The sequence below is a fragment of the Physcomitrium patens genome, chromosome 6, assembly GCF_059467195.1.
Source record: "Physcomitrium patens ecotype Gransden chromosome 6, ASM5946719v1, whole genome shotgun sequence".
In the NCBI taxonomy this organism is placed as follows: domain Eukaryota; kingdom Viridiplantae; phylum Streptophyta; class Bryopsida; order Funariales; family Funariaceae; genus Physcomitrium; species Physcomitrium patens.
Window position 1 is genome coordinate 5,881,525 of NC_143415.1, and position 144,179 is coordinate 6,025,703.

At 33.9% G+C, this 144,179-nt stretch overlaps 4 protein-coding genes, 2 long non-coding RNA genes and 1 other non-coding gene across 19 annotated transcripts; 2 read left to right on the forward strand and 5 right to left on the reverse strand.

The window, feature by feature from the left end:
- Nucleotides 1–46,801: 46,801 nt before the first annotated feature.
- LOC112283249 (peroxisomal nicotinamide adenine dinucleotide carrier) lies at nt 46,802–52,632 on the reverse strand. Of its 5 annotated transcripts, none has more exons than XM_024521719.3 (12): nt 52,298–52,632; nt 51,466–51,651; nt 50,419–50,550; nt 50,091–50,165; nt 49,702–49,832; nt 49,344–49,398; nt 49,010–49,153; nt 48,646–48,714; nt 48,264–48,371; nt 48,078–48,146; nt 47,786–47,840; nt 46,802–47,565 (listed from the first exon to the last, which is right to left on the reverse strand). In XM_024521719.3, exons 2-12 carry the CDS (start codon nt 51,544–51,546, stop codon nt 47,360–47,362), a joined length of 1,125 nt encoding a protein of 374 aa, XP_024377487.1. In that variant the 5' UTR covers nt 51,547–51,651; nt 52,298–52,632; the 3' UTR covers nt 46,802–47,359. The 5 variants fall into 5 exon arrangements, with proteins under 5 accessions (XP_024377487.1, XP_073390611.1, XP_073390612.1 ...); XM_073534510.2 differs by having other exon boundaries at nt 52,437–52,631; XM_073534511.2 differs by having other exon boundaries at nt 52,487–52,625.
- An 801-nt stretch (nt 52,633–53,433) lies between these two features.
- Nucleotides 53,434–57,663, forward strand: LOC112283542 (ATP-dependent Clp protease ATP-binding subunit ClpA homolog, chloroplastic). Its single transcript, XM_024522358.3, has 7 exons — nt 53,434–54,288; nt 54,407–54,522; nt 54,640–54,762; nt 55,020–55,421; nt 55,579–55,796; nt 55,999–56,164; nt 56,302–57,663. Exons 1-7 carry the CDS (start codon nt 53,694–53,696, stop codon nt 57,490–57,492), a joined length of 2,811 nt encoding a protein of 936 aa, XP_024378126.1. The 5' UTR covers nt 53,434–53,693; the 3' UTR covers nt 57,493–57,663.
- A 466-nt stretch (nt 57,664–58,129) lies between these two features.
- On the reverse strand, nt 58,130–58,211 carry TRNAS-AGA (transfer RNA serine (anticodon AGA)). Its single transcript has one exon. It is a non-coding gene; the product is annotated as a tRNA-Ser (tRNA).
- A 6,447-nt stretch (nt 58,212–64,658) lies between these two features.
- On the reverse strand, nt 64,659–76,138 carry LOC112283541 (uncharacterized). 8 transcript variants are annotated; one of them, XM_073534696.2, is made up of 20 exons: nt 75,767–76,138; nt 75,433–75,559; nt 74,546–74,629; nt 72,674–74,032; nt 72,269–72,388; nt 71,740–71,891; nt 71,168–71,214; nt 70,801–70,905; nt 70,501–70,558; nt 70,169–70,303; nt 69,488–69,711; nt 69,005–69,136; nt 68,368–68,548; nt 67,234–67,284; nt 67,038–67,103; nt 66,555–66,671; nt 66,255–66,445; nt 65,589–65,656; nt 65,104–65,489; nt 64,659–64,919 (listed from the first exon to the last, which is right to left on the reverse strand). In XM_073534696.2, exons 4-19 carry the CDS (start codon nt 73,675–73,677, stop codon nt 65,123–65,125), a joined length of 3,018 nt encoding a protein of 1,005 aa, XP_073390797.1. In that variant the 5' UTR covers nt 73,678–74,032; nt 74,546–74,629; nt 75,433–75,559; nt 75,767–76,138; the 3' UTR covers nt 64,659–64,919; nt 65,104–65,122. The 8 variants fall into 8 exon arrangements, with proteins under 8 accessions (XP_073390797.1, XP_024378125.1, XP_073390798.1 ...); XM_024522357.3 differs by having other exon boundaries at nt 64,659–65,489; nt 72,674–72,767; nt 72,990–74,032; nt 75,767–76,137; XM_073534697.2 differs by having other exon boundaries at nt 64,659–65,489; nt 70,801–70,893.
- Nucleotides 76,139–77,436: 1,298 nt separating this feature from the next.
- On the reverse strand, nt 77,437–81,151 carry LOC112283543 (uncharacterized). Its single transcript, XR_012217683.2, has 2 exons — nt 78,167–81,151; nt 77,437–77,946 (listed from the first exon to the last, which is right to left on the reverse strand). It is a non-coding gene; the product is annotated as an uncharacterized LOC112283543 (long non-coding RNA).
- A 1,103-nt stretch (nt 81,152–82,254) lies between these two features.
- Nucleotides 82,255–84,232, reverse strand: LOC112283545 (tubulin beta chain). The gene is made up of 3 exons (XM_024522360.3): nt 83,741–84,232; nt 83,280–83,549; nt 82,255–83,128 (listed from the first exon to the last, which is right to left on the reverse strand). Exons 1-3 carry the CDS (start codon nt 84,132–84,134, stop codon nt 82,461–82,463), a joined length of 1,332 nt encoding a protein of 443 aa, XP_024378128.1. The 5' UTR covers nt 84,135–84,232; the 3' UTR covers nt 82,255–82,460.
- Nucleotides 84,233–86,986: 2,754 nt separating this feature from the next.
- Nucleotides 86,987–88,118, forward strand: LOC149989119 (uncharacterized). Of its 2 annotated transcripts, none has more exons than XR_016503245.1 (2): nt 86,987–87,679; nt 87,883–88,118. It is a non-coding gene; the product is annotated as an uncharacterized LOC149989119 (long non-coding RNA). The 2 variants fall into 2 exon arrangements; XR_016503244.1 differs by having other exon boundaries at nt 86,987–87,571.
- The last annotated feature ends 56,061 nt before the right edge of the window (nt 88,119–144,179 follow it).

Sequence of the window (144,179 nt, forward strand, 5' to 3'; positions counted from 1 at the left end):
AGCTAGAACCTTGCACAACATCTAGTAAAGGTCCTATTCTCTCCTTAGAGCCCTCTCCTTGTTTTACATTAAATATTATTTTAGGACCTAAATATTACAAAGCCTCTGCCTTATTAGATTTAGGAGCCTCAGCGTGTTTTTTAGATGAAGAATTTACTAAAAGACATAGCATATCTTTAATAAAGAAAACTAAACATATTCATGTAGAAGTCATAGATGGTCGTCCATTGTCTTCTAGAGATATTATTCACGAAACCCTTTCTATAGAAGTAATAATCAATAGTCATAATAGCTTTGTAGTATTTAATATCATTAGATGTCCCTCTAATCCAATCATTTTAGGTTTATCGTGGTTAGAAAAATACAACCTTCAAATAGATTGGATTTTCCAAACTCTTACTTTCTCTAAAAGTATAACTAAGAGTGTAGTTAATCAAGTAGATAGTCATAAGTCTAGTTCAATTAAATCCGTATTTATAGGTGCAAAAGCTTTCTTGCATGCTACTATGAAAGAATCACCATATATTATTTATGCCACACTTGTTTTTACTGGTGGAAAGACTTCAAGTGGCATTCCAAGCCAATATTAAGAATTTCAAGATGTATTCAAAAAAAAGAATGCGGATACACTACTGAAACATCGTCTCTATGATTGCTCAATTAACCTTTAAGAAGGAGCACAACCGCCATTCGGACCAATCTACAATTTATCACAAAATGAGTTGACTGAATTCAAGGAGTATATTGAAGAAAATCTAGCCAAGAATTTCATATACCATTCTAAATCTCCGGCAGGAACTCCAATTCTATTTGTGAAGAAAAATGATGGATCATTGCGGATGTGTGTTGATTATTGAGGACTCAACAAGATTACCATCAAGTACAGGTATCCACTACCTTTAATATCTAGACTTCTTGATCAGTTGAATCAAGCTAAGATCTATACAAAAATAGATCTCCGGAGAGCATATAATGTAGTACGCATCAAAGAAGGAGATGAATGGAAGACTACGTTTCGAACTTGGTATGGACATTTTGAATATAACGTCATGCCTTTTGGACTTACAAATGCAGCAACAGCTTTTCAACATCTAATGAATGATGTTTTTTGAGAATTTTTGGACGATTTTGTGGTCTGTTATTTAGACGACATCTTGATCTATTCTAAGAATCCAGAAGAACATGAACTTCATGTTCGTCGTGTGTTGCAAAAATTAAGAGATATAGGATTCTATGTTAAGATAGAAAAGTGTGTATTCCACATTACTCAAGTCGATTTCTTAGGTTACATCATTTCAAATGGACTTATGATGGATCCTAAGAAAATTCAAACTACTATAGATTGGAAGATTCCAAAAATGATAAGAGATGTCCAATGCTTTTTGAGATTTGCCAACTACTATCGGATCTTCATCAAGGACTTTTCTCGAGTTGCAACTCCACGTACACACTTAACTTGTAAAGACAAACTCCAATAAAATCAAGAAGCGGAAGTTACTTTTGAATCTTTGAAGACAACGTTTGTTTCTGCACCAATCTTGTATCATGTTGATTTTTTTAAAGTATTCTTTATGGAAACAGATGCATCAAACTTTGCTCTAGGTGCGGTTTTATCTCAAATGGGAACAGATGACAAACTTCATTCCGTAGCCTTTCATTCAAGAAAATTCTCAGCAGCAGAAATCAATTATGAGCTTCCATGACAAAAAACTTCTTGCAATTGTGGATTCTTTTCAAGAATGGCATCATTATTTACAAGGCACTTCCAATCCAGTCACCGTATATGCGGATCACAAGAACCTTGAGTATTTTATGTCAACACACGTATTAAATCATCGTCAAGCTCGTTAGAGCATGTCTTTATCAAGATTCGAGTTCATCATCACTTATCGACTAGGAAAACAATAAGGTTTGTCCGATGCCTTGTCTAGACATTCTTATCTTGGACCAAAAGAAGGAGATGCAGCTTTTGAGCAACAAAGAATGGTTCTCTTGAAACTGGAGCAATTTCATCTTCGAGCAATAAAATCAACATTGACTGTTGATTTAACTTTTCTTAAGTAAGTCTAGTTAAGTATGTCTTCAGACCCTCTTATTCATGATATCAAGAATAATTCTTTTAATTCTCATGATCCCTCTAAATTTGAATTCAAGAACAACCTACTCTATTTTGAAGGACGCCTATATGTTCCAAAACGAGAAGCACGTTTACGTATTTTTCAAGCTTATCACAACTTCCCAACAACATGACATTTTGGGTACAATAAAACTTTGGAACTAATATCCAGGGATTATTGGTGGCCACAAATGTGGAAAGCAGTTAAAAATTTTGTACAAACTTGTGATGTTTGTTCGAGATCAAAATCTCCTCATCATCGACCTTACGGACTTCTTCAGCCATTACCCATTCTAGAACAACTATGGTCTTCTGTTTCTATGGACTTCATGACGGATCTTCCAATCTCAGGTTCTTATGACTCTATATTCGTGATAGTAGATCACTTTACCAAGATGGCACATTTTGTACCATGTACAAAATCTATCATAAGTGAAGAAATAGCTAAGCTCTTTCTTGACAATATCTATTGCTATCATGGATTATCCAAGGATATTATATTAGATAAGAGAACTTAATTTGTATCAAGATTTTGATGGACTCTTTTCAAGATTCTAAAAGTGGATATAAAACTATCTTCGGCATTCCATCCTCAAACTGATGGACAAACGGAGCGTGTTAATCAAGTTTTGGAGTAATATTTAAGATGTACCATTAACTATGAACAAGATGATTGGATAACTCTTTTGCCATTGGCAGAGTTTTCTTATAATAATACGGTACATTCTTCTACAAAAAAAACACCTTTCTTTGCTAATTATGATTATCATCCACAACTTCATACTTTTGACTTTTCAAAAGTTGATAATCCTGTTGCAAAAGATTTGGCGATTCATTTATGAGAGCTACATGCAATGATGAAGGCATAGTTAAAAGAGGCTCAAGAACAACAAAAGGTCAATGTAGATGTCTATCGAAAAGAACAACCATCATTCCTCTTTGGTGATAAGGTATGGCTACTTCATCGCAATATCAAGACTACTTGTCTTTGTGACAAGTTGGACTATCGAAGGCTTGGACCATTTTCTATTTCTACACAAATCAATCCAGTTGCATATCGTTTACATCTACCGGAGTCAATGAAAATCCATCCAGTATTCGTCGTGTCTCTTCTTGAACCATACAAGATAGTGGACATACTAAGAAGACGACAAGCTCCATCTCTTCTTGTAGAAGTCAAGAAGAGTTTGAAGTAGAAGAAGTCTTAGATTCAAGGCGGCGCCAAAATAAATTAGAATATCTTGTCCATTGGCGTAGATATGATATTAGTGAATGCACATGGGAGCCAATAAAGAATCTTATAAATGCAGCAAAGGCGGTGGAGGCTTTTCATCAATGACATCCATCAAAATGAAGATGAAAAATCTTTTTTATAAAAAATCAACATCTAAACAGGATAACATTCTACTTTCAATCCTTGTTTGTAGCTTCTTTGTAGTTGTGACGCTTAGGAGACAGAGAACCAACATCTAGTGGATTCGACTTAAGAACCTTCATTTTTTGACCTACCGGAGGAGATATTACGATTGTCACAATCTTCAAGACGACGCAATCAAGATGAAGATTTTCAAGAACGTCATGTTCTTCCTCAAATAGGGTGCGAGATAGAATGCATTTGGTATCACGATTTGGGAAGGAACTCCCGATGTTTGGTGATTTTGCTAGAGGTAGGAACAACTCCTCATGGTGTTGTAAATGTTCTATTTAAACAAAGTTATGAAAGCCTCAACAATGATCAAATAATTGGGTGGTCTTCTCGCCTTGGTATAAGACACTACCGATGGTTGAGAGGCCCTATCATCTTCGAAGAGAACAAAGATCAGATTATATGGTAAATACTATTCGTCGCATCATAGATTTTCTCAACATATGATGACCACTCCTTATAGAATTCGTCCCTAGAAAGGGGGAATATGTCATGGACATACTCATGTAAGCTAGTAATTTCATATACAAATAGGTGGAAGTAAGTAAAAGTAAGTAAAAATATATTAATTCTATAGTATTTAATATGGAAGCTTTCTAGAGGCTTCATAGACACTGCTTTGACTTCATAGGTGTCTTTAATTGACTTTTTGGATTAGAAACGTCGTCAACAAGTTGGCCATGTGCCACACATGTTGTTAGCTTAAAGATGAAGCTATCTACGTGGCATTACATAGAAAAACTTGCCTTGTAAGTTAAGGCATGTGTCCTACAAAGTCCACACATATTAGGGGTCCTATAGAATGTCGCCATATAGTCCTTAGTTAGATAGTATATATAGAGAGAAGAGTGAAGCCTTCTTCACTCTTGTCATCTCCTTTCTTACTTCCAGTTTAGTTTCAAGGGTCTCTAGTTTTCTTGTCTTTTGGCAATAGCCATTCCAGTTTCTCTTTCAATATATATACTTATATATTTATATTTTGTTATCTTTCTTTGAGTGAGGGCTCACTTATCTGAATTGCTTTTTCATCGAGTTCTTGTCCTTGACAGCTGTTTAAAAAGACTTTATGAAATTATTTTATATTTATCTACTTCTATTTAATCATATAAGTAACTATTTAGGTATATATATATATATATATATATATATATATATATATATATATATATATATTTGTGTCATTTTGTTATGGAATTATTTTATAAATACTTCTTTTGGATGTCCTTCATAGGCAGGTTCTACCTCAAAGATTATTACGAGTGACCTATTACTGGATATCCTTTGACATCTTCATGGTTTAGGCGGCTCTTCAATCAAGATTATCTTCATGAGGTACTTAGTTGAATCGGTTTGATTGACAAGGTATCTATTTCTTCACTATTCATATCACATAAACTATATATAATCAAAATAATATAAATAATCAATGGTTGTGAATTCAAACTACTGACTTATACTATTTTAAATATTTAAAATAATTACCTTTCTAGAGGTTGCGTCCTCTCTTTCTTTATGAGGCCAAGAACCAAGAAACTTCATGGTGAAGCCATCTTATCAAGCTATTGTTCCTCATTTTGCCACTTTTGATTTGGATAGATGTCGTTGATGGAACTTTTAAACCTTCATTTGTGCATTTACAAGATTGTTGGCTAGTTCCCACATGGAATTGTTGATATCATATCTATGCCAATAGACTAGATATTCAACCCTTTCATATCTTATTCTTGAATATTATACCTCTTCTACCTCAAATTCAATATGATCATTGATTTCAACCATAGGAGGTGGTCGTTGTCTTTGATTTGATATGTTTGATTCTTTATACCTTTTTAAAAGTGAAACATAAAAGATTGGATGAATTTTTATGGATGAAGGTCACACCAAGCAATAAGTTACATTATTGATTTATATCTAAATTACAAATGGTTCCAACTTTCAGTAGTCCAACTTATCACATGGCATGTTGGTTTTTATATTGTGCTGAAAAAACCACACTTTTTTACCAACTTGAAATACAGAATGTTCTTCCTTCAATTCATCCCCCAATAGCTTATAATGTTGTTGAGCCCTTTCTAGTTGGATCTTCATGATTGCTTGAAGTTTGGCCATCTTTGTAGCAAACTCTTTTTCTGCTAGATTTGTTTACTTTGAAGGTTCTATCATATCCAACTTTGGATGATGATTATAGTTTCAATAGAATGACATTTGTTGCATAAATGCATAGATTGTGTTGTTATATGCAAACTCTGCTAACAATAAATAAGAAATATAGTCATCTTCTTAATAGTTGATGGTATAATTCAAATATTGCTCTAGAATTTTGTTGATCCACTCTGTTTGGCCATCAATTTGAGGGTGAAAGATAGAAGAAAAGTTGATGTCAACCTTAAGAATCTTGAAGAGTGTCTTTCAAAACCTTGATACAAATTGTGGTGTATAATTTGACACAATATTGTCTGGCAACCCGTGGTAATGATAGACATTATCAATTAAGAGTCTTGCCATTTCTTCACTAGTAATTGACTTCTTGCAAGGTATAAAATATACCATCTTGGTCAATCAATCAATAACTATGAAGATAGTATCAAATGAGGTTGATGGTCGAAGATCTGTAATGAAATCGATGGAAATAGATGAACATGATTGTCTTGAAATATGAAGGAATTGAAGAAGTCTATATGACTAGTGTCAAGGATTCTTTGACCATGAATAAGTATCACATGGTAATACAAGTTCTTTGATATCTTTCCATATTTTTAGCCAGCAAAAGTCTCTAGACAGAAGTTTCAAGGTCTTATTGAATCTGAAATGTCTGACTATAAGGAAGTCATGGCCTATTTGAAGGATACACAAACAAGTTAATCCTTCAAGAATAAACAAATGTTCTTCAAAGAACAAGAGATTGTCTTCAATCTTGAATTTAAAAGATTCATTAGGAAGGTTATTGGCAAGATTCTTGATATTAAGAATTAGAAGGTCTATGGTTGAGGCTTTATAAACTTGATCAAAAAATGATAAATCCAAAGGCATTGATATATTGGTTGCTTGAAGATGAAATTGCTTAAGCTTTAATAAGATTATCTATTATTGATTATATGCTGCCTCATCTTCTTTTGATTTAAGATAGAAATATCTTGATAATGTATTTGATAATTCTTATTGGCTCTCAGATTGATACGTGATGCAAAAGTTAAATCTTGATAAAGATATACTTCAACGCACTTTACGATAGTTCAAGCCTTATACTGATATGAAATATTCAAGATTCTTATCATTTATATATACAATTACTTAATGAGAGGCATCTTTAAGAAAGTGGCACCATTCTTGGAAAGAATCCACGATGGCAAGTATCTCTTTATTGTAGATTTTGTAATTGATTTCCATCGCTGAGAATTTTGTAGAATAAAATGCAATTAGGTGAAGTTTTCCACCTTCTCTATATTGCAATAAGATTTCTTCCAATAAAAAGTCTGAGGCATCAGTCTCCATAAAGTAGGACTTGTTGAAATCTAGATGTAACAAAATTAGAGCTATTATAAAAGTATCTTTTAAGCTTTGAAAAGCTTTCTTTGCTTTAAGGCCCCAGTCCATCTTATCCTTGCATGTCAAATGCATAAGTGGAGTAGCGATCTTGGAGTAATTTCTAACAAAAATCCTATAGAAGTTTGTAAATCCAAGAAAGCATTAAACATCATGTATAATTTTTGGCTTTGTCCAATCAATGATTGCTTATACGTTCTTTGGATCCATAAAAAGGCCTTTATTGGAAATAACATATCCAAAAAATTTGACTTGAGGTGCATGAAATATATACTTCAATTTTGCATATAGCCTAGCACTTTATAGCTTTTTCAATATAGTGCAGACATGTTTTTTTTGGTCTTTCAAATTCTTAGAAAAGATTAGAATATCATTCAAATAGATCACAATAAAGTTGTCAAGATGCTCACAAAATATGTTATTTATTAAGTATTAAAATATGGCTAGTGTATTGATAAGTCCAAAAGACCAGACATTGTATTCAAAATATCCATACTTGGTATAAAATATTGTCTTCCATTCATCTCTTTTCTTTATGCATATCAAATTATATGTGCCTCATAGAACAATCTTCATAAAGATATTTATTTGATTTAGTTGATCAAGAAGTCTAGATATCAATAGCAATGGATATCAAATCTTTACTATGATTCAGTTAAGATTGCAATAATCGACACACATTCATAAAGATTAATCTTTTTTCTTCACAAATAATATCAGAGCACCAATTGATGATTTGGAATGTCAAATAAAATTCTTAGCAAGATTTTTATCAATGTAATCTTTTAAAATTGTAAGCTCATTCCAGCATAAATTGTTGATGGGTCTAAATGGTGGTTGACCATTTTTTTAAAGATCAATCATACAATTGTAAGGACAATGCTTAGATAGGATGTCCACATTTTTTTTTTTCAAATACATCTACAAAATCCTTATACGTTCCTAGAATTGTTGTTATAGCAACCACAAGTTCCAAACCTAGATTTGTGTAGATAGCAAATGTAGTGTCTTGTTTGGCTGCCCTCACAAATATTCTAGCTCTAATAAATAAATGTTCTTTAAGTTTTGACTTGCTAGGTGTTTGAATCTTTTTCATAGATCTGGAGGTTCTATAAACTACTAGATAAAATTCTAACTTTTGGGATATGCAATAAATTCATGGATTTTATTTTTCAAGCCATGAAAGTCCTAAAATGATTAGACTTGATGGTGATCTAATAATGCTGAATAGTACTTGGCTACTATGGTTGTCAAAGGTTATTTCTAATGGAATCGTCTCATAACTAACATCTCTAAAAGATAGAGGTTGACATCTATTATTTATATATGTATGGCTTTGGATTTTTTGACCTTACAGATTTTGTATAATTTAAAAAATTCTTTGCCAATAAAACATGTAAAGGCTCCTGAGTCAAGTAATGCATGAAACTCTAGTTTTGTGAATTCTAATTGTAAAAGTATAGTAAAACAACGAAAAGGGTTGGCAGAGAGTACAAGTATTTTTTTAATTTGTGATAGTAAAGAATCTAGCTGCACGGTCCTTATTATGGGTGGATGCCCTCGTTTTTTTGCAATGCTTTTTATGATGTGGCCGCACTCTTTATTCAACATCTACATTGACATTTCTTTATAAAATTATTAATCTTGTGGCCAAATTTTTGATAATATAAGCATAGGCCAAGTTACATTCGATGCTTTTTTTTTTGCTCAAAAAGAGATTTGAAGCAAATTGCATCAATCTGCATATCTTTTGCTTTCAAATATTCATTAGAATTGGATGGTGAAGGAGCTGCAAAATAATTGGTGTATAGATGTGCCAAAGTTGAAGAACGTTTGTTTTGTCATGGTTGAAATAAACAATTATTGCACTTCATAGCTTGACTAATGGCTTCATTGACTATTTGAGGATTTGGCATAAATAATAATAAGTCTTTGATATTATCTCTTAATTTCTGATGAAATTGGCTCATCAACGTATCTTCTCTTTAATTTATATTACATACTAATTATCAAAAATTTGAGGCATATATTGATGAAGAATGCATTCCTTGTTGAAGGCTTTGAATTTTAGTTGTTGAAGAATAAACCTTATCATGTTCACCAAATGTTCTCCCAAATGCTACCAAAAATGCTTCAAAATTGTGTAATATATGAAAATTCTTTTCAAATAATAGAGCAAACCAAAATAAAGCTTAACCTAAGAACAAGGTTCAAACCAAACCAATACAAGATGATTCAGTAGAATATCATTGAGGTTGAAGCAAGATGATTAGTCGTGCTTGGTTTACAAAGCCCCAAAATTTTAAATAGGTGCCATCAAACTTTTTCAAAAGGTTGATCCTTGTTTCTTTTATTGTTTTTGTTGTCAGATCATTGCCTTAAGTGGATGCACCTTCCATGTTTGTTGAAGCAAATATAGTGATTTGAAAATTTGGAAGCTCTATTGCAATTTGATGTGGTAGTTGAGGCACTCCAGCTCCTTGACCATTAAATATGGTCATATATAGTTCTTCATTTTGCTTTGACAAAGTTTCTATCATGATCTTCAATGCTTTAAGAGCATTAATAATAAAATCTAATTTGATCTCTTTGGAGTCTATCATATTGACTTTTCTACGTTTTGCCATAGAAAATCAAAGAAATAAATGCATTTAAAGGGAAAAAAAAAAAAAAAAAAAAAAAAAAAACTTGAATTATAGTATAAAGAAAAAAAATCAAAGGAATATTAAAAAAAGAATAATATTAGTCTAAGATAAGGTAATCCGCAACCTCTAGAATGCTATAGTACTTCCAAGAAGAAGATTAATCTACTCTCTGTCAAAGAAGACCAAACTTTAATATTATTTTATAGTAGTCTCAACAAACTATTAGGGATTGTATAGAAGACAAGCATTTCCACCAAAGATCTTCAAGATATTTAAATTTTACTTTTTTAAGCCTTTAAAAATCATATCAAAGAAATTGAAGCACAAGCAAGTATGGAGTGGATTTGTATTGGCCACCAATATAACCATTATCTATAAAAGAACATTGTGAAATAAATCTCATTTTATGCATTCAATCTGGTCACAAAATAAACCAAATATGCTCAAAAAGAAGACCTTAGTGACTACTTTCATACTTTTACGACTATGGTGGACTTGCCTTATTGCTACCATATTTGGATGAAATTTAAAGCAAAGATGTCCTTGTTTATGGATGATTTCTATCATCTTTGGTACCTTGTCAATGTACAATGGCTTAGATTAAAAGCTAGATCTACACATCGAGGTATTTCTAGTAGTATATGAACATTGCAAATTGTGGATAGCCTTGGACTCATCTTTGATGAGGTTAAAGGCACCTATCTGATCTTCACACTTCATTAGCAAGAGTAAGTACACAATTAGCTATTAGTGATGGCATTATAGATACTAGAATTAAAGAATTTGCTCATACAATATACTTGTGGACATCCAAGAGACTCTATCAATTGAGCATCCAAATAAGCATCATACCAAAATGAATCTTTAATCTAAAAAAATCCATCCTAATTTCAATTAGTCCAAGGGAGTGCATCTTCTTAAGTTGTAAGAGTAATTCATATACAAAAGTGGATAGTGTATAATTAGACTAGCCACAATGCATGTACTTGTGCTAGTCGTATTATATTCTCATAAGGTTCTCAATGTAGTTGGTTAGAGTATAATATATTTGAAGGAAGTACAATCCAATATAGTTTCCTTTGAATAGAATGCAACAACAAGTTGAAGGTGTTTTCTACACTCCAAGTAGGCAATGAAGCAAGGTTGAGGGCATTGGAGAGTGTACTAGTATATAGCATGGCAAGTGCTTTAGGTGCAGTCCAAATGTCATGTAGGGTAGAAATAGCAATTTTGGGGGTATATTTAGTATTCTCCTATATATATATATAAATAACTATAACAGATGAACATGTAGAGTCACTTAAAGATACCACCTTACAGAAGAAATGATTTCCAACAAATAATCTGTCAAGTAACATCGTCAACCCGAAATCCAAAACCTAGTGAAGTAACCTTAAACAGGAACCGGGTTCATTAACATCAACTGCCGTAATTACCAACAATCTTTCATAGATACAGAGAGATCGATTAGTATTTTATTATTATTATTGTTGTGGGTACTGCTTTCATGGTTTATTTTTCAGAGTCTGCGAAGCTCGACCTCCACTCAGTTGTCGTATGCAATGAAAGCTGCGAAGCTTTATTCGGTTGCAGTAAGAAAAGCGCCGAATTTTGAACAGCAGCTTGATCATCAGAAGCTGTAATCTATCTCGATGCTTCCGGGGGCATCATTATCATCATCATCATCATCGAAGAAGAAGAGGGACTCGGACACGCCAAGGCTGCTCCTAAATCGATGACATGCACTGGCCCAAGTGGGTGCCGATGACTGACTGACTGACTGCCCACTTATATTCCGCTTCTGATTCACCACGAGTGTCGTGGCCTGTCACGCAATGTCGATGACTGAATGAATGAATGATGCGCTCGGTGAAGAAGAAGAGGAATATGAAGGAGAAGAAGAAGAAAATCGGTGGTAAGTAAGATGAGACCCCGTCAAAGCAGCCAGCAGTGTCTCCGCATCCTCATCTTGGCATTTTCTAGTACCGCAGGTACTGTGCGGTACCTCCAACACAACAACACTGATCTCCTTTTGCCCGAGCACTAAAAGTGTTTTGAAAAGTCGTTGGCGACAGAGAAACAGAGAGTGTACGAGGTCAAGCCTCCATCGCTCAGGGTCTGGCCCACAGCATTTATATCACACGACAGACAGTGCACTGGTTTTACGAAGGGAGAGGTAAACGCCGGATTAATGGTACTGTTGTTGCTGGAGCCCTCACTCGAGCTTGGGTGATACTCTTCTACCAGTGGAATACTAGCATTGACCTGGAGATGGAGATTGAGAGTTCCGAAAACCTACGGGAGTTGGGTCGGAGTGGCTACGATGGGCTACAACATTCCAATTCAGAGATGATCCTCAGAGAGCGAGCAAGAGCGCGAGAGAGAGAAAGGGACTCTCGTGCTTACGAATTGTGACAACGGAAATGGGAAGAGTGTGCAGGAGGGGCATTATGATTCGCATCTTCGCGGACTCGCACTCTCTAAGTCTACCCAGGATGACATTTTCTCACGTCACGACGTAAGTGAAGCTTGAGTCGGACACATGGTACACTGAGTGTCTAATCATGCTGACATCGAGTACACCAATCGGATATGTCAATCAAGGTTCTCAATGCCCTGGGGACTACAAACGACAGCGATCCCAGTACAGACGAATAAGTCAACGATGACGGAGCAAGTGGTCCGTCTGTGCTTTTGCTACTCAGATTCCTTGGTGTGGTAATTGTCAGTGGATGGCCCCACAAAGAATCCTTCTTATGACTGGCACTTGTGTCCGCCTGTAAAAGAGTTACAACATTCGCATCTTACCATGTCGGGTTTTCAGACGTGAACGATCAGCGTTCTTGAGTTAATCTGAACAACTGGACGATGGTAGCGTGTACGGTGGAAGTGAACAAAGCACTAGAAGGGTCCAGCTCAGGCTGCTTGACGAAAGGAAAGAAGAGTAGAGAACGCCGTAATGAATTCTTTGGTTAAATTCGGCAGCGAGCACTCTGACCAAGAGGTAAAAGATTGACGAGCATTGCGCAAATTAGAAAGATGACAGATTTGAACAGCAGACACAGTTATGATAGTAGTAGTAACCACAAACGCGACTCACAGAGTTAAAATGGAAATTGCGCAGGACTAGAGAACATATAGTCTGCATTCGAAATTTAATACTCGAGTTCGGATATTTTACGCATAATTTCCCGGTAGTACATACGCACTAGGGCTCAGATTTCTGCTAAATCTTCTATCCTCCATCGCTTGAGCAACACCAAACTAAAGTTTTAGCAATTAGTGACAATTCTGCTCCATAAGAGAGCTGTACACTTGCTGATAATCAATGACAGAGTCGGAACACAATTATGTGCCATATCTTCCGGGTGAGCCCGGAGAACACATTCATCGGTGTTCGTACTCCGTCACTCAGCACATCACATTCGAACTGGAATCTCTTGACTCAGTGCGGAATCGTAATAGTTCGAACTTTAAAGCTCCTTTGTCAAAATAATCCGATTTCAGTTACCTCCTCAATATGCAGCTGATGAGAATGTAAATCCTTGATCTCTACTGGATTGACTGAAAGTTCTGGGTGAAGAGGACAGCATTGGGAAGAAATTCAGAGTGACTAACCTCGGTGCGGTGAGTGAGGCGAGCAGCTCATTGCTCACTGGAGTACCAAGGGCCTCTGCACAAGGTTTCACAATTTCATCCTGCGTGACATGATGCGCAGGCTGAAATAACTTACAGTCCTCCGAGTCAGACCTCTCGGAGTTGAAGTCATTTCCGAGAAACTGATAAGTCTTTGAGGTGACTTCATCGGCAGCGGGCCGCCCGGTCAGCTTCTGCACTAAATCTAAAAACTCCTCGGGTTTGATCTTGTAGACTTTGGGGGAATATGTGTGAATAATGCGCGGTTTAATGCATCCTCCGTTTCTCACAATTTGTAGGCTTGACAGTCTTCGTCCTGAGGACTTGCCAGAGTTTAGCTGGACTTCACAACCTCCCATTCCCGTCGAGTTACTTGAAAGCCCGGAGTAGGAAGTCCGTCCTTTTTTCGGCAGGTGAGAGTATGTAAGTAGAGTTTCAAGCTTGGAACTACTCCTGCGTGTTCTATATCACCCAAAATAATAACAATAATAATAATAATAATAATAGTAAAACCGAGGCAACCGCAACTGCGAGCTTCGAATTCTCACTAACTACTAGGAACCCGCTAAATGACGCAAATTAGCTGCAGCGATACCATCAGCAAAATTTGGCACCGCTCCAACGTCATGCAGAGCATACTTGTCATACAATCAGTAGCTGAAAGGAAATATGTCCAAGAAGTAGATGAATGAGACGTCCACTTCAACAAGGTCGAACGCAGTGCCACAATCACCAATCGACGCCAATCAACTCTACGAAGGAGATGCCCCAACTAAAGAAGCTGTAGATTCTGCACGACGATTCAAGTTGCAACCCAAGGAATTCTCCCGGCACACAATCGCTGCACATCACGTCGGCGTGATTGCAAATCTAGATGGGGGATAAGAAAGATCTGACAGCGACCCTGGGAGGAAACAAAATTCCCTGCGGCGCGTAGCCCAGCTGACGACGGTGAAGACGAAGGAGGCCACGACAAGAGCTTGCGAACTCGCCCCCAGCTAACCGTCCCACCCCAGAATTTGTATCAGCACCAAGGCGCGCCGGCGTCAATCCGCCTCCTGCACGCGCCACGGGAGGGGGGGGGGGAGGAGGAGGGCGGTTCAAATGGGGCAAACGCTTTCTTCCACCCAGGGTGGCTGTGGCGGGCGCAGCGATCGAGGCGCCAGCAAAATGTCGTGAAGGACTACGATTTCTTTCAAACGGCCACCTCTCTCAGATTCCTTCTTCCTACATAATCGCAGACTTATCTCGAGGAACAGGTCACCAACTCTTTCGGCTCTCTCGCCCCTCGCGATCTCTCTCTCTATGTTTCTCTCACAGCTTGTGCATCCATCCACTCTCTCGGTCTATCCATCTATCTATCTCTCTCTGTTTGTCAATCTGTCTATCTTCAACGGTGCTCAACTGGGTCCCCCCAAATCCAACGGCATCGAAACTGCCCACCTGGGGAGTGGGTCCGCGTTGGAGAAGGATTGCAGAAGCGAGGACGTGGTCTCCGTCACTCTTGGGTCCGTTTTCACAATGCTTGCTCCGGTGCGCGTGCAGTCCCCTTCTAAATGTGTGTTTTTATCAAAGGAACGTTGCGATTGCGAAGGAAGGTTTCTCGCACCTGCGCGCTTACCATCGCCGGCAATGCAGTGGGTGCCACTCCGCACTCGCACTTGCCGCGCCGCAACAACAACACATGATTTCTTTATAGAAGCCACGCCATCACCACCACTATCACCATCTTCCTTCCTTTCTTTCTTACATTTGCTTGCTTCTGTTTGTTTTGTTTATGTTTGTGCTTGTATGAACGGTTTCACAGCAGAATTTTTTGGATGATAAATTAAACAAGAATGCGGAGATTCATTTATTTATTTTTAAACGTTATTTTATTTTGTTGTTCCTATTCCAGTAATTGGTTTATTGATTGGAATTCACAAGATGTGATTTTTGTACATGAGACGAATTGAAGTCCAGAATGATTATTTAGTATATGTATTAATATGTATGTATATGTGTGTGTATATGTATGTATATATATATATATATATCAAAAACAAAATTGGAACACTTTTCCTTGTAATAGATCTCAATTTCCATGACTGTACTAGTTTTCAATTCTAATTGGTTTGAATGAGAATTTTGCAAATCTCATAAAAATGGCAATGAATATAACTATCAAATAAAAATTATATAAAAAAACATATTGCATTTAAAGATATAATGGAATTGGAAAGATCTAGCAAGCATCAATTAATGTCTTATGTATAACGTTCTGAATAATTAATAATGATTTAAAAACAAAAAACAAGAATAAGTATTCACCAAGTATATCTTTGTGCAATTTGATTTTTAGATTGCAATAAAATTAATACAATAAACTAAGAATTGAGATTACTTTTTTATTGAATTTTCATGTAAGAAATTTCAACATAAAATGCATGTTCTTAAAAAAAATCCTACAAAGATCTATCTTTGCATGCATGATTTCTTCTAAATAAGGTTGTATATAAATTCTACCTTAGAATTCAAGTCTTCTTTGAATTTGGAGACATACAATTTTCATACACGTTTATGATAACTTAAGAATAACTCTATGTGGTTTCTATGTCAACTATAGGTCTACTATAAATGACTTCAAAAGAATTTTTTATCCAATTTGACGACTTATTTACATTCTTATTTTTATAGAAATCATTTTTAATTGACGATTTTATCATTTTAATGTATATATAATTTATATCCAAATAATTTTTTATTTTTTATAATTAGTTATCATTATATTGTTTTCTTTTTATTATCAGTTTAAAATATTCTACTTTAAATAAATTTTTGTAAAATTTACATTTAGTATCAAATTTTGGAAGTAGGTTTATTATGCATTAATATATATCAAAAGTAAGGGAATAAATTATATTATAACTTTCTTGTAATCTTTCATATCTAAGAATACATGACTTATTTTATCTCTCAAAATTCAAAAATTGATAAAGAAGATAATTTCAAATCATAAGCTTCTAAAAATTAGTTTTTAAAATTTAAACAAATCTCTATTTATAAATAAAAAATAAAAGAATAAAAAACATAATAAAAATTAAAATATAATATAATATAACAAGTAAAGTTTCATGTTATACAAAAATGAATATAACTAATTTTTCTAGTACCACAATTAGCACTATTGGCTCGTAGATATTTTAAGGAACTTTTGACAACTTTAGCAAGCAACAAAGATTTTGTTGCTAGATATTTTATTTTGTACTTTGGAATCTTGTCAATCTTCACAATATGGAAGAAGAATAGGTGGAAATTTTTAATTATTAAATTTTTATGAACTTACAAAGTATTTTTCAACACCTTCATTATTAGGCTAAACTATTGCTTTGCTTTAAGATTAGATCTATTATAAGCACACATTTCAACCACCACTACATTTTTAGATCTTACGTGTATTGCATAAAAAAATTATGTTTGTCATTTTTTTATTTAAAAGTCTATAAATGGTCTTTTATTATATAAATAATAAAAGTGATATTATAATAGATTAATTTTAGTAACATATATGATGAAGTCTATTTAAATTAGATTTTTTTCTAAAAAAAACCTAATTTCTTTAGAATAAGCTTAGTCAAATGCTTTAAAAGAAGTCCCCAATGATATTCCTCTCTATGATTGAAGGAAGTGTTGTATGATGCAATCCATGTAGAAGAATATCAATCTATAGTCACAACAATCATATCAAAGTATGTACATCAAATTTACCATAGTTAAGGAATTGCAGAATCCTTTGAAATCCTTTGTAGGAACAAAGTTTGGCCTCAAATCAAATCCATGAGATGAAAACATCCACCAAGTTCTATTAGCATGGTATTTGTTTTGTCAGAAGACTGGTTGCAAAGAAATTGATCTCATAGGACATAAGTAGAAGCAAATAGTGAATGTAAAAATATTTTAAATTTTTTTCTATGTAGATAATATTATGGAGTATATAAAGTCACAATACATCAAAATATTAATAGGAAACAATGTCCTCTTAGATGCCTTGAAGAAATAATTTTTTGAACCATATCTATAATTAAGCAAGATAATTAATTTTTTGAATATTTATAACCATATTTATAATTTATAAATATGGTTATTAATGACATGTTATTTAATATAGATGATAAAGAATCTACATCAACTTATGAATGATCATTATCAATTTTTCAATTGTTTGGAAATACAAATAATGACTAAGTTGAATTTAATGACCTATTTGTTAACATCTTGATAAGCCTTATCTCTTATTTTTTCCAATAGTATAATTTCATCGAGAGGATGGATTGTACATATTTAAAATTTATGGATGTGCAATGGTTATCTATAAAAAATAGATCGGATTTTTATTGCAAGAACACGTAGTACTCTACAAATGTCTTGAACAGAAGCTACTTAGATGTATCCCTCCTCTTTTTTAGTAGATGGTACTACTCACACTTAATGATATTGTAGAGATAATCTTCACTAATATGATATGCTTGTAAGGACTAAAAATCCTTTTAAATTAATAGAAAGCCTAAATCAAAGGCTTGATTTAGATCTTGATAGATTTGTACAAAGTACAAGGCCCATATTGTATGAAGACTTGAGCCATGGCTTATAATAATCCAAATGTGATTATTTGCAGATCTTGATATATGGCTCTCATAAGTATAGAGGTTCTTATTTAAGATCAAATATGACGGATATATTTACTCTAATAGTTATTTAAATAATATGAATAGATAGAAGTAGAAAAAATTCAATTAAGTTGATAATATCTTATAGAAAAGCTTTTTAGAAGGTTCATAGATGCATTTTCATCTTTATACATGTCAAAAAGTAATTGATAGGTTAAAAACTTAGCCAAGAAGTTAGCCATGTATTGCACATATTAATAGGTTATAAAACAAGTTAACTACATAGTGCACATATTAGAAACTTGTCTTGTAAGTTAAACATATGTCTTACAAATTGGACACATATTTAAGATTCTATAGAATATTGCCACATAGCTCTTAAGTAGATTATTATATAGAGGCAAGAATAAAATCTACTTTATTCTTATCAATTCTGTTTTTTCTTTCAATCTAGTTTTAATAGTCTCTAACATCCTAGTCTTTAATAATAACCATTTAAATTTCTTAATAAATATATTTACTTTCTTATTTTTATTTACTCTTTTTTCTTTGATTCATTTTTTACTCGTTTATGTATCTTCTTTGAGTTCTTGTACTTGACAAATTAAAAAGAGTGCTATCTCATTATTATTATCTTATTTTTAGAAGTGAATGGATTATCCCACTTCTATTGTTGTCATTCAAAGGTTGCAGACTATCCACCTTTGAACTAACATTTTTTGTTTTCTAAACCTTGATTTTTTCTTAAAGAGAGTGGATCATCTTTCTTTGTAGAAATTTTTATTTGATATTAGATATTATAGATTATCTTCCTCTATTTAATTGTTGGATTTATTAAGTTTTTTGAAATGGAAGGAAAAAATCATGGATGCTATAGTTGACAAAAATAAAAATAAATTTACAGCTATTATAGATTTTCACGAGCTTGTCAATATTTTTAGGGTAGAAATTTCACACATCATCAATGCCAATCATAGAAGCACTATTCCTATGCATATAAAAGAAATCCAAAATCTATGCTAAAAAGTTGTGCAATTGAAGGAACATGCAAATTGACTATATAACCAAATCTAAGAATTTTTGCTTTTATAAGCATAAAGGAAGCAATGATAAGTATTTCCGAGAAGTTTGATGGAACAAGATGAAATATTTGAGTATTTTTGAATGAAGACAAGCTCTATTTAAGATTATATCTTTTCTATTATTCTAATGGATTTATTCTAGTTAAGTTTATAGGTACATTTTCAATCTAAAAATGCTTTCTTTTAGTTTATGGTTTTCATAGAAAAAGATTTATGAATCCTTTATGATTTGAATTCATTCCTAGAAGTATTTATAGCTACATTTGAAAAAAATGATTGAGAAAGAATAGTAAAGATCAAGCTCTTATCTTTACAAGAAAGATCACAATCAGCTCTCGTATATGTTGTTGAATTCCAAAACTTTGTTTGCAATGTGGATTAGAATAAAAAAGTCCTTATTAATCAATTTTGATATAGATTAAAGGATAACATTAAAGTTTTATTATTAACAATATTGAAAGTAAATTCTTTAGAATAATTTATTGCTCAAGCCATTACATGCAATAATCGACTATATAAAAAGCATTAAGAACAAAAATTTAGTTAAAGACAAATATGTCAAATAATCATGATAGCTCTTAAACTTTCAAAAATTTATTCATCAAGGCTAAATCCAATGCAAATTGATATGATATATTTTAAATCTCTCATTAAGCAAAAAAAGACTCAAAGTTATAAAGAAATCTTATATTTATATTGTAGAAAAACTAAATACACTACTCAATATTATCCAAAGAAACAATGCAATTACAAAATGAGAAGAAAGGTTGCTAGAGAAGATAATTTGTCAACAAACAAGTTTTTCTAACTATATTAAGGGCCATGTGGCTAAAATCATATGCAATATTTAGTGAAGGTTTTATTCTCTCTTCACATCCTTCACCTTATTTTATAATAGATGTATATTTAGAATCTAAAAATGAAAAAGTCTTTACCTCATTAAATTCAAGAATCTCAATTTATTTTATAAAGAAATACTTTATCAAAAAACAAGAAATACTTTTAATGAAGAAAATTAAAACCATACATTTAGAAGACATAAACAATTGTTTATTGCCTTTTGGAGATACCACCCATAAAATTGTTCCTTTAGATGTATGAATTAAAGATCATAATAGCATAGTAATATTTAATATAATAAGATTTTTGTCCAATCCAATTATTTTAAAATTATTATGGTTAAAAAAATATAACTCTTAATTATATTGGAGTTTTTATAACCTTAATTTTTTTTATAATTTAATTCAAAATTTTATTAGTTAAATAGAAATATATAAGTCTAATATATCTAAATCCTTATTGGTATATATTAAAATTTCATGCATGCAACACAAGAAGAATCTTCTTTTACTATATATGTCCTAGTAATTTTTGATCGTAAAAAGTTATCAAGTCATATTTTTAGTCAATATCAAGATTTTAAAGATATTTTTGAGAAGAAAAATAAAAATATTCTTCTAGAATATAGATCCTATAATTATTTAATTGATCTCTGTTGTTCTTGTTGTGTTCAAGCTTCAATATATCAAAGCAATTGAATTAATAGAGGTAGATTCGAACGCGGGGAAAGACTGGTTATATGAATTGGGTCTGTTAGTGTCACAATTGACTGTACTCTAGCTATTTGAAATCAATTATCAAACTACAAAATACTAAGGCTTACTACTTCCATCTTAATTCAATCTATAATCCATTCTACGGCTATCAATTCAACAATACTTCCATATTCTAATCCGTTCATCTCCCACTTACTCTCTTTGTAGTTTATATATATTCAATTATTGATTTCCAACTTACCTATTGTATTCAGTTCATCAATTCATCATACAAAATTCAATATCTTGGCTTACGACTTTCACAGTTTGGCACTCCAGACTAACTTTTCAATATTCAGAAACTATCCATTACTCGTCAACAACAAAAAAATAAAAAGAAGTAGCACCAAGCTTGCCCCAGCTTACAACTATCACAGTTTGGCCCCGATCTTTCTTTCCTCAACCTCTTTATCCTACCAAAAGATGATCCGTCAGCCAGCAAATTCCAAAGGTTATAATCCTTTGAATTCTTAACTATTTATTCCACTAACAACCTATTGTTACCAACTAAACTGCCTAACCATCAGTCTAATTCTTAAGGTTATCAATAACCAATTAGTAACTTATCACAAAGTTTATTTACATATTCTACATAGTCCTACTCCTAATTGTATAGCACCCTCGTAAATATTATTTAGCCTCAACTTATAAAGACATAGCAGCGTTGATTTCTTTAGTCAATGGCGTTGGCTTACCACCCTTTGAATTGGTGACCTTCTCTTCTTTACATCTTCGTCATCTGCCTCAGTGTTCGAGGATTTTTTACCCAAACGTGCCATCAGATCTTCATTCAACAAATCTAATTCTCGTACCTGAAACTCACATCGAGCAATTTGGTTGTTATGCTCTTCCAACATCTTCTGCCATTCTTCTGTCAATTTCAAAGATATCTCCAAAGGTGTTGACGTTGAAACTGATGTATTGGTCTGCACTAAATTATTGGCCTCTTTTGCTAATGCAGCTAGTTTAGTCTGCAACATCGCAACCTCTACCTGTAGCCATTCTTTTCATTCTTTCTAATCAATCTCCAACCTTACTTTCTCAGACACCATGTTCGCTATCTTCTCCTTAACCACACAAGAAAACACGATGCTTGTCAATAGCCCCCTTCCTACTTCTTACCATGGTCCAATCAATTAGATCGACTTTTCCTTATTTTCTATGATTTTTCATGATAAAATATCCTATCATCATCATTATTTATCCCCCCCGTCCTTTTGGAATAGAAAATCCATTCCTGGTTTATGTATAGTAAAGTTTAAGCCGATTGCCATTGATTCGTGTCATAATTTTAGTACCCATAAAATCTTTCAATTCCACAGAATCATTTGAAAATCCGTCAATAACTCGATATGATCCATACCATCAAATTTGAAATTTTCCTGGAAATTTTTTAAATTGATTATCATGAAGAAGTACCAAATCATTTGGCATAAAAGCCTTTGATCTAAGCTTACTATCATAATAAGTCTTCTTTCATTTTTATGTAGTTTTTATGATCATTAATGCATTGGCTCTAGTTTCATTCAATTTTTTCAATTCTTCTAAACGGTGCCGTAATGAATCCTGATCTCCCAATCTATTATCTATAGCAATTCGTAAAATTTGGACTTCCAATTCAGTAGGTAATATTGCTTCCTGGGTATAAACCAATTGGAAAGGGGTAGCATTGGTAGTAACTTTATACGCAGTACGGTATGCCCATAAAGCTGCAAACAACTTAGCGTCCCAATCTATTCCCATTGTTGAAATTGTTTTTGTTAAGATTTTACATAAAATTCCATTAGTCTTTTCCGTTTGTCCATGTGGAGATTTTTCCGAACTTCAACACCTCATATCTCCTAATCCAACTGTCCAAACAAACTCAAATTTTACATGAGGGACTGATATATTCTTATAAACTTCTACAACAAATTTCAACTACAAATTCGTTACAAATCTTGAGATATCTTGAAAATCCTAACAGTCACTTCAAACCCTTGTCTTTATACATCCACGTGCAATTTTCTTCATATCTCACAAAATATAAGCTCAAATGCTACGAAATTTGTATGTATAGCTTTTAACACAAAAATTTACATTTTCCAAAAGTTTGAGTCAAAAATTCATCCGAATATTCAAGTTATGGCTCCAACCATTACTACAAACAAACCGCTTACTTATTACTTTTGATTTGGAAGAGCCGCCTTCAACTCCTTACAATTCCTTCATATGAACTCCAAAAGCAATAATTCTTTCATAAAAGATGTAAGCCTTGAAATCGTCATTCTAGTTACACCTTTTGATCTTCAAAAGCTGATGTAAAACTCCTTGTACTCTCAAAAGAGTAACAATATGTCTTAAATAAATACCATAACTTCAAACGGCTATAACGTTTTTACCTTAACCACAAATCCTCTAATTTTTGCACACAAATTATATCCCAAATCCTAAACTTTACAACACTAGCTTGTAATCTCCGAATGCCCTCGAAAGAGGAACCCTAATCCCAAATAAGGCCTCGGACAGCCTCCTTGAAGCCCATTGGGCATGGTATTTGACCAGTAGGGATGAAGTTTTCCATTCTTTGCCTTCATCCAATCATGCTTTGCTTTTATCCCTCTCAATTAGCCTCCTATTAGTTTAGATTTTCATCCTTAGGTTTCCACCTTCTCCCAAGGCTTCATACTAAATATTTAGCTCTTATATATATATATATATATATATATATATATATATTTAATATCAAAATCAAAAAAAGTAAAGAAATAAAGTAAAGTTTCTTATATAAATTCCTTTTAATTTAATCTACTAGCCATTCTTACACACATCTAGATTTATTAACATATAATATGTTCTAACTAATTTTTACATACTGTAAGCATTTACAGTATGACATCTACTCCCTCCAAACCTACACATCTTCTGGTATGTACCACATGTTACTCTTCTTCATCTTCTTGAGATTTCTTTGAATTACTCATAGGCTCTTCTTCTTCATCTTCTTGGTCTAAATATTGAGGTAAGAATTCTTGAAGGTCTTCTATTTGAAATAACCCATCTCTTTTCTTGAAAGTTTTCATCCTCTTCCCTGCTATTGGATTCCTTATGATAGCTCCATCTAACTCACGTAAAGTATATGTGGCATTATCATGTATTGTAACCACCACATATGATCCAAACCATTTTTTTACAAATTTTTTTATAGTACTATGTTGATGCTCAAGGCTGCTATCATAAACTAGAACCCAGTCTCCAATTTCTATAGGCTTAGGCCTCAACCTATGAGTCTTATCAAATCTTTCTTTATTTTTAAATCTTGCTTTCTTTAACCTCTCAGCTGTAATTTGTAGGTCTTCAGGTAACCTACTCAATTGTTGGATTCGAAGCTCCAATAATCTCTCTCTATTTATATCATCTTTTCAAGATAAAAATATCCATATAGGATAGTTTTTTTCAGCTGGCATCATAGGTTTTTTTCCTAAAATTAACTCTATAGGCATATAACCAATGACAGTACTGTGAGTAATTCTATCAGTCCATAAAGTAAATGGAAGCAATTTAGGCCATTGAATTGAATTATCTTTACATGCCTTAACCAATGCATAAATGATAGGATGATCCCTCTCACTCTTTCCATTGACTTCAGGATTATAAGAAGTAGTCAACTTCAATTGAACTCCATACTTGTTGAAAAATTCTCTTGCTTCAACAGCATCCAATTCTCCTCTATTAGCTCTCATCTTCTCAATACTACCATATCTACTAAAGATGTCTTCCAATATAAATCTGCATATTATTTTTGTAGTCTTGGTTCTCAAAGCCCTTCCTTCAACACAATTTGATAGCTCTTCTCTTGCCAAAACCAAATATTTCATATCCCAAAGTCCTAATGTCATAGCTACCAAATCAATCACCCATTGAAAATGTATTGAAGGTGGATAAGTAGGATTTAATCTATCTCTGTACCTAACTTTAGATTATAGTTGACACTCTGTGTAAGAGCTCACAAAGTCTTCTACATCCCTGTATAAACCCTTCCACCAATACCTTTCTTTGATCTTGGTATATATAGTCCAAACTCCTCTGTGCCCTACCCAAAATGTATCATGATATTTTCTTAAAACCTTAAACTTAGTTTCAAGATCTCCTAATATCCTCAATGGGATTTTATCTCCTTATTTTGGCCTCTTCTATAAGAATCCATCTCTAAGGAAATAACCATAGGATTGATGTCTAATATCTTTGAAGGTTTTATCCATCTACCCTTCTTGTTTCTTCATTGTACTTAAATAAATTCCAATATCCTTCAATCTGTCTTCATACAAACCTTCATAGAATTTTTGAACCTTATCACTAAAATCCATTCTACGAGTAGCAAATGAATTTCCATAACTCTTCTCTTCTTGATCTTCACCTCCTTCGAGTGCTATCATTTCCTCTTTAAAGGTATATCTAGCTCTAGACAACATATCCACCACCAAGTTTTCTTTGCCAGTGATATGTACTAAAATAGGATTCAATGTTCTTATGTAGGCTATCCATCTTAACATGGCAATGTCTGGAGTAGTAGAGTTAATTATCATTCCAAGTAATGGCAAATAGTTTGTTTTCAAAACCATACTTCCTCCAATCAAATAATTCCTGTCAACCTTTAAAGCGGTGAGTGCTCCCAAAAGCTCTCTTTTAACTTGTAGATAAGCTCTTTGCCTCTTTGTAAGAATCCTAACTCCAAACCTTATAGCAAATCTTCTCTCTTCTATATCATCTTGTCCAATAGCCCATCCAATTGCTATAAGGCTTGTATCTACTGTTACAACCACTAGTCTTCCACATTGATAATCCACTTTTCTAAGCACAAGTGGTGAACTGAACATCTTTTTTAAGTTTTCTATAGCTATTTTTTGTTCTTCTTTCCAAACAAAACTTTTACCTTTCCTTAATAATTTATATAGTGGCTCTGAGATATGGGCAAAGTGAAGCATCCAAATGTGATAGAATACACATGCTCCTAAAAACCTTCTAGTTTTTGTAACATTTTTATAAGCCTTCATTCTAGATATAGCATCAATTTTATCAGGGTTTGGTTTCCTACCATACCTGCCATACATGTATACCACTACTAAAATCTCATCAATTCCAAAGCTTGATTTCACCAAAGATAACGTGAGATTAACTGATTTCAATCTCTCCAATATTCGAGCTATATCTTCAATATGCCTCTTAACAAACTTTCTACAACCTTCAACCTCCATAGTTTCATCCTTGTCTTCTTCTTTATCTCCCTTTATAGGTATATCATCCAAAAATGGTATGGTTTTTTCAAGAATAAATTCTTTCAATATTTGGTTCATAGCATTTTGCATATGAGACACTGAGTTGGTTGCACCTTGAGGTAAAGTACACATCCTCATTAAACTCAAAGGAGTCTTAATGGTAGTTAAGTCCCTACTCTCTTTAGCCAATTGAAATTAGTCATATCCTGAATATAAGTCTCCAATAGAATAGATGGCATGACTTGCAAATTGTTCACCCACTTCATCTACTACAAGACCTGATTCCATATTTCGAATAGTTACTCTATTTGCAAGTTGTATATCCTGAATAAACCTTAATGCCCCTGACTTCTTGGGTACTGTGAACCATCTATTAGAATAGAGAGCAATTGAAGGTTCTAAAATATCCATCTTCACCTTCTCTTTTAGTAGTTCTATCAACTTTGGAAGTAAAGCTCTGGACACATGTATAGGCTTTAAATCCCATGGAACATGTGGCACAATAAAGATTACCATAGATACTACAATATTAGGATCCACACATCCAATTTCATCAGGAGTTGAGGCAAATGCCTTACCATGCCTAATAAGCATTTCTTGAAATATAATTTTTTTCGTTGATGTCAAGAAATCAGCCCCTCCAATCTTCAATTTAATTAATGATTCTTGAGTAAATTGATGCCCAATTCCAAGTCCTTCTCTTAAACTTGGCTCTTTAATTGCTTGGTTGATATCATCTATAGTATCAACTAGTAATTGAGTACCTATATGCTTTACCTTTCTTGCTACAGCTTTATATTTAGTTTGTACTCTAGCTTCATGTTTCAATCCATAGCTTGTAGCAAGCCCACTAATTACCACTATCTTTTTCTAATTCTTCATAAGTCTCTCTTGAATATATTTCTACTATAGTATTTTCATCTATGCTTATAGCTAAATTTTTAAGAACCTTTATCAAATCATCTTCCAAACCTATTTCTTCTGTTACTCTAACTATAGCTTCATCACTTGAAACTAAACCCACTCTTTTTAAGTTTTTTCTCTTGTTTCTTCACCCTTCTTCTATGTACAAAATCTAAATCTTTAATCTTTTGAATATTCACAAATCCATTATTAGTCAAGTTTAAAAATCCAAAATTCATATTATCTACAATAGAATTTGCAGATGACTTATTTGCACCTATGTATCCCCATTCTATAAGGGTGCTTTCTAAAAATCCACAAAGTTGTTTTCTGGCTCCAAAGGCATCCATCTTAATTGTTCTCTATGCCTTTCATGAATAAGTTTCATAGTAATAAACTGCACAACTTTTCTTCCATTCCAACTACGAATCCTAGCATAATGTGAACCATCATCCAAGACTCTAGTTTCCATTCTAGCAGCTGTAATATAAGGTTGATCAAGTATTACCAAGTATGTAGTAGAGTTTTACACAAAGAAAATTTGCTCCACTTCCGCATCTCCAATTCTAGTCCTTACAGCTGGGCAAGCTCCGTATAAATCACCTTGTTGATTGTTTGCAGCTCTAATTACCCAACCATGATTGGTATCAACTGACTACTTATTTTTTTCATATATTCACCTTGATATGATATTGATTTCTGATCCATGATCAATTAAAGTCAAAATTGGATCTTTAGAGTCTCCCAACCTCACATATGTCTCCGTAGTAGCTCTAGCCCAATAAAGAACTGAATAGCTACTACTTCCCATTCCATCATTATGAAATTTAAAATAAGTATTCACACATGCTTCTTGTGCATTCTTCTTTATCCCAATAATTTTCATAGATGCACATTTCATTTGATGCTCATCTATAGCTTCTTCATATTTATTTAAAGCCTCATCTTCCATATCAACCTTAATTTTAGCTTCTGATATTACAAATTATGCAAATACTTGCCCTATCTCTTCTTCCTCATTCATAGTTACTGTCACGGACACAAAATACAGACTTGAAATCTAACAAGAAATTCAAGAAGAAGTGGCAAAACTAGATTAAACAGATGAGTACAAGAACAACACCAGAAAGGTGAGCTAGAACTCCAAAAGATGTGTTGACAAGACTGAAGAACTCTTCAGCCTCGATTCCTATATATACTCCTACTTAGGAAGCTTCTCGAGCTACTTCTATTAACTAGGAAGCTTCTAGAAGGTTCCAGAGGCTTCATTTCTAAAAGGTTCTAGAAACTTCTCGAGCTACTTCTATTAACTAGGAGCTTCTAAAAAGTCCCAGGGGATTCCTTTCTAGAAAGTTCTAGAAACTTCTCTTCTAGAAGGTTCCAGAGACTTCCTTTCTAGAAGCTTCTAGAAACTTCTCTCTAAAAGGTTCCAGAGGCTTCTCTTCTAGAAGGTTCCAGAGGCTTGTTTTCTAGAAGATTCTAGAAACTTCTGTCGTGAAAAATCTAAGGAATATGTTCCTAACATCACCCCCTCCTTTAGCTTCGAGTCTCTGAGAAGCAATGTTTTTGATCAGTAGCAACGCAAGAAAATGAAGATCTGTTGCATAACTTCTGCTATGAACTCCAACTGTTGTTCACGAGGCAAAAGGTTCATCGACCCTTGAAGCCAACGGTAGTGGCCCACGCCTTCGACTTCTAACCAAGCATGAACTTCCGTGTCCTCATTGTGAAATTGTCCTGCAAACATGCCTTCTGGTTGACCATCGTAAGCAGGCTCGATCTCAAATACGATCACTAGTGATCGGTTACTCGGTATCCTCCGTCGTCGTCGTGATACATGTAGTTCTTCATCTCGGGGTCACCTTCGTGAGCTACTCGGTTGCGATACTCCGACTGGCATAGTATCTATCTCTTGGCTATTCATATCAAAAGACCAAACTACGATCTATCTTGGAGAAAATAACTACATCAACTATGAATTTTGCTGGAGCTCTCCCCTTTTCTTATATTGTTGCGAGAACAAGTTTTAGAAAGAAGCTATCATCAAATTGATTTAGGTTTATCGGGATGTCGTTGATGAAACTCCTGTACCTTTTGTGGCGCATTCGCAAGATTTTTAGCTGGCTCCCACGTTCGTTCATTAATGTCATAGCCACACCAATGAACAAGATATTCTAATTTTCTCCACCTTCGCCGTGAATCCAATACCTTTTCAACCTCGTATTCTTCGTGGTTCTTGATTTCAATACTAGGTGGCGGACATTGCACTCTTCCAGGAAAAGATGACTCTCGATAGGGTTCCAATAGAGAAACATGAAAGACTGGATGTACCTTCATAGAAGCTGGTAACTCCAGCCGGTATGCCACTGGATTAATTTGCTTCTGGATGATAAATGGTCCCAATCTTTAATAGTCCAACTTATCACATGGTCGCTTGGTCTTGATATTTTATCGAAGAAGCCAAGCTTTGTCTCCAACTTTGAAAGTAGGTGCTGGATTCCGAAATCTATCTACAGACGTCTTATAGGATTCTTGAGCGGATTGTAATTGAAGCTTCAACATAGTTTGAAGCTCTGATAGTTGCTTCGCAAATCCTTCAGCTGCTGGATTGTTATTTGTTGACGGACTCAATAAATCAAGCTTCGGATGATACCCATAGTTGGAAAAGAATGGTGTTTGTTGAGTCGACGCATGGAGGATGTTGTTATATGCAAACTCGGCAAGTGATAGATATGCAGTCCAATCGTCTTGTTGATAGTTGATGCTGCATCGTAAGTACTGCTCCAAGACTTGGTTCACCCGTTCCGTTTGGCCATCAGTTTGAAGATGAAAAGCTGAAGAAAGCTTGATATCCACCTTCAATATCCCAAAGAGAGATCTCTAAAACTTTGACACGAACTGGGTACCTCGATCTGATATGATATCATCTGGTAGTCCATGATATCGATACACATTATCGAGAAAGAGTCTTGCTGTAACTTCACTGGACGATGTCTTCTTACAAGGAACAAAGTGTGCCATCTTCGTAAGCTGATCTACCACGATAAAGATGCTGTCAAATGAGTTTGATGATGGCAAGTCCGTGATGAAGTCCATAGAAATTGAAGACCATGGTCGACGTGGAATTGGCAATGGCTGTAGAAGTCCATAAAGGCGATGCCGAGGATTCTTAGATCTTGAACAGATGTCACAAGAGAGGACAAAATCTTTCACATCCTTCCACATTTGGGGCCACCAAAAATCTCGGGAAATAAGCTCCAAGGTCTTGTTGAATCCAAAATGTCCCACAGCTGAAAAATCATGGCAAGATTGAAGAACTCGGAGTCGTGCTAGTCCTTTTGGAATGTACAATCGCTCTTCAAAGTATAAAAGATCTCCCTCCACCTTGAACTTGTCGTCATTGGTACGTTGCTTGATATCAATGGCTACTGAATCTTCAATGGTCAAAGCACGTACCTGGTTTAGGAAGTCAGCATCAAATGATACAATAGTAGCACAAAGTTGAAATCTCTCTGGCTTCAATAACGTTGTACATTGTTGATCAAACGCTGCTTCTCCAGCCTTTGGTGCAAGATACGATCTCCTTGATAAAGCATCGGATAGTCCTTGCTGCCTTCCAGGTCTATAAGTGATAACAAAATCGAATCTAGATAGCGACATATTCCACTGAGCTTGATGCCGATTTAAAACTCGAGCCGTCATGAAATACTCCAAATTCTTGTGATCCGTATATACGGTTACTGGATGTGCAACTCCTTCAAGAAAGTGACACCATTCTTCGAAAGAATCTACTATAGCAAGAAGTTCCTTATCATGGATCTCATAATTGATTTCAGCAGCAGAGAACTTCTGAGAATAGAATGCAACTGGATGGAGCTTCTTATCTTCACTCATTTTTGAAAGCACAGCTCCCAAAGCAAAATCTGAAGCATCAGTTTCTAAATAGAAGGCCTTTGTAAAGTCTGGATGTACCAAAATTGGAGCTGTAATAAATGCTGTCTTCAAATCTTGAAATGCCTTCTCTGCCAAAGGTCCCCATTCCAACTTATTTTTGCATGTTAATCGAGTGAGAGGAGCAGCAACTTGAGAATAATTCTTGATGAAGATCCGATAGAAGTTAGCAAAACCAAGAAAGCATTGTACGTCTCTAACCGTCTTCGGAACCTCCCAAGACATGATTGCTTCTACTTTCTTGGGGTCCATCTTCAAACCTTCTGTAGTCGCAATGAATCCCAAAAATTCCATCTCCGTTTGGTGAAATAAACACTTTTCTAATTTGGCATATAGTCCTCGCTTGCGTAGTTTTTCCAAGACCAAATGAACATGCTCCTCATGCTCTTCCTTGTTTTTAGAGAATATTAGAATATCGTCCAAGTAGATGACAACAAAATCATCAAGGTGTTCTTGAAAGATGTCATTCATCATATGTTGGAAAATTACTGGAGCATTGGTAAGACCAAAAGGCATGACATTATATTCGAAATGACCATACCTTGTACGGAATGCTGTCTTCCACTCATCTCCTTCCTTGATTCGTATGAGATTATAAGCTCTCCTTAGATCAATTTTTGTAAAGATCTTCGCACGTCTAAGTTGTTCTAAGAGACTAGAAATCAAGGATAATGGGTAACGATTTTTCTTTGTTACCTTGTTGAGGCCTCGATAGTCCACACACATCCGTAATGATCCATCTTTCTTCTTGACAAATAAGATGGGTGCTCCAGCTGATGATTTTGAATGACGAATGAAGTTCTTGGCTAGATTCTCGTCGATGTACTTTCGTAACTCTGCCAACTCCGTTTGCGATAGATTGTAGATTGGGCCAAAAGGTGGTTGTGTTCCTTCTTGCAAGTCTATGGCACAATCATATGGTCGGTGTTCCGGTAGTATGTCGGCATTTTTCTTTTGAAACACGTCTTTAAAATCTTTATATTGCTCCGATATACTTGCTGTTGAGATCTTCTCCTTGGTAGTTGGAGCCACATAAATGACAAATGGAGTGCCTTCCTTAGATGATCTTATAAACACTCTTGCTCCAATGAATAAGGATTTCTTTTTTCGAGGTTTTTTACTAGATTTTTTCTTGGGTGGTTTTGTGGGAAAAGTCATCTTCCGCAACCTCCAATCTATCAATGGATTATGTTTTTCCAACCAAGAAAGACCAAGAATAATAGGATTTGATGGGGTTCTAATAATATTAAAAATAATATGACTACTATGGTCTTTAAACGTTACTTCTATAGGTTTTGATTCTTGGGTGATGCTACCAGACAATAAAGGTCGTCCATCTATGACCTCAACATGAACAGGTTTTGATTTTTGTACTAAAGGGATCTTATGACGCTTTGCAAATTCTTCGTCTAAAAAACAAGCAGATTCTCCTGAGTCTAGTAGTGCTAAGGTTCTCAGTTTTTGAGGGCCGATAAACAGAGGGATTGTAAAACAAAGTGCAGGTTGGGCAGAAAGAAAGGAACCTGATTGTTGTTGGGATATTTCATTGTCCAGCCGCACGGTTCCTACTGTGGCTGGGCATCCTCATTTTCCTGAATAAATACTCCCCTAGTCTTGACTATGCCTCGATTTTGCTTTTTGGGGCAGTTTCCGACTTTGTGGCCTTCTCGACCGCAATACAAGCATAAATTTTCCTCCATACGTCGCTTTTTTTCTTCTATAGTAAGAGATTTGATACGTACCGCATCAATTTGCATGTCTTCTACCTCTGAATGCGAATTCACACCGCTTGCCGACATAGTTGGAGCATGGCAAATTGTATGTTGTCTTGAGCGTTGGTCTTGGCGACATTGGAATAGGCGAGTATCGCACTTCACAGCTTGGCTAATGGCTTCATTGAGCGTTCGTGGATCAGGAAGAGTTAACAGCAAATCCTTCACATCATCTCTTAAATCCCAATAGAATTGACTCATCAACGCTTCTTCATCCCAATTGATGTCGCATACTAATTGCCTGAAATCCGAAGCATAGACTGATGTAGAACGCATCCCTTGTCATAGCGACCGGATCTTTGTTGTAGCCCATCGAACCTTATTGTGTTCACCAAATGCTTCCGCAAATGCTTCCAAAAAGGTTTCGAAGTTGTTTAATATGGATGATCGTTTTTCAAACAAAGGAGCAAACCATGATAGAGCTTGTCCCATAAGTAAGGTTCCAACAAGCCCAACACGTGACTCCTCCGTTGGATATCGTTCGGGCTGTAAAATTGTTATCAACCTGATTTGATTGACGAATCCTCGAAACTTGGAATGTGTTCCATCAAACTTATCTGGAAGGCTAACTCGAGGGTCCTTATGTTGTAGAACTAGTGGTTCTTGTCGAACTTGAGGTAAAGTTGTTTCTCCAAGTACCGAAATTTGAGGCTGGTGTAATTTAGATTGTGCTATGTCAGATACTCTATCATTATGAAGCCTTGCCACCACTCCTTCAATCTCTGCAGTTCTTTGTGATAACGTAGCGAGGGCATTCATAATAGCATCTAACTTAGACTCCGAACTTTCCGTCATACTAATGTCTTGACCTCTGGCCATTCTAAAAGAAGGACAAAAATGACCCTATAAGAGGCAATATTGGTTTATAGGAGGGTAATCCACAACCTATAAAATGTCTTAAGAATTTCAAGAAGAGGGATAATCTACTCTGTCCAAGAAGAATAAGACTCCAATATTATAACAGAAGAAGTATCAGTTTAGAGGAGGGTAATCCGCAACCTCTAAAAAATGCTAGTATACCTTCAAGTAGAGGGGTAATCCACACTCTACTAAGAAAGAACTAGCTCTAATATCTCAAGTTAGTGTAGTCTCGACAAACTGTCATGGACACAAAATACAGACTTGAAATCTAACAAGAAATTCAAGAAGAAGTGGCAAAACTAGATTAAACAGATGAGTACAAGAACAACACCAAAAAGGTGAGCTAGAACTCCAAGAGATGTGTTGTCGAGACTGAAGAACTCTTCAGCCTCGATCCCTATATATATTCCTACTTAGGAAGCTTCTCGAGCTACTTCTATTAACTAGGAAGTTTCTAGAAGGTTCCAGAGGCTTCCTTTCTAGAAGGTTCTAGAAACTTCTCGAGCTACTTCTATTAACTAGGAAGCTTCTAGAAAGTTCCAGGGGATTCCTTTCTAGAAGCTTCTAGAAACTTCTCTTTTAGAAGGTTCCAGAGACTTCCTTTTTAGAAGCTTTTAGAAACTTCTCTCTAAAAGGTTCCAGAGGCTTCTCTTCTAGAAGGTTCCAGAGGCTTGTTTTCTAGAAGATTCTAGAAACTTCTGTCTAGAAAGTTCTAAGGAATATGTCCCTAACAGTTACCTGAGTATCCAATGCCTCTATCATAATACCTTCAGCTATCATTTGCCTCTTCTTCTTTATTACATTAATGATCAACTTATGGAAATCTTTTTTAGCTATACCAAGAGCCTTTCTCAGAGTGAATTCAATTTTTGTATCTAAGATCTTTTCCTCCAAAATGCACCTCATATCTATAGATGTTTCAATGTCAGATTGAAGCTTATAAGCAAGATTTTTACCTTTAGGTTTGCTTGCATCATCTTTTTCTTTTTCTTTGATCTTCTCCCACCACTCTTTTGGTAATGGTGCACGACCAGAATGAGTAGAAGAAGGCATTTTCTCCAATTTTTGTTCCTTAAAAGCTTCTTTGTTTCTTGGAGACCTCCTCTTATTTTCAGGCTCAATAACATCTTTTTCATGAATAGTTCTACCTCTTTTTTCTTCAACCATGGCATCATGTAAATCATCATCATATTTATCTCCACATAAATATGGTTTAATACTAATAGCATCAACTGGATCATTCCACCCAATCATTTTTCTGATAGCTTCAACTCCCCTGATCATGACTACTATAGTTGCTAGGAAAATAGCCTTAAGTGCTTTTTGTTCAATTGTAACAGAGTAAGACTCAGCTTCTTCTCCTTGTATAGCATTATTTCTTGATATTTTCTCTTCTACCAATTTTTTCATGCCACCCTTCCCAAAATTTGTCTTTAAAGATTCATCTGACCTTGTGAATCTTATACTGCCCTCTTTGAAGTATACAATACCATCCTTGATTGCACCTTTGTAGCTGTCACATTCACCATGCTTGTGGTTTGGATTATCACACCACATACATCTCTCTACAAATCCCTTTGAGCCTTCAATTGTCTTTGATGAATTTGCTATTTGGGATTTCTTCAACTCAATCATTTCCACCTTCAAATCTTGTATATCCTTGATCAATTCTTTAAGAGTACCATCATTAACAGTCTTGATCATCCTTTGAGGTGGTCCTTGATTCTGAGATGTAGGCATTGGTTTCAATCTCGATATTAAACTACGAGTCTTAATCTTCTGTTATTTAGCCAAAAGTCTCACAGTCTCTTTTATCAGCTTTCAATTATTTATAAAACCACTCTCAGATGTCTTATCTGCTAGATAAAAGAGAAGCTTATATTCCAAATATTCATCAATTGCTTGTAAAAATAATCCACTTTTCTTGGTTTCCAAGAATTACCTCTCTTACCGTAGTATTTGTCTAAAATTGGTCTCAAATTCCTTGATTAATTCATTTGGAGCCAATTGATTCCTTTGCCTTTGCTCAATCCACTCCAAAAAAGTTTGTCTTGTCATTCTTTCTGAATCTTCTTCAAAAAATTCAACTTTCAAGAGTTCTTCAAATTTCTTCCATGATATAATCTCAGAATGTAACTTTTGCACCCTTTCTCTGATTTCTGGTACCACTACCAAATCAAAGGTGGTAATCATCTTCATCTCTGAAACTTGATGCATCTCCATTTCACATGTGTAAATCCTTAAGAACTTGGTGATATTCCTTCCATCAAACCTCCCAACTTTGTTCACTACTACTTCTAAGGCCTTAGTAGTGTTTCTATCCTCTCCATGCACCTGTTGCCTTTCTTCGATAAATTGAGCAAATGCCCTGAATAAATCATGGACACCCACTCCTCCTGATAACCCAAATCTTGGATTTTGATCCCCCATTTCAACTTGTTGAAAAATCAGTGCCTTAAGGCTCTCTCAATAGAAGCACCAATATGTTGAGGTAGAGAGAGTTTGCCTCAAAAAAATGTTGGGCTTCTAGCTGTCACTAATTATTCAATCAAGCTTGAAAATAAGAGAAGCCCTAAGTTTATATATAATTTTTTCTTTTTGATTAATTACACCCAATACACAATCCTCAGGTAATCCACAACTTCCAAAATATGATAAAATCTTCTAAAACCTTGTTTATTCTTATGTAGAGATTTTTCCGAACTTCAACACCTCATATCTCCTAATCCGACTGTCCAAACAAACTCAAATTTTACATGAGGGACTGATGTATTCTTATAAACTTCTACAACAAATTTCAACTACAAATTCGTTACAAATCTTGAGATATCTTGAAAACCCTAACAGTCACTTCAAACCCTTGTCTTTATACATCCACGTGCAATTTTCTTCATATCTCACAAAATATAAGCTCAAATGCCACGAAATTTGTATATATAGCTTTTTAACACAAAAATTTACATTCTCCAAAAGTTTGAGTCAAAAATTCATCCGAATATTCAAGTTATGGCTCCAACCATTACTACAAACAAACCGCTTACTTACTACTTTTGATTTGGAAGCGCCGCCTTCAACTCCTTACAATTCCTTCATATGAACTCCAAAAGCAATAATTCTTTTGTAAAAGATGTAGGCCTTGAAATTGTCGTTCCAATTGCACCTTTCGATATTCAAAAGCTGATGTAAAACTCCTCGTACTCTCAAAAGAGTAACAATATATCTTAAATAAATACCATAACTTCAAACGGCTATAACATTTTTACCTTAACCACAAATCTTCTAATTTTTGCACACAAATTATATCCCAAATCCTAAAATTTACAACACTAGCTTGTAATCTCCGAATGCCCTCGAAAGAGGAACCCTAATCCCTAATAAGGCCTCAGACAGCCTCCTTGAAGCCCATTGGACATGGTATTTGACCAATAGGGATGAAGTTTTCCATTCCTTGCCTTCATCCAATCATGCTTTGCTTTTATCCCTCCCAATTAGCCTCCTATTAGTTTAGATTTTCATCCTTAGGCTTCTACCTTCTCCCAAGGCTTCATACTAAATATTTAGGTCTTATATATATATATATATATATATATATATATATATTTTTAATATCAAAATCAAAAAAAGTAAAAAAACAAAGTAAAGTTTCTTATATAAATTCCTTTTAATTTAATCTACTAGCCACTCTTACACACATCTAGATTTATTAACATATAATATGTTCTAACTAATTTTTACATACTATAAGCATTTACAATATGACAATGGTGTAGTCTTCTGATGTTTTATCTCATATTTAGCCGTAAGTGCTTCAATTGTACTATTTATAAAATGAGTTTCTTGATCACTAATTAATTCTCGTGGACAATCGAACCGTGTAATAATATTTTCATACAAAAAGGTTGCTACTATACTTACACTATCGATTTTTGTAGCTACGGCTTCAATCCATTTTGTTACGTAATCCGTTGCTACCAGTATATTCTATTTTTGTCCATTTCTCGAGGCTGGTGCAATTGATCCAATAAAATCAATTCCGTATTTTTCAAAAGGTGCTTGAGCCAAAATTGGTACCAATGGCACTACTGAAGTTCTAGTAGGTTGACCTGTTCTCTGACATGGGTCAGAATGATGGACAAATTGGTGGGCATCTACAAACATTATTAGCTACCAATAACCAGCCTGTAAAGCTTTACGATCCGTGCTGTCCTCCGCAAAATGTCCACTACAACTATCCAAGTGGCAACCTTTCAATATAGTACTCACTTCAGTCTGATAAATACAGTGTCGCAAAACTCCATCCTTGCCTTGTTTATATAAAGCTTCACTAATCATCATATAAGATGTACATTTTAATATTAAACATTGTTTAAGCTTTTTATTAAAATTAGGTGGGAAGGTTTGAAATGTCAAGTACTGAATTATTTCACTATACTTCAGAGTAATTACATCTACCGTAAACAGTTTTGTTGTCGTAACACGTGAAGTCTTCCTTGAGAATGCTTCGGGTACCTAGTTGTAGAAGGAAGAATAGAAATTACAATAAAAAAATCCTAATTCTAATAGAATATTAAAAATGCTCTAATTTGACCATAATAATGTTAAGCAAGCTTAATCAAATTCAAAAAAATCTCAAAGAAATTTCAAACAAACAATAAGAATTCTTAAAGAAATATTAGAAAGAACACAAATATCACTCAAATACATCTCAATTCAATCATAATTTAATTCTAGTTAAAATCCTATTGAACTTCATTCAAACTTTAGGCCAAAACTAATTGAATCTTAAATCCTAATAAAATCTTAAACTCTAAATCAAACCCTAAACAAATCTTAAATCAAATCTCAACTAAATCCTAAATCAAATCCTAACCAAACCCTAAACCAACCCTAAATCCTAAATCAAATCCTAACAAAACCCTAAACTAATTCTAAATCCTAAATTAAATCCTAATCCAAATCCTAAAATCTAAATAAAATCCTAACCAAATCTTAAATCCTAAATCAAATCCTAACCAAATCCTAAACCAAATCCTAATCTAAACCCTAAATCCTAAATAAAATCTTAACCAAATCCTAAATCCTAAATCAAATCCTAATCAAATCCTAAGCCAAATCCTAATCCAAATCCTAAACCCTAAATCAAATCCTAATCAAATCCTAAATCTTAAATAAAATCCTAATAAAATCTTAAATAAAATCCTAACCAAATCTGAAACCAAATCCTAATCCAAAACCTAAATCCTAAATCAAATCCTAACCAAATCTTAAATCCTAAATCAAACCCTAATCCAAATCCTAAACTCCAAACCAAACCCTAACCAAATCCTAATAATTCCGATAACAGATTTAAACCTCAATAACTAATAAATAAACCATTGATCTTAATTCAAATTTTGCATAATTCTAAAAAAATAAGTTAAAAACAAGCAAAAAAAAATTAAAAATGATCAGAGTTACCAAATTGACAATAACCTCAAAAATGTGCTCGGGTATTGACTGGCCTCCTTCTCCAATCTTGATGCCAATCTTCTAGAGCCAATATCTCTCTTTTGCACCGTTTGATTGATCTCAGAATTTTCTTACACATAGAAAAATAAGTCTAATATCTTTTCATGCAAGTTTCATTCCAATCCAACCAATAGATTGCAAGAAATCTCAAAAACCCCTATTAGACCTAAAATTGTACTTTTTGAGACCTTGACCCACTTAAACCTCAATATCCCTCAATTCAACCGTTAGATCAAACTCAAATTCAGAATACATATTAAACACAACTATAACCATAAACCAACAAAATTTCACAAAATCTATTACAAAATATTTGAAAACACCCAAAACGTAAATCTTATTTTATTTCATAAATCCAAGTCATTCGAAACAAACCTTGACTTTGCAAAGCTCTTACAAAGTCATATCAACTCCAAATCATCCAAAATCAATGCTCATAGAAAGATTATTCATTTTGCTATCAAACCTCACTCTCTGATCTCCAAAGAAATTCCGGAGTCGTCGTCAAGACTTGGTTTTATGTCCTAGGGTCTGATTTTGATCCTGATTCATAACCAGCCCTCTCCAGGTATCAATATCTAGTTTTTCTAAGTAAATTTTTTCTAGAATTTACTCTTAACTTCCTTCTAAAGATGCCTATATCATTTATTTTTCCAATCTACTTTGATTTGCCTTACTTATAGTGCTACAAAGTAAGTAGAAGTCACCTTTCTAAAAGGCAGCATTGGTACCTTTTAATTTTTCTACCCCTTTGACTATTAACTATATTTCTAAGATAATTTGTTTTAATACTTTAAACTAAGATCTCCTAAATTATAATAATTTCCATACTCTTTCATTTATTAATCGTGTTACATCATGACACTGCGTCGAGATGTGCATCGTTAATGGATTCATTACCTCATATATTGGATAATCGAGATAAATGGTCCACATTCGAATGTAATTTTCCTAGTCTTACCTGAATAGTAAAGTCAAATTCTTGCAATAGTAAAACCCATCATGCAATATGACCACTCAATTGAGACTTATTAATCATATATTTTAAAGCATCATGGTTGATATGGAAAACAAATTTATAACCAAGAAGATAATGTCAAAACTTTTGTATGGAATAAATCATCTCCAATACTTCTCTTTCGGTTGTTGTATAATTTCTTTCAACTGCTACCAATTGATGACTTACATAATAAATAAGGTGATCAAAACTCCAATCATCTTTCTGGCTTAACACAAAATCAATCGCGACATTAGATGTATCCACATAAACTTGGAATGGTTTTGTCCAATAAGGTGCCACCAATATTGGTGCTCAAACCAATTTTTGTTTCAATGTTTATAATGCAATTGTACATTCCTTTGTCCAAAATGGATTGATCCCATCGATTGGTGATTTCTTTAAGAGATTTTTCAAGGAAAGGCATACAATTACAAATAGATAAATAAATCGCCGATAATAACTGACATAGCCGACAAATGCTCAAACACTGGTAACAATGTCTGGTATCTTTAATTCTACTATAATCTTTATTTTATCCGGAGCTGTAGCAATGCTTGCCATCGAAACTATATGACTCAACAGTTTACCAGAAAGTACACTAAATTGGGATTTTTTTGAATTTAAAGAAATTCCATATTTGGCACATTGATTCAAACATTGACCTAGACTCTCGTATTAAATGTATAAAAATCATCTAGAAATATTTCCATAGAAATTTGTAGATAATCTTCGAATGCTTGCGTTATTACCATTTGAAATGTAGCTGGTGCATTACAAAGCCCAAACAACATAACTTTATAGGCAAAGGTCTTCCAATCCGTAGTAAAAGTAATTTTTAACTAGTCTTCTTTTGCAATCTTAACTTGATTATAACCAGAGAATCCATCAAGAAATGAATAACATTCATGTCCAGCAACAACATCCAATATACTATCCATAAATGGTGAAGCAAAATAATCCCTCTTGGTAGCTGTATTCAATTTGTAAAAATCTTGACAGATGCAAACTTTTCTATTCTTTTTTGGTACCATAATAATTTGTGAAACCCATTCATTGAAAGGAACTGGATAGATAAATCCAACCTCCAAGAGTTTATCCAGTTCTTCTTTTACCATAAGTAAGTATTTTGGATTAAGTCAATGTTGTCTTTGGCATACTAGTGTAGCGTTCTCCTCCAATATAATTTGATGCTCACAAACTTCAGTTGGAATTCCTTTCAAATTCGCATATGACCATGCGAAAGCAATATTATACATTAAAAAGTAATCCACCAATTTTTTTTTTTCTTGTCTTTTATATTGTCTTAAATCTAAATGATTTGGGGATCCTCCCTTGTATCTAAATTAATTGATTGACATTGTAGAATTTCAGGAGTCTCTAGAATAATGTTCTGCTCAATTTCAGAATCTTTCATAAAATTCGACAAATTAAAACTTACCAACTCTAGTTCCATAGCACTAACATGATTAACATCATGTCTATTCATCCAATATGCAATCATATGATCAGAATTGTCAATAACATCTAGAAGAACTAAGTACTATCCCGGTCCCCTACACTGATATTTCATTCTAGTGTGCTCAACAACTTGCCTTGTATCAGCATAAATTGGGTCAGGTACACCAATTTCTTCTTCTATAGACTCATTTTTATAATCCGATGTGAATTCTCAACTGGCAACTTGCGTTTCTCTATGATATTGGACAAGGTACATTTAAAGCACAATTTTATCATCATCTTTTTCAATTGTCAATGTACCACAGTCCCAGTCATTTTGAGCTTTAGCTTGATACAGCCACGGTCACCCCAATAAAATTGGATATGATAATATAGAGCTTCACAATTGAAAAACAATATAATCAATTTTGTAGGTAATCCCCAAAATTACTATATCAATACTTTATAAAATATCCATAGGTTTAACTCGACTGGAGTCAGTCATTCTCAAAACTACTGTAATAGATAATAAGTGATCCAAATCCAACTCCTCCATTGTAGCGGCTTTTATAAGATTTACACTAGATCCTCCATCTATTTGCACTCTCGATAATAATACTCCATCAATTGAGACATCAATCATTAGTCTACTTGGATCAGGATTCAAACTTACTTCTCGGATTTTTTTATTTCGAGATTTGTGGCAAATTAGTGAGGAATTCAAGATAGTTTGGCACTCAGGTGCTACCGCCAATAGTTGCTTCATAGAGATCGTGGGCTGTATGATGCCTAAATCTTTTAGAATATCATATGGTTTTGTATTAGTGGTAATTCTCAATGTCCGTTCCTTCTTCCCAGTCCTAGACACCGACGCAAGTAAATTGATTTTTTTTATATTGGAAATTGGAAAAGCTACTGGAACTGAATTTGATGGAGCCTGTAAAATCGGTTCTTTCAAAGGGTAATATTGTTCTTCCATTTGGACTGATATTGATTCCTTGGAATTCACGCCTTTTAGAGGATCTTTCAATGGATAGAACGTTTCTCAAAACTATGTAGAGAACGGAACAGCTCGACATGGTAATTGGTACCTCATTGGAATGCACAACCAATTCAAGTCTTATACTGAGTAAAAGGCCCATGTCAAGACTTGGATTAGATGGCCCCATAATTGGGTCCAATTGGTCCTTCACTTTAAGATCACCCAAATGTTGAATTGGTCCTTTTCTCTTTTGTTGACTTCTTGTATGGACAGCTTAGACTACTTCTACCCGATGAACTAGTGATTCCAGTATCTCATTATTTTTTTTTCTCTATAATTTGCATAGTCGATTGTATCTTTTGATCATGATTATTAGGATTAAATGGAACATTGCATTGATAATGAAAATGACCCGATTGCTTCTAATTTCTATATACTAGAGCATATTTATCTATAAATCTTCAATTAGGACATTCACTGGCATAATGACCAATTTATCGGCACCGGTAGCAACGTAGTGGTTTTCGACCCATACCATCAGGTATACTTGGAGTCTCCACTGGAATATATCTACTAGGCCGATTCCACGTAGCCATAGTAAATGATCCTAGTTGACAAATTACTACTGGTCGAGAATTGGACTGCTGAATTGATATAGTTTGAAGATTACTCCCTTGATTATTTCCATCGTTTCACATCTTTGTTCCATAAAGCAGATTATAATTAGTATTTTGAAAATTTCCAAAGCCATGATTAGGTTGATTTGAGTGATTACTATTTCAACTACGTATATTTTCAGTCTGTACTTGATTAACATCCCATTGAGTTGGTTGTATCGTCTGGTTATTGAACAGTTGTTGCCTTTGTAAATGCCAGTAGTTTTGGGTAGGGTGCTTTCTTCCACAAAATGTACATTGAATACCCGTTTGTTTGGATGATGGACATTCCATATCAAAATGACCTTATCCGTTATAATTATTACACCATACATTATGTCTCATATTAGAAGGCTTATAGATGCACCAATTGCTCTTCTTATAGATTAGTTGAAATGACAATTTAGACTTATAGATGCACCAACTGCTTTTCAACATCTTATGAATGATATTTTTTTGTAAATTTCTTGATGATTTTGTCATCTGATATTTAAACGATATTTTAATTTACTTCTAGAATATAGAAGACTATAAATTTTATATTTGTCATGTATTACAAAAACTTAGAAATGTAGAATTATTTGCCAAGATAGAAAAGTATGTTTCTACACTACTCAAGTTGATTTCTTAGTACACATCATTTCTAACAAAGGCTTCATGATGGATTTCAAGAAGGTTCAAACTATAAAAGATGTCAAGAATAGTAAAAAATGTATAATGTTTTTTAAGCTTTGTCAATTATTATTAAATTATTATCAAGATTTTTTTTATAAATTGGAGTTCTATTTATATATTTAACTTATAAAAAATAACTTGAGTGGAATAAAAGAATTAAAGCATCATTTGATGCTTTAAAGAAGAAATTTATTTTTGCACCAACCTTGTATTGTATCAACTTTTTTGAGGCATTTTTTATGAAAATAGATGTATCAAACTTTATCATGAGTGCAATATTATCACAAATGGAAATAGATGATAAACTTCACCAAGTTGCTTTTAATTCTAGAAAATTTTCAATAATACAAATCAATTATGAAATCCATAATATTTTTTTTTATATTTATAGATTTTTTTTTAGAAATGGCATCACTATCTAGAAGGCATTTTTAGTATAGTCATTGGATATACAAATCAAAAGAACCTTAAGTACTTCATATCAATATACATGTTGAATTTTTGCTAGGCTTATTGAAGCATGTCATTATCAAGATTTGATTTTAAGATCACAAATTTATTTGAAAAACTACAAAGTTTGTCATATAAATTTTTTAGATGTTTTCATCTTGCACCAAAAGAAAGACATTCAACTTTTGATCAACAAAAAATAATTATAACGAAATAACTAAGCTTTTTTTTTGATAATATCTATTGCTATTATAAATTAGCAAAAAATATTATATTGGATAGAGTGACATAATTTATATTAAGATTTTAAAAAATCTTTTTAAAATATTGAAAGTGGATGTAAAATTATCTTTAACTTTTCATATATAAATTAATAGATAAAAAAATAGATGAATTAAGTTTTGGAGCAATATTTAAGGTGTATTATAAACTATTATTAAGATGATTGAATAATTCTTTTGCTATTGACAAAGTTTGCATATAATAATTCAGTATATTCTTCTACTCAAAAAACACTTTTCTTTGCCAATTACAGTTATTATTCATAATTAGATATCTTTGACTTTTCAAAAGATGATAATCCTAAAATAAAAGATTTAACAAATTATTTGTCAAAGCTACATGAAATAATAAAGGAATAATTAAAAGAAGCTCAAGATCAAAAAAAAAAATTCAAGGTAGATGCCTATTGTAAGGAAAAACTACAATTCAACATAGGTGATAATGTATGGTTAGTTTGTCACAATATCAAGACTATTTGTCTATATGATAAGTTAGAATATTGTCGGCTTTGATCTTTTCTTATTTATAAATAAATCAATCTAGTTGCTTATCAATTATAGCTATCAGAGTCAATAAAGATCTATCTTATATTTCACATGTCACTTCTTGAGTCATACAAGATAATAAATATTGCAAAAAAAAGACAAATGCCATCATCTCCCACAAATGTGAATAATTATCAAGAATTTAAGGTAGAAAAAATCTTAGATTGAAGGCAATGCCAAAATAGGTTAAAATATCTTATTTATTGGCTCGGATATGATAATAGTGAATGCACATGGAAGCTAATAAAGAATCTTATAAATGCAATTAAGAAGGTTAAAACTTTTTATCTATAAGATCCATCAAAACTAAGATGAACAGTCAAGCAATTCTTTGTAATAAAAGAAAAGATTCTAAATAAAGATTGTATCTTATTTTCTATCGTTTGCTATGAATTTTTTGTATTTTAGCAATGCCAATGAGATTGAGAATCCAAAACCAATAAATTCAACTCATGAACCATCATTTATTGACTTACTAAGTGAGACATTGTGATTGTTTCAACCTTCAAGATAATGTAATCAAGATGAAGATCTTCAAAAACGACATGTTCTTTTTCGAATAGATGGTAAGATACAATGCATATGGTGTCACGACCTTGGAAGAGATTCTTAATGCTTGGTGATTTTATTGGATGTAAGAAAAAATTCATGATGGTATGACTAATATTTTATTTGAAAGAAGTTGTGAAGACCTCAACAATGATCAAATAACATGGTAGTCTTTTTGTCTTAGAAAAGGACATTATTGATGGTTGAGAAGACCTAACAATTACCTTTAAAGGGAACATCGATCAAAGTATGTAATAAATATAATTTGTCACATCTTAAACTTCATTAATATATGATCATTGCTCTTCGTAGAACTTGTTTCCAAAAGGAGACATAAGGCGACAAATATATTTATTCTAATAATTATCTAGGTAATATGAATAAATAGAAGTAGATTAAAATAAATTAAGTTGATAATACCTTATAGAGAAGATTTTTAAAAGCTTTATAGATGCATTTTCACCTTTATACACATCTATAAGTCATTTATAGGTTAGAAACTTGGCCAATAAATTAGCCTTATATTACATGTGTTAGTAGCTTGTAGAATAAGCTAACTACAAGGCATACATATATGAAACTTGTCTTATAAATTAGACATGTCTTACAAATTTGACATTTGTTGGAGGTTCTATAGAATGTCGCTACATAGCTCTTAAATAGATAGTATATATAGAGGCAATAGTGAAGCCTTTTTCACTCTTTTCAATTCATTTTATACTTCCAATGTATTTTCAAACATTTCTAACTTCCTTATCTTCTACAATAGCTATTTTAGTTTTTTATTAAATATGTTTAGTTTCTTATTTCTATTTTGTCATCTTTCTTTGATTCATTTCTCACTTATTTACATATCTTCTTTGAGTTCTTATGCTTGATATCATGGCTCCTTCACAATAAACCTTATAGCTTTGCTACCAATAACCAAGGTTGAGGCTATGATTTATAATATAGTAGCCTTGTTTGTTGAACTTATTGATAATATTGCATCTATTATTTTCTAATGCAATCACAACATTGATTCTAACAACAAAGACATTTTAAAAGTACTACCTCATGATTTGTAATATCCAATCTATCAAACTAATTTTGAAGTTGTAGAAACTAGCTATTATAATGAATCCATTCAATATAAAATTTTATTCCTAAACTAGAGCTTTTGTCAACATCTTTGAAAATAATCTCCTCAAAATAAGTGTACATTATGGTTTAATGATCATTTTCAATTTCCTCCATAGTTTGAACATCCCACCCAACCAATTTCAACTACAACTTATTCCAATGAATGATAATGCACAACAAAAAATATCTTGCACTTTAAACAATTTGACGAAGTCTATCAAATTTGACTAGAATGGATGTTTTTGGACAACTCTAGATGAATTTCATCCATTTCTAATTTATCCAAACTAAAATAAGCTAAATTAGGTATTTAGGAGGAAGCCCTGTGTAGACCGATGTGCTCGAAGAAAAATTCCAATTCAACGTGATGACTTGCTGACGTAATTTGAAAACGTTACCTGCCGTCACATCTTCAGTTGGGTCGGTGAGGAGAAAAGTGGACACGATCTGGAGGAAGACGTACCTGGATGAGAAAAACAAGAAGGGAAAAATTCCTACATTCTAAAGCTTCTGCTGTTTCATCAAAGCCCAAGTGTCCTTTGAAGCCTTGCAATGCACGGACCCGCTAACAATATGTTGCTTGATGAATCTACTCTACTCTGGTAAGATTTGCATTAACAGTAATCAATGCGCTATCCAATGGATTCTGTCTGAGGGTGGAGAGAGGTTGACAGGCTGAATAAGGTCGAATCTAAGAGTCAGCTAGACTTGATGGATATAGGTTAAGAATCCAGTTTTGAATTTGTCAGTCTTGTACAATTTGGCTGATTAATGACCACTACGGTCCGTGCTACTTTCACAAGCTCCTCTTTGATCATGAAAAGAACGGCTGCTGCCACCACACTTTGTACAATCTTGGTGCTCATGCCCTTGTAGAAGCCCGCCAGGCCCTCAAAGCGAACCATTTTTGTGATTGCATCCAATGTCCCTGAATTAAAAGAAACAAACGAAAACGTCTTCAGAAAGCTGGGATTGCGGATAAGAAGTGCTTGTCACATTATATTTGCTTTTAGTTACTTCTGAGGTGAAAGATTGAAGGAAAAAAATAGATGTTGTAACGAGTTCATGCTGAACCTAGTACAGCAAAAGTCCCCAAGTGACCTGTTCTTTCCTGAGATACATTAGCAACAAATGCAAGAGTACCACACCTGCGTACTGTAGAGAAGCATGGCCTCCACCATCCTGCTTTGCTTGGAGTCGTGACTGCCATAATACACGAGGCGTCAGGATAAGGAGGGAAAGTGTGATTGTGTTGTACGGTCAAGCAGCTCAACTGGCGCGGATGAGATTCAAAAGAATAATCATCTATTTCAGCGACTTCAAAAACCTCATTTGACAACCGAAGAAGATTCAAGAGTTAAAAGAGATCATGCAATCGTGACGAAATGGATCACTCTCAACAGGTATCCACTAAATCTAGGGTGTTAGATTGACACGCACCTTCACAACCGATAGAGGATATGTCACTACAGTTGCCCCAAGCTTCGCAACCGCTCCAAGTAAGAAGACCTAACACACATTGTGGTCATTATTAGTCAGCTGAATGTAGGATCAAGCCGCTTTAAGCATCAGCATCTATTCAGGAGACCATGAACAGGCATCTATAAAATAGAAGGAAGTGCACACCTCAGTTGCAGCTAAAGGTTTCAAACCATTTTCATTTCTAGACCGCTTTTCTGTAAGTTTCTTCAGTAAAGTCTCATAGATCATGAATTGTATTGACGGGTTACTGACCTGTTGCAGACAAAATTCAAAGAACTCAAAATCATCTGACAAATTTAATCTGATACAATGAGAGCCCACTTTACATTTAAGTTTATAAATACATTATCAAAGAATCAAACATAATACAGCGAATAGAAATACACTCTAAGGTACAGCATTACAGCCGCTGCCCTAAAGTATATTAGTATGCCTAAGTCAGAAAACCACGCTTAACCTGCAGTCTCATTCTGTATTTTACAACATCATACATCTGTGTTTTCTAGCAAATAACGGAGGAGCTTACCATGATGAGAGTGGGCAAAACACCTTTCCAAAATCCAAGCAACCCAGCCTCCTTGTACAAATCCTTGACCTGCAGAGATATGCATGTAAATAGAAGCAGAAAACAACCCATTCCACCGTCATCACAATAAAACAGGACATTGTACCCTACTATAGGAATGAAGACATCATGGCAGGACGAAGCATGGACATGGCAACATCATATTTTACAAACAAAGAGGAACACGAAACGTTAGTCACTCGAATCGCTTCTTTTGAAAGGGCCTGCCTTACATCTTCGAATTCCTATATATTGCAACAAGGCATGTCAATGACGAGGTACCCAACTCACATGGAGTGTCAGTGTCAGAGTTAAAGATGCATACTGTATCGCGAGCTCCAAGCTGTGATTTGGTAGGAGATCCACTGAAATTAGGATTTGTAACAGCAGAACTTGGTAGTCCACCATCAACTTGTACTGTGAGATCGTTTTCTGTTGAAGATGTCGGACCTTTCTTTCGTTTCTGAGTCTGAAACAAGCAAAGTGAAATAATATTCATAACAGTGACGAAAATCAGTTCAAGTGGCCATCAAATGACACAACCATTTCACAAAATTAGATGAGCAAGTGAAAAGAACTCCTATCAACTGGAAATTAACTGAAATCAGCCAAGCAAGAGAGTTGGAGTAAAGTTAAGAAAAGGAATGATCAACACTGACCTGCATACGAGTGACAATAACCCATATAGGATTTGTAATCAAAACATTTGCACACCTACACACAGAAAGCAATACACACAAAATGCATGAGTACCAAAACACTGCGTTTATTGTGAACTTGTGAGGACTAGTCTGAACGCAAATAACATACACAGACCATATGCAAACTTACATTTTTCGTGATAAATAAATAAATTAGGAACGAATGCTTCTGTGTAAAAGAGAAATCGTGTGAATTTCTTCGCAGAAACCTCATGACTTATGAAGACGGCATACTTTTTTTCTTAGCAGATGAGCCTATCAAAAGGTTAAACGGCGAAAACAGGTCCACACTTGAACAGAAAGAGGAAATTCTGACCCGGCCAGAGCTGCAACAAAGAGGGATGCCAGCACTCCCACTGAACCATCTTCACCGTTCGGCTTTTTGGACCTCCTAGCCTGGGCTTCTGCCTCACTTCTAAAGATCTGATAAAAATAGTAGTAGACACCCTGCAGATCATGAAACGAAAATCTTATACCTCCAAAACCCTTGCGGAGATTATACAGCATGTACAAGTCGGGATTCCGACCCCAATGTTCACGACGTAACACACACAGCAGGAAAGTGCAATTCAGTTTGAGACACAGATGATCTCCTATTTCTCTAGAGAAAGTCAAACCTTAGATCATACCAACAAGCCAAAAGAGCATAAAAAAAAACACTGTTCAACCTCAAAGTAACATGCTCATTAAAAGATTCGGACATACCTGCGAGCAAGCAGTACCAACTAACGATGGCAAGAGCCCTCTGTATAATCCTCCCCATCCATCATTCTTGATCACCTGCAAAGATAAATCCCATTAGATACCTCGGTCATCAACTCATCCTTGGGACTGATGCATGCAGTCGCTTCTCTACTTTCGTTCTCCCAACATTCTCGAATGTCTTCTCCATTGGAATGCATAATCTTCATCCCACCTCAGCTTCAGATTCATTATGCAGTTTGAGCTAACCCACCGACGCTACTAGTGAACCAAGTGAGACTTAAACTTCTATATCATCAAATACTCAACCATCATGCAAGCAGAACGTTACCTCCCAAATTTCTTGAAGGGTTCCCTTCTGCAACTTTGTAGGGTAAGCTTTGGCAAAAGCCAACGCGCCTTCCTCATCTTCAGCAACCTTGCCACGTTTTGCTGTCCTTTCCGTTTGTTGCCTAGTATTAACCTGCATGGAAACACGGCATTACAAGAGTGCAAGTAGAAACGTCCACAGAAGCCCTACTGCCTTCAGACTATATCCATGCCTCAAGGAAACATGGTCTAATCACGATAACTACTTCTAATGTTCCATTCCTTTTATCGCGATTACTGATTGACATCTCTGCTTTCGAGGGTTCCAGAAATGCACTATATTAGTGAACTTATTTCTGAACATGTACAATAAGGTGTTTTATTCCTTATAAAACGCCAACTGGAACACATTCGGGTGCGCAATAACTTGTCGCATTTGATTTAGAGTCTGCCTCCGGTCGCTATGCTGTTTTTGGCCCTCATTTAACAGCGCCTGGCTGTAAGACATCATCACACACATTTCTACTTCCATTGTGTTCTAGATTTGACATGTTACGTAAACATTCACAGTAATGGACAGAGGAAGAACTGGTCACACACTGAGAGGAGGCCAAATTGACAAGTCTGTATCTACTTCAGCGACTCCTGGACATTATCCTTGACAAGTCCTTGACATCGCAAAGCCATAATTAATATCAATGTTCAGTTTCTGACTATGCATTCATTAAAAATAACATTTAATCGAATTCTTAATCACGTAAAAAATCTGCTTGTCAGAGTATCTCCAACAAATTAGAATCATTGCATATGAATTCTAGAGGACGATAAATTGGGAAGTTTTCTCTGACGAGCGCCAACAACAAAGCCGGTTGATGACTGATAACCCACATGCAGAACTGCAGAAATTGCAGCGTGAAGGTAATTATCAAAATGCGAGTCCTCTATTATTCAACTTCTCACATTGGATGTGGCTGGACATCGAGTCAAATGTACACGGAACACTTAAAAGTACAGACCTCCAAGCTGACAGAAATATGAATGTGTTGAACAAGGTGAAATGGAGGCTCACTGCTTGCAAAGGATATGTCAACAATACAGCTACTATGCCGCCCCCAGCACCTGCTAGTCCATTTACCACCGCATCTGACATGTTTCCGCTTAAATTTCAACAGATCTTCAAGACCTCTTAAGTATTTGAATTGATAGCCTTTCACTTTGAGAAATGAAAAGAATTAAAATTCTTAATTCTTTTCACCTGCCAAAAACGAGAAATGGTCAAGTCTAGCGATCGAGAAAAACAAATAAACATTCAAACAAACAAACAGAAAAATAAACGAAAAATGCAAGACGAAAGAGCCATTCACAAAACAACACCATACTAGTGTCACTTGTAGACCCGCAGGCTGGCTTGCAGCGAAGATGGAGAAAGCAACCAAAATCATAAACAGTATGTTTAAACATAGACAGGTATGTCTTCGAAGGGATCTGATTAAATACTAATAATAAAGACCTGAAGGATCTAAACCTGAAAACGTGCATAATCAAAAACATATTCAACCATCTGCAACCATTTTCGACTAGCACCACCGCAAATTGAATCGAAAAATCAGCGTTTGTAAAAATGCAACAATACTAAAACTCTATTCCTGTACCTAGGTAAAGCCCTGGATACAGAGAGAGACGAAAGTACACCCCAAACTGCACACAAGAATGCAAGCAACGGCCTCTCGATCGCGTAAAAATAAAATGCGGATGGATTCCCCGCACAGTGGTTTACCTGAAAATTTCTCAGACTCACTGAAGACAAGCCATGCCAGTGAAACCAAAACGAGAACCTCAAGACGGTCACAATCACCAACTCAAGACGCAATCATGGACAAAATGCAATAACATCCACGTACCTCCAACATCCAATGTCCTCAGAAACTCGAAAATATTAGCAAGCAGATCAAGTTTTCCTCATCAAAAAACAAACGCTGCAATCTGTATAATCAATCAGCCCTCACACGCAACAGTGCCTCGTCACAGAGGCATAGCTACCACGGCACGAAACTCGGTCGATGGAGAAGGTAGGATAGAATCCGCAATACTTCACCAAATTGCGCGCGGCTTGTCCAGTTAGAAGAAGAATTGGATCAGGAAGCGCGGGTGCATGCGTGTACAGCGATCGGAGACGTGATCAAGGTGCGGCGGGCACGGGGGGAGGGATCGAGGATGAGCGAGGGGCATTCGGTGGAAGTGCAGATGGCGCAACACGCACACCGATGCTCCAGTCCCTCTCTTGCCCTCGTCGCCTTTTACTTTTACAATTTTCCCGCCACGTCGTTTTTACCCAAAAAAGTAGCTTTCTATGCCGTGAAAGAGGTGATAGCGACATGGACCTAACCACACCCATGCTATAGGAATGGCCCTTTCCTTTCGCAACGTGATACTTTTTGACAAGTTTTGACTACCGTCAAAATTCACTTTTGTAAATAATTCTAATCACCTGTATTTTATGAGGATTTTCTATATTTATCTTGTTGTTAAGAGATATTCAATTTTAAAATAATAACTTAGTACATAATTCCAATGTTGTTGCACAATAAAAGAATAATTTTATTCTTATGTTTTTTTAAATATTTTCAATCCACGTGTGTCCTGCCCAGGTGTGCCCGATCAGGGGGTTATGAGACCTCGTATACCCGAGCTAGCCATACCCGGGAGTGTTTGGCTCGACCAGGATGAGGTTGCCTTAGCCGGTCCGGTTATTGCACACCACTGTCCTCTTAGCATACACGTTAGATTGTGGATCGACGTATACCCAAAATAGCCGCAGGATTAATCTTCCAATGGGAGGATGACAGCGGGACGGATTAACACTAACACCGGGCACTATTGAGCCACGGCAGTGTCGCATCCTCGGGCTCCGAATGGCGTGTCGCAATCAAACCCGAAGCCCGTGGCCACGAGGCCCTTATCTGGTTCACTTTGAATGTATCGCGGAGGGTGGGGTGTATGAAGGGTTCTTCGTCTTCCTCAATCCAATTGCTGACTTGAACCCTTCTGAGGTTCATCGTCACGGCACGGCACGTTTCCGGTGCTTTTTTCTCTTTTGGAAGGGGGTTCCAGGGGCTTCCGCACCGACCTCCTGTGGTTTCTCCTTGCACCGGGGCTGCTGCTGCCTTTTTCGAAACTATTTGCGGTGATGTGTGGGTTTGGATTGGGAAGTAGGGTTGTAGAATTCTGAGGTTTGGGTTTAAGTAGGGGTTCGGGATTGAGCATTAAGGAGGAGTTTGAGCATTCAGGATCAGAAAAATGGCGTCGATGGCGCATTCTCTGACGCTCCCGTCTGTGGGTTCTTCACTCGTTGGCCAGCTGAATGACAGTGCGAAGAGTAAGCGACGGACCATTGCGCAGGCGGCGTCTACCGGAAGAAAGAATTTGAAGAAGTCTGCGAGTTTGTCCGTGTCCGGTTTCCAATCCTTTTCCGGAATGCGCAAGGCTTCCGCCGTTGATGCTTTGACTGTCAAGCAAGGAAAGGATTTGAAGTCTGTAGTGGCGAAATCTATGGCTGTGGCCGGCCATTCCCGGCCCTCTAGGGGCGTAACGTTTGCTATGTTTGAGCGTTTCACCGAGAAGGCCATCAAAGTTATTATGCTGGCTCAGGAGGAAGCTAGGCGGCTTGGGCACAATTTTGTTGGTACCGAGCAAATTCTTTTGGGGCTCATTGGGGAGGGTACCGGTATTGCTGCGAAGGTTTTGAAATCGATGGGAGTGAACCTCAAGGAAGCTCGTGTGGAAGTCGAGAAGATCATTGGTCGGGGAAGTGGTTTCGTTGCCGTTGAGATCCCCTTTACGCCCAGGGCCAAGAGGGTTCTTGAGCTGTCGCTGGAAGAAGCCAGGCAGCTTGGTAAGTGTTTCAAGTATTTGTAACCTACCAATCGTTGTCGAACTGAAGAATTTTTGGAATTTTGAATGATTATCGATTGATTAATTGGTCTAAGTTTATCATTGATTATTGTATATAGGTCACAACTACATCGGCACAGAACATTTGCTTCTGGGATTGCTGCGAGAGGGAGAGGGTGTGGCTGCCCGAGTTCTCGAGAACCTAGGAGCTGACCCTAGCAATATTCGCACACAGGTATGTAATGTGACATCTACGGTGAAGTTAATTCTTTCAGGAAATCGAATAATGAGAAGATTCTGAACTTGTAACGTTCGTTTACCCGTTAATTAAGACTGTTTGGGACCTCGGCAGGTCATTCGCATGGTCGGTGAGAACAATGAGGCTGTTGGCGTAGGAGGTGGCAGCGGCAGCGGTAGTAATAAGATGCCCACCTTGGAAGAATACGGGACAAATTTGACTAAACTTGCTGAGGAGGTACGTGCTTGCATGTGAATCTCCCTTTTTTTTGAACAAGTGCAATAGCAAAGTCAAATTCTGGGAGTTCATAATTTATTTTATTTTATTTTATTTTATTTTATTAACTGTTAGGTATCTCAATCATTGTGCAGAACAACTTAGCCAACCGGTCTTTGTTAGCCGACGCTCGGGGCCTTTTGCACTCAATTTGACACATGTCGTCTCTTGTTTGAAATCCGCCTGAAACTGAGTTGAAATTGAGTTCTATGGTGCAGGGAAAGCTTGATCCAGTTGTTGGAAGAGTTGCTCAGATTGAGCGAGTGACCCAGATTTTGGGCCGTAGAACCAAGAACAATCCATGTCTGATTGGAGAGCCTGGTGTGGGGAAAACGGCCGTCGCCGAGGGCCTGGCTCAGAGGATTGCATCTGGAGATGTACCCGAGACTATTGAAGGCAAGAAGGTTATCACTCTTGATATGGGTTTATTGGTTGCTGGAACCAAGTACAGAGGAGAGTTTGAGGAGAGGTTGAAGAAGTTGATGGAAGAGATTAAACAAGCAGACGACATTATCCTCGTTATTGATGAGGTGCACACGCTCATTGGTGCTGGTGCTGCTGAGGGTGCGATTGACGCTGCTAACATACTGAAACCCGCTTTAGCCCGAGGTGAATTACAGGTATTGCTCGATTACTATAATTGCCTAATTAATGTAAATATGCATTTAGATGAGGATTGATTCATTTGACGCTGGTTTTATTATTTAAAATTTAAATTAAGTAATGAAAACCTGCACTATGTTTCCTCGGGTCTGCCTGACTTGTGTCTGTTTACAGTGTATTGGGGCAACCACTCTGGATGAGTACAGAAAGCATATTGAAAAGGATCCTGCATTGGAGCGACGTTTCCAGCCCGTTCTGGTGCCAGAACCTACCGTTGAAGAGACCATCGAGATCCTTAAGGGTTTGAGGGAGAGATATGAAATTCACCACAAGCTGCGATACACAGATGAGGCCTTGATTGCAGCAGCACAGCTGTCTTACCAATACATCAGGTGTGCTTTAATGCTCGATCTGACGTACTTGATTGGAGCATCTAGGATTCTCATCTTAGATTTTGGTTATCGTGTGGGGTATTAGTGTTACAGCTTTATGCGTCTCGGTGGGACTTGCGTGGTGCATTTTGATGCATGAGTTGGAATTTTAGCAGCCCTGAGAATTCTCTAAAATTCTCATGCATTTCTGTTCTGTGTGCAGTGACCGATTCTTGCCTGACAAGGCAATTGATCTTATTGATGAAGCGGGTTCGAAAGTGAGGCTCAAACACGCTCAGCTGCCTGAAGAGGCAAGGGAGCTCGACAAGCAGCTGCGTGCTGTTACAAAAGAGAAAAACGAAGCTGTCCGGGGCCAGGACTTTGAGAAGGTAACTTTTGTTTACCATTGCGGTCTTGTCTGTTACTCGTTTGAAACTTTCCTGATAAAGACTCGGATCTGGTCTCGTCGTTGTGAAGTAATGCTGATAATTTTGGTCCTCATTACTTGGTTTGTCTCTCGCTGCAGGCTGGTGAGTTGAGAGATAAGGAAATGGAATTGAAGGCTCAAATTTCAGTCTTCATCGAGAAGGGTAAGGAGCAAATGAAAGCAGAGAGCGAAACCGGCGATGTTGGGCCTACTGTTGAAGAGTCCGACATCCAGCAGATTGTGGCCGCCTGGACTGGCATTCCCATGGAGAAGGTTTCAAGTGACGAGTCTGACCGTCTATTGAAGATGGAAGATACTCTTCACAACAGAGTTATTGGTCAGGACGAAGCTGTGAAAGCTATCAGTCGCGCTATTCGTAGGGCACGTGTTGGGCTGAAGAACCCTAACCGCCCTATTGCCAGTTTCATCTTCTCTGGTCCCACCGGAGTCGGAAAATCAGAACTTGCAAAAGCTCTGGCTTCCTACTACTTCGGTTCCGAAGAAGCTATGGTGAGGCTTGACATGTCTGAATTTATGGAAAGACATACTGTCTCCAAGCTTATCGGCTCTCCACCTGGTTACGTCGGTTACAGTGAAGGAGGCCAGTTGACTGAAGCCGTTCGCAGGAGGCCTTACACTGTCGTTCTTTTTGATGAGATTGAGAAGGCTCATCCTGATGTCTTCAACATGATGCTTCAGATTTTGGAAGATGGACGCTTGACTGACAGCAAGGGTCGAACTGTTGACTTCAAGAATACTCTACTCATCATGACTTCAAATGTTGGAAGCAGTGTCATTGAGAAAGGTGGAGGTGGTATTGGTTTCCAGTTGGATTATGGTGAGAAAGACTCGAGCTACAACCGCATCAAGAGTCTTGTTAATGAAGAGCTAAAGCAGTATTTCAGGCCCGAGTTTTTAAACAGGCTTGACGAGATCATCGTCTTTAGGCAACTCACAAAGTTAGAAGTTAAGGAAATTGCCGATATCATGTTGAAGGAAGTCTTCGAGCGTCTCAAGAAAAAAGAGATTGACTTACAAGTTACTGAGAGATTCAGGGATCGGGTTGTTGATGAAGGCTACAGCCCTAGTTATGGTGCTCGGCCATTGAGGCGAGCTATTATGAGGCTTCTGGAAGATAGCATGGCGGAGCGCATGCTTTCTGGAGAAATCAAGGAGGGAGATTCAGCTATTATTGACGTGGATAGCGATGGTGGTGTCACAGTATTGAATGGTACCACAGGAACATCCACGAATACAGCCATAGACCAGGCTCCTGCTGGTATTGCCTAAAACCCACGACATTCGAGGGTTTTTCTTGATAGGTAGAGGTTGTGATCTGCTAGGTTTGGTAGATTCAGAAACTTAGTTCGAGTTCCCTCTGTAATCATAGCAAAATGTGGTTCGAAACATCGAAGAAAGAGTCAATTGATACCTCAAGCGTTTATTCTTTCTCGATGATCACATTCTTGGCACTCTTCAGATTTGTGCATGGAGTATGAATTGTTACATTTTGCTGTGTCCATCACTTATACAGTCAAGTAGATGGTCTCGAGGTTACAATCCTTGTGTAAGAAATTTAGATGCACACCAAGCTTCTGAAAGCTTTCTTCAGAACCCCGCTGTTAACTGGTGTTAAGGCCTCATTAAGCAATGACTGTCGCTGTAGAAACTCATTCCTTGTATCAATTTTCGATATTCTTGCACTCTCCAGTTGATCCTTGCAGAGACTTTTATGTCTTTGGTTGGGTACAGCTTCTCCATTCAAATTCACCGAAGCATGGGAAGCTGGCCAATTTATTCAAAAGAGTTGGTTCGTCTTTGCAAAACGTAAAAGAATCATACCAACGGGATGTAGGAGAAGGTAGTCCGCATTGCGGGGAACAAAAATCTGGATGTGTTTGGAAAATTGAGGATGCTTGGTAGAGAACGTGCTCAGCAGGATTCGAACCTGCGCGGGCAGAGCCCACATGATTTCTAGTCATGCCCGATAACCACTCCGGCATGAGCACGTAACCACCCTTGCCATGTCGACGGGGGATTCGTTTCACCATATCGATTCCACTTAAACTACTATTCAGTGCAGAAAGTACGCACCCACCACATGAGGCCATAAAATCTTCATATTTTTTTATGTGAGTAAAAGCTTTGCCTAAAAATTCTTCCAAAAGTTTCAGTGTAAGCCATAGTCTACTTAATGGGTCTTTGTTGTTAAGAGAGTATAAGATAGTTGTCTCGCATTTTGATACTTGTTGTACATACAAGTTTTTTGAAGAATCAAATATTAATATTTTTTATTGAAGCAAATTACAATGAAGAATTTGAGGTAGAAAAAGATTAAAATTTGGAGATTTTTTGAAACATATTGAAGTGTGTTGTATATGGATAAAATATACTATCTATATACATATATGGAAATCATTTGAGTATCTAGCAAATGTACCAAAGTATATATATTCATTTCTATTGTCAATTCTTTTATTCAAAAATATATTAATTTGAATTTCTGGAACAACATTTCTGAAATACCTTAAATTAGCATGTAATCATGCAATTTAATTCAATTTATTTTTAAGAAAAAATTATTTACTACAATATTTTTATTTTAAAATCAAAATTCTATATTTATTAAAGAATATCATATAAGAATATGATAAAATATAGGAATAAAAATAAATATTTTAATTTTTTAATTTTTACTTAATTTCAAAAATTAAATTATAAAAATCTTAGTTATTATAAAGAGTATTTTTATTAGATCAAAACAATTGTGTACCACAAAATTAATTTTATTAAAGTCTAAAATAGATAAAATTATAAAAAATTATATAGGTATTAATTTCATAATATATTTATAATTTTTAAAATATAATGAGGTTATTCTTTTAAAAAAAAATTCTTATAAAAGTTATTATTAATCTTTATGAAAGTTGTTTTTTTAAAAAATAAAAGATTAAAATCAAATAAAAATAATAATACTTAAATATAAATACAAATTTATTATAGACTTAAAAAAAATTTAAAGATAAATTTGCACTTAAAAAAATTCAACTTAAAAGTCCTAAAAAATTAAAAAAAATAAAAAAAATAGAATACATATTTTTTCTACATGATATTAATAATATTGGATCCCAAAATTTATGATAGATCCACTTCAAGGAAAACACTTAACAAAACTTTAAACAATGTCACAAATAAAAATATTTATAAAAATTTATAAGAATTAGATAGAAATAAGTAGAAATAAGTAAATTTGATAATATCTTATAGAGAAGCTTCTTAAAAATTTCATAAATCTTATTAGAGATCCTATAGAACATCACTACATAGCTTCTAATAAGATAATATATATAGTTGTAAGATTAAAGCCTTCATCATTATCATCAAAGCCTGTCAAGGATATAAATCTCAAAGAACGAAAATCCCCAACACACTCTTGTATCATTGAAAGGAACTAGAAAGTCACTCAAAGATGATATAATTTTGAACTAGAATGGCTATTGCCAAAAGTAAGAAGACTAGAAAGTCTTGAAACAAGACTAAGGACTAAAAAGGCATTGACAAGAGTGAAGAAGGCTTCATCCTTGCTTACATATATATTCTCTAACTAGGAGCTATGTGGCAATATTCTATAGGACTTCCAACATGTCTTGACTTTGTTAGCCACATGTCTTAACTTCCAAGGCAAGTTATTTATATATGTGCCACATAGTTAGCTTGTTTCACAAGCTATTATACAGAGTTAACTTCTTCTACAAGCTACCAACACGTGGTTAACTTGTTGGCCAAGTTTTTCATCTACAAACACATCTAAAGTCAAAACCACATCTATAAAGCTTCTAGGAAGCTTCTATAGAAGACTTTATGAAATTAATCTATATTTACCTACTTATTCTTAATCATATAAGTAACTATTAGGATAAATGTATATGTCCATAACAAAGTCTTTCTTGTTCCTAGTCTTATTTTAAGAATCTCTAGTATTTTTTTCTTCAATAAAAGTCATTTTAGTTATAATATTATACTATATTTGAATCAATATCTATTCTTTTTAGATGACACAAGAGTGTATTGTATTAAAGACATGAACTTTAAAAAATTAAAAAATCAAGACACTCTTGTATAACTTGAAAAAACTAGATAATCACTCAAAGATGATATATTATGAAACTAGAATGGATTAACAAAAATACATATGTATTCTATTAAATACCTATATAATTAAGTAGAAGTAGGTTAAAATAAATAAAAATAGGTTAATTTCATATTATTTTTTAAAGAAGCTTCCTAGAAGCTTTATAGATGTTTTTTTGACTTTATATGTGTTTGTAGTTAATTAGTAATTTAGAAACTTGGTCAACAAGTTAACTACGTGTTGATAGTTTGTAGAATAAGCTAATTACATGGCGCTCATATAAAAAACTTACCTTGCAAGTTAAGATACATATCTTAGAAAGTCAATACATTTTAAACGTCTTAATATCTATATATATTACATTTTAGAATCTTCTAATCTATGATAGTTTGAACTTTCTTTGGATCTATTATAAGCCCTTTGTTGGAAATGATCTATCCTAAGGAATCAACCTAAGTAGTATAGAACACACACTTTTTCATCTTAGCATATAATCTTCTATCTCTAAGTTTTTGTAACACATGAAAAATATAAATTTCATGTTCTTTTGTATTCTTAGAATAGATTAGAATATTATCTAAATAACAAATAAAAAAATCATTAAGAAATTCACAAAAAATATTATTTATAAAATATTAAAATATAGCTAGTCTATTTGTCAGTCCAAAAAGTATGACATTATATTTAAAATATCCATACCTAATTCAAAAAGAAATCTTCTATTCATCTCTTTCTTTGATGTTGAACAAGTTGTATACTCTTTGTAGATCTATTTTTATATAGATATTTGCTTGTTTGAGTTGGTCAAGAAGTCTTGAAATTAGAGGTGAGGGATACCTATTCTTAATGGTGATCTTATTAAGTTTTTAATAATCTATGTACATCTCTAGAGATCTATCATTTTTCTTCTCAAATAATAGGAGCTTTTGCTAGAGATTTCAAATAGCATATGAAGTTTTTTGCGAAATTTTCTTCAATATACTTATTTAATGTAGCCAATTTATTTTGCAATAAGTTGTAGATTGGTCTAAATGATGGTTGAGCTCCTTCTTAAAAATCAATTGAGCAATCATAAAATCCATGCTCTAGAAGAATATTTATATTTTTCCTTTCAAAAATAACTTTGAAATCTTAATATTAGCTAAAGATACCACTTGAAGTCTTCCGACTATCAGAAATAAGCGTGGCATATATAACAAAAGATGATTCTTCTTTTTCCATAGTAATGAAAGCTTTTGTACCTACTAATAAGGGTTTAGATGTACTAAGCTTATGTATTTCTATTTGATTAATAAAATTTTGGATCAAACTACAAGAAAAATTAAGATTATAAGAAATGAAATCTATTTAAAGATTCTATTTTTTAAACCAAGATAATCTTAAAATAATCAAATTTAATATAAATCTTATTATATTAAATATTACTATGCTATTATGATCTTTAATTGCTACATCTAAAAGAACAATCTTATAGATAACATATCTAGAAGACAACAAACAACCATCTATGATTTCTACATATATGGATTTATTTTTCTTGACTAACAATGCCTCTTGTTTTTTTACAAAGTCTTTGTCTATAAAGCAAGGTGATGCTTTTGAATCGAATAAAATTAAGACTTTGTAATTTTTTGGTCATAAATAAATTTCTATTGTAAAACAAGGTGAAGGATCTAAAGAGAGAATATGACTTCTATTAAGAGTTATATAAGATTTTAGTTGTGCGATCTCTATTATAATTGGAGAAATTTATTTTTTTAACTTATCATCTTTTTTGGCAACCATACTCCTCATTTTGTGATTGTGTTGTTTCTTTAAACAATATTAACTAGTGTGTTTAGCTTCTCCACAATATAAGCATAAGCCTTCTTGACAACATCGAGTCTTCATGAAGAATTAAAAATGTATTGTATTAATTTGAATTGGTTCTCACCTTGATGAATAAGTTTTGAAAAAATTCGAAGCTGCCATCACTACTTAACTTGTTTCTCTCCAACCAAGTCTTTGTTCTTGATGTCTTTTAAATAATTGATTGTTGCATACAATGGCTTGAGCAATAAATTATCCTAAAAAAATAATGTATATAATAAATCTTGTGCTTTTGGCAACATTAATAACAAATCTTTGATGTTATCCTTCAACTCATATTAAAATTGATTGATATGGACTTTGTCATTTTAGTCCATATTGTAAGCAAGATTTTAGAATTCAGTAGTATATATAGTAGTTGATTGTGATCCTTGTTGTAAAGATAAGAATTTGGTCTCTGCTACTCTTTTTTTATTGCTTTCTTTGAATGTTGTCTTGAAGATTTTTAAGAATGAATTCAAATCATAAAAGAATCATGAATCCTTTTCCATCAAAGGTGCAAACTAAAAGAGAGCACTTCCAGATTAAAGTGCACCTATGAACTCAACTTAAGTAAATCCATCAAGATATTGGAAGGAATGCAACCTTAGATAGAACTTGACTTGTTGCAAAAATCCTCAATATTTTGATTTTTTTCCATCAAACTTCTTGAGCATACTAATCTTTGTCCTTGTCATACTTGTAGAAGAAAAACTTCTTAAATTTTATTGTAAGGTCAATTTACTTGCTTCCTTTAATTGTACAATATCTTAATGTAGACTCTGAATTTCTTTTGTAGGCATAAGATGAGTTTTTTTGTGGTTGACACTCTTAATGCATGAAATTTCCACCTTAAGAGTATTGACAAGTTTGTGAAGATGAACAATAGTTACAAATCTATTCTTAGTTTTTCTAAGAATAGCATCCATGATTTTTCTTTTCATTTCAAATAACTTAAAAAATCCACAATCAAATTAGAGAAAGATAATTTGGAACCTCTAATATCAAATGAAAATTTTGACAAAAAAAGATAATCTATTCTTATTAAAGAAAATATCATTGTTAAAAAACTATATAATTTATTTAAAGGTGGATAATCTACAACCTTTAAAAGACAACAATAGAAGTGGGATAATTCACTGACCTCTAAAATAAGATAAAAATAATGACTTGGCATTTTTGTCAAACTGTCAAGGACATGAATTTTGAAGAACTAAAAGATCAATATATTCTTATATCACTCAAAAAGACTAAATAATTACTTAAAGATGATATATTATTAAACTAGAATGGCTATTTTTAAAGATAAAAATACTAGAAAGTCCTAAAAATAAGACTAAGGACTAGAAAGGTATTGACAAGAGTGAAGAAGACTTCACTCTTGCCTCCATATATACTCTTAATTAGTGGTGATTTCTTATTGAACCTCTAAAATGTGTTAACTTTCTAAAACACATATCTTAACTTGCAAGGCAAGTTTTTTATGTGTGCTACATAGTTAGCTTGTTCTGCAAGCTATCAATACATGGTTAATTTTTTGACCAAGTTTTTAACCTACCAATCAACTACAAACACATGTAAAGTCAAAGTAGTATCTACAAAGCTTTTAAGAAGCTTTTTTAAAAAATATTATGAAATAAAACTATTTTTATCTACTTCTACTTAATCATATAGATAAATATCAAAATAAATATGTATGTCCATGACATATTGACATTTTGATTGCTTGTGATTCATATACTTGATACTAGAAATTACATTAAAATTTGTCAAAAATTATAATTTAATAATAAAGATTTAATTTTTAAAATATTTATTATAACTTTTAGAATTAAGATATGAATTAATATATTTAGGCTTTTAGTAAAATAATAATTTGATCTATTTTTTACTAATTTTGTCTTTTTTCTATTTTCAAAAGTTAAATTCTTCAAGTGAAATATTTATTGTACTAAGTAAAAGACCTTTATAAGGCTTTTGTAATAGAGCCTATAAAGATGATTTTTCATGCTTAATGACCTTTTAAAGTAAAAAATATAATAAAATTTTGGCTATGATTTAAAATTATATTTAACTTTTAAAAAGAATGAATAAATAAAATAAAACACTTAAATAGCTTTAAAAAATTTCTAATAATAATAATCTTTATTTTTTTTGCATAAATCATAAATTAATAAAATCAAATATATACTAAATTGAATAAGATTTTTAATACATCTATTAAACTAAAATTATTTATCATTATTTTGATAAAAATATTAAAAGTAATTTTAAAAATTAGCAATTAATTAAAAAATATATATACATTTTATACATTAAAAACTAATAATTACATACATGTTTTACAAACAAAATGTTTGAAATTGACAAAATTTATGTAATAAAAATTCAATCAACCTATATATATGTGTGTGTAAAATTGAAACACAAAAGAAATATGCATAGATAGATTCTATCACTTGTTGTAATGCCAATCTGAACCAAAGGGGATTGAAAAATATTACCTTAAAATTTATGAGTTCTTTTATAAAATCGAACTATTTTCTCAAGCTTTAAAAAATTGGTCATAGGTTACATATTGTTTCACGGTTAAAGAATGAAGTGATCTTATAAATGGAAGACTTGTTTGTAGTAAGAAAACAAATAGATGTCCCAAATCTCTCCATACCATGGTGGTAGAGAATTCTTTACAATAAGAAGAATGGTTCTGGAAGCAATGTATGTGGAGCTTCAAGATCTGCATCTCGTGTGAAACCTGAATCCCACATTAGCAAATGCAAAAGCAATATCAAGGAGAACTTCATGTTCATCATGTTCATCATCTTCTTCCTTTCAAGTCCAACACAACAGGTTTATGTGAAACAAAATGCTGCAGCATAACACAAGCTTGCAGAAAAGACCCAGTTTGAGGATCACATAACTGTCTATCAGTTGTATTTTTCACAGAGTTGCGGCGCTTTTCCTTGCAGTGATGGGATTCAAGGGTGAGGCTCTTGGATGCGAGGGGGAGCTCTCGTGGGGGCTGTCGTGGGAGCTTGGCGGAGACGCAGGATCCCACAGCTTCTCAAAGGGGAGGAACAAGTTTAAGTCTTGTGGTTTCTTCTTGCCCTGAGAGCCTCCCCCACTGCTGGTCGATGGCAACGCAGCTGGGAGATTTCCCACTCCCTGGTTCGCCTTCGATGACGCCTCACCTCCACTGGATTGTGGTTTTGTGGAGATGGTCGATAGATGACTCGAGCTCCAGCTTGGCTTGGATTGTTTGTGAGAACGCTGCGGTACGTCTTCACGACCGGAAGACTTGATGGATCTGTGCACCCCGCACACTGGTATTCATTAGACATGAGCTCATTGCGTAAGGAAAAAGCACTTAAAGGCGGAGAGTGGATCGTTGAGTAACGAAACTTGCCTTCTCTTGGAGGAGTCCAAGTTTGATGGTCGCAATGGAGACCTTTGTGGAGTCACTTGAGATGTGGGCTGGAAAGGAAACAAAGACAAACCAATTGCTTCCGTCATATTGGATTCTTAGTGCGCATTGTAAACTGTCAGGCTAACCAATGTTACTTAAACAAATACAAGAGGTCATTTCGTGAACGAGTACAATCCTATGACGTGCCTTAGAAATTGAGCATGAGAAAGCTACTCTCTTCAAGGGTGTGAGTGCGATGATGAGATGGAGAATCAGAATGGAAAGAGGTGCACAGATGAATCAGTATTGGAATAATCATCCAGTGTGAAGTGGGATTAGAGATGGACGGAGTGAAGACATACGATGTTCACGCACGGACTTGGCTAACTCAGGCCCTGATATTATTGGATTATAACGACGAAATTACGCTTGTATGGAAGTCAGACCGTGTATATTCTAGCAGTTGGATGACTTGCACTCCAGACATGCTTTTATGCCACCGAAACCCACTCAGATCCCCGTTACCCCATACGGACTTCCAAACGGTTGTGAGCTTTCACCCAAAAATTGTCTATGCTCATGGGTTGTGCTCTCAAGAGAGGACTCTGAATGGTCTCCGTAGACAGTTGTTTTGTGTGTCCAGTGTCTGAGAGATGAAGGGCGTACCCCAATCATCCAGGAATGTTGCATTAACTCATCTGGGGTCATTCGGGCGTCCTTGTCCCATCTCAAACAACTCTCCAAAAAGTCTACGAACATTAGATCCTTGCACATTATGGCGGTAGCCAGATCCTTGGTGCCTGGCCAATGTTTCTTCCCCCATGAGTTGGAAACTATTCTTGGGCAGTTATTACTATCTGCAACACCATGAAGTGAATGAATTCAGACTTTGCATGTCATAGTCTAAAGAATGAATAGTTGTAACTTTTTGACTTGAAAGAGAACATTTAAATTTGATAGACACACCAAAAAACATTTTCTTGCGCGTGGCATTTTCGAGGACGGCACTCGAAGGCAGGCCCAAGACTTCCATCATGCATGCCAGCTGCTCCACCTCGTTCTCTCCTGGAAAGAGAGGGTACCCTGTCCCCGGAAGGATTTCCAAAAACTCAAGTCAAAAATAGAGTGACTACGATTTACTAACATACTAAGCAAAGAATAGCAAGAAGAGGTTCTTAGACCAAAATTAAAGAGAATGAAGAGTTTCATAGCTACAAAATTTCATACTTAAACAGAGTTGAACTCGATCAGATGATTTTAAACTTAAAAACAGATTCTGACAAACTCATAAAATGCGGGGCACTACCTGTCCCAACTAACAATACTCTTCCATCTACATTCTCTATCAGTATTGTAGCGCGTGTATCTCCTAATGCCCAATGTTTGTGCAAGTACAGTAATAGTTTGGTTACAAAGTGTACATTTGCAAAGTGTATGGTTGCAAAGTACCTGAGAAAAGCTCAGCTAGAATGCAACCAAAGCTCCAAATGTCTACCTTCGTGTCATAAGGAAGCCCTGCAGATATAAAATCATCTAATTATGTCATTACATAAACAGTGCATCACAACCTGAAACCTGAAATGACAATGGAATAATTGTAAAAATTGGCAATAACTGTACTAATGGTTCATGACTTGCTGTATACCTAGAATTACTTCAGGCGACCGGTAAAATCGGCTTTGTATGTAAGTATAAACTGCACAGAGACAACCATACTATTTCAATGAGATAGGATGTTCGTAGCAGCCAAAAAGATAGCTGGCCACATAAAATGACAATATTAAATTGAACCGGGAAATTCTTCAACCTCTGCTCTTATGATGAATGACAGGTCCTGTGTCATCGAGAGTAAAGTGCACCATACCCGCTCAGAATGCATTGACCTCGCAAGGAGAGGAGTGGTACATTTGGTTCGAATCATCGTCACCAGCTACTACCCTTTCAAGGACCGAACACGACCATTTGCACCATTCACTAGCTACATAAGAAATGACAAAGTATATCTATTTTTACTGTTTTTTCCATCGTTCGTTAATTTCCTCTAATGGGTACGGCCTAAAGATTTTTCTTTCATTTTCATCTCACCTTGCAGCTGTCTCACTTCACCCTGCTCGTCCTGCCCTTATGAGGGGGTGGCACCTAAAACCTTCTACACCGCAATTAATTGTGCATGGAATTCCACAGTAATTTTCAAAAAATTCCTGTATTTCACATACACTTTAATCATTCTCTGAACATGCGAATTTCCGTACCTGTGACCTTTCAGCAGAATCTCGTGTTGAGAAAAACATCGCCCTTTAACAATGCAAATGGCACCTCATTAGTGGAAAGAGCTACTGACAAAAGCATATCTCTAGGCAAATCCCATCATTTGCAAATTAAAAAAAACTTATGAGAACATAATGCTTTTCTTCTTCTTTTTTTTTTCTTTTTTATCTTTTTTTTTTTTTTTTTTTTTTTTTTTTTCCTCCCCCAATGGTCTTTCTACTACGACGTAAGTTGCAGGCACAAAGCTCCTGGTGACATTGTTAATATGACGGTGGGGGCCACTTCACGCGGGGTGCACGTGTATTTCTGACTGTCTTTCAAGCATCTCACAGCATCCGCTTGAAAGGTATTCAGGTCACGTCTTCGATCACTCCGAACAAATAATTCCTTGAAAGTACAGCTTGGTGCAAAGTTTCATCAAAAGACATATTTCTGGCTGTCAGACCATGCTCTCCTACTGATTTCCTTAAAGTGCATATGAACATTAATTTAAGATGTTATCATTAGGCACCTTTTTCGTGGCTGAAGCAGCTAGATCCGAAGTCGATGACTTTTATCTTTGACATTGCGGGATGCTGCAGTAGGATATTTTCAGGCTTCAAATCACAGTGAATCACATTCAACTTTCGCAAGTACCGGAGGGTTTGTAGCAGCTGACTTGCGAAGCTCTTGATCACAACCAGATTTATGCCCTGCAATGTTCAGCTTTCTCTTGCATTAGTTCGGAGTTAAATCCATCTAATTTCGTTGGAAAGCCCCTGAAAGATTCGGTTTAAAACCGCCGATTGTGATACGCAACAGTTGGCAAAACTGGGTATCAAAATTACTTGCACCCAAGATATCTTCCACATTATATATTCATGCGTATTATCTTCCACATTATATATTCATACGAGAAAACTCAATCTACTGTGACATAAACAGATTCACATTGGAACAGAGATTTCAACAGATGTCAGGTATTTAGCGAAGGGGACTCCCAAGAGATTAAATGTTGTGAAGATAGGGAAATTTTAAAGGGAAGGGACAGTAATTCATTCTGTGAGTTGTTCAGAGGTTCATTGCTAATGTACGACATAAAAAGATGGGTACAGTCAGACTCGTTTGACATGAAAGAAGAGGTTCTTAGTGCTAGAGAAGATGAGTACCTGGAAATTATTGCGCTTGATGAGTTCGTAGAGAGAGATGTCATGGAGGGAAAAAGTGATGCAAAGATGGCTGCGGAAATAGAAAGACTCGTAAATTGTCACGATGTTGGTGCTGCTGGACTCCTCCTTAGCCTGCAAGATAAACGTTTTGCCTATTACTTTTAGCAGCAAAAATGTAACTGGAGGTGCAACTGTACTTGGTACTTTGTAGTGAAACAAAAACGCGTTACATCAAGACTCGCAGTGTGGATTCACTTATTTACTTTTACTATTGTATGCTGAATAGAAGTATCTGACTATACTGTCTCAAATGTACACGAAAAGAATCACTAAAACTTTCCCCGGTACAACGCTACCCTGACACCGAAACTTAATGCCAAATACTCTTCAAACTAGACCTTTGCCAATAATCGTCCGATTCACCATCATTCTTAGAATACAACATAATCTATGATCAATGCATTCTGCTAGGCATAAACGTACCTTATCTCTCAAATGCTCCAGGATTTTGACCTCTGTAAGAGCTTGCTGATGAAATCGCCTTTTATTACGGATCATTTTTATGGCTCTCAGAACTTTGTACTTATGATCACTACACTTGAGAACTTGACCGAAACTGCCCTTGCCCAATGTTCCTAACACCTCGTACCTATACGCAAGCTGGTCGTGATTCACCACATTGTAGTCGCCTCTCTCATCGTCATAACCTGCAGTTGCTCAAAATCATCATTCTACCAGTTCGACCGCATTCCAAATGTGGCTTGCACTACGGGTTTGCACTAAGAAGGCATCTTCATGGTTCTATAACTGGCGCATTGCATAGGATAAGCTTGAATGCCGAAGCGACGCACAGAGACCTGAAACTCTGAAACTTAGTGACATTTGACTGTAAGCTGAACGTATTCTGCAACCGCATACAGTTGGATTCTAAATGATGCTCAATATGCACGAAGTAACTGGTCTTGAGATGTTCCAGTATGGGTTCGATATTAGCTATATGAGAAATCATGGTATTGGCACAATTGAGATGGCACACGATACTGTAGACCGTCTGTATTCCAGTTACATGACACGAAAATTCTTGAACAACGAAAGCATCCTCTAGCAGGGGTACCCAATAGTTACCAAATTCAATCTAGAGACGAGGAAAATAGAGAAGCTTACCAAAGTTGCAGGTGCCAAGGGTAGTGGAAGGCTGGATCTTATCGCTTTCCAGGCCTAGGTAATAAATTTGAGAGTAAGGAAGGATTTCCCTCTGTTCAAACTCGTTCAAATGTTGTCCACACTGCCTGAGGACCACTGCAAATTCCCGGACCTCTTTCATCAGCAGACTTGATGTAAACATTCAGACACTGCCGCATCAGGCAGTCTCATTGTCAAGAATGTGTTGATGAAATTTCTAAAACAAGGACAGTGTATCAGGAAATAGAAAGATTCTGCCAGTTACAATTGCAATGAGGGTGCAACCACTGTTTCATTGCAGGGAAATACCGTACTTTCAGGAGAGGAACCTATTCCCGGGCTCCCCAAAGCAGGCATTGCAGTATCATATTTCTGCAAAGAAGTATCTGGCAGTTCTCATTATTGCATTCTTCATCGCTCTAGTGTCACATCTTCTCATCTTGTTCGAACAATCTAGACATTACAGACGTCGAACATGAGGAAGCCCACGTTCCAAACGGCAGAAATAGATCCATGATAAATCCTAAACTATTAACTTCTGATGAAACTGAGATGCATCGTTATGCATCAAAAAAACACAACTGAAACGACATCTCCAAGTGGAAGGGGCTTACATGATCACGGCTCTGGATTAGAGATGTAAGCATCGACTTCCGAGACGTGCCCCTTTCAGTAATTACCAATCTTGGACTTGCCTCAGCAGCAGCCTGCCTTTCCACCTTATCACATATTGAAGCCAAACTCAGCATACCTGGGTACACCAAGCTTCAGTCTATTCTCGCCATTAACAAATTAGCTTATCTAACTCGTCCTTAATTAACCCAAGACGTATCAGTGAATCAGGTCTCAGGTATGCTGAGTTTGGCTTCAGAATATTCCCCAAAAATTGATCATGGATTTTACGTGAAGTGTTCGTGCATCACGAGGTGAGGATCGTCAGAACTGTGGATAATTGGAGGAAAGAAGCAAGTAAGCACTTACAGAAGATCTAGAGGTTTGAGCACTGTCGATAGGGTTTCCACCAAATCCTGCACGTCCGTTTCATTTGTATCAGGTCGTGAAAATCTAATTCATTCGAGAATAACACGAGCTGCTAGGACTCAGTTAAGGAGACGTGTATCATAGCAAAGACAAATGTAAACAGAAGCCCAGAAGCACGGATGCTTCACGTTATTAAAGCATCATGGAAAGATTAAGAAGAGGTACTTTTTACTTTCAAATACAAGAAATGGAAACCCCCCTTTAACCTTCCAAAGGTTTCCAAGGATGCTTCAAACAATATCATCTATATCACTACTATAACCCTAAAACACCCACATGCATGAATAATTGCAAGTGCGTTAGTAGCAAACTGGAGCATACTGATGCCGTGTAAGCGAAACGCTTAGATGTCTTCAGTACTGCCAGGCAGTAAAGCATTCTAGAGCACAACGATGGGATTACATGGAAACTGTGTGGCTGGGTGGATGGATTAGAGAAAAACAAGTGTGGAGAGGTTGTAGAGTTGAGGTGTTGCTTGATGGGATTAATTAACGACAGAAAGGACGTCATACCAAGTGGTACAGTAGTCTGGCATGAGGCGATATTGAGCTTAGGCGGCTTTATTGCTTTACTACTCTGCTGAACAAGTGCACTTAAACAAGTGGGCTGCTTGTGGGTGGCTGAATCTAAGCTTCCATCTTCACCCTGAACTTCATCCGCACCTCTGCACAAAGACCATATCAACAACGTTAAAAAAAACCCTCATCCAAGCTGCAGCTTGATAAATTCTTGCCTGGATTGCACGTCAATAACCCACCGCAGTCATTGATGTGAACTGAATCAGATCATGCGAGATGAGACACACCAATTTAAGCCTATAATTGATCATAATGAATGAATCGTAAAAAAAGCCATATGTTGCATGTATAGAACTGCTACTGATCCTTTTTCATGTCGCATTGATGTGAGACTAGATGATCCAGGTCCACGACGTCGTTAGTATGGAGGCGATCGGCTGTAAAACGCTATCAGTTATTGTGGTGTCCAGGATTACAACTTTTTTTCTTGAATTTATGCACAATTAGAGTGCAAAAAGCGTACCTTTGTAACGCAAGGTGTTTGCGGGTAGGACGACGATCTGTGCCTTCTTTGAGACCTACTTTTGCCCCAATAGCCTTCTGGGATTTCACTGGGCGTACCAAGTTGCTCCCCCTTTTCGGCCTAGAATACATCTTCAAATAAATAACTCACTAGTTAGGTTCACTACAGAGGAAACACAGAAAACTATGTTCTTACCCGCTAAAATCCAGGAATTCACAGAACTCAGCAGTCTGGCTTCTCCTCTACTACCCAACCTGCCTAAATCAAAATTTCTATAATATTAAATTGGGCTAAATTTTGTCAAAATCATGTTTTGATCGTTTCGATTTAATTCTTGGCATGGGGGATATTAAAACGGAAACTTTTGTCAAAAATCTACATACACAAAAAGCTGTGGAAGATTGCCTGTGGCATGCCTCGCTCTCTGCGCTAATGTCTTCCGGCAGAGGTCTGGATGTTTTAAGCTTCATCTTTTTCTTCTCCTCCATTTGCATCCTTTCTGCATTCAAAAAACCTCTAGCGCTGTGATTTCCTGCACTCATGATGCTCCTCCCAGATTGCCAATTCTGCTTGAAGATTCCCGGATTTTTTCGTGGCTCGGCACATGAGGCCCCATCGTCTGCCTTCGCACCTCCTTCAGAGGTCTGCGGTTTGCGGCACTCTATTCTACCCTCTCGTCTGGTTAGTAAAAATCCTGTAGCAGGTTCAATGGGCTCATTACCTCGTTCTGTTACTTCTCTCATAGTCAACCCAGATTCTGAATTGCCTGGCGCTGTCATTCCTCGATTCGACAGACTCCCACCTTTGCTCAAGCTATGCAAAGTAGACCCCTTCAAATTTGCTCTCCTGCGAGTCTGACTTGGCGTGTAAGGAAAGTATAACGCAGGAAAAAAAGGATGTGAAGTGGAGGTAGTTTGCTTAGTAGAAAGCGTCTTCTCTCGATTAGCTGCCTGGCTAAGTTTGGATATGCTCTGAGCTCTTTCGTCAATGTACAACCCGGTTTTCGGAGATCGCTGTGTGGCATTGGTACCCTTCGCCCTGTCCTGGATCCCTGAAGGTTCAGCAGAGACTGATGAACTTGCACCAGCTTCATTCAGAGGTATGTCCTCCAGCTTCTGATCAAAAAATGAATCATCGCCGTTAAATCCTGTAGCGAGCTCTGCTTCGTCAGTTAAATTGTGTCGAACCTTTGCCAAGTTGAGGATAGGTAGCTCGGCCCTCGCCGTGTCAATCCTCCTCGGCCTTTCCATAGCACGGAGTGTCCCAAACATTTTGCTCACTCCTGAGATTGCCTTCGAATAAAGGATTTTCCGCGATCCACGTGGTCGTTGGCTTAAATCGTGATTTAGAAGAGCAGTATAGTGCAGGAGCTTGGATTCGGCACCAGAGGCCGAATCCTGCCGCCCCATCCTGCGTTGCCTAAACGATTGAATGTTGGCAGCTGTTCAGAACCAGAGCAATGCAATGACGATCATGCTCAACTCGAACGTCAAAATATGTCTAGACTGTCAAAAAACTTTGTCCCAGTCGCATGGATTGAGTTTGCTGGAAACTGATATTTAGGGAAAGACCTTCCCTGAGGACTTTTTCAGTTATTTCCGAATCTACTGGGTCATAAGGACGTGTGATTTTCGTTTGAGGGCAAACTCAAACTGTGGTAACCCTCCGAAAACACATTCCACAGCTCAAAGAGGAACGAGTCCCTGACTGGGATCCCTCCGAGAGTGCATCAATTGGTTCCTCATAGACCCTAAACATCAGCTCCTGCAAAAGGGCGGAATGTTTGTTTCAGTGGAAACACAACTATGCATGCATACCAGCCAGGGACCCCACTTCACTTCGTCCAGTCATTATCGAGAACGAACACTTCGATTTCAGAATTTGTGTCGAGATCTTTTAAATGCAAACTCCCACAAATGATCAGACTTGGTAAAATAGTGATGACAAATCTCAGGTTCTCAAGATCCTCTTAAAATAGCCATCCTGATTGTAAGGGAGATTAAGGCAAGCAAAACAATCAAGCTGTTGTAAAGTATGTGACCCGTCTCATAGCTGTAAGTTCTGGGTCACGCTTTGGCTTCGTGATCTCTTAATTGGAAAGTGAAACTAGTCAGTATTACACCTCGAAGACTTAAGAATAGAACAACTCAACATGGTACATTTGAAAAAACTGATCGACAGAGAAGTGGGGCAACTATGAGCTTGCCAGATCCAGCACAACAAAGACACACAATGGACTAGAGGAGACTTAGATTGCAAATAATAAAGAGCGCTCACTGGCGCTACTTCGTGGGAACCATCTCTGTTGATAACAAATCCCTTCGAAAAACGCTGTTATTTACTCCATTTCAATCTCTGCCCCTGCAACAGAACCGACAATAGCTGCTCTAAGCCAGTTGATATGCACCTTCGGATAGAAAATAGGGTTGAAAAAATCACGTTTGCAAGGTGGAGTGGAGGCGTCAAAGAGTCGTGTAGCGGTTACGAGACGCATAACGGTAATACCGGTCAACCCTTTCTTTTTTGGTAGCAAAACTTTCACCTCTCTTCGTCCTTTCTCTTCTTGTTCTACCCACTTTGTCGCTACAGTTCCTAATTTCCTAATCCTTGAAGGACCTCGGTGACCCGGCTGGTTCGCATATACACTGGATACAAGAGTGAACGGAACTCATTCCTAACTTGGCCTTTCAGTAATCGAACAGGTGAGCTACAGGCAGAATTTGTGAGTTCATATGAGACAGCGGCGATTTGTGTCTACCAAAACGAAAGAAACCCGGATAGTCGTTTCAATGAGATCTGCCAGGTTCCTGAGCACGCCTCTTTAAGATAATAACTAGAGTATGTGCGAGTGCGTGCCCCTTGCTTGGGCAGTTTGCAATCTCGAAGGCTCTCTGTGCACTCCTCTTTCCAATCGAATGTGCATAATTGGTAGCTATTAAGGACAAGCTCTGTGTAGTGACAGGCAAAAAAATTGCCAATTTTCGGCATCAACATCTGCCAAAACATCTGTTATGTTCGGATATGCACCAGTTTTACTATGCAATTGAATGCAATAGTCCAGGCGCCGATTGCTTACAGATGCAGACAGGGGAGTTCATATATTCATTCTACACAAAATTTCACTTCCATGGAAACAAAGTGCTCCCTTTGAGAAGTCGACTTACTGAATGATATAAGCAAGGAATTCTTCTTCTTCTTCTTTGCCGAACAAAATGCTCAGCCATGAAATCATTCGCAAGTGATCGTAACCTTCTTCCAAAAAATAATATTGCCAATTGCTGACTTGACGATCTGAAGGCAAAGCAGACCAAAAGACCATTAGGAGTCCAAACGGTAGCGAATCGGTAAGCTGTGTCGTCACGGATAAAAAATTTCTGATCACATTGAAAATGAAAATGAAAAAAAAAAAAAAAAAAAAAAAAAAAAACCGCACTTAAAGATTTCATGTCATACAAAGATGTCAAAATATTCAGTTCATTTTGAATCTCAAACACTCACATTCCACCATACATTCAAACAAGCGCTTAACACCAAACAACGTTCTGCACCCAATTTCTGTCTCATGACGATTAGGAGCTCTAGCACAAAACCCCAAAATCTTCAATTTTATCTTCACTCCAGGTAGACTTGTTTGCACTAATATTTCATCTTCTTAGAAACCAAGTTAACTGTGCAATTGTCAAAAGAGTTGACAGTCTTTCCACTTAAGTTATAAGACTAAAAAGAAACGCAAGTGTTCTTCAACACATGATCGAATGGCCGCGACATCTCCCTTAATGAGATATGAATAACTTTGTAGTGTGAACGCTAATGTCAAACAGAAAATTTGTAATTAGAAATTTGTGAAACCCAGTCACAAAAATCTACCGAAATAACACACTACTTGTATTACACATAATAATGGATTGGCTATTAGTATTACACTTAATGATGGATTGGGTAGAAAAAATCTCTCTCATCTTGTGGTGTGAACGTGAAGGAGTTTGTTCCCATTGTGCCACTCATGGGAACACAATTAGACTCACTAATCTAGTGTTAGTGGTAAGTAAGGTTCTTGTTGTCATTGAGATCTTGGAGTTAAAAGCTTGACATCAATAAATGAAATAAAATAAGTGCATGAATGAATAAATGCTTTACTTTACGATTTTTGCTAAGGTTTATCACATGTATGGTATATTTTTCACCTTTTCATTACTCTTGAGCTGCCAAGACAAGCAGGCATGCCAAAATAATTTGGACATGTTCATTTCTTTATAAAAATAAACATCTATTGTAAACGTTTATTTTCTTTGGCTAATATTATAGAGGTGGTTTTCTATAGTTTAAAATTTTTAAGGAAAAAAGGATAGAAAAAGTAAAAATAAGAATAAAGAATTTAGGATTTGGAATTAATTATACTTGGCATAATTATATTTTTGCAAAGGTACAAAAAGGGACGTAGTTTTACATTTCTGTATCTTTTATGTTGTCTTAAAGGCTTTCATAAAAAATAAAGAATAATATATAAATACAAATATAAATAAAAACAAAAACACTACTTATCCAAGGATACAAGACAATGTTTTACCATTAAGAACATATTTGTTTGATTTCTAGGATTTTTTTAATTTTCCATTAACTTTTAAATATTTGAATGACATTAATTTTTAGTTTTTTTACAACAACATTGTCTAGAAAAAAACTAAAAAAAAAAAAGAAAAAGAAAAAGAAAAAAGCCATTTGGTGAGCTTATGGTGCCAAGAAATAAAAATAAATAAATAAAAAAAAAAACAAACAAAATATGATTGATATATACTTTAACAAGTTTATGTAAGTAGAATCTCTTAATATATGTATACATACATATATTCTAAAATAAGATTTAAATAATTGCTTATTATCTAAAAACTTAGTCTTTAAAAAGACATTAAATAACTTTGATTCATTTCTTTAAAATAACTAATTTTTTACACTTTTGTAATAGAAAATTTACTAATAATTATTTTTTAATTAAATTATACATATCTCTTACATAAATAAATATGATTACATATAGATGTCAAATGTTTTAATCATAAAATATACGTAATCATTACAGAAAACATTTAGCATAAAATATATAATTTGAGGTAAATTTTTTTTCCTTATAAGCTTTAAAAAACTATAGAAAATCAAAGAAAATAAATCAATTTTTGCAGTGGAAATAAAATCATAAATTTTTAATAATAATAAAATATAATATTTTTATTTTATATTATTTTATTTCATAATAATCCATAATATTCTATTTAGTCAAAAACATTGTAATAAACTAAGGTATCTCTACTTGCAAACAAAAAAAGAGAGAGATTTCGAAAAACAATTGAAACCTCTTCACATAAATTGAAATTTTTTTTAAAAAAAACTTGTTAATTTATTATATTCTATTGGAAAAGCACAAGACTAATCCTGAAATTTTCTTGTATTGACAGATTTATAAACAACACAACAAATCTTTTGTAACTCAACACACTCTATCTCAACGAATTTCATGCATTCAAAAGTTATAAAGAATATATATGGTTGTACATTTAGAAGATTAAATGTTTTGATATTTTACAAAATTGTAAAATTTATATATTCATTTATATCATTTTGCAAATGTGGTCATAAATAAACGGTTTGAAATGATGTCATGGTGTGGTTTATTTTATATTTTTCTTTCATATTTTTTTGTAAAACATGCAAAACACATATTTTTGACAATAAGTTATCTTTAAGAAATTTATGAAACTATTTAGTGTAATCAAAATTAAGTTACTACAGGAAAAAATTCAAAAAAACAAAAGCGATTTTATATAATTTGTAAAGTAATAGTTAAATTGTTAAAATTTGTATATATTTAATGCTTTTTAAATTTTAAATCAAACATTGAAATACCTTCAGTGGGTTGAAAACCAAGTCTTGGTTTTGATGAATGATTCAAATCACTTACAGGTGTAGTGACGTAAATTAACAGTTATATGATTTTAAAGTCCATTTTTTCTTTTGGTTGATATAAGTTTACAAAGAAGAACATAGAATTATAATTGTAAATATAAAAACATCTCCATCCTCATTTTGTTTATGCTTTATTTTTAGATAACCAAAATAATTGATAAAGTGACCATTAGGATTAAGGACTTGCTTGCCAATTTGGAATCCACTCACATTTTGCAAATGAATATGTACAATTTCCACACTGATTGCTTAGATCAGGTGTGAAAGTTGTTGACCATTGTTTTGTTGTTATATCATAAATAGCAATGGTTGTGGCAGTATTCATATCTTTGGGTATTAAAAAACACAGAAAATTCAAGCTAGCACAACAGTCATATTGCCTTATAGTTTTCAAGTCATTAAATAATGCATTGTATATTTCCTTAGGCATCATTGTCACCTGCAAATACTCCCCTAATGGTAGCCCATTTGATACAAGAACTTCATAGACCTCGATTGTACATGGATCAATTATTGACCTTGTTAATGCATAAACTTTACCTTGTGGTCTACATTGTAATAGTCGTGGAGCTTGCATATGTTTACGAGGAAATCCTTGAGAATCTAAAATATCAAAATCTACAATGTGCCATTTTAATGTTGGCTTGTGTATGAAAAATAATTTGTTTTTCCATGTGTGGGTTTTTTCAACTAATGGCATATTTTTGTGGGGTTCACTCTCATTCAAAGAACTATTAAGATCCTTGGATTTAGAGACCATTATTTTGCAAGCTTGTGCACCTTCACTAACTTTTTTTTGACCACTAACCATATAACCCACATCAATTATGGCTATAGATGTCTTTCCGGACTTTGGGAATCGACATTGTCCTACAAAAGACCCGGAAACCCACATATCGTGCCTAGAGTCATAAGCCATGAACACAAGCTCATTACAACCTTTCTTAAAAGGTGTTGAATTCTCACAATGACTTCCAACAACATATAATCTATACCTTTTCTTTTGCAAAAGGATTTTAGTATCTTCACCACAACTTGGTGGAGGTGCCATTGTTATCATCAATGCAATCTTAGCATCCAAAGTTTTATTAGAATGGAGAGGAATGTATTTGATTTTTTTGGTGAGAGGATTACAAACCAAAAGTATAGATTGTGGGGGATAAAGTACATGGTTATAATCTTGAGAATGAGGAATTGGTGGAGTTTGAGGATTAGGCATTCTTGGTTGAAGCCCTCCATTAACACACAACAAACCTCCATCGCCAGCAATAATATCATTCACATCCAATGGCAAAAAATCAAGTTTTGGCAAACCAAACCATTTTCTAGAGTTTGGATTGAAACCTACAATTGGGTTTTGTTCAATTTTGTTAATTACACAAGGAAAGTAACTTGCATAGAGTGAACTTTTATTGTCTCTATACATGGTAGGGTTCCACAAGACCATATTTCCTTCAATAGTAGATCCATGAGGCTTTAGCCGCCAACTTGTCCAAGCTTCTAACATTTTATTTGTATCCTTAGCAAGAAGTTTGGTAAAAATATCAACAATTTCATCGGCATCCAAAACATCCCAGTTGAAATTCTTGTCAAGTATGGCACGTATCTTAATCTTATTTTTTAATCTTTCATCTTGGGCCTGTTTTTGTAATATGTCATGAATATGTCGTGATATTGCTCCTCTTGAAAGTTTTGATTTTGAAACTGTAGAGTTGGAGTGTACTTCAGCATTGCTAGAGGAGGGTTTTGATGATTTTCCTCCCATATCCAAAAGCAACTACAGCAACAATGGTGATGTCAGAATGAAGTTACTTAATGTTGTTGGTTTTTATTTTTGTCATTATTAAATACCAAAAACTTATTGAAATGCTTTCAAATATGGAATCATACAAAAATATTCCTCCAATGATAATAATGTTATTTTTTAAAATTTATACCTTTTTTAGGCTTCATGCTGTTCTACACTAGCAAAGCCCTTCGATCAAATGACTATTACCAACAATAAGACTTACAAATCATAGGAAATGTTACAATTAATAGAAGATAAGGTAACATAATAATTTATGTAAATTTATATGTTAATAAATAAAATAATAAATATATATGATTCATATAGGTTCTTAGAAAAATAAACAGATTGGATGTCAGTTTTATGAATACACCCTAAATTTCATTTCTGGAACAATCTTGAGTTGATTTATTTCTGAAGAATTTCAATAAAAAAATGATCAAAATATGCTTACTCATTCTAATTTTTTAATATTCCATATAATTTTATTGGTACTTTGGAATATTGGACCTCAAACATTTATTAGCATCTTGTTAATATAATTATTTATTGGTTGAAAGTTTTAGAACGAGACTTTTTTTTTTTTTTTTTTTCTGTTGATTATATGATTTTAAAGGTCAAATCATTTTTCTTTATGATGAGTTTTGAATTTATATCAAAATAAATTATATCTAAATCAATTTAAAAACAAGAGACAATAACATTATTTGATGATGTAATTGCAAAGAATTTGAAAATAAATTCACTTAAATCATCAATATGTATTTTAAATCCCTATTTTTCTTCACTTTTCTTCGTAAATTAGGGTTTTACTTAATTTGAAACAAACCAATTCATGTATCAGAATAATTTTTTTAAAGAACTGGCATAACATCAAATTGGCTTTTTTGGATAAGCCTCAATGTTTCTTTAAAAATTATTAATTTTTTTCATAACTAGTATGAGGATTGAAATATATTTTCAGACACTCTGGAGCAAAACACATGGAAGAACCCGATAAGGAAATGTCATACAGTAAAATGTACACAAACATCAAATAGTAAGTATATAAAAATAGAAATAAATTACAAATTACAAAAAAATAAAAAAATACAAAAAATATATATACTCATATAAAAAATATAAATTTTAAATTTATATACTCATTATATCTCCATAAATGAATTTATGTCAATTATGAAATCATCTTAAGAGTTTCAATTTTATTTAATTCATTAGTATTAATTATTATCACAATAATAATAAAAATGCTGAAACTCATATTACAGAAGAAACTATTTTGTTTCATAAATGGTATGTTTTTAATTATTTTAAAATTAAGTAAAAAATCATAATAGAAATGATCATGAGGTCAAGTTTGGAGATAGACGGTTTCGATCCCCTCGTGTGGCCCACCCACTTGATTCTGCCTCACAAGCCCCTTTAAATGCTCACATATCTTTCTGTCGATCGAAATTGCTGCTTGGCCTCCACACCTCCATTTTTGTTCCAAGGGAAAATAAATTCACCACTTGAGGAGCAGCGATCTGTGGCTTTCTTTTCGCCTCAATCTCTGCTTCACGTGTAGTTCAGAAGAGTTGTTCATGTGCGGTGTTTCCTCTCTTGGTGGATGTTTAGCACAGCCATGGTTACGTTAAGCGTGCGGGGAGGTTTTAAGCTGATTTTACTGCCTCGTTAAATTCTTGCATTTTACGGACGAGGTTAGGTCCGTCGAATAGTATCACTGATGACTGCGTCTGTATTCTCTCCCGGTGACAATCTCATCTTCTCTCATCTTTCTCTTCCTTTCGTTAGCGGGTATTTACTGCGGATCTGACAGCAGTGCACAATGCGGCGATGACGGGTACTATGACACTTTGACAACAGATCACATACGATTTTCAGACATATTCATTGCTTAATAACAGTCCTTGCGGTTTACTAACATGGTTAGCGTGTGAGAGAAATGTGGACACGGAGATGACTGGAAAATGTTTCTCCCATTATCCGTGACGGTCTGCTTTCTTATGAAGTATGCATTAGTTATATGGATGTTGGAAGAATATCAATTGCATTCATGTTCACATAGCACAGAGCAGAAGCGGATAGAGCGCTGGATAACCCATATTTCGGAAGAAATATCCCCGACAGCAAAAGAGGAAGCAACTCACCTGGCTATTCTCAGAAAATTCTTTTCGGGTCACGGAACTCAGTGCCTGCTAATTAAAATTCAAACCCACACCACATGATTGAACAGAAATGCTCAAATATAACAGTCAATTACAAATAATCTTCGGATCAGACAGCAGCATGCTGAACTCACAACAAATCAATAGCTACTTGGTATGCTGGGTGAAATCTATACAATGATTTGGTTCTAAATGCTGAATGAAAGACCCTAGACGCTGAAACAGAATGTCCTGTTCGTAGCGTGCTACGTAATGATAACGAGAGGAGAGGTCACAATTAGGCCTCTTCCGGATCATCCTCATACTCTCCCTCCTCCTCAGCGCTCGCGTCCTGGTACTGCTGATACTCCGACACCAAATCGTTCATGTTGCTCTCCGCCTCCGTGAACTCCATCTCGTCCATCCCCTCCCCCGTGTACCAATGCAAAAACGCCTTCCTCCTGAACATCGCCGTGAACTGCTCGCTCACTCGCCTGAACATCTCCTGGATCGACGTCGAGTTCCCGATGAACGTCGACGACATCTTCAGTCCGGTAGGTGGAATGTCGCACACCGACGACTTAACATTGTTGGGAATCCACTCCACGAAGTATGACGAGTTCTTGTTTTGCACGTTGATCATCTGCTCGTCTACCTCCTTAGTCGACATCTTCCCCCGGAACATCGCGGACGCCGTCAGGTACCTCCCGTGCCGCGGATCCGCCGCGCACATCATGTTCTTTGCGTCCCACATTTGCTGCGTCAGCTCCGGAACCGTCAGCGACCTGTACTGCTGGGACCCCCTAGACGTCAGCGGTGCAAATCCCACCATGAAAAAATGCAGACGAGGAAATGGGATCAAGTTCACCGCCAACTTTCTCAGGTCAGAGTTGAGCTGTCCGGGGAAACGCAGGCAGCACGTAATGCCGCTCATCGTCGCAGAGATCAAGTGGTTCAAATCTCCAACTGCACAAAGCAGAGAGAGAGATTCACGGACAGCACTGAAACAATAGAAGGCATCCTGAGGACGCTCAAGTAAGGGTATCCCTCCAAGAGAATCTAAGAACAAAACAAATGCACTTAAGTGGAATAACGTCAGGCGAAGATAAGAGCTTACAGGAGGGAGTAATGAGCTTCAGTGTCCTAAAGCAAATGTCGTACAGAGCCTCGTTGTCCAGCACCATGCACTCATCAGCATTTTCTACTAACTGATGTACCGACAGGGTGGCATTGTATGGCTCAACCACGGTATCCGACACCTTAGGAGACGGGAACACTGAGAAGGTAAGCATCATCCGGTCGGGATACTCTTCTCTGATCTTAGAGATGAGGAGGGTTCCCATTCCAGAACCAGTTCCACCTCCTAAACTGTGGCACACCTGGAAACCTGAGGTTACAGAGAGAGAAGGTCAGCACTCGATTTTATGGACAATTTTGCTAGAACGTAGTCGTCATAGACGACAAGACCGGGGATCCACAGCACTGTCCCCCAAGGAGGCGGCGCATCGCTAAGACAAAACCATCAACCAGGCAGAGTACACAGAGCGCTCCACAAACCGACGAGATGTCAATGCATACCTTGCAGGCAGTCACAGCTTTCGGCCTCCTTGCGCACGACGTCCAGAACGGAGTCGATTAACTCAGCTCCCTCAGTGTAATGCCCTTTCGCCCAGTTGTTTCCAGCACCAGTCTGGCCAAACACAAAGTTATCGGGGCGGAAGATCTGTCCGTAAGGACCAGACCGCACGCTGTCCATAGTCCCAGGCTCCAAATCCATCAATACCGCTCGAGGCACGTAGCGACCACCGCTGGCCTCATTGTAATACACATTGATGCGCTCCAGCTGCAGATCAGACGTACCCTGATACGTCCCAGTGGGGTCGATACCATGCTCCTCGCACACTACCTCCCAGAACTTCGCTCCGATCTGGTTCCCACACTGCCCTCCCTGAATGTGCAGGATTTCCCTCATCTTCGCTAAGGATGATCTACAACGAGAACGAAGAAACAAAGACGGCAAACCGTCCCTCGAGCACTGAGACGCTGAACAAAAGGAGAGAAGAAGACGTCCCTGGGGGCACACTGAGAAGAGATATGCCAGAGAGATAGATAAAAGGAGGAGCCCGCCCTAGGGCTTTGGTTCCTGCCCACGAACACTTTCTGCCCATCGTTGGATCGAGCATCTTACGCTTCAACTTTCTCAGGCAGACAAGTAAATTCCAGCTCAAGAGCTGCCAGTCAAATTCCAATCGTAGGCAAGGTACAATTCCCACGCAAAGCGTCTGCGCCGTTGGATGGCGGGATCGACGGCACGAATGAGATTATAGCTGGCGTTGAATCACACTCGTTGCGTAGGCCTAGCATCGTTGGATTTCTCCAGATCCTACAACGTGGTAAAACTCTTGCTCTCAGTAATATTCCTCCCTGTAAGTCACTTTAGCCGACCGCCTTGCATGAGGTAAAAAACAAAAAGAATTGGACAGAAGAGTGAAAAAAGCCCATACTAATCGAAGCTCTAGCGTTTTGATTTATTTTTTAAATTCAAATTCGGGCGACGGGACAGTTTCCTAACCGTTCTGCGCCCATCTGAAAAGCTAAAGGAAACTCCGTCGAGGTTTGAAATTTGAAATTTAAACAGTGGATTCAAATTTTACGCCCCTACGGCTGGTCGTGGTTTGCAACAGTTCTTCGCCAGCCAATCAATACATTGGCAATGGATATATCTGTCCACTGTTTCTGAATCCAGTGCCGCCGCTTAAAAGTTCTTACCTCGGGGGTACTTTACACAAAACACATGCCTGCCCCCCCAGATACCTCGGCATATCCTTCTGCCTGGGCATATGTAGTCGACGCTCATTTGGAAAATAACAAGTTCCACTCATAGCACCTGCTCTTGGTTGGTCAGTTGGGGATCCCTTAATGTTGAATAATGTGGAATGACTTTTGGATCTGTCTACGAGTGCATTGATGGTAGCAATCTGGAAGAGTTCCACGGGCATCTCGACCAGCGTGTGCCTCCTCCTAATGTTGCAAATATGAAGACTAGAGGGATGGACATCGCTAACTTGTGTTATAGCCTCTGAGTTAGAGCGACATAGACGCGGCGTTGTGAAGTTCAGAAGTAGCGGTGCGCGAACAACCTGTTCCTCGAAGGCTCCACGTCTGGATTTTTCGTAGACTGCCCAAACACAATCAATTTAAAAGCTCGGTGATCACACCATACATTTCGGATTAGTGGGAATTTTGCAAAGCACAATAAGTTATGAGTCACTGAAAAAACCTATTTTGTCGAGAAGATTGGAATGGAAAGAGGCTCAAACAGATTTCCTAATGAAGTGAAGACAACTAAGTCCCACGGAAATTCTACATCACGGGGCTTGAATAATTAGATATGAATTGTGTAAATGAGCAGACAAACTTAGAACCCGAATGTAATGTAACAATTAATTCCTAATTAAGCCCCTCTACAATGGGAAGTAGTAATCAGCATGAGCTCTAACAGCTATTTTGAAGGATGGAGGATTGACAAACTTCCAGTGGTGCAATGAGCATCAAAGTCAATGTTCATGAAATAGAACAAAAATACACAACAAAATAGTGTGTATTATTCTTGATATGCGTGCGCTTATCCCCACATGTTTTCTGCTTTATGGTGTTTCTACTTTATTACTATTATTCTTATCATCGTCGTCATTTTGTTTGACTGGTCTCAACATTACTAAAATGTTAATAATCTTGTTTTTAATTACGACTTAAACTCTTACTCATTCACCCATTATTATTATTATTACCTTTACAACAAGATTTATCCAGAACCTTCATTTTCACTTTTTAAAACTATACGTACATACGTACATAATACCAACCTGGCCAAGCTATAAGTCGGCTCAGCTCACTACTTACCTCATGTTTTGAAATATCCATGGAAACTCATGTTTTTAGATCGATATAAATGCTTTTATTGTGTAACATTTTAATACTTACAAGTCCAATAACCTGGTTTTTCATTCACAGACTACAGATGAAAAACCAAGTTATGAGAATTGTAATTACATTGTTGAATTGCAGAATTATTATGCAATTTCTCAATTACAATAAAATTGAAATTAAATTGCACTTTGAAAAATAAAAAAATCAACATTAAGCAAAACAAGAGAAAGGTACTTATCTTACATTTTACATTTTCTTACATTTATTGAATCCAGGAGTAAGAAGTGATCATTTCATTATTTATTTACTTATATTAAAAATGATCTACATAAAAAACAAATGTTTCTTTTACAGTGTAAAGTATGAGAAAACATTACCTATAAAAAAGACACTTTTATTTCAAAACATGTTATTACATCTTTATTTATTTTAAAACAATCTCTCCTTCAAAATGTGGATAAGGAACCTGTTGATGATTTGAATCTAAAGTAAACGTAAAAAAACATCTGCTAAACAATACCTCTGCTGAAAAACTTTTCTCAACAACATGATTTAATACATACATACATACATACATGGACTACGTTCTCTACGTACTTTAGTAGTTCTCCTGAAAGGTAACTGAAGCAAAGCTTAGCTTCATAAATTGACATACTCATACGAATTCGAAGCTCCAGGATAAGTATACAGGTCCATGATACAAAACACGGAAAATGAATACCCGTACCCAATCCGAATGACAACACTAAGAACTGAAGACCACTTTGACACACATACTCATATCCAGATCCAGGCTGTGTTACGATACCCGGGTATACACCCGATCTGAGGCAGAGAGGGACGAGGCAAAACCGAAGGGACAAAACGTGGGACGCCCATGTGGGGAGTGGCAGTGAGGAGTGGTAATGAGGGGCTCGCCGCGCAGCTCACATGCGCGCTGGGGTGACTCTGCCGCGAGGAACGGTGTCTCTCTTTCTCTCTCTCACTTTCGCAATCTCGCTCTGGCAAGACGTTACTGGAGATTAGCGAGACAAGCGCAAAAGAGTCCACTCGTAGCGAGGACCATGCCGCAGCGGCGATGCATCCGGCATTCATTGCCCTGGTTGATTAGCAGGAATGGATAGCCCTCGTGGGGGGGGGGGTTCACCATCTCATTATTTTGGGGTGATTCACTTCTTTTACTGGGATCAAAAGCTTCCGACCGCATCATGGAGCATGATGTGATGTGTTTCTTTTGGATCGACTGATATCCACGGCCTCCGCACCCCACTTTGGCTCAAGCTAACATTCTACGTATTTTTTCACATGAATCATATGGAGCGGTCATCCTACCCGTTTCGTACAATGATTCGCGGTTGGGACCGTGGAATTACACGCTTTCCTAATTTCCAGCGCATCGACATATCCATTTAGAATGAAAGCATGGTGCAGAAGAGTGAGTGTTAAAATAGAGAATCGCTTTCTGGGGGTTGGGGAAAGGTGTGCATTTGCTCCCTGCTTGTCGTTCGAATGCTGCGTGGGTCCGCGAGGCTGCAACAGTCTAACCCGGTTTGATTACGGTTCGATACAAGGCTGCAGTGATTAAAGGTCTGGATAAGGCTAGCTCTCGAGAAGCTCCTGGATGAGGCTAGCTAGGATTTGAGGAATTCGGTCACTTGGCCGAGTGTGTAGTGGATTGCAATGTTTCGCAGTGAAACAGGGGGGAGAAGTCAGGTCGGTACCGTTTCGTCAGACCAGATGCATGTTACTGTGACAGGCACTTGACTGGATGTGAGTGAAACGTTTTGCAGGCCATGCGTACGAAATCCTGCTGACACAGATTTGTTTATGAAACATTCACCAAGCAAGGTCGGTAGTGGGAGCCCATATTGCGAATATCAAGCTGCAAAGGCAAAGTGCGTCATTGTTGGAGAAAAAAATGGAGTGAAAGTCCTTGGTTATGTGCGATTTTTGAAAATTGACAGATACCAGATAATTAGTGGACGAGGATTATGTTAGTGGCCAATTCACTCTTAGTTCTATGTCGTATGTACAAAGTCAGCTGAATTAACATACCGTGATCTAAGTGGTCACCCACAAAAAGTGCTGTTGCCTGTGCGATGCTACTTGAAAACCCATGTCAAGGAGAGTTGGAAAGTAATGAATGAAATTTTTGCTGGCTGTAGTAACCTGGTGAACCCTCACCGGCACAAGTAAATAAGGGAAGGATTTTGGAGTCACCAGTCAATGCTGAATTGGACTGAGCCAATGGCTGCCGACGGACATCCACGTTCTGCTAATGCATGTTCTGCTTCACGAGTCAGGAGTGGAAGCCAGCAGCGACAGACTGCAAATCATGAGTGTGTATGTGCTGAGATGATGCAAGCTTTCGAAAGGGCCGTGCCTCCCTGCCATGTCCTACCAGATAGTTTCCTCGGCTTAGGATTCGCTGAGGGGAAGCTTGACAAGGTGCCGTTTGTCAGGGACATCTGATGCCGTCCTCTACAGTGCAGGGCTGAACAAGAAATTCGTCAGTCAGCTCATTATGCTTACCTCAATCACTTGTGCATTTTCATGGAGATAGAAACATCAACAAGAAGAGAATGGAAGAACCCCAAACATTAACGGTCAGAAAGCACAGTGACGAAAGCAAGCTTCCTTTAAAGCTAAATCATGTTCACCACAAAGTTCTGTACTGGCACATGCTGAGAAGATCTGGTTTCTTCATGTGCTGTGACAGCAATATTTACAGTCGCGGAGAGGGGCACAAACCAAATGAAAGCTCTCCACCACCAGATCACGTACGCCATGTGAGTGAGTGGGAGCAACAGTGTCCCTGAAAGGATGTTGAAGCTTTGCAATGCTCAAAGACAGCACATAACCGCAAACATCTAGACTCAGAAGGAAGCTCCATAACAACGCCCGATCACGATTCTTGTAAGATTACCATGGGTGTCAAGTTCGAATCACACCTCCACTACAATCTACCCCACATACATTCCACCACCTACATTCGCAGCAGCAGCAATAATATGCCACAGAGATTACGATTAAGAGTCTTTGGGTGATACATTCACAGAATCCACAACGCATGTTATCAAAGTGATTATAAAACCAGGAGCAAGAATGGCAGCAAGACTAACATCATATAAATGGCTCGCAAACACATGGAAGCAGACTGTGGAAGTTCCGGAGAGCAGCTACCCACCCATCAATCTTTGTCAACCACGAGAAACCCATACATTTTCACGCTAGGAATACTACAAGTTATGTAAGCACCTAAAAGTGAAGTGGGTTCATAATCAGGTGATGTTTCCTTTGAGAAAAAGCACATTGTGAAGGCTATCACAAGGTCTCACAATGCAGGAATTCTTCACAGTAGTTGATAATGAGCCACGAATATAACTCACAAAGAGGGTACCAGACTCAGTCTGCATAAGTCAAGTTGGTCATAGAAGCAAGATCATTCATTGTGAAGGCAAATCCTGTACCTCACAATGAATGATAAGAATATAACAACAGTACAACATATAAGGCACAAGACTGCGTCTGCCTTAGCGTGCTTTCTATTTGACCGAGAATTCCGAATCATCACAATTTTGTTTTGAAGATGATTTGTTGCTGTTGTTAGCCAATTGCTTACACGAGAAAATGTTATATAATTTTGTAAAAAAGATAGTTCAGGTTATATAAGTATCTACTGCTTAAGTACTTTCTAACTTGGATATAAATAAATAAATAAACAAACATGAAATGAGTGTGTCTTTAATAAAAAGAGGTAATTGATTTTACTTGGCAAAAAGAACAACAAAGAAATTGATTTAGTGGATTGATGTTTTTACCTAAAATTTTACTACTTCTACCCAACATCATGTTGCACTCACCACATTGTTGTTGTGGTTTTGTGACTCATTACATTTCAACAACTTTACTTGACTGTTTTGGAAGAAAAATTTGCATTATCATGAGACCCCTAACCGATGAGTTGTAGTAAAGGTATATGTATCAAACCCTATTGCCATGTACAATCCCTACCATCTTAAATTCCATTTCCAACACAGACAAAGGCCCACTGTGTTGGGACATGGATCAAAATGAATTTGCTTTTGAACAAGTAATAAAACCACAATAATAGCAACAATGTGGTAGACACAATACAATGTTGGATGAAAATAGTAAGATTTGAGGTAGAAATATTAATTCTCTAAATTCTTAATACAAAAAATAATATCTTTTTGACCAAAAATATACATAGAATTTAAATGATATTTTATAAGATATACAAGTATAGATGTTTTAGAAGCAAAAGATAATTGAAAAGCAAAATTTGGATTTATAAACTAAATAAGTAGAAGTAAAATTACATTTAATTTTATTTTAAGATATTTATAAGTTGAAAACAAAAAAGGTTTTGTTCTTTACTTGTAAAATAGTACCATGCATAAATGTAGTTTTAAATTTATTTTATTTTGGAACTATAATGCATAAAAATATACAATTCTTTAATTTTTATATACTTTATAATAATTAGAGAAAATTTGAATAAAAATTTATTAATTTATTGGTCTCAAAATTCTTACTTATTTATACTTTTTTGCATGTTTCAACATAATTTATTTTAAATTAAATAAATCAATTTACTTGTATTATTTTAGAGTATTGAAAATAATATCAATGTTTATAAGATCTAAAATATTTTAAAGAAGTTTACATATAAAAGTTTAATTAAGAAATTTATTGAGGTTTAAAAGTACTCTTATTAAATTATGCATTCTTGCAAAAAAACTTAAATGCATAAGACACAAACTATACTCTTATAATATTCTTTGAAATATTTTGTCCTAATATGCATGCAAGATATTTTAAAGACCAAGTTTATATGCATATTTTAATCTTAAAAATTTCCAAATATTTTTTTAATGTATTTACATAAATTAATATATATTTATTATGACCAATTTTACCAAATTATTACTTATTATGTTCTAATATTTTTAATCTGATAGAATTCTTTTTTTATATGGATATAAAAATATAAAAAATATATATATATATATATATATATATATATATATATATATATATATATATATATATATATATTTACACACACATATATACATATATAATTAATTGCAACAACATTAGAAATTTTTACATTATGTATAATCTTTTGTTTAAAAACAAATTACAGTAAGAAATAAAAGAATTTAGATTCAAAAGCATTAAAGGCTTTAGAGAAAATAATCATATTTTTTTTATATGTTTTATATTTAATAAATAAAAAATATTTTATAATTTTCAAATAATTTATTGATATAATTTGAAGACATCACTTGTAATGATTAGAATAATAAATTTCTAATTTTTATTGTTTGATAGTTTTATTCTGCTATCAATGAAACTGTAGTTATTTAATATCATATGGTTTAGATTAATAATTTTTTTATGACCATTATAAGTTTCAGATAAAACTATACATGATTTGATAGTAAATTAAAAATCCCAAACCAATTGCATTTTTAAAAGAACTGCAATAACAAAATTTAGAAATTTTGATAGAATATTGCATAATATTTTTAAGAATATTATATATTTATTTTTAAATTTATTTGTACAAGTCCAAACCATAATCAATAATTTTTTTTACGTTTTATATTGTTTTCTTATTATCTATATCAGCACTGCAAAATTAACAGTATCTTAACTTCAAATTAATACAACTGGAGAACTGAGTATCCACCCATGTATCATAGAAATCTTTAGTTTTAAATTGCAGATCCATTTTATTTTTCTTTTTCTTTTTTTAATTTAAAAAAGTAGGAATAAAAAAATTAAATTCATAATCTGAAATGATTTTTATTCACAAAAAAAATGTTGTTTACTACTGATTTCTTGTTGTCGGAAATTTTAGGATTTCATAGTTTGATATTTTATTTTTAGACTTTTTTTAACTGTATGAAAATTCAAAAGTCAAGTATGAATTAAAATTAAGATTAAAAGAGATTTCTTTAAAATCTAACAATGTAAATTTTACTTTGATTCTATTTTAGAACAAACTTTTGATTTTTTTGATCTAAAAAAAAGGTTCTTCAATTTTCATCTAATCTTTTTCATACAATCAAATGTTGTTGAAATTATTTTTTTATATGTATGTATATAAATTTTAAAAATAAATCATATATATTTTAATCTTTGTGTTAGTAACTTATGTCTAAATACCAGTAAGACGGCAAAGTATATGGGCTTTACTACAACTTTTTTTTTTTTTTTTTTTTTTTTTTTTTCTATCTTTAGTTTCATTCAAAGAAAATCAAATTTTTTAATACTGAAATAAATAGGTGTTTAAAATAAGAGATTTAGCTTAAAATTACAAGTTCTTAGTATATTTAAAATATTAGATTTAATTTATATATATATATATATATATATATATATATATATACAAATATCTGCATATACAAAAAAAAAGGTTAGAATTTTTTTTATAATAACTTATTTAATTAATAAATAATAAAAATAAAATTACATTACATAATTTTTTTAAAAAAGAAGAATTATGCTAATGCACAAATGTCCATACATTGGTATCCTTCATAAACGTTTTAAAATATTAATAAAAATAGAAAATTATAAAAAATAAGTAAAAAATAACAATTTTTTAAAATTTTGATATTACATTAGTAAAATAAACTTGGTTATATCACAAGTATAGGATCTTTATATTCTTCATAAATTTTAATGAAAATAATACCAAAAATATAAATACTATTATTTACAAGATAAAGAGTAAATTATAGAAAATAATAATAATAAAATAATTGCTTATGTTTTTATTTATAAAAAATGATTTTCTAATCAAGAAAAAATAAGTAAAAAAATTTAAGTATTTATCTATTTTTTACTATAATTTATTATATAAACCATTAATTATAGATTTTTTAATATCTTATATTTTTAGGCAATTTAAAACTTTAATCTTAATTTTTTTTCATAACGTTAATAAATTTAAGCTTTTAAAAATGATATTTATATTATACATTAGTTTTATTTATAAATTCAATTAAATTATGAATAATTATATTTAAAGCTAATTTATACTTTATGTAATATATATGTATAAAAATAAATAAATATTTATTAATAAAAATAAAAACATAAAAATTATATTATAGAAATTATTTATTATAATAAAAAATTAATATTTTATTTTATTTTATTATTATTATTATTATTATTATTATTATATTAAATTATTTTTTATTTTTATATTAAAAAATCATAAAGCTATAATTTGATTTATAAATAATTGATTATTGTCTCTAAATATAATATAATGGAGAATATTACTTCATATTAAAAAATTATTATAATATAATTTTTATGTTTTTATTTTTATTAATATACAAATAAAAAAAATTATTCAAAATACAATTCACGTCACAAGCATATTCTTAATTGCTACACATACATCCATTGTCAAGAATATTAATTATAAAAAATCAAAGGATTAGTACACTCTTATGTTAAAAAAGAATAGATATTCACTCAAAGATGATATAATATTAAGCCTATAATGGCTATTGCTAAAGACAAGAAGACTAGAAACTCTTAAAATAAGATTAAAAATACAAAAAGTATTGACAAGAATGAGGAAGGTCTCATCTTTGCCTCCATATATACTATCTAACTAGGAAATACATAGCAATGCTCTATAAGACTCCTAATACTTGTACAACTTACAAAACACATGTTTAACTTGCAAAATAAGTTTTTTGCGTAGAAAACTTCTATTACAAGTGGCCAACTTCTTGGCCAAATTTTCAACCTATCAATCACTTATAGCCACATGTAAATTCAAATCTTTATTTTTGAAGTATATAAGAAGCTTGTCTATGAGATATTATCAAATTTACTAACTACTAATTATTTCTATCTAATTCCTTTAATCTAAGTAAATATATATGTCCATGATATTGTTCCCTCTTCTAAGAACAAGTTTCATAAGAAGTCGTATTATATTATAACATAGAGTGAAAAAGAAAAGAAAAAATTATATAAAAAATAATCTTATTTCAGATTATATTAGCAAATTATCATAAAAAGATAGATGATAGTCAAGGAGGTAGTAAAATGAATAAGTGATAATATTATTTTTTTACAAAATAGGCTTTTATTTATTTTGAAGGATTAAATATAAGACAAAAATAAAATATATTATCAAAATTAATATCATAGAATCTTAGAATAGAAATAAATAATATCTTTCAATAAAAGTTATTTAGAAAAATTAGATACATCAAAAAAAAATTAAACTTGAATTAGAATTAAATTCTAATATACAAAAATACTTCTTTATAATGAATATGGAATTTTTTCGTTAATTAAAAAAATAAGAATCAAAAAGAAAACTATAGAAAAATTCATTGGAAGTTCTTTTTAAATGATTTGAATTCAGAATGACTTTATAAGATCTTTGTAAAGTCTAGATTATTTTGGAATGACTATGATTTTTGAGAAATAAAAAGTATTTATACTTAAGAGAATTTTGTGAGTTTTGTAATAGATATGTGGATGAAAATTTATGAATTTATAATCATGGTTGTATTAAATGTATGTTATAAGTTTGAGCTTGATGAAATGATTTATTTGAAAGTTATTAAAATCAAAGTAGATTGAAATCTTAAAAATTAAAAATTAGAGGATTAGTGAGGGTTTTTAAGTTTTGTAGCAATTTGTTAATTAGATTAAAATAAAATTTTGTGCACTTATAGAAAACTTAATTTCTAACAATTATAAAAATTTGAAAATATTTGGATGATAAAACAAGAGATATTAGAATTATTTTGTGATAACATGACTATATAATAAAAGATATATATATATATATATATATATATATATATATATATAATATATTATATATATTATATCTTAATTAATGATAAATTAGTAAAAAAATAATGATAAATTATAGGAAGGTAATAAAAATTTTAGTTTTAATATTATTTTTTATAGAAAAAACTTCTATTTACTTTGTAGAGGCATAATTAAATCAAATCAAAATAAATACGATAAGAAATTGATACGTGCATGTTAAAAAAGAGTTGACAATAAGTTAAAACAAAATTTACTTCAAATTACCAAAAATTGATATCTAAAAAGGATTGGTTGTCAATCTAGATCAAAATTAGATCCTTAGGTACAAAATCATGATTCTATAGTAACTCTAGGATTCTTTTGGGAATTAAAGAGTGGGATTTGATAGCAAACTTGAAAAGAGATTTTTGAGTGTTAGTTATTGAAGACAAAAACTTGATGAAAAATAAAAATAATAAGACTTTATCAAAGAAGTCTGAAAAAATAAAAATAAAGAAGTATGTATATTAAAAAGAAACTGGAATTGCTATAGTCAAAAGATAAAAAAAAATTAGAAACTTCTTAAAAATAGAATAGAAACAAGAAAAAAATTGACAAGAGTGAAGAAGGCTTCACTTTTGCTTCTATATACTATCTACTTAGGAGCTTCATGGTAATGTTCTATAGGACCTCCAAGATATGTTGACTTTGCATAATATGTATCTTAATTTGTAAGGCAAGTTTTTTATATGAATAAAATATAATTACCTTATCCTACAAGCTACTAATACATATGGCATGTGGTTAATTTGTTGACCAAGGTTCTAACTTATCAATCAATTACAAATACATGTAAAGTCAAAGCAATGTCTATGAAGCTTCTAAAAAACTTTACTAAAAGATATTATGAAATTTATTCATTTTTATTTACTTCTACCTATTTATATTACCTAAATTGCAACTATAGTGAATATATGTTTATGACATTATCTCCCTTTTTAAAAATGAATTGCATAAAGAGCAGTGATCACAAGTTGAGAAAGTCTAAGATGCGGCAAATTGTATTTGCTACGTACTTTGATCTTTATTCCTTTTGAAGATAGTTGATAGATCCTCTCAACCATTAATAATATTCTATTCCAAAGTAAGAAGACCATCCTATTATTTGATTATTGTTGGAGTTCTTTATAACTTTTTTCAAATAAAATATTTATAATACTATTAAGAGACATTTCTACCTCCAATAAAATCATCAAATATTAAGACTTCTTTTTCAAATTTTTGATACGAAATACGTTGTATCTTGCCATCTTTTCAAGGAAAGACAAATCATTCTTGAAGGTCTTTATTTCTATTATGTTGTCTTGAAGGTAATGATAATTATAATGTTTCTTCTAATAAGTCAATAAATGATTGTTCTTGAGTTGAATCTAATGGCTGTTAGTTCTCTATCTTCTTAATGCCTTAATTATACAAAAATTACAAATAAAGATAGAAAGTAGAATGCAATGCTTTCTAAATTTTATTTCTTTTATAATAAAGTTTTTCTATCCTTTATCTTGATTTTGATAGATATAATTGATGAAAAGTTTTTGACTTTTTTTCCTATATTTATAAGATTTCTTGCTGGCTTTCATGTATGTTTGCTAATATCATATCCATACTAATGAATAAGATATTTCAACCTAAGTTGGTATTGCCTTAAGTCTAATATTTCTTCTATCTTGAATTCTTTATTATTATCTACTTCTATATGAGGCAATGGTATTTATCTTCTTTTGGAGATATTCACTGTCTTACATGGTTCGAAAAAAAACACATGAAATACATGATATATTTTCATAGATTTTGGTACATGTAATTTATAAGCAACTAGATTTACTTGTTCACAAATAAGAAATAGTTCAATTTTATGATAATCCAACTTATCATAAGAACAAATAGTTTTAATATTACAATGAAGTAATTATACTTTATTATGAATGTAAAAATGATGTTGTTATTTGCGATAATCATTTGCATTACTTTTTTCTTGTTCTTAAGCCTTTTTTAGTGATATCTTTCTTGTTGTATCTAGCTCAAATAAATAATTTGTCAAATCTTTTGTCCTAAGATTATCAACTTTTAAAAAGTCAAAAACATCAAGTCATGGATGATAATTATAATTAATAAAGATAAGTGTTTGTTATAAAGAAGAATATATTATGTTATTATAAGTAAACTTTGTCAATGGTAAAATAATTGTCCAATCATCTTATTCATAATTGATGATACACCTCAAATACTACTCTAAAATTTGATTTACATACTCTATTTGTTCATTAGTTTGAAGATGGAAACCCAAAGATAGTTTTATATCTACCTTTAGAATCATGAAAAGCATTCTTCAAAATCTTGATGCAAACTGAGTTCTTTTATTTGATATAATATCTTTAGATAATCCATGATAGTAATAGATATTATTAAGGAAAATCTTGGTTATTTTTTTTTTACTTGTGATAGATTTTGTACATGGTAAAAAATATATCTTCTTAGCAAAAAAATCTACTATCACAAATATAGAGTTATAAGAATTTGAGACTAGAAAATTTATGATAAAATCCATAGAAACAAAAGATGATGGTTATTCTCAAATAAATAATGGCTGAAAAAAGTCCATAAGATTGATGATAAGGAGTTTTTGATCTTGAGAAAACATCACAAAATTATACAAAATCTTTGATCGCCTTCTATATTTTGAATACAATAATACATTGGAACTAATATCTAGACATTGGAATTTATATCTATTGCTAAAAAGTCACAACAAGCTTAAAGAACTTACAATCAAACTTCACCTTTTAGAATATATAAGTGTCTTTTAATATATAATAGATTTTTCCTAAATTCAAACTTCAAAATATCATGAAACTTTGAAGGATTTTCTTTAATGCTACAAATAAGAGGATTAGAAGACATATTTGATTAAACTTACTTAATAAAAGTTGAATCAAGAGTTATTATTGATTTTATTACTTGAAGATGAAGATGCTTTAGCTTCAAGAGAATTTTTTATTGTTGATAAAAATAGTATTTTCTTCCTTTGGTGCAAAGTAAGATCGTTTAAAGAGTGTGTTTGACAAACCTTATTATTTTCCTAGTCGATAAGTGATCTTAAATTTAAATGTTGATAAAGATATATTCTAGCAAGTTTGGTAATAATTTAAAATATGTACTGACATAAAATACTCAAGGTTCTTGTGATTTGTATACATAATAATTGGACTAGAAGTAGATTTTAAATAATGGCACTATTCTTAAAATAAATCCATGATTATAAGAAGTTCTTTGTTGTGGAGCTCATAATTGATCTTGGCTATTAAAAAAAATTTCAAATAAAAAGCTACTAGTAAAGTTTATCATTTATTTCTATTTATGATAATACGATATCCAAAGCAAAATTTGATGTATATATTTCCATAAAAAAATGCTTAGAAAAGACAATACAATATAAGATTAGTATAAAAATAAAGGCTATTTTTAAAGCTTCAAATGTTACTTTTGCTTCTTGATTCTATTAAAGTTTATCTTTATAAGTCAAACATATAAATAGAAATACAACTTGAGAGAAGTCCTTGATAACAATCCAATAGTAGTTGGCAAATATCAAAAAGCATTAGGCATCTCTTACTATTCTTGAAATCTTCTAATTTATAATAGTTTGAATTTTTTTAGGATCCATCATAAGTCTATCATTTGAAATGATATATTCTAAGAAGTCAACTTGAGCAGTGTGAAATATACACTTTTCTATATTGGTATAGAGTCTTACATCTCTTAGTTCTTATAAGATACAACAAATATGAAGTTTATATTTTTTTATATTTTTAGAATAGATTAAGATATTATCTACATAATAGAAAATAAAATTATCTAATTTTTTTCAAAAGACATCATTCATTAGATGTTAAAAAGTTGCTGGTACATTTATAAGTTCAAAAGGCATAATATTATATTTAAAATATTTATACTTGAATTGAAAAATAGTCTTTTATTTATTTCTTTTTTTGATGTATACTAGATTATATGCCCCTTATAGATCAATTTTTATATAGATCTTAGCTTAATTTAGTTGATCAAAAAGTCTAGATATCAAAGGTAGCAAATACTTATTCTTGATGGTGATCTTGTTGACTCTTTGATAATTGATACACATCCACAATGATCCATCTTTTTTCTTGACAAATAAAATTAAAGCTCCTACTAGAAATTTGAAATGGCATATAAAATTCTTAGCTAGATTTTTTTCAATATATTCTTTAAGTTTAGCCAATTTATTTTGTGATAAACTATAAATTAGTCCAAACGATGGTTAAATTCGTTCTTGAAGGTCAATTAAGCATTCATATACATGATGTTTTGGAAGAGTATATACATTCTTTTTTTCAAATATATCTTAAAAATCTTAATATTAGCTAGGAATGCTATTTGAAATCTTTCCACTATTAAAAATAGATGTGACATAAATGACATAAGGTGATCTTTCTTTTGTAACATGCAAGAAAGCTCTTACACCTACAAATACAAGTTTGGTTATACTAGACTTATGACATTTTACTTGATTAATTACACTCTTAGTTATATTTTTAGAAAAATCAAAACTATGAGAAATCCAACCTATTTGAGGATTTATAATATGAATGAGAATAATCTCTTTTATTAGATGATATCAAACTATATCATTTTATAGTATTAGATTAAAAGGTCCCAAAAAACAAGACATGTTTTATTATAGCATTTATAGCTAGTATAGAAAGATTTAACACATTAAAACCATTAATTATTGGTCACTTTAAAAAGTTACTTTCTTTCCAAAATAAAATAGTAAGCAACTCAAAATTTTATTCTTGCCATAATCAAAAGTCTTAAATAATTGGCCTTATTTTTTGTAAATGGATGGGAAATTTAGACAAAAAATGAAAGCAATTGATTGTCACATCTTCTTCTTTTTAAACTATATTTTTTTCTATGGTATTAATGAGGCCTTATTTACTTATATAGATGTGTTTAATTTAACTTAAATGCAACCTTTAAGATTTGAGCCATGAATACTAAGATCATTCTTATCTTTAAATACCACTATTGTTGCTTTCAATTGCAATTTATAATTGAGAATGACAAGATTGGCATAAGATCCATCTACAAAAGTTTATTAGTTTACTTCAATGCAATGGATCAAATTTATGTATGAGAAGAACTTTGCAATTACTAATTTTAATTGCTTTCAGTACATCAAGTTAATTGCTAATAAATAAAGATAAATGTGACAAAATAGAAGTTGTTTTCTTTGGACCAACTAATACTATAAATAAATATGGTATTAAAAAATAATTTTAGTAGCAAATAGTATATTTTTTTATCACAAATTCTTTGTTAATTAATATCTTCTTTAATCTATTAAAGAAATTAATGGATTATATATAGAGGTGACAATTAACATTATAAATAGTTGATACTAGTTGAATCAAAAGATGAAGCAAAAAAGTAGAAAAATGGAGATGACGATAGTAAATTTGAAGTCAAATTCTTAGTCCAAGAAAAGCTTACTTTTCTTAGTTAGACCATTATGTTCTTTGATTCTACCAAAGCTACTTATCTTATGGCTTATCAAGTCTTGCAAAGTCTGTAATGTGATATTTGTGCTTTAAAAACCAAACAATCTGCCATAGATAATGAAATCAATTATCTTTTTTATGAAATTTTATTTCTATAATTTAATAATTTTTATTTATAATATAAAGTATTACAAATTAGAAGGTTTAATTTATAATCTTGGAATCAAATTAGTTGATGGAAAACAATATTAAAAAAGAAATGATATCAAATTATGAAAGGTCAATTGAGAAAAGAATATATATATATATATATATATATAATTAAATTTAATATTATAAATATACTAACAAAATATGCTTTTAAGCCAACTTTTTAACAAAAATATCTTTTTTTAAATACTAAAAAATCTAATTAAAATAATTTTATAAAATAAAAAATTATAAAAAATTTAGATATATCAAAAAATCTAAAAAATATACCAATATTTTTATAAAAATATCAAGGAAATAATTAAAAAATATAATATATTTTTAGAATAAGTATTGTTAAATAAAAATTGTCTAATAATTTATAAATTAAAATTCAACCTTCCAATGGCTTCAATCTTGCTTCTATACATATTAAATAAAAATAAATTAAATCTCACACTTCTAATTCCAACCTTCTAACTTACAACAAACCCAAATCAATTTCTTATCCGACTTATCCAGTATGTAAATATATGTGTGTGTACACACACACACACACACACATATATATATATATATATATATATAATATGAATTCAATTTGAAAATGCATGCTTAAATTAGGGTCTGCCAAGTTGTGAGTTTGGGCTCTCAATTTCATGGAAGTCCCCATTCTATTTCGTAATCTCAGGATCACCTTGTTTGGTGACAGCTCACCAGCATTTTGAATCAACACTCCATATGATGTAACAGACCATTGTCCAACTCACACTTTTTGCATTTTGCCTTTTCTTTTCCTTCTCTAATCGGTGGATAGAACACCAAAACTCAGATCTTTGATCCCAAAAAAGCGTGGAGGATTTGTCAGGTGTGAGTCCCTGCGATTATGACACTCTCTTAAAAGACTGGAATGAGATTGCCGACCATGTGCATGACTGAACCACTTTCCGAGACTCGATCAGAGAGGCGCATGCTGTTTTGCAACTCCGTTTTGCCATCAGATACTCGCAGAACTGCATTTTCAAAGGCCTGGCATCGTCGTACTCCTTTGCCCACTTCATCACTGCTGCTCTCAGCATGCAGAATCCTTGGAGTTTTTGCTGCTCATGACGTTTCGTCCTCGATCCCGTTCTCAATGCTTGTGATGGTGCATCTGATCCTCGACCAGAATGTGAGCAGGGCTGGATCGTAATAAGTTTCCTGTGGGAAACAAGGTCCCATAGGGAAATAGGCTTGTGCACCTAGGAACTTGGTTTGATGATTGGGACATGCTTCTCGGAACGAACTATTTATTCGATTTCAGCAGGCTTAGGCAGGTTCTTGGTGCCATTGAAAATCCAGTTGCCAGTGAGAAACATAGAGATTATTCGGGGGTTTTATATTTTCTTTCTTTCATTCTAGTTTGAATCGTATATTTGGGGTAAGAATCGATTTCTTAGATGCAGCATTCCATTCAAGCACACATACTGCACTCGAAGTTTTCACGATATGAAGATTTGCTTCGGCATGACGCCCTGCAGGGACATAGCCATCGTTGAAGCTGGGTCGAACCGAGAACACCATTCAATGAAATTGTTGCATACAACGACATTGAGCTTGTTGGACAGCGGCCTAGAAGCCAGCAACTGCATACCAGGCTAAGGAGGGGTGGTGATGACAATGCAGGGACTGATTGCATGGGTGCTATTATATGACCAGCCTTGCACATCGTCCTAAACCCTCTCCCAGGTATCCATGATCACTAAGGATGTTCCAACATCCTCCTCTGCTACAAAATCATCCACGAAGTTTTAATAAAACAACAAGAAGACTTTCTACTTTGATTAACATGTCTATTTTGCTCATTGGCTTCATGTGGAGTAGAAGCAATATCGGCAACTTGACTGTAAAGGAATTCACGGAATTTTTTGTGGGGGTGCTTTTATTTGCTGTAGTAAGTGCTTTTCCTCAGTTCTGGAATTGTTCCTCGTGCGATGTAGTTTGCTGGTTGATCTTCTTTGTGTTAATATCAGTAATTCTAGATCATAGTCTAGTGAGCCTCAAGCACAATTGTTCAATGTTGAGCGTAAAGAGCAAATCCCTAGATGATGGTTCCGATGATGGAGGTGAGGATTCTTCAGAGTTGGGATTCCAGGAATCCTATTTTGTTGCTGAATTTTTGTGCTGTAATGTATCCTACTTGAATTCCAAGGACTAGACCGCGGGGTGCTGTGATGGTGTTGATGGCTTTGAAAATTCCTCTCCAGTGGCCAGCGCCTAGAGTTGTGAATTTAGCTGCAATAAGATATGTTTGTTGCGAGGAGACAATTATACTGAAGGTGTAGTTTGGCTGCCGAACAATTTCGTCTTGTCGGAGAGTGATAGCGATGGATTTTCTCAGCATTTCTTTGATTGATGTCTAGTGGCTGTTGGTTCAATACAGATGGTTGAAGAGGTCCTCGAGGAGCCTTCATGTATTGATTTCAAGATTCACAATGTTGTAAGAAATTTTGTGTCGGAGAAGGCAATTGTTAAGAAAATCGTTGAAGATCTTAGAGTTGAGACTTCGCATTTGTGTGATGTTCCAGTAGAGGTACTTCATAGTATAATTATTCTGAGGCTTCTTTCTAATTTTAGTTTGAGTGATAGTATATTTCGGTTGCTGCAATCCACAAGGCTTGTGTCTTGTTGGCTAAGAGTGATCATGTGATAGAGGATAGAGAAAAGACTAAAATGTGTACCAGTGCTACTATGACTACGAAGTGGGGGTTAATGATTGAGGCTTATTACTACAAACAGAGGAGTGAGCTAGGTGATGGAATTGCTTCTGATTTTTAAAATTGGACCTGCTTGAATGAAATCATATTCAGTCTGGATCTAAATTTTTCAAACAACCCGTGCCCCAATGGTTTGGTAAACATGTCGGCTATTTGCTCCAATAAGGGCACATAAATCAATCTGGTTTTTTCCAGTTCTACTTTTGTTTCTTCCATTTCTACTTTCTCTCTAGTGTAATGGTGATGAGTAGCTATATGTTTTGTAGGTGGATTAATATTAGGGTTTTTTGCCATTTTGACACTATTTCCATTGTTGCAATAGATTGGCATTGGTCTTTGTATTTTTAGTCCAAAGTCCTTTGTGAGCTTTTTCAGCCAAAGCTGATTCTTTGGTTGCAATGGTATAATCCATGTATTCAGCTTTAAAAGAAGAAAGAGCTATTATAGGTTGTTTCTTTAATAGCCAAATTATTGTATTGGCTTCCAACATAAATACAAATTTTGGTATTGATCAACCATCAGATATGTCTCTTATCTAATTTGTGTCAATATATCTTGAGAATGTTATTGCTGATTTTATTGAGTAGAGAATGATAATCAAATGTGTTTGCAATGTATCATAGAATATGCTTTGTTGCTATTAAATGAAGAACTTGTAGCTTCATCATGAATTTACTCACAATTCCAATTAAGTAAGAAAGATTTGATTGTGAGTGAGTAAGTTGTATTAATTTTCTAACAATAGATCTATAATAGGTAGAATCAATGGTCTCTTCTTGAATGTCAATGGTAAATTTGAGCCTTTCAACTATTAGAGTGAAAATTGATTGACATCCTTCTAGATCAAAGTGTCGAATTACTTAAAGAGCATAGTTTTGTTGTATCATGAATAGGCCTTGTGGAATTGTAATAATTGCAGCCTTAAAATAGAGTGTGAGATTACTCTCTTCTAATTTTGATATTTCAAATTTTGACTCTAATTGTGATTTGAACCATGTGATCAAGTTGATGCAATTTCCTATAAAGAAGAAGTTGTCTACATAAATGACTAGAAGAGAGCTTTTTTGTTCATGATGTATAACATAAAGATTATCATCTCCTTCTTTGTTAATAAATCCTTAGTTGTATAGGAAAGAATCAATTATATCATAATATACTTTTAGTGCTTACTTTAAGCCATAGCAAGCTTTGTAAAGACAACAAACTCACTATTCTTGTCTAGGTTTTTCAAAACCTTAAAGTTATATAATACAGACATCTTTCTTGAGATCTCTATAAAGAAATGCAATCTTTATACCTATCTGATAGAACTATCATTTTTACTATGCAAAAAGAACTAATAGCATACAAGTAGTATCCCATTTGACAATTGGAGCAAAGCTTTCTTTATAATCTAAGCCTTTTTGTTGTTCAAAATTCCAAACTACTAGTCTTGATTTTTTCTTTTGTAAGATTCTATCTGCTTTTATTTTTGCTTTGTAAACCTATTTTGTGGAAATTACATAATATCCATGTAGAAGAGGAGTAATTATCTAAGTCTTATTTATATAAATGGATTGAATTTCTTCATGCATGGAGATTTAGCATCTCTCATCCTAAGCTACATCTTTGAGGATTGCGGATTTAATAAATAGGTCGATCAACTAGCAAAAATAAACTTGAAGCTATACTAGTTTTATTTATAGACATTGAGATTGAATTGAAAGCATAGAAATCTCTTAACACTTGAGGCTATAATAATCAGTTGATTGATGTAGTTTGGTAATTTTAATATTTTAAGAGTGCATATCATTAGCTGCATGTAGTATATACAATTTATCTATATTATTGAAATCAATAATGGATGATATAAAATTATCTACCAAAGACTAAAAAAATTTTGAGTTTTGATTTAGCACCAAAGTTGGAATATTAGTTGAATTGTCATTTGACATTGTTGGATTGTCTTTCAAAAGTTGTGTTGAATTGGTCTACAAAATCATTTTTAATTGATTATTTGACGCAAGTTGTAGTTGTAATATAATAATAGAAGTAATGTTGTGTTGTTGTTTGTCAATAGCTTTTAGTTCCAAAAATATTAATTTAGATCATCAAAGAAAGCACTATTGCTACCAAAAAGATTGTTTGTTGGCTTAAGAAACTTTGATTTGTCAAAATAGATATCTTTTATAACAAGGATTTTTTTATAATCATTCACATATATTTGAAATGCTTTTAAAATATTGTCAAGACCACGATATAGTCCAAAAGTAGATCATGAATTAAGTTTGTTTTATTGAATATTGTCACATCTAATAAAACAAATATCTAAAAATCTTTACATTACTAAAGTCAAGATAATTGTTGGTTAAAACTTCATGTGGTGTGCAATTGTTGTTAGATCTTATAGGATTAGATTTCATGATAAACATTGTAGTATAGACAACTTCTATTTAGATGAATAATAGTACATTGCTGCATAGTAATATGGATTATGATTTATTTAAAACCGATCCATTTTTCTTTTCTAACACTAATTTTTGTTAGGATGTATAGGCAACACTAAATTACCTTTGAATGCCATAGAATTCAAAATATGTTGTGAATTTTCAAGAAAAATTCTCATTCTTTGTCAAATCTCACATAGAGAATCTAATAGGAGGTTTATTTTTCTATTATAGTACGGAATTTCTAAAACATATCTGAAGCTTTATCCTTAGTTTCCATAAAATAGATCCATGAGTATTTATTGAAATCATTAATGGTAATAGCTAAATTATATAAAATTTTTAGAGAAATTGAATAGCTAGATTAAGAGATATAAATTTCTAAATTTGAGAAGAAGAAATCTTTTGCAGAAAAAATATATTTTGAAGAGTTTTACTACTATATAAATATATTTTGAGTAGAACAAATTTTAGACATAGAAAGTTTCTATATCTTTAATTTTACAAAATCTAGTACTTCTATTCAAAATCTACATAAAATAGTAGTCCAAAGTACTTATGAATAAATCAATAGATTTTAAAAAATAGAATAACTTGACTAAAATTTTATCTCATTCACCTTACATGGTTATCTATACAAACCACCTACTACAAAATACAATACACTAGAATTAAACAAGGTGAGTAATAATACTACAAATCTATCTTTAGATCATCTATGATTATTTATTGAAATAGATCTATGAATATTTATTAAAAAAAACCAAAAAACAAAAAAATCAAAAAATTGCTACTGATCTTCTAGCATTGTAGAAATCCTAGCAAGTGTTCTAAATCCTAACTTACAAGTACCTAAGTACTATTTTCTTCATATTTCAAAAATCCAAAACTCAAATGCCACAAAATTTATGCATAAAGTTTATTAACATGATTACACACATTCTAAAAACTTTTGAGCCAAAATCTTGTCAAATTGCATAAGATATAGCTCATAATACAACCACTAGTAAATCAAGTTACTTACTACCCTTAGATTGTAAGCGCTAACTTCAACCTCTAATATCTCCTTCATCCAAACTTGGAATCTATTGAATAATATGTCAAAAGTGTAACTAAAAAATTATTCTTTCCAATCCTAATCACCGATTCTTCATTACTTTCTACACATGTGCATTATATCCAAAAGAGTGATAATAGGTACAAAATCAACACCTTAATTTTGAGTGCCTATATTTTTTTCATATAAACTTCAAATTATACAAAATTTCCACCAAAACCATAGCCACAAACCTAAACTTGCTGACCTTAGCCTCCCAAGTTTGAATGACCTCAAAAGAATAACCCTAATCTCCAATAAGGCTTCGAGCAGCCTCTTTGAAGCCCATTAGGCATGATTTTTGGCCAATAGGAATATAGATTTTTATCATCCATCTTCATTCATCCATATAGATGCCGTAACTACTCTTTTTGCTGCCAAAATCCTTCTTCAATGTTTTTTCTTATAAGATCTATATAATATATGTCCTAAACACCAAATAAAAGAAACAAAATAAGACTTCAAAGATCATCAATGTCTAATAAAGGTGACTTTAAATATATAAAAGTTACTATAAATCAAAATTAATCTTAAAAGCTACTATAAAAAAAAAATTATATAAATTCTAATAGTAGTTTTTTTAAACAACATCTTTTTAAAATAGTGATCTAACTACATTCTACAACCAATTGAAATCCACTAATATGGCTCTTATCATGTTACTTAATAAATTATATATTAAACATATAAATACAATATTTTCACATGGTAGCCAAACGACAATACAATAATATTAAATAGTTACTTGAAAAAAGCCTAAAAGAATTTGAATGAAGAATCCAATCATTTTTAGAGTGGCCAAAGATATGAAGTTCTAGTGCATCCAAAATTTCATCATTACCAGGCAGATTGTGAAAAAATTTCTCATCTTGTGTTTCTTCTGTAAAATTTAGTCTTAGGTTTTGGATGGAATTATTATTGTCATGTATCTAAAGACTAAAGCTCCTTATTGCTAGATAGTTTTCATTCAAGGTAATACTTTAATAAAGAATCAATGTAGAAGCTCTACAAAAGTACAATATGTGGCCTAATTTTCCACACCAATATCAAATAGTGGTGTTCATTATTGAAAATCCTCTAATATTGTGTCAATGAGAGTTTATAAAGGTTTGATAATTTTAGATTAATTTACTTGGTTCTTTATTAAGACCTACTATATAGATTTCAAATGTACATTATAAGGGCTTTATGAGAGCTTTGTGAGACCTCCAAAGAGTGGTGTTTATCTTTATTATTTAAAGTTTGCTCCATAATTCTTGTAATATTGAAATAACTTTTTTGAATTAAATCTATAAAAAAAATTTATTGAACTATTGAAGAGTCACTTAAAGACTATATGTACTATAATCTTATGTGATTGTATCTGATCTATGGCTTTAAGATCTTAAAATATTTTATTCACTGATTGCACAAAGAAGACCATATTTTGTTGTTCATCTATGTAGAGTTACTTCCAGTGATTGAATATGATTATAATATTAAAAATAGTATTAATATTGAATATTGTATTTAGATATTTTTAGGCTTATCTTAAATTTGTGATGTTGATAGTATTATATTGGCAATTGAAAATGAGAAAAATCTAGAGCATAGCTTTTGTTCTCTATTTTTGTTTGCAAGAAGTATTTTTTTTGATTTTATCTAAATCTTAAGATTCTTTAGTTTTGGCTTGTACATCAAATAATGTGGTTGAGAATAAAGTTATAAGTGGCAATAGTTCAATCAAATTTTAGAGATCTTTCTTGAAGATACTTTGTAATACTATTGACCAATGCTTATAATTGTTTGGACTTGTCAATATTGTATCTTTTAAGCAAATATCCTCTAGATTGTTCATCTTATTTTACAAATGTATACTACATAGCTAAAAAAAGATATTACCTAAAATAATATAATATTAGTTAGAAACTCTAGCTTATTGGTCATTGATAACTAGAAGAAGAAAATACACAACAAAAAATAATGGTGAGCTTCTTTTTTTTATACTATGAAGGAATAAAATCAATAATATAAAAAAAATGGTATACACTTATAAAAGAAATAGTGCTTACTTACCTTCATCTTCTACTTTCATCCTTATAATTTTTTATATATAAAGTCTATTAAGTTATTTTACACTAGTTATAGACCAAAGTTAAATTCTAAATATAATAATTCATTTTGATAATAAATATATTATTTTCAAGCAACTCTTTATAACTATTTTAATATAATATCAAAGCTATTTTTTCATATTACATATGTTCTTGCTTGAAAATGCATCAGACACCTAGCTATGAAAGGTAAGTAAAAATATAAGAATAATACTATCAAGTCTAATAGAATCTTAAATAATCTTAAGTAAATCTTAATAATTTTGATTTAACTTTGATTAATTCAAAATAAATTTAAAAGAAGTTATAAAAGAAATACAAAGAAATTCCAAAGTAATTCCAAAGAAAAATAACAAAAAATCTTAAAGAAATATAAAAATAAAAAATTCTAATATAACTTTAATTAAAACCCAAATTAAAACTTAATCAAATTCTATGTCAAATCATAATAAAATCCTAATAAAATCCTAAATCCTAATAAAACCTTAAAAAAATCTTAATAAAATTCTAATGAAGTTTTAAACCAAATCCATAGAAAATCCTATTCCTAAACAAATCCTTGACCAAATCTTAAGCCCTAATCAAACTATAGACAAATCCTAAACCAAACTCTATAGCAAATTTGAACCTCAAGAATTAATAATCAAATTATTAATATTAATTCAAAACTTGAATATTTCTTAATATCTTAGTTAAAAATAAACATAAGGAAGATGAAATTGATTGCACTTTCCAATTGAGAGAAATGCAAGATAATCCAATCGGGTGTTGAATGGCTTCTTATTCCAATCTAAATACTAAACTTCCAGTACCAATATCTCCTTCTTGAATCATTAAATAACTCTCAAATTTTATTTAAATATTGGAAATCGAATCTAATATTGATATACAAATGAAAATAAAAAACCACTTCAATTCAATTGATAGATCGCTAAAGATCTTACAAACACTCATTAACCCTCAAACTCCAATTTTTAAGTCCTCAATCCACAAAAACCTTCACACACTTCATTCTAATCATTTGATTGATTTCAAAATTTGCACACACATTCACAACTAGTATACCAATACATTGATCAAAATTTACTTATACATACACCACAAAACTTAATAAATCTTCAAATTTGTAAACATATTTTTATTTTTTAAAATCTAAACCACTCAAGAATATCACCAACTTTGAAAATTCTTCAAAAAATCAATATTGATTCAATTGACATAAAACTAATGCTCAAAAATCTCTCTTCAAGTTTTTTCTCAAATTCCATATTTTGATCTCTCAAAGAACCCCAAAGTCGCCATATGGGCGCAGTTTTTTGCCTCAAGGTCTGATTTTGATCCAAGTTGACAACTAGTCCTCTCCGAGTATCAATTTTTGGAAATTTGAAGTAAATTTTACTTTATATTATTGTTAATTTTCTCTTAAATATGCATATGTCAATTTTTTATCTTTTTTTATTTTGATTTGGCTCATTTATGCTTCTACAAAGTAAATAGAAATTCTTTCTATAAAAGATAATTTTAAGACTAAATCTTTACTATCTTTCTATTATTATCTTTATTTTTCTACTACATCTTTCTATTAAGCTCTTTTATAATAACATCCATACTTTTATTTTTCACTATATAGTCATATTACTACATGATACTATATTAGATGTAAAATAGATAAAAAAACTTTATACTATAATCATCAATTGATTGATAATGGAAGCTACGTATTTATTAGAAGTGAATGAATAATAGTAGATAAAAAAGAAAAAACCTCAAATTATGAAGTTAAAAAAAGCAATAGATTAATAGGTACAAAACTTCAATACATGAAGACTTAAGATAATAAAAAAATTAAAATAAAATATTTTATGGATACTAGTGGTAGAAAAGAGTACTCCAAAAGCATTTTTGGAACAAAAGCAATATAATACTTAAGAAGGAGAGGCCTGATTTAATGAAAATAGACTTTATTTGTAAAAAAAAAAATTTAGATATATATATAGACTTATTTGTAGGAAAGACACCAATCTTTGTCAAATAGATCTTAAAAGTCAAACCAGGTTTAAATGATAAATTTGACAAACTAAAAATTTGTATAATGGCAAGAAGTTTTGAGCAAGAAGAAGGCATTGACTACTTTGAACATTTGTTCCTATTATTTGTTGATTGAAAGTCCAAAGCATTATAATATTTGCTAAAAAAAAATAATAAAAACTATTATATTTAGATATTTAAATATATTTTTTAAATAAAAAAATTATTGAAGATGTTTATATGAATGTATGTCTAATATTTGATAATAAAGGTAGCAAGAAAAAAGTTTGTAAAATATACCACATCTTATATAGATTACAAGAAGCACATTGTGTATAGAATAATAGAATAAAAAGCTTCGTAAAAGAATAAGCTTTTTAACAAAATAAAGGAGATCCAAACATATATTTAATTATATTAAAAAAAAACTATATATTATAATTTTTTATACATAGATGATATAATAGTTACCAAAGATAATTTAGATAATATTACAAATTTCAAATAAAAGTTAATAAGCACAATTTATCTAATAGACTTAAAAGATGATATGATTTATTTTTTTAAAAAATTATATTATGACAAGATTAGAATCTACTTTTACTAAAAATAATATAAAAATAGATTTTTCAAAAGATTAATCTCATAAATTACAAACTATCAAAAATATCTATAAATTCAAAAATAAAAATTCAAAGAAAAATTAGAACACTTGTAGTTGATCCTATAATATATCAAAACTTAATTTGAAGATTATAATATGCCAATATAAGTTATTAGGTGTCAAAGATATGAATCTCAAAAAAAGAGAATCCTCAATACACTCTTGTGTCACTAAAGAGAATTAGAAAGTCACTCCAAAGATAATATAATATTAACTAGAATGGCTATTGCCAAAGACAAGTAGACTTGAATGGCATTGATAAAAGTGATGAAAGCTCCATTCTTGCTTCCATATATACTCTTAACTAGGAGCTATGTGGCAATGTCTTATAGAACCTCCAAAACATGTTAACTTTGCTAGCCACATGTCTTAACTTGCAAGTCAAGTTATCTATGTATGTGCCACATAGTTAGCTTGTTTTACAAGCTACTGTACGAAAGAAACTTATTCCACAAGCTACCAACACGTGATTAACTTGTTGGCCAAGTTTCCAACCTACAAACATATTTAAAGTCAAACTGGATCTATGAAGCTTCTAGGAAGCTTTATTAAAAGTCTTTATGAAATAAATCTATATTTACCTATTTCTACCTAATCATATAAGTAATTATTGATATAAATGTATATGTTTGTGATATTACCTTCCCTTCTAAGGACAAGTTCCATAAGGAGCAGTCTTCATAGGTTGAAAAAGTCTAAGATGCGGTAAATTTTATTTGCCTCAAACTTCAATCTTTGCTTTCTTTGAAGATAGTTGATAGGCCCTCTTAGCCATTGATAGTGTTCCATACCAGGGCAAAAAGACTATCCTATTATTTGGTTGTTGTTGAGACCTTTGTAACTTCTTTTAATTAAAACATTTGAAATACTATCAAGAGTTGTTCCTATTTCTAATAAAATCACCAAACCGTGGAAGTTTCTTCCAAAGTCATGATATCAAACACATTATATCTTGCCATCTAATCAAAGAAGGACATGTCATTCTTGAGGATCTTCATTTTGATTTTGTCATCTTCAAGGTTGCGACAATTACAATGTCTTATCTGGTAAGTTTACAAATCAAACTCTTGAATTGAATCTACTGGTTATTGATTCTCCATCTCTTTAGTGTGACAAATATACATAAGTTATAAGAAAGATAGAACGTAGAATATTATCTTCTTTTGATCTCATTTCTTTTATAACAAAAATTTGCTATTCTTCATCTTGGTTTTGATGGATTTTATTGATGAAAAGCTTCAACTTTTTTTGCTGTATTTATAAGATTCTTTAATGGCTCCCATGTGCATTCACTAATAACATATCCGTGCCAATGAACAAGATATTCTAACCTATTTTGGTGTCACCTTCAGTCTAAGACTTCTTCGACTTTGAATTCTTGATTATTATCTACTTCTATAGAAAGAAGTGGTATTTATCTTTTCAAAATATTCACTATCTTATACGGCTTAAGAAAAGATACATGAAATACAGGGTGGATCTTCATAGACTCCAATAGATGTAATTGATAAGTAACATGATTGATTTGTTGATATATTAAAAAAAGTCCCAGCCTACTATAGTCCAACTTATCACAAGGACAAGTAGTCTTGATATTGCAATGAAGTAACCATACCTTGTCACCTATGTTGAGTTATGGTTGCTCCTTGCGATAGGCATCTGCATTGGTCTTTTGCAATCCTTGAGCTTCTTTTAATTGTATCTTCATTGTTGCATGTAGCTCTGACAAATAATTTGCTAAATCTCCTACCACAGAATTATCAACTTTTGAAAAGTCAAAAGTATCAAGTCATGGATGATAACCATAATTAACTAAGAAAGATGTTTATTAAGTGGAAGAATGTACTAAATTATTGTATTCAAACTCTGCCAATGGCAAAAAAATTATCCGATCATCTTGATGATAGTTGATGGTACACCTCAAATACAGTTATAAAACTTGATTTACCCATTTTTTTTGCCCATCATTTTGAAGATGAAAAGTCAAAGAAAGCTTTATATCTATCTTTAGAATCTTAAATAAGATTTTCTAAAATCTTGATATAAATTGAGTCCCCCTATCTGATATAATATCCTTTGATAATCCATGATAGTAATAGATATTGTTAATAAAAAGCTTAGCTATTTCTTTACCTAAAATACATTTTGTACATAATACAAAATATGTCATTTTGGTGAAGTGATCTATAATTAAAAATATAGAATTATATGAATTTGAAACTAAGAGATCGTTGATAAAATCCATAGAAACAAAAGACCATGGTTGTTCTAGAATAGGTAATAGTTAGAACAGTCCATAAAATCAATGGCGAGGAATTTTGGATCTTGAACAAGTATTGCATGATTGTATAAAATCTTTGATTGCCTTTTATATTTGAGGCCATCAAAAATCTCTTGATATTAGCTCTAAAGTCTTATTGTATCCAAAATGTCTAGCTAATGAAAAATCATGACAAGCTAGAAGGACAGTAATCATGCCTTGCCTTCTAGAATATATAGGCAATCTTTGAAATATAGTAGGTTGTTCTTGAATTCAAACTTTAAAGAGTCATAGGACTTAGAAGAAGTATTCTTGATATCATGAATGGAAAGATGAAAAAACATACTTGATTGAATTTTCTTGACAAAGATTGAATCAACAATCAATGTTGATTTTATTACTCAAAGATGAAAATGCTCAAACTTCAAGAAGATCTTTCTTTGTTGATCAAAAGATACATCTCTTTCTTTTGGTGGAAGATAAGAACGTCTAAAAAAGATGTCCAATAGACCTTGTTATTTTTTTTTTTTATCGATAAGTAATCTTGAAATTGAATCTGGATAAAAACTTGTTCCAATGAGCTTGATGATGATTCAAAACATGTGCTAACATGAAGTACTTAAGGTTCTCATGATATGTATACATAGTAATTGGACTTAAGGCACCTTGTAGATAGTAAAATCATTCTTGAAATAAATCCATGATTGCAATGAGCTCTTTGTCATGGATCTCATAATTAATCTCAACTGCTAAAAATTTCTTCAAATGGAAAGCTATTGGATGGAGTTTGTTATTTATTCCTATTTGTGACAACATGACATCTATCGTAAAGTCTGACGCATCTGCTTTTACAAAAAATATCTTTGAGAAATCGATGCAATGTAAGATTGGTATAAAAGACCATATATAACATAAGGATTCTAGATCAAAGAATGGAGTTAACTCGATATTAAAACAACGACTGAATATAAGGCAAGAAGGTTCTGGCTAGACCACAAGAAGTGAGTTGTCAAGACTAAAGATCCCCTCAACTTCAACTCCTATATATATATATATATATATATATTAGGTCCTATGAAGTTTCTTGAGAAGTTTGTATGAGGTTTGAAAATAAAGCAAGCCTAAGATCCTTCTTCATCAACTTCTTAAATCATCTAAAGCCTCCTAGAACCTTTTAGGACCTCCTATGACTTTCTAGAACTATCTTAGAATCTACTAAAATCTTTCGAAACCTTTTGAAACCTCCTAAAACCTTGAAGAGCCTTTTTAGAGCCTATTGGTACCTTTTGGAACCTTCTAGATCCTTCTAAAATCTTCTAGAATCTTTTGAAACCTTCTTCAATTGTATGTCTGTGACATCACCTCTTCTTTTAGCTTCAAGGTCTCTAAGAAGTAATGTTATAACAAGCTAGTATGTGCACCACAAGTTGAAGATCTATCGCCTGGTGTTTGTTATATATTCTAGTTGTTTTTTATAAGATAAATGATTTATAGGTCCTTATATCCATCAATAGTACTCCAAACTTTCTATTTGTGACCAAGTATAAACTTTGATATCTTCATTATGGAATCATCCTACAAACACTCTTTCTAGATGTCTTTTATAGGTAGATTCTACCTCGAATATAATTACGAGTGACCTATTACTAGGTATCTTTTGACATCTTCATAATTCAGGTGGCTCTTCATCTTGAGATTATCTTCGTAAATTATTTAGTTGAAATGGTATGATCAGCAAGGCATCTATCTCTTGACTATTCATATCATATAAAGTAGATAAGACCAAAAGAATATAAGCAAGCTATGATTATGAACTCAAACTATTGACTTATATAATTCTAAACATTTGAAAAAATTATCTTTTTAGAGGTTGCTTCCTCCCCTTCTTTATGAGGCCAAAAACTAAGAATCTTCATAGTAAAGCCATCTTACCAAGCTACTGTTCTTCTTTTTGAAGCTTTTGGTTTAGATGGATCTCTTTTATAGAACCTTTGAACCTTCATTTGTGCATTTATAAGGTTTTCAACTAGTTCCTACATACAATCATTGATATCATATCTGTGCCAATGGACCAGATTTTCAAGCCTTCTATGTCTTATTTTTGAATCTAATACCTCTTCTACCTCAAATTCAACATAATCATTGATTTCAACCATAGGAAGTGGTGGTTGTCTTTGACCTCGTATGTTTGAATCTTTATACCTTTTTAAAAGTGAAATATGAAAGATTAGACGAATTTTCATAGATGAAGGTAATTCCAAGTGACAAATTACGTAATTAATTTGTTTTTGAATCACAAATGGTCCCAATCTTTGATAGTCCAACTTCTTATATAGCCTATTGGTTTTTATGTTGTGCAAAAGCCATACTTTGTCACCAACTTGGAATGGAAGGTGTTCCTCCCTCAATTCATCTGCCAATAGTTTATAATGTTGTTGAGTCATTTCTAGGTAAGTCTTCATGGTTGCTTGAAGTTTGACCATCTTCGTAGCAAATTCCTCAACTGCTAGATTTACCAACTTTGAGGGTTCTATCATATCCAACTTTTGATGATGACTGTAGTTTGAGTAGAATGATATTTACTATGTAGATGCATGGATTATGTTATTATATGCAAACTCTATCAATGAAAAGTAAGAAATCTAATCATCTTATTGACAGTTGATGGTATACCTCAAATTTGGCTCAAAGATTTGGTTGATCTGTTCCATTTGGCCATCAGTTTGAGGGTGGAAGGCAAAAAAAAGGTTGTTGTCAATCTTAAGAATCTTGAAAAGTACCTTCCAAAACCTTGATACAAATTGTGGCCCATGATTTGATTTAATATCATTTGGCAATCCGTGGTAATGATAGACATTGTCAATAAAGAGTCTTCTCATTTCTTCACTAATAATTGACTTCTTGCAAGATATAAAAAGTACCATCTTCGTCAATCGATCAACAACTACAAAGATAGTATCAAATGAGTTTAATGGTGGGAGATCTATAATAAAATTCATAGCAATAGATGACCATGGTTGTCTTAGAATAGGAAGGAATTGAAGAAATTCATATGGCTGATGTCGAGGGTTCTTTAACCTTGAATAAGTATCACATGATAGTATGAATTTCTTAACGTCCTTCTATATTTTAGGCTACCAAAAGTCTCTAGATAGAAGTTCTAAGGTCTTATTGAATCCAAAATATTTGGCTGCAAGGAAATCATGGCATATTTGAAAAATGCACAAGCAAGTTGGTTCTTCAGGAATGAACAAACGTTCTTCAAAGAACAAGAGATTTTCTTCATACTTGAATTTAGAAGACTTTTTAAGAAGGTTGTTGATAAGATGCTTGATATTAAGAATAAGAAGGTCCGTATTTGAAGCTTTACGAACCTGATTAAGAAATGATAAATCCACAAGCATTGATAATTAGTTGCTCAAAGATGAAATAACTCAAGTTTTAACAAGATTGTTCATTGTTGATCATATGTTACCTTACTTTCTTTTGCTTCAAGGTAGAAATGTCTTGATAATACATCTAATAATCCTTGTTGGCTCTCAAGTTGATATGTGATGCAAAAGTCAAATCGTGATAAAGTTATACTCCAACGTGCTTGGTGACAGTTCAATATTTAGGCTGACATGAAGTATTCAAGATTCTTGTAATCTATATATATAGTTACCGGATGAGAAGAACCTTTAAGAAAGTGGCGCCATTCTTAGAAAGAATCTATGATAGCAAGTAGCTCATTATCATGGATTTTATAATTAATTATTGTCACTGAGATTTTTTTAGAATGGAATTGAATCGGATGAAGTTTGCCATCTTTTCTATATTGTGACAAAACTACTTCCAATCTAAAGTCTGAGGCAATGGTTTCTATAAAATAGGGTTTTTTGAAATCTAGATGTATTAAAATTGGAATTATTTTGAAAGCATCTTTTAAGCTTTGAAAAGCTTTCTCTACTTCAAGGTCCCAATTTAGTTTGTCTTTGCATGTCAATTGTATAAAAAGATCAACAATCTTAAAGTAATTCTTAACAAAAATCCTATAGAAGTTCGCAAATCCAAAAAAGCATTAGACATCACGTATAATTTTTGGCTTTGTCCAATTGTCGATTACTTGTACTTTCTTTGGATCCATAAAAAGGCCTTTGTTGAAAATAATATATCCAACAAATTCGACTTGAGGTGCATGAAATACACACTTCTCTAGTTTTTCATATAGCCTAGCACTTTGTAGCTTTTTCAGCACAAGGTAGACATGTTTTTCATGGTCTTTCAAATTCTTGGAAAAGATCAAAATATCATCCAAATAGATGACAACAAAGTCATTGAGATACTCACAAAATATGTCATTCATTAAATGTTGGAATATAGGTGGAACATTGATAAGTCCAAAAGTTATGACATTGTATTCAAAATGTCCATACTTGGTGTAAAATGTTGTCTTCCATTCATCTCTCTCTTTAATGCATACCAAGTTATATACACCTCGTAGATCAATCTTTATAAAGATCTTTGCTTGACTAAGTTGATCAAGAAGTCTGGATATCAACAATAATAGATATCAATTCTTTACTATGATTTTATTAAGACCACGATAATCAACACACATTCATAAGGATCCATTTTTTCTTTTTATAAATAATATCGGAGTACCAGCTAGTGACTTGGAATGTCAAATAAAATTCTTAGCCAGATTTTCTTCAATTTACTCTTTTAAAGTTGCAAGCTCATTCTAAGATAAATTGTAGATGTATCCAAATGGTGGATGAGCACCTTCTTAAAGGTCAATCGTACAATCATAAGAGGGATGCTTTGATAGGATATCCACATTTTTCTTTTCAAATATATCTACAAAATCTTTATACGCCTCTAGAATTGTTGTTATAACAACCTATGAATTCTCAACTATACTCTAAATTATAAATTTTAGTTATTTTCTTATTTTATGATAATTGAATATGTTATATTAAGATTTATATAAGTAGAATTTAGTTTTATAGAATTTTTAGGATTAAAACCCTTGATAGTATAAATTATAGCCTAATTCCTTGAATTAGGTTAATTAGGACTAAAGTGATAAGAGTTAAAAAATTAGAATAGCAACTTAGTTAGTTTAATAATTTAGAGATTATTAGTCATTAATATAAGGATTGACTAAAAGCCTATGAGTACATCTATAATCATTCACATGATTTAGGAGTTGGAATTATAATTCTCTAAAAGATTTAGGAAAGTTAGCAATGATAATTTTGGATTTTCTTCCAAATTCGACAAATTCAAGCGATATGGTGGTTCTTCTACTTAATGGGAGTCTTTTTAATGCAATGGTGGTAACAAATTTACCTCGTGGAGTGAAGAAAACAAGATCAGAAATCTCTCCTTCAAAATACAAGAGAAGCAATGAAATTCTGATTTTGAAGAATTTCACAAAAATTGCCAAGATCCTTGTAAGTAAAAACTTCCATGAAAATTATAATTGAGCATGGATTGAGGCATGTGAGTAGTCGATCTTAGCTTAAAAAGGTGTTTTGAATACAATAGTAAAGTTAGATTTACAAAAAAAAATGCTTTCTTGACCACTTACAAGAGCCATCAGCCTTGATAACGAGATTGGCTCTTGAATGAATGAAGGCCGTAGATCTAGTTTAGGGATCTTAAAAATCAAGGGTGGAGATGTAGCCACCCTTTTACGAGCCTCCATTCAATTGTATAAGAGAGGCTTGGTTTTCCAAGCCCTAGTTCTCTCCTCTTTTGGGTGAACGGCAGAGCCATGCCAAAATTTGGCCTAAATCCTAATCTTAATTTTATTTAGATTTTAATTCTCATTTTGAACCTTGTGATTGTATATGTATGGATTTTGCATTGTGAAGGATGGTCATTAAGTTTTAAAATATGTTTCATTGAGGTAGATATCTCCTCGGCCTTTCAAACACCCCAAGGGTTTCAAGGGCCTTGGATTTTCTTCAATCAGTCACTCAATTTCTTTTTTCTCAATGTAAGATTCTGAATAATTGTATCTTTTGCTGTTAGATTTTTGACAAGATGAGATTCGCTTGATTTGGAGTAAGAAGGAATTTTTGGTGAATTTTTGAGTTTGAGGGAGTCGACTGCCTTTGCAGTTTGAATCAATCGAGTTTGGAAAGGCATTTCTCAGTGTTTGGAGATTGTATTTATTTGAAATTTTAGGAGCATCAAGCTTTATAAGCTAAGCTCTGAAAGGCATAAGTTTTGGTGAATTTCAAGACAATCTGAATTTTTAGTGAATTTCTAAGTGAAGAGAGTTGGTCTCCACGGTAGTTTGGATCTTTCAACTTCAAAGGAGGAATTCTCACGACTGGATCATTAGATTGCAATGAAGATTATTGGATCAAAAGCGTCTTCAAGTTGGCCTTGCAACAAGCTAAGAATCATTCAAATTGAAGCCAATTACAAATTTTGGCAAATTTAGGAGTAGAAAGGGCTTGCTGCCTTCAATCCTTACGAGTTGTCAAGGTACCTTTGCTTTCACCTCTCTTACTTTATTTTTACTATCATCTTCACAGTGACTTGTATCTCTACATTTCACTTTTTGGCTAATAAATTTTAAATTTAACTTTTAACCTTTAATATTCCCACTTTAACTTTTAACTTTTAACTTTAACTTTTAATTTTAACTTTTAAACTGAACTTTTAATTTTAATTTTTTTTAACCTTTAATCTTAACTTTTAACTTAATTTTTTTAAACTTAACCTTTTAGTTTTAACTTTTAACTTAACCTTTTAATCTTAATTTTTAACTTTAATTTTTTTTAACTTAACTTTTAACTTAACTTTTAATTCAAACTTAAGTTTTTATTCTTATGGTTAATTAATAGTAATAATTTATTTAATTATTTTTACTATGTTTGCATAGTAAATTTTATTTAACATGTTAATTTAATGTTAGTAACCATTACTTAGAAGGCCTAAAACGAATTGAATTTTTAATATAAAGATTTAAATTAATCTCATAATTACACAATTGGGAGCTCTCCAATTCAGCCTCTTGACTTGTTGTATGGCATAGGTTTCATCAAGTGGTGAAATTTGGCATCACACAACCACAAGTTCCAATTGTGGATTTGCATAGACATCAAATATAGTACCTTGTTTGGCCACCATCATAAATGTTCTAGCTTTGATAAATAAATATTATTTAAGTTTTGGCTTGTCGTGTGCTAGATGATTTTTCATAGATCTAAGAATTCCATGATCTATTAGAAGATATTTTAACTTTTGTGATACACAATCTATCCTTAGATTGTATTTTTCAAGCCATGAGAGTCTTAAAATGATTGAATTTGATGGTGATGTAATGACATTGAATATTACTTAGGAACTATGGTTATTCAAGGTTTGTTCTAATAGAATTGTTTCATGAATGACATCTCTAAAGGATAAAGATCAACCATCTATTACTTCTATATGTACGACTTTGGATTTTTTGACTTTACAAATTTTGTGTGATCTTAAAAATTCTTTGTCAATAAAACATGTAGAGGCTTTCAAATCAAGTAATGCATGACAATCTAGTTTTATGACTTGTTGTTCTTGTTGCGTTCAAGCTTCAATATACCAAAGCAATTGAATTAATAGAGGTGGGTTCGAATACGGGAAAAGACTGGTTATATGAATTGGGGCTATTAGTATTACAATTGACTGTACTCTGGCTATTTGAAATCAATTATCAAACTACAAAACACTAAGGCTTACTACTTCCATCTTGATTCAACACATAATCCATCTACGATTATCAATTCAATAATACTTCTCTTAATCACAATTCTTCATAAGCAAATAATAAAAGCAAAGAAAACAAAGAGGTAGCACCAAGCTTACTCCGGCTTATGACTCTCACAGTCTGGCTCTCGACTTATGACTCTTACAGTCTAGCTCTCAACTTACGACTCTCATAGTCTGGCTCTCGGCTTATGACTCTCACAGTCTAGCTCTCGGCTTATGACTCTCACAGTTGGCTCTCGGCTTACGACTCTCATAGTCTAGCTCTCGACTTACGACTCTCACAGTCTGGCTCTCGACCTATGATTCTCACAGTTTGGCCTCGATCTCTCTTTCCTCAACCTATTTATCCTACCAAAAAGATGATCTGTCAGCCAACGGATTCCAAAAGTTATGATCCTTTGAATTCTTAACCATTTATTCTACTAACTACCTACTATTACCAACTAAATTACCTAACCATAAGTCTAATTCTCAAGATTATCAATAATCAACCTGTAACTTATCACAAAGTTTATTTACCTATTCTACATGATTCCTAACCATACATGTATAATAAAACAACAAGAAAGGCTCGTAGAGAGTACAGGACTTTTTTTGATTTGTGATAGTGAAGAATCTACTTGCATAGTCTATATTAAGGCCAGACGCCCTTATTTTCTTACAACGCTTTTGATGATATGGTTGCACTCCTCATTTGATATGTACATTGGCATTTTTGTGAATAATTATTTATCTTATGTCTAAGTTTTTTGCAATACAAGCATAGGCCAAGTTTTTTTTGATGCTTTTTTTCGTACTCAGAAAGAGATTTGAAGCGAACTCCATCAATCTACATATCTTTTACTTCCAATTGCTTATTAGAATTTTGTAGTGAAGAAGCTACAAAATAATTGATGTATACATGTTGCATAATTGAAGAACGTTTATCTTGTCATTGTTGAAATAAATAGTTATTGCACTTCACAGCTTGAATAATGGCTTTATTGAGTATTAGAGGATCTAGCATAGATAATAATAAGTCCTTGACATTATCTCTTAATTCCCAATGAAATTGGTTCATCAATGAATCTTCTCTCCAATTTATATCACATATTAATTATCAAAAATCTGAAGCATACGTTGATGTAGAGCGGATTCTTTATCAAAAGCTTTGAATTTTAATTATTGAAGAACAAATCTTATCATATTTACCAAATGCTTTCGCAAATGCTACCAATAATGCTTCAAAATTGTATAATATATAAGAATTCTTTTCAAATAATGGAGCAATCTAGGATAAAGCTTGATCTAAAAGTAAGGTTCCAACCAAACCATTACAAGAAGCTTCAATGAAATATCATTGAAGTTGAAGCAAGGTGATTAATTGTACTTAATTTACAAAGCCACAAAATTTTGAGCGGGTGTCATCGAACGTTTTTGGAAGGCTAATCTTTAATTCTTTTGTTGTTATTGATGTCAAATCATTGCCTTGAGTGGATGCACCTCCCATATTTGAAGTAGACATAGTTGTTTGAGAATTTGAAACTTCAATTGCGATTTGATGTGGTGGTTGAGGTACTCCAGCTCCTTGACCATTATGTATGGTCATATATAGTTCTTCATTTTGCTTCAAAAAATTCTCTATTTTAATCCTCAATGCTTTAAGAGCATTAATAATAAAATCTAACTTGATTTCTTTTAAGTCTGTCATATTGACTTTTCTACCTTCTACCATTTAAAATCAAAGAAATACATGCCTTCAAAAGAAAAAGAAAATAAAATTGATCTATGATATAAAAGAAAAGAAACCAAAAGAATATTAAGAAAAGAACAATATTAATCTAAAGGAAGATAATCTGCAACCTCTAGAATGCTATAGTACTTCTAAAAAGAGAGATAATCCACTCTCTATCAAAAAAGACTAAGCTCCTAATATTATTTTATGGTGGTCTCGACAAATTATTAGAAACCATATACAAGACAAGGATTCTAGACCAAAGAATAGAATTAACTCGACATTAAAACAATAATTAGATATAAGACAAGAAGTTTCTGGCTAGACCTACAAGAAGTGAATTGTCAAGACTAAAGATTCCCTTAGCCTCAACTCCTATATATACTAAGTCCTAGGAAGCTTCTTGAGAAGTTTTTATGAGGCTTAAAAACAAAGCAAGCCTAAGATCCTTCTTTAGCAACTTCTTAAATCATCTAAAGCCTCCTAGATCCTTCTAGGACCTCCTATGACCTTCTAGGACCTCCTATGACCTTTTAGAACTTTCTTAGAATCTACTAAAACCTTCTAAAACCTTCTGAAACTTCCTAGAACCTTTAAGAGCCTTCTTAAAGCCTACTGGTACTTTTTGGAACCTTCTTCAATTGTATGTCCGTGACAATTGGTGCTGAAGTAAACTCCTTCTTTAAAGCATCAAATGATGTTTTTGCTTCTTTATTCCACTCGAGTTTGTCTTTACAAGTCAAAAGTGTAAGTGGAATTGCAACTTGAAAATTTTTTTTGATGAAGATTTGGTAGTAATTAGCAAAGCCTAAAAAGCATTGCACATCTTATATTGTTCTTAGAATCTTCCAATCTATGATAGTTTGGACCTTCTTAGAATCCATCATAAGGCCTTTGTTGGAAATGATGTATCCTAAAAAGTCAACTTGAGTAGTGTGGAATATACACTTTTTTAATTTGGCATATAATCTTGCATCTCTAAGTTTCTATAACACTTGACAAACATGAAGTTCATATTTTTCTGAGTTTTTAGAATAGATTAGAATGTCGTCCAAATAACAAATGATAAATTCATCTAAAAAATCATGAAAAATATCATTCATAAGATATTAAAAAGCGGTTAGTGCATTCATGAGTCCAATAGTTTATATTCAAAATGTCCATATCTAATTCAAAAAGCAGTCTTCCATTCATATTCTTCTTTAATACAAACTAAGTTATATGGTCCTCATAGATCTATTTTGGTATAGATCTTTGTTTGATTGAGTTGGTCAAGAAATCATGTAATCAAAGGCAAAGGATACCTATTCTTGATGGTGATCTTATTTAGTCCTCAATAATCCACATACATCCACAAAGATCTATCTTTCTTCTTCACAAATAAGATAGGAGACCCGACTGGGAACTGAGAATGGCATAAGAAGTTCTTTGCTAAGTTTTCATCAATATACTCCTTTAATGTAGCCAATTCATTCTACGATAAGCTATAGATTGGTCTAAATGGTGGTTGAGCTCTTTCTTGTAAATCAATTAAAGAATCATAAGATCGATGCTCTAGAAGAATATTTATATTCTTTTTTTAAAAAATATCTTAAATTTTTTGATATTGGCTAGGAATACCACTTGACGTCTTTTCACCATTAGAAATAGGCATAGCATATATAGCAAAAGATGATCCTTCTTTTGTAGCATGCATGAAAGCTCTCACACCTACCAGTAAAGGTTTGGATGTACTAAACTTTTATGCTTCTACTTCACTAGCTTGATCTTAGATTATACTACTAGAAAATTTAAGGTTACAAGAAATCCAATCTATTTGAGGGTTATAGTTTTTTAGCCACAATAATCCTAAAATAATCAAATTAGAAAGAAATCTTATTACATTAAATACTATTATGTTGTTATGATCTTTAATTATTATATCTAAAGGAACAGTCTCATGAGTAATATTTCTAGAAGACAACAAATAACCATCTATGACTTCTATATGTACGGATTTAGTTTTTTTGACTAAAAGAATTTTTTGATTTTTGACAAAATCTTTGTCTATAAAACAAGCTAAGGCTCCTGAATCTAATAAAGCAAAGACTTTGTGATTTTTTGGTCTTAAACACAGATCTATTGTAAAACAAGGTGAGAGGTCTGAGGAGAGAATATGACCTTTACAAGGTATTGCACATGATTCTAGCTGCACGGTCCCTATTGTAGCTAAGAAAACTCGTTTTTTGACACATTATCTTCTCTGGTAATTATACTCCTCATTTTATAATTGCATTGCTTCTTTGGACAATATTTAGTAGTATGTTTAGCTTTTCCACAATATAAACATAAATTCTCTTAGCGACGTTCAGTCTTTTCTTGTTTTGTAAGAGATTTAAAATATATCGTATCAATTTGTATTGGTTTTAGCCTTGATGAATACGTTTCAAAAAACTTAGAAGTTGCCGCTATTACTTGACTTGTTCCTCTTGAGCCAAGTCTTTGTTCTTGATGCCTTTCAAATAATCAATTATTGCATACAATGGCTTGAGCAATAATTTTTTTTAAAGATTTTACTTTTGGCATTGTTAATAACAAATCTTTGATACTGTCTTTCAATCCATATCAAGATTGATTGATAAGTGCTTTATTATTCCAGACCGCATCTCAATCTAGGTTTTAGAATTTAGCAGCATATGTGGTGGTTGATTGTGATCCTTATTGTAAAGATAAGAGTTTGATCTCTGCTACTCGTTTTCAATCACTTTCTCTGAATATGGCCATAAATACTTCTAGGATTGAATTCAAATCATAAAGGAGTTGCAAATCTTTTTCCATTAAAGTTGCAAATCAAGAGAGAGCACTTCCTAATAGAAGTGTGTCTATGAATCCAACTTGAGTAAATCCATTAAGATATTGGAAAGGGTGCAATCTTAAATAAAGCTTGATTTGTTGCAAAAATCCTCAAAATTTTGATCTTGTTCCATCAAACTTTTCATGCATACTAATCTTTGCTTCTATCATACTTATAAAATTAAAATTCTCTGGATTTGGTTGTAAGGTCAATCTACTTGCTTCCTTCAATTACACAACTTCTTACCATAGACTCTGAAATTCTTCCATAGTTGTAGGCATAGTACCTCCATGATTCATGTTAGAAATACGTGAAATTTCTACTCTAAGAGTATTAACAAGCTTATGAAGATCTGCAATAGTTGCAAATCTATTCTCACTTCTACTAGGATTAGCATCCATAATCTTTCCTTCCATAGGCAACTCAAACAAATCCAAAAAAATTAAATTATAGGAGGATAACCCACAACCTCTAATAAAAATTTCTACAAAGAGGGATAATCCACTCTCTTTAAAGAAAGATCAATGTTAGAAAATAAGATTTTTTGTTTAAAAGGTGGATAGTCTACAACCTTTAAAATACAACAATAGAAGTGGAGTAATTCACTCACTTCTAAAATAAGTCAAAAATAATATATTAGCACTCTTATCAAACTATCAAGGACATGATTCTCAAAGAAAGAGAATCATTGATACACTTTTGTGTTACTAAAGAGAACTAAAAAGTCACTTCAAATGTAATATAATATTAATTAGAATAGCCATTGCCAAAAATAAAAAGACTAAAAAATCTTGAAACAAGACTAAGGACTAAAATGACATTAATAAGAATGAAGAAGGCTTCACACTTGCCTCTATATATACTCTAAACTAAGAACTACATAGCAATATCCTATAGAACCTCCAAAACATATTGACTTTGTTAGCCACATGTCTTAACTTATAAGGCAAGTTATCTATGTATGCACCACATAGTTATCTTGATCTATAAGCTATTATATGGAGTAAACTTGTTCCATAAGCTATCAACACGTGGTTAACTTATTGGCTAAGTTTCTAACCTACAAACACATCTAAAATCAAAACCGCATCTATGAAGCTTCTAAGAAGCTTTACTAAAAGACTTTATGAAATTAATCTATATTTACCTACTTCTACCTAATCATAAAAGTAATTATTGAGGTAAATGTATACATTTATGACATAGGGACATACAATTTATAGTTGGACATATTTTATGATTCATGTACAATCTTCAAGTACTTCACATGATAGCATCAAAAACAAATATTCAAATATCTGAAAAGAATAAAGATATTTTAAAATATATATTTTATTAAAGACATAAAAGAATTACTCACATTTACAAAGAAAGATTAAGTCAATAATGTAGACTTTCAAAAATCAACATCTGGTATATTATACAAGTTGGAATCATCTCTAATAGTTTGATTAAATATGTTACAATCTATAATTGTTTTTTTTATTTAATTGAAGTAAAATATTGTATATTCTTCAAATCAACTATAAACTTTACATATTATAGAAGACTATTAAAAAAGCTATAATTTGAACTAGATAAATCAACACAACTATTATTTAATAATATGAGTTGTATCAAATTAGTAAGAAACCTCGTAATGCATCACTATACCAAATATATTAAATTGGATCATTATTACATCTAAAAAAAATATCAAAATAGAAGCATTGATATAAATTATATCTCACCTCAAGCAAATCAAGTAGACATTTTTTATAAAATCTTTAGATCCATTAATTTTTATTCAAAATAGAGAACCAACCAAATTCAAGAAGTTATTGACTTAAATGCAAATCTTTGCAATTGTACAATCTTTTCCTCTATAAACCAAACAATGATTGAGAAGTGCAATTTTTTGTAAAGACATATATGAAAGAAAGATAGCATCACTAATTAAATGCATATAAATCTTTTTGCATCTAGCTTAATTCTAAAACTTTTGAAGGATGCTTCTCAAAATCCATTTGCCTATGCTTAATATCCAAGCCAAGATGAAAAGACATCAACTTAAAATCCTCTCCAAACTACATAAAACTTCGAGCCAAAACATAAAGCTACTTAACAAAGAAATCCAAATTCTAAAATATTCCATTATGTGTTGTATAATTCCAACATTCTAGTTTTTTTAAAAAACTTGATTTCAATTCCTTTTATAACTCTCATACAAGCTAGTGAAGCCATCAGCTATAACAACAAAGTTTGCAACAACATATTGGATAAATTGTAATTAACAAGAAAAATCACCCTTAAAATAAAATAAAATAAAATCAATTAGAACTGAGAATCACATACAAAAAATAAAATAAAATAAAATCAATTAGAGCTGAGCATCACATATAAAAAATAATTATTGCTAACATCTATAAATTAATACTATTACATGGCTAAAGAAACAACATTCATCAAGATCATCTCTTTTGCTAATGCCTTTAAATCTTTAATTATTACTTTAAAAACCACTTTGAAATAAGACATTTCAAAATAAAAGAGCATAGATTGAAGAAAGGATATTGGCATCATCAACCTGTCTTGATGTCATTTTCCATGCTTACCCTCATCTTCTACTTTTATCTTCATAAATTATTATAGATGAAGTTAATTAAATTATTATATACTATTTATAGCTTAGAATTAACTTCTATATGTAATGATTTACTTTGATGATAAATCACTCTCATTTATTAACAATTCTTCATGGATACTATAATAATATATTCCACATGTATTCAAAGATATCAAATAAAATACCTCCCACTTCACAAATCCTACTCCATTCTCAAGTTACAACATCCAATAGTTGAATATTAAAAAAAATAGTATTTATACTAAGCATATTGGCATTTATACTTCATTAGTGCATTCAAATCCCAAGAGCCTAGTTGTCTAGGATTTTAGATATCAATGCTTTCTTAGGCTTTTAATCGAATCTATTTAAAAATTTTCATTCTCTTTTCTTAAAAATAAATATATTCAAAGCTTAGAATAGATAAAAGATATATATAATCCATTTAAATATTAGAATCATGGTTTCAATTGTAGAATGCATAACTAATAAGTTTTTTTTTTCATACACTTACAATATATATACTAAGCATCTTTAAAAAAAAATGAGAAATTACATATATATTTAAAAAAAATAATTAAAATAATGAATTCATTTTGCAACTAACTTCTAAAAATTTTAAAAATATAATAAGAAAAAAATAAATTCAAAATATAAATATACTAATGGCAATTATGACTATTTCCAATACAAAAATTTATCATTCATTGTGGTTATCGTTTTACTTATTTCGGAAGAAACCTCCCAAAATAAACCCGCATAGGGGAATTCGAACACAAGGAAAGTCCATATATATGAGCTCCAATTATTAGGGTCACACAATTAACTGCTACGGCTGAATGCTTACAATATCGAAGAACACTTAACTTTTTCTCCTACTGTCCACTCTCTCATATCAATATGGTAACAATCACGACATCAATTTCAGTACCCTGTGTAATTCACAAACACACAAACACAACCCAAACCCTAGAACAAACAACTTTCAATCCATAGAATCTGATCAAGACAATTCCTTCAATTACAATTCCTCTCCACTGAACTTACAATCTTGTGATAAACAGTGATTAGAAACTTTCATATATCATCAATCTTTTACAACAATTGATAAACAGTGATCCATAAACAACTTTGTAAATCAAACATTGATTCATTAAATCGATTCTCTTCACTAGAATCAACACTAATACAAAAAAAATAAGAAACTAAGAAGAAGAAATAGCACCAAGCTTATCTCCGGCTCATCACTATCGCAGTCTGGTATTTTCTTCCCCTCTCCCATCCTCCTTATACTATCCCGAGATACCAATTCCTATACTACAGATGATAATTACTTTTCCTCACTATTCATCCATTCTACCTGTTGAACCATCTTTTCAGTAGTTATCTATCCCTGTTTATATTATGTACTAGATATCTACATTCTGAAAATAACTACTTATTCTACATAGCCCCACTCCTAACTGTGTAGTATCCTCGCAAACACAGTATTGATAAATAAAAACCAATCTTTTTTTTTTTTTTGTTTTTTTTATTTATTTACTTTTTTTAACTAGATTGTTCAATCTCTTCGATTTCTGGCGTTGGCTCCATTTGGTCTTGTTCCAACACTATATCTTCTTCCTCCGACTTGTTCTCAATCTCTGCCCTTAATTAAGCTGTTAAATCTTCATTATACGCTCCCAATTCTCGAATCTGAGCTTCCAATTGGAGGATTCTGGCATCTTTAGCTTCCAATTGTTAATGCTGCTGTTGCAATTTCTCTTCCGATTTTCTAATTCTTACTTCCGTTGAGACAAATATCTGTGACTGACTAATATTGACTAAATCACTCTCCAATTTTATTAATGTTTCTTTCAAAACAAAATTTTTTACATATAACTCATCCGTTTTGTTTCGATATTGGTCACCCAATTATTTCTTTTCAAGCTCTAATACCTCCTTCTTCTCTCGTTGCATCTTCAACTGAGCGTTCATCTTCTCCTTTTCTAATCTATACGATTTGCAAGTTTTTTGTAATTCTTATTTTTGATTTTTCAGGATATGTTGAATCCTCTGTTTTTCATTTGATCAGTTTTCCACTCTCTCATCTAATGCATGCTTCACTCGCATCTTGGATTTCGATTCTACCTTGATGACTTGTTCATGTTTCCTGATTTTGTAATTTTGCTCCAATATTATTTTCTTGCTCACTTCCACTTACCTTTTTAAGCTACCCTCATCTTCGAGCTTACTCATCGTAAGTTGCAGTTGGAAAATTTGACCCAATATAACTTCTTTAAGATTCCACCCTTCCGTTATATCCCGTTGAAATCCTAATTAGTTGCTTTCTCTTAGAATTGGTATTGGTGTCGTCATCTCTATTGTCGGCCAAATTGGAACTCGCTCTGGTGTAGATATTGGTCTTGCTTCCCATTCTACTACTTTGTTTGATTCTCCCACTTCATACACCATTATCCCTGGACTAACTATTCCCGTTTGTAAACTTGAAACTACTGGTTGAGATTCCTATTTTAATGTATACTCAATCATTGAGTTTACATAATTGGAACATAATAGTGAAGCAAACTTCCCCATCTTTTTCTTAGCTTCCATTTTTGCATATATCCTTGTGGCCACATAAGCTGTCCAATTGAATACCATGCCTTCCAGTATTCCTATCGTGAAAAGTAGTAATTACTTTGCCATATAGGTGATATGCCAATTCAATGCTATTCGCTTCTGAACGAACCGCATCCATTACATAAGTTCGGGCGTAAGTGCCTCTTGTACCTTTCATCCTTGATTTTGCTGAAGAGACGACATCCCTCTTTTGAAGTAGCTTCCTGGCTTGAAATCATTTGATGTGTCTCCTCCCACCTCAAGCTCTCCGATTGATAAATGCAAGACCTTGTGTAAGATATTCTCATCTATCCCAATCAGGACTCCTCTTATCACTTTCAAATCATCCTTTGGATCATAATTTTCTATATATTTTGCAACTTGTTCTACATCAATTGGTGGTAGTTTATCTGATTCTCACAAAAACGTAAATAACTGTGCATTTCTAAAATTTTTATGCCTTTTCAATGACCAACAGATATCTAACTTCATCGGTTCCATGTTGGTGATAGCTACAAGAGACGACAATCCCAGATCGCACTTAAACCTCATATTGCGATGATTTTTTGATCGTTCTGGTGCTCTCTTTGCTCTTTCCATCGACATTGTGAAAATCAAACTCTCAATACTTCCTTGTGCTAATACTATTGCTGATTATTATCGTAAAGCTTACAGTTCAAAGCATAATGTCTGAAATTTATAATAATGAAACCTTCTATAAGTGCCCTGCTCATAATTGCTTACTCGAGGTCAGAATCAAGAACATCTAATCCAATGTACCTTATTCTCATGTCTAATCAAGAATGACTAATTTCCTGACTAGTCAGTTTCAGTATCCAAAACTAACCATCAATCGTTTCCTAACTATCACAACCTTTCCAATCCTGTCGGTAATCATTATTACGGAGACTCCCTCCCTCCACTAAGTAAACCTGTTCCGGTGTTAGGAACAAAGTCTTTAGAATCTTCTAGAGACAAATTTCTAGAAGCTTCTAGAAGCAAGTCTCTATAACCTTCTAGAAGCTTCTTAGTTAGTAGAAGATGTTAGGGACATAGTCTTTAGAACCTTCTAGAGATAAGTTTCTAGAACCTTCTAGAAGTAAGTCTCTGGAACCTTCTAGAAGCTTCCTAGTTAGTAGAAGTTGCTTGAGAAGCTTCCTAAATAGGAGTATATATTAGAATCGAGGCTAAAGAGTTCTTCAGTTTTGATAACATATCTCTTAGAGCTCTAGCTCACCTCTCTAGTGTTGTTCTCATCTGATTAATCTAGTTCTTGTCAGTTCTTCTTGAACTTCTTGTTAGATCTCGAGTCTGTATTTTTGTGTCTATGACAATTTGTTGAGACTTCACTCACCTCAGATATCAGAGCTTATTTCTTCCTCGTTAGAGTGTGGATTACTCCTCTACTTGGAAGTGTACTAGCATTTTAGAAGTTGTGGATTATCCTCCGCTAAATTGATACTTCATTTGTTATAATATTGGAGTCTTATTCTTCTTAGAGAGAGTGGATTACTCCTATTTTTTAAGCTCTTAAAGCATTTTAGAGGTTGCGGAGTACTCTCCTCTAAACCATTATTGTCTTCTTGTAGAGTCGTTTCTATCTTTCTCTTAGAATGGCCGGGGGCCAAGACATTAATATGACGAAAAGTTTAGAGTCCAAGTTAGATGCTATCATAAATGTCCTCGCTACGTTATCACAAAGAACTGCAGAGATTGAAGGAGTCATGGCAAGACTTCATAATGATGCAGTATCTAAGATGGCACAATCTAGGTTGCACCAGCCTCAAACTTCTGCACTTGGAGAAGCAACTTTGCCTCAAGTTCGGCAAGCACTATTGGTTCTACAACATAAGGAGCCCCGAGTTAGCCTTTCGGATAAGTTTGATGGTACGCATTCCAAGTTTCGAGGATTTGTCAATCAAATCAGGTTGATAACAATTTTATAGCCCGAATGCTATCCAATGGAGGAATCACGTGTTGGGCTTGTTGGAACCTTACTTACAAGACAAGCTCTATCATGGTTTGCTCCTTTGTTTGAAAAACGATCGTCCATACTAAACAACTTTGAAACCTTTTTGGAAGCATTTGCGGAAGCATTTGGTGAACACGACAAGGTTCGATGGACTACAACAAAGATCCGGTCACTACAATAAGGGATGCACTCTACATCAGTCTATGCATTAGATTTCAGGCAATTAGCATGTGACATCAATTGGGACGAAGAAGCGTTGATGAGTCAATTCTATTGAGATTTAAAGGATGATGTGAAGGATTTACTGTTAACTCTTCCTGATCCGCAAACGCTCAACAAAGCTATTAGCTAAGCTGTGAAGTACGATAATCACCTATTTCAACGCCACCAAGACTAACGTTCAAGACAACATATGGTTCGCCACGCCCCAACTATGTCGGCAAGCAGCGCAAATTTACATTCAGATGTAGAAGACATGTAAATTGATGTGGTATGTGTCAAATCCCTTACTCTAGAAGAAAAAAAGCAGCGTATAGAGGAAGGTCTATACTTGTATTGCAGTAAAGAAGGCCACAAAGTTGGAGACTGCCCCAAGAAGCAAAATCGATGTATTGTCAGGACTAGGGGTGCGTTTATTCAGGAAAACGAGGATGCCCAGCCACAACAAGAACTATGTGGCTGGACAATGAAATATCGCAACAACAACCAGGTTCCTTTCTTTCCGCTTAACCTGCCCTTTGCTTTACAATCTCTTTATTTATTGGCCCTTAGAAACTGAGAATCTTAGTATTATTAGATTTAAGAGCATCTGCTTGTTTTTTAGACGAAGAATTTGCGAAGCGTCATAAGATCCCTTTAGTACAAAAATCCAAACCTGTTCACATTGAGGTCATAGATGGGCGACCTTTATTATGTGGTAGTGTCATCCATGAATCAGAACCTATAGAAGTGACGTTTAAGGGCCATAGTAGTCATAATATTTTTAATATTATTAGAATCCCATCAAATCCTATTATTCTTGGTCTTTCTTGGTTAAAAAAGCATAACCCATCTATAGATTGGAGGTTGTGGAAGATGACCTTTTCCACAAAACCACCTAAGAGCAAGCCTAGTAGAAAACCCTAAATAGAGAAATCCTTATTCATTGGAGCAAGAGCGTTTATAAGATCGTCCAAAGAAGGCACATTGTATGTCATTTATGCGACTCTAACTACTGCGGAGAAGATCTCGATAGTAAGTATACCAAAGCAATATAAGGATTTTAAAGACGTATTTCAAAAGAAGAATGCCGACATGCTACCGAAACACCGACCATATGATTGTGCCATAGACTTGCAGGAAGAAGCACAACCACCTTTTGGTCCAATCTACAATCTATCGCAGATAGAGTTGGCGGAGTTGCAGAAGTACATCGACGAGAATCTAACCAAGAACTTCATTCATCATTCAAAATCGTTAGTTGGAGCACCCATCTTATTTGTGAAGAAGAAAGATGGCTTGTTGCGGATGTGCGTGGACTATCGAGGCCTCAACAAGGTAACAAAGAAGAATCGTTACCTGTTACCCTTGATTTCTGGTCTCTTAGAATAACTTGGACATGCAAGGATCTTTACAAAAATTGATCTAAGGGGAGCTTACAACCTCATACGAATCAAGGAAGGAGATGAGTGGAAGACAGCGTTCTGTACAAGGTATGGCCATTTTGAGTATAATGTCATGCCCTTTTGTCTTATCAATGCTCAAGCAGTCTTTCAACATATGATGAATGACATTTTTCGAGAGCATCTTGACGATTTTATTGTCATCTATTTAGATGATATTTTGATATTCTCCAAAAACGAGGAAGAGCATGAAAAGCACGTTCATTTGGTCTTGGAGAAACTACGCGAGCGAGGACTATATGCCAAGTTGGAGAAGTATTTATTTTACCAAATGGAGATGGAGTTTTTGGGCTTCGTTGTGACTACAAAAGGCTTGAAGATGGACCTCAAGAAGGTAGAAGCAATCGTGTCCTGGGAGGTTCTAAAGATGGTTAGAGACGTACAATGCTTTCTTGATTTTGCCAACTTCTATTGGATCTTCATCAAAAATTATTCTCAAGTTGCTGCTCCTCTGACTCGGTTGACATGCAAGGATAAGCTAGAATGGAGACTTCTAGCGGAGAAGGCGTTTCAAGCCCTGAAGACTGCATTTACTATGGCTCCAATTTTGGTACATCCAGACTTTACAAAGTCCTTTTATTTAGAAATTGATACTTCGGATTTTGCTTTAGGAGCTGTACTTTCACAAATGGGAGAAGACAAGAAGCTCCATCTGATTGCATTCTATTCTCGAAAGATCTCTGCTGCTGAAATCAATTATGAGATCCATGATAAGAAACTTCTTGCTATAGTGGATTCTTTCCAAGAATGGCATCACTTTCTTGAAGGAGCTGTACACCCAGTGATCGTATATACAGATCACAAGAATTTGGAGTATTTCATGTCGGCTCGAGTTCTAAATTGACGTTAAGCTCGATAGAGTATGTCGCTATCTGGGTTCGATTTTGTTATCACTTATTGACCTGGAAAGCAGCAAGGACTATCTGATGCCTTATCGAGGAGATCGTATCTTGTATCAAAGGCTAGAGAAGTAGCGTTTGATCAACAATGTACGACGTTATTGAAGCCAGAGCAATTTCGGCTTTGTGCTACTATTGTGCCAATTGATGCTGACTTCCTGAATCAGGTACATGCCGTAACCATTGAAGATTCAGTAGCCATTGATATCAAGCAGCGTGCCAATGACGACAAGTTCAAGGTGGAGGGAGATCCTTTATACTTTGAGGAGTGGTTGTATATTCCAAAAAGACCAGTATGACTCCGAGTTCTTTAATCTCGCCATGATTTTCCAGCTGCGGGATATTTTGGATTCAACAAGACCTTAGAACTTATTTCTCAAGATTTTTGGTGGCCCCAAATGTGGAAGGATGTGAAAGATTTTGTCCTCTCCTACGACATCTGTTCAAGATCCAAGAATCCTCGGCATCACCTTTATGGATTCCTACAGCCATTGCCGATTCTACATCGACCATGGTCTTCAGTTTCCATGGACTTTATCATGGACCTGCCATCATCGAACTCATTTGACAGCATCTATGTTGTGGTAGATCGGCTTACAAAGATGGCGCACTTTGTCCTTTGCAAAAAGACATCATCCAGTGAAGTCACAACAAGGCTCTTTCTGGATAATGTGTATCGATATCATGGACTACCAGATGATATTGTATCAGATCGAGGAACCCAGTTCGTATCAAAGTTTTGGAGATCTCTCTTTGAGATACTGAAGGTGGATATCAAGCTTTCTTCGGCTTTTCATCCTCAAACTGACGGCCAAATGGAACGGTGTCATGTTATAACACGTCTATATGATGAAAATATAAATGAAGAAGACTTATTAATATTTAGTCACCTTGGGTGTTAAAAGCGGTGGCCAATTCCAGTGCAAATACTGAGAGGCTAGGTTCAGTCACCCCATTAGTTAGCCAAGGCATACTCACCAGTAACGGAATGCTCCGTTCGATTCCAATAACGAGAGTCAGCAGAAAGAAAAAGGACCAATTCAACGACGGGTGAGCCTAGTTTGAAGAGCCAATTGGATCCAATTTCAGAAGACCTCGAATCCAGATCCTATTACGGGCCTCTTATCCAATATGAGACCTGATTTGGTCGGGCAACCCAATGTGGTCCGATTACGGGCTTTGATTTTGTTTCAGGTTGTTCTGATTCTTTATACCGTTCGGAGAACATCCTTTTGGTAAAAAGATCTCTTAAAGGTGAAAATGGGGAGGAGAAAGCTCCGTCAGCTGTTCCAATTCGAGAAATCCAAGGCGGAAGAATAGAATCTTCTCAGGGTTAAAGGGGAGGATAGGTTAAGAAATGAGGAGGGGAGAATCAAGGTTTTAAGGATCGGAGAGCTAGCTTCACACTCGAAAAGACAGAGAATTGGGGGTTTTTTTATTTTTTCTTCATAGGATTTTGGGAAGATTGAGGCAATCGTTGCTGAAAGTTAGTGATATATTGGTGAACTGGATTTTCCGTAAGAGAGAAAAAGGCTAGTACTCTTGATTGTTGTTGGAATGGGGGATACTTCTATGGTTGAAATTCAGAGTTGTCTAGAAGGTTGAGTATGTTGAATGCATGCATGGTTGTATTAATCTGATTGTACGGATAGAAGATATCTGCCAACAGTTTAAAGAGGTTTTGGGAGTTGAAAAATTGGAGTTTGTTTAGGATTTCTATAATAATTGGGGACCTATCAACAAGGATAAGAGGAATATCGACGAGCAGCCGAGGAACATCGGTGCGGATTGCAGCATAGCCTCACAATCTGTAAGCAGGGTTGAACCGAAACTTCTTGAGCATTTGAAAGGGCTTGCAGAGACACTAGCGATAGATGTTTCACAACAAGTCGGAAGGGCAGATTGAGGATCACAGCTTGCCGAAGTTCACAGTCTAGGATTAAGGTAATTAACGATAAAGATAAAATAAAAAACATAAAATAAATAAAATAAAATAAAAATAACAAAAGAGATTGAAGTTATATAGGGTCTCTAGGCATTTTTTATTGGAATTAAGCTTTTACATTACAATCTGATATAGATTGTATTTGGGTAGTCAAGAACCCGATAGACTGCTTGAGTACTAGCGAAATACCATACTACCTCCTACAGCCAGACACCTGACACATTCTCAAGCAAGTTAGCACGTAATATGACAACGGGTGAACCAAGTCTTGGAACAATACTTATGATGCAGCATCAACTATCAACAAGATGATTAGACCGCATATCTATCGCTAGCCAAGTTTGCATGTAACAACACCCTCCATGCGTCGACTCAATACACACCATTCTTTTTCAACTATGGATATCATTCGAAGCTTGATTTATTGAGTCCGTCAACAAATAACAATCCAACAGTTGAAGGATTTGCGAAACAACTATCAGAGCTTCAAAATACATTGAAGCTTCAATTACAATCCGCTCAAGAATCCTACAAGGCGTCTACAAATAGATTTCAAAATCAAGCACCTACTTTCAAAATTGGAGATAAAGCATGGCTTCTTCGATGGAATATCAAGACCAAGCAACCATGTGATAAGTTGGACTATCAAAGATTGGGACCATTTATCATCCAGAAGCAAATCAATCCAGTGGCATACCGTCTGGAATTACCGGCTTCTATGAAGGTACATCTAGTCTTTCATGTTTCTCTGTTGCAGCCTTATTGAGAGTCGTCTTTTCTTGGAAGAGTACAATGTCCGCCACCTAGTATTGAGATCAAGAACCATGAAGAATACAAGGTTGAAAAGGTGTTGGATTCACGGCAAAGGTGGGGCAAATTGGAGTATCTTGTTCATTGGAGCGGCTATGACATTAATGAGTGAACGTGGAAGCCAGCTGAAAATCTTGCCAATGCGTCACAAAAGATACAAGAATTTTATCAACAACATCCTCATAAATCTAAGCCGGTTCAATGATAGCTTCCTTCTAAAGCTTGCTCACCCAAGAATATAAGAAAGGAAGAAAGCATCACCAAAATTTGCAGTTGATGTAGTTATTTTCTCCAAGATAAAGTAGAATTTTTTCAGTAGCCATAGTTTGGTCTTCTGATATGAATAGCCAAGAGATAGATACTATGCCAATCAGATTATCTCAACCAACTAGCTCACGAAGGCGACCCCAAGATGAAGAACCGCCTACACCACGACGACGACGGAGGATACCGAGTAATCAATCACTGGTGATTGTATTTGAGTTCGAGCCTGCTTATGATGGTCAGCCAGAAGGAGTGTTTGCAGGACAATTTCACAATGAGGACACGGAAGTTCATGCTTGGTCAGAAGTTGAAGGAGTGGGCCACTACCTTTGACTTCAAGAGCCGATGAACCACTTGCCTCATGAACAACAGTTAGAATTCATAGCAGACGTTATGCGATAGATCTTCATTTTCTTGCATTGGTATTTATTAACAACAACATTGCTTCTCAGAGACCTCGAAGCTAAAGGAGGGGGTGATATTAGGGACATAGTCCTTAGAAACTTCTAGAGACAAGTTTCTAGAACCTTCTAGAAGCAAGTCTCTATAATCTTCTAGAAGCTTCTTAGTTGGTAGAAGATGTTAGGGACATAGTCCTTAGAACCTTCTAGAGATAAGTTTCTAGAACCTTCTAGAAGCAAGTCTCTGAAACCTTCTAGAAGCTTCCTAGTTGGTAGAAGTTGCTTGAGGAGCTTCCTAAATAGGAGTATATATTGGAATCAAGGCTGAAGAGTTCTTCAGTCTCGACAACACATCTCTTGGAGCTCTAGCTCACCTCTCTGGTGTTAGGGATATATTCCTTAGAACTTTCTAGAGAGAAGTTTCTAGAACCTTCTAGAAAATAAGCCTCTGGAACCTTCTAGAAGAGAAGTTTCTAGAAGCTTCTAGAAAGGAATCCCTTGGAACTTTCTAGAAGCTTCCTAATTAATAGAAGTAGCTCGAGAAGTTTCTAGAACCTTTTAGAAAGGAAGCCTCTGGAACCTTCTAGAAGCTTCCTAGTTAATAGAAGTAGCTCGAGAAGCTTCCTAAGTAGGAGTATATATAGGAATCGAGGATGAAGAGTTCTTCAGTCTCGACAACACATCTCTTGGAGTTCTAGCTCACCTTTCTGGTGTTGTTCTTGTATTCATCTGTTTAATCTAGTTCTGCCACTTCTTCTTAAACTTCTTGTTAGATTTCAAGTCTGTATTTTGTGTCCATGATAGTTTGTCGAGACTACACTAACTTGAGATATCAGAGCTAGTTCTTTCTTAGTAGAGTGTGGATTACCCCTCTACTTGAAGGTATACTAGCATTTTTTAGAGGTTGCGGATTACCCTCCTCTAAACTGATACTTCTTCTGTTACAATATTGGAGTCTTATTCTTCTTGGAGAGAGTGGATTACCCCTCTTCTTGAAATTCTTAAGACGTTTTATAGGTTGTGGATTACCCTCCTATAAACCAATATTGCCTCTTATAGGGTCATTTTTGTCCTTCTTTTAGAATGGCCGGAGGTCAAGACATTAGTATGACAAAAAGTTCGGAGTCTAAGTTAGATGCTATTATGAATGCCCTCGCTACGTTATCACAAAGAACTGCAGAGATTGAAGGAATGGTGGCAAGGCTTCATAGTGATGGAGTATCTGGGATAGCACAATCTAAACTACACCAGCCTCAAATTTTGGCACTTGGAGAAACAACTTTACCTCAGGTTTGACAAGAACCACTAGTTCTACAACATAAGGAGCCTCGAGTTAGCCTTCCAGATAAGTTTGATGGAATACGTTCCAAGTTTCGAGGATTCGTCAATCAAATCAGTTTGATAACAGTTTTACAGTCCAAACGATATCTAACAGAGGAGTCACGTGTTGGGCTTGTTGGAACCTTACTTACGGGACAAGCTCTATCATGGTTTGCTCCTTTGTTTGAGAAACGATCATCCATATTAAACAACTTCGAAACCTTTTTGGAAGCATTTGCGGAAGCATTTGGTGAACATGATAAGGTTCGATGGGCTACAACAAAGATCCGGTCGCTACGACAAGGGATGCATTCTACATCAATCTATGCTTCGGATTTCAGGCAATTAGTATGCGACATCAATTGAGATGAAGAAGCGTTGATGAGTCAATTCTATTGGGGTTTAAGAGATGATGTGAAGGATTTGCTGTTAACTCTTCCTGATCCACGAACGCTCAATGAAGCCATTAGCCAAGCTGTGAAGTGCGATAATCACCTATTCCAATGTCGCCAAGACCAACGCTCAAGACAACATACAATTTGCCATGCTCCAACTATGTCGGCAAGCGATGTGAATTCGGATTCAGAGGTGGAAGACATGCAAATTGATGCGGTACGTATCAAATCTCTTACTATAGAAGAAAAAAAGCGACGTATGGAGGAAAATTTATGCTTGTATTGTGGTGGAGAAGGCCACAAAGTCAAAAACTGCCCCAAAAAGTAAAATCGAGGCATAGTCAAGACTAGGGGAGTATTTGTTCAGGAAAACGAGGATGTCCAGCCACAGTAGGAACCGTGCGGCTGGACAATGAAATATCCCAACAACAATCAGGTTCCTTTCTTTCTGCCCAACCTGCACTTTGTTTTACAATCCCTCTGTTTATCGGCCCTCAAAAACTGAGAACCTTAGCACTACTAGACTTAGGAGCATCTGCTTATTTTTTAGACGGAGAATTTGCAAAGCGTCATAAGATCCCTTTAGTACAAAAATCAAAACCTGTTCATGTTGAGGTCATAGATGGGCGACCTTTATTGTCTAGTAGCATCACCCATGAATCAAAACCTATAGAAGTAACGTTTAAAGACTATAGTAGTCATATTATTTTTAATATTATTAGAACCCCATCAAATCCTAATTTTCTTGGTCTTTCTTGGTTGAAAAAATATAATCCATTGATAGATTGGAGGTTGCGGAAGATGACTTTTCCCACAAAACCACCCAAGAAAAAACCTAGTAAAAAACCTCGAAAAAAGAAATCCTTATTCATTGGAGCAAGAGCGTTTATAAGATCATCTAAGGAAGGCACTCCATTTGTCATTTATGCGGCTCCAACTACCGAGGAGAAGATCTCAACAGCAAGTATACCGAAGCAATATAAAGATTTTGAAGACATGTTTCAAAAAAAGAACGCCGACATACTACCGGAACACCGACCATATGATTGTACCATAGACTTGCAAGGAGCACAACCACCTTTTGGTCCAATCTACAATCTATCGCAAACGGAGTTGGTAGAGTTACGAAAGTACATCGACAAAAATCTAGCCAAGAACTTCATTCGTCATTCAAAATCATCAGCTGGAGCACCCATCTTATTTGTGAAGAAAAAAGATGGATCATTACGGATGTGTGTGGACTATCGAGGCTTCAACAAGGTAACAAAGAAAAATCATTACCCATTACCCTTGATTTCTAGTCTCTTAGAACAACTTGGACGTGCGAAGATCTTTACAAAAATTGATCTAAGGGGAGCTTATAATCTCATACGAATCAAGGAAGGAGATGAGTGGAAGACAACATTCCGTACAAGGTATGGTCATTTCGAATATAATGTCATGCCTTTTGGTCTTACCAATGCTCCAGCGGTTTTCTAACATATGATGAATGACATCTTTCGAGAACACCTCGACGATTTTGTTGTCATCTACTTGGACGATATTCTAATATTCTCTAAAAACAAGGAAGAGCATGAGGAGCATGTTCGTTTGGTCTTGGAGAAACTACACAAGCGAGGACTATATGCCAAATTAGAAAAGTGTTTATTTCACCAGACGGAGATGGAATTTTTGGGGTTCATTGCGACTACAGAAGGTTTGAAGATGGACCCCAAGAAAGTAGAGGCAATCATGTCTTGGGAGGTTCCGAAGACTGTTAGAGACGTACAATGCTTTCTTGGTTTTGCTAACTTCTATCGAATCTTCATCAAGAATTATTCTCAAGTTGCTGCTCCTCTCACTCGATTAACATGCAAGGATAAGTTGGAATGGGGACCTTTGGCGGAGAAGGCGTTTCAAGATTTGAAGATAGCATTTACTATGGCTCCAATTTTGGTACATCCAGACTTTACAAAGGCCTTCTATTTAGAAACTGATGCTTCAGATTTTACTTTGGGAGCTGTGCTTTCACAAATGAGTGAAGATAAGAAGCTCCATCCAGTTGCATTCTATTCTCAGAAGTTCTCTGCTGCTGAAATCAATTATGAGATCCAAGATAAGGAACTTCTTGCTATAGTGGATTCTTTCGAAGAATGGTGTCACTTTCTTGAAGGAGCTGCACATCCAGTAACCGTATATATGGATTACAAGAATTTAGAGTATTTCATGACGGCTCGAGTTTTAAATCGACGTCAAGCTCGGTAGAATATGTCGCTATCTAGATTCGATTTTGTTATCACTTATCGACCAAGAAGGCAGCAAGGACTATCTGATGCTTTATCAAGGAGATCGTATCTTGCGCCAAAGGCTAGAGAAGCAGCGTTTGATCAACAATGTACAACGTTATTGAAGCCAGAGAGATTTCAACTTTGTGCTACTATTGTATCATTTGATGCTGACTTCCTAAACCAGGTACGTGCTATGACCATTAAAGATTCAGTAGCCATTGATATCAAGCAATGTACCAATGACGACAAGTTCAAGGTGGAGGGAGATCTTTTATACTTTGAAGAGCGATTGTACATTCCAAAAGGACTAGCACGACTCCAAGTTCTTCAATCTCGCCATGATTTTCCAGCTGCGGGACATTTTGGATTCAACAAGACCTTGGAGCTTATTTCTCGAGATTTTTGGTGGCCCCAAATGTGGAAGGATGTGAAAGATTTTTTCCTCTCTTGTGACATTTGTTCAAGATCTAAGAATCCTCGGCATCGCCCTTATGGACTTCTACAGCCATTGCCAATTCCACGTCGACCATGGTCTTCAATTTCTATGGACTTCATCACGGACTTGCCATCATCAAACTCATTTGACAGCATCTTTGTCATGGTAGATCGGCTTACGAAGATGGCACACTTTGTTCCTTATAAGAAGACATCGTCCAGTGAAGTCACAACAAGACTCTTTCTCGATAATGTGTATCGATATCATG

Excerpts from the sequence above, each read along its gene's own strand:
- LOC112283541 (XM_073534696.2), bottom strand. The coding sequence starts at position 73,677 with ATGGGGCGGCAGGATTCGGCCTCTGGTGCCGAATCCAAGCTCCTGCAC. Across the intron at positions 67,285-68,367 it reads CTGCTTCAGCCACGAAAAAG|TTTATACTTACATACAAAGC; the intron begins GTGCCTAATGAT and ends GTCTCTGTGCAG. Across the intron at positions 65,490-65,588 it reads TTGGACTCCTCCAAGAGAAG|ATCCATCAAGTCTTCCGGTC; the intron begins GCAAGTTTCGTT and ends CGGGGTGCACAG.
- LOC112283545 (XM_024522360.3), bottom strand. The coding sequence starts at position 84,134 with ATGAGGGAAATCCTGCACATTCAGGGAGGGCAGTGTGGGAACCAGATC. Across the intron at positions 83,550-83,740 it reads AAGCTGTGACTGCCTGCAAG|GTTTCCAGGTGTGCCACAGT; the intron begins GTATGCATTGAC and ends CTGTAACCTCAG. Across the intron at positions 83,129-83,279 it reads GAAGCTCATTACTCCCTCCT|TTGGAGATTTGAACCACTTG; the intron begins GTAAGCTCTTAT and ends TGCTTTGTGCAG.
- LOC112283542 (XM_024522358.3), top strand. The coding sequence starts at position 53,694 with ATGGCGTCGATGGCGCATTCTCTGACGCTCCCGTCTGTGGGTTCTTCA. Across the intron at positions 54,289-54,406 it reads GGAAGAAGCCAGGCAGCTTG|GTCACAACTACATCGGCACA; the intron begins GTAAGTGTTTCA and ends TATTGTATATAG. Across the intron at positions 54,523-54,639 it reads CTAGCAATATTCGCACACAG|GTCATTCGCATGGTCGGTGA; the intron begins GTATGTAATGTG and ends GGACCTCGGCAG.
- LOC112283249 (XM_024521719.3), bottom strand. The coding sequence starts at position 51,546 with ATGTCAGATGCGGTGGTAAATGGACTAGCAGGTGCTGGGGGCGGCATA. Across the intron at positions 49,399-49,701 it reads TTTGTTGCAGCTCTGGCCGG|GTGTGCAAATGTTTTGATTA; the intron begins GTCAGAATTTCC and ends TTCTGTGTGTAG. Across the intron at positions 48,372-48,645 it reads TTTTGCCCACTCTCATCATG|GTCAGTAACCCGTCAATACA; the intron begins GTAAGCTCCTCC and ends TGTCTGCAACAG.